Genomic DNA, 144,179 nt, shown 5'->3' on the forward strand with positions numbered 1-144,179 from the left:
TAATTTTCCCAAGTTGAGTCTGGTTTTTTGCCCATGACTGTAATTGGTGAGTGAGCCCTCCCTGTCCATACCTCGACCCACAAGCCTTTTGTTATATTTTCTCTCCCCTGTCCAGTTGAGAGGAGGAATGATAGAGCCGCTTTGGCAGGCACCTGGCGTCCAGCCAGGGTCAACCCACCACAGGCAGTTAAGACAAATAACACTGTGAACTGTCACATAACTGTAACAGCAAAACAACCACTCCTGTGCCCCCGCTTCTCATTTGAAGAATGAGTTCGAAGAAAAAAAAAAAAAGCAAAGAGCCATTTATTTGTGGCAGGATGGGCCATGTCACCCAGTGTGTCCAAGCTGTAGAGAGTACTGAACTGTTGAAGTCCCAGTGGCTTAGGCTCTAAGCCTGGTGGCTCAGCTTTTTCATTTGGGTGCTTTCAATCACAACCTTTGGATCACTGGTGCTGACAACATGTAAACTATCATCTTTGCAAAGATAAGTTCAAGCAGTATAGCTGAAGACTTTTCTACTGCTGTCACCATCCCTATAGCTGTGAATTTGACTTCTGAGTGGTTTGGAGTCTGGAATGGGTACATGTAACCTTGTAAAAACTGGGATTATTCATGACTGAGTGCTGGAAACTAAGCAAGATCTATTGAGCTAACAATAATAGGCTATTGTGGGGCCAGAAGAGCTGCCGTGTTGCCAGCAGAGCCTGGAGCTCCTCCTGTTCATGAAGTAGAGAAATGGTGGATTGGCGGTGCGTGGATGGGATATCCCGCTGCAGGAGCAGCATGGTGCTAGGAAAGCAGCCAGCCAACGCGTTCATTGTGCTGTGCTAAGATCACGCTTTGGGTGGGTTTGATAAAAGAGGTGAGTTGAAATGAAGGCAAGAAGGGGATGCGTGGTGCCCTGGTGGGGGAAGGAAAAGGATGAGGATGAATGTGTTAGGAAAAGGATGAGGATGAATGTGTTAGGAAAAGGGTAGAAAAGAGAGAATGTCTTAGGTACTCATTTACTTTGGGGTCTTTTTCAATGAAGTTTTGACCCCTAATCTCTCTCCCAGTGGGGCGTCTGCCTCTGCATGGGAACGCTACTTTTTCTGGTCTTTTCTCAGCCTTCGCTTGCCCTCTCCGTTTCCTTCTCTTCCTTCTTGTCTTCATGCATCTTCATGCATCTTCCTGATTGTATTTCTGAAATCGTGTTTCACTCTGACCTCTTCTTCCAGTTTCACCTACCAGAAGGACCAACAGAGAAGAAAGTAACCTTTGTTGCTCAAAGCTGTTGCTAGTTTTTCCAGGTAAGTCCCTGTTAAGGTTTAATTAGCAGAACCAGTGGATCAGGGAGATTGCGTCCTCCAGTTATTGTTTTAGTCTTCTGAAGAAGATATTTCTGAATTCTTTCCTCCTCCACTGGAAACCGACGTTTCCTTTGTTTGAACAATCAATTTGCATCTGGTATGTGATGGACTATTTTGGCTTGATGTGTTCAGCAGAGCTGGCTGAAGGCTTCTCAGCTATGCAGGCAAAGAAGCCAAAATTTGATACATTGCCCTATAAATAAGGGCATGGGCCAGGCATCTTCTGCAATTAGAAGGAAAAATATTGGGGGAGAGATTCTGGCTTAGTGTGCCTGCTATTGTGGGAGAGACATGCCTGTATGAAAGAAACAGAGACCTTCTCTTTTTCCACAGCAGGGTCTGCAGCTTCCAGACTGGCTTTCTAGAGCTCTGGCAAAGGAAATAGAGGTGCTGGTGCTCATGATCATTTTGCTATGTCTGATTGCCCGCTACTCTAGACAACTGCTTGCTTTGCTGGTAGCTGGAGTTGGTCCTGCTCTTCGTTGCCTCCATGTTTGTCGCCTACTGGTTCGGGATGGCCCAGAGATACAAATGCAAGAACACTGGTAAGCCCATAGGAGCCTCATATACCAGTAAAGTATTTGTAGCTTGAAAATGTCTGGGTACGAGTGGGTATAGAGGGAGTGCTTTTCCAGTTTAGTGAACCATTTGTAGTTTTAAGTGTCATATTATGCAAGAACCTGTCATCACGCCTTGTGTCATAGGCTCTCCAGCAATATTTTCCATGTGCAAGACTGATGCTCTCACACCCTCTTTCCGCCTTGTTTCACAGAAAACTGCATTAATTCTCCTTTGGCTTCTCAGGCTGTCAGCGCCCTGATGCTGGTTCAGCTCTTCATCCTTTCCATCCTAGGACAGAGAATAAACAATGTGCAGCCAAACTTCAGAGCAAAAGTTGAGTAACTCGCAGAAGAAGGTTTTCTGAAGAAGACCAATCTATTAATTGGTTGGTCTACCTGCTTGGTTTTAAAACTTCCTTTATAAAGAAATCTTAGGAAGGATGAGGGAGGGGGGAAAAAAAGGGGGAAGAAAAAGAAAGGGGAGCCATCGACCGTCCACTGATTCGTTTGTTTATTGTGATATGTGTTTTATTGGGACTTTCGAATGCGCGAAAAGGCGCGGCTAAATTCCAGCAGTTGCCGTGCAGGTGTTCCCTGGCCCACCGGCCTCCAAGCCTTCCCGCCTCGCCTTGGTGTCTCCCCGCGCTCCCGCGCCGCTGCCTGGCGGGAGCTGCGGCCGCCGCCGGGCCGGGAGCGGTGCCGCGGTTCCCGCGCGGTTCCCGGCGGAGCAGCGCCATCTGCCGAGCGCGGGAGGCGCAGCCCGTGGCCTGCCGCGCCGTGGCGGGATCTCCGGGCGGCTCTGGAAAAACGCTGCTGCTTGGAGGCTGATCAATACTCTTTGTTTGGTGTTTACTTGAGGTTTGGGATTCGAGCTCCTCTGGGGTAGTTCCCAGGACTAACAGCGTTTCTCAATTAAAAAGTTTGCGCCTGTTGCCGCGAGTGAAATCTGCTCTGAGGAGCCACCAGGCTGTTGGAAAATAATCACCTGCGCTGTTCTTTGTCTCTGGCTGACAAAGCAGCTTCATTTTAGTTGCCGTACAGAATTTTCTCTTTCCAATCAAAAATAGTCTGAAATTGAGTTTAGAAAATGGAGTCTTTCTGCTTGGTTAAAGGATTAACAAAACACTCAGCTTTGACTGGAGCAGTGAGAAAAATGCACTCGAGATCCAGTGTGGTGAGGGAAATAAACCAGTAACTTCTCCAGTAAGACAAGGCACTGGATGAGCTGAGAGGAGATACAAGAGGAGGCAACACTGAGCTCTCTAAAGCACATTTTCCGACTTTGTTCTTTACAATATAAGAGGGACAAGGGAGGGGAGGAGGCTGTATCTCCAGGGCCGTGCTCAATACGTCCTCAAGTCGCAAAAGCTGTAAATGCTTCTGCCATGCGTGGCCAGCAAAGCTGATTCTTTCTGCTGCAACTTCTTGTATATTTTCCTGTTTGTTGTGATGCTATTTTACTTCTGATGGAAGTATGGTTGTGTAGAACTTGATGTTTGCTTTGTAAACGAGTCGTTTGTCACAAGGCGGAGAGTCCCTGGAAACACCTCTGCATACACCATACTGGGTAGACGGGAGAACTATGTGATGAAGGCTAGAAGGCAGGGCTGGTTGATTGATTCCCTCTCTCTTTGCCCTCCCCTACGCACGAAGTCTCCCAGAGGTCTGGTTTGCTGCCCAGGGTGTTTGAAGGCCCACGAGAGGGTTTCCCCACCACCCCCAGTCACTCTGCTAACGCGAGGAGGAGGAAGAGGAAGACAGTTAATCTCTGTTTGTGCTTGTGCCCCGGAGTGAAGATAGCCCATGGTGCTCCGTGGACTATAGCAGCAGTGGGCAAGCGGGGCTGCTACCTTATTTAAGGCACAAATGATTTTTTACTGCTTCTCAGACTCTTTGTGTGGGCTCGGTAACACAAACCTACCACGGGAGAGAGCAGAAGTCCCCAGAGCACCTGCTCCTGCGGGATCATCCATCACCACCCATCCCTTGCGACCCCGTGGGATCCCTCTGCCAAAGCCACGAGGAGACTAAAACACAGTCCCTCAGCTGCTGCCAGAAACTCTTTTTTTTAAAAAAAAAAAAAAAAGAGCTGTCTCACACGTCCATGGAGGCAGAGTCGTCGGGTCATCTCCCGGGTCCCCTTTCTCTGCAGAGGGAGCGGCCGCCCGGCGGGGGGAGGCGGCAGCGGCCCCGCGCCGGGCTGGGGCGGGGCCGCTGTCCAGGGTGCTGAACCGCCGCCCCGGTCGGCCCGCTCCAGCCCCGGGAAGCGCCGCGGATTCCCCGTCCCCCGGCAGCACGGAAAGCGGGAATAGGTTTTGTGGCCCCCGCGGCACTGCACAGCTTTGCGAGGGACTCCCCGGGTGCGTGTCCCCGCACCGAGGGTAAAGGTGGCTCAGAGCTCAGAAAAAGTAATCCTCACTCCCACTACCCGCTTTAAAAACCATCCAACTAAACATTAAAAAGGAGGCAGGGTTTCTTTGGGGTTTTTTTGCCGCTCTTCCTACGGGCTGCTGCTGCTCAAACGCATCTGGGCAGAGGTCATTGAAATAGTGTTAGAACCACAGATGCATAGTGCAAGCAGAACACTGACGTGTTTCACAGAGGAGATGGTAGCTGGGGCTGAGCGTAAGAAGCACCTAGGCAAGTGAATGAGGGTTAAACTGGCATGATTAGGCTGACAAGAAATTAAACGGGAGACCATGGACTGCATACTGTCTCTCTTTATGACTTGCAAATTAGAATGGAAATTAAAAAGCTTGAACACAGAGATCCCCACGCCTCCCAGACACGGACAACTGAGCAAAAGATTGTCTGCAACTGTCTTTCATTAAGTGGTGTCAGATTTTCCTTCCCCTGACCTTCACCAGTTGTTTACAGGAGGGCTTTCGATCTCCCCTTGGAGAGCAGGGTCACGAAGAGGCAAAGGGATCAAGCCAGACCCGGCTTGGGATCAGCTCTGAGCTACCAAGCCCGGGCAGTGACAGGAGAGCCCTTGCATCAAGCTGTTTTACCCAGCCATCCCCTACAAGGCAGGTCACGACCTGTGGCTTGCTTAAGCCCCTGCTTTGCTCCAGACTTGTGAGATCCACTCTGTGGCCTGAACTGCCCGAAATGCAGGCGGGACACGGTCTTGTCATGGCAGGGAGCCTTGCTGCTGTGGTGGGAGCTGAAAAGGGGTCCTGCAAGCCAGGCTGGATCCCCGGGACCACAGGGGTGGCAAGGAAGCACCAGTGCAGCGTGCAGAGTGAAGAGCCCCAGTGTCGCAGGGATGAGGCACCCAAGCACCGAGGCTGCCCCAGGGCAGAATGGAGCCCGCCAGCCCGGCTTACTTCGGGGGCAGAGAGGAAATCTGCCTCGGGGAGGTGAATTTGGCCACTCTTCTCCCTGTGTCCTTCCGGGCCCTTCTGATGCAGACGCTTCCCACCCTCTTCCGCAACCGTGGAGCCACCGGGGAGCTGGTGACTTCCCTCCTGCAGCCCTTAGGCTGCGCCTGGAGACCGGGAGAGCGCCTGGGGCTTCTCTGGGCGCACCCCGGGATCCCAGGGGCGCTCCAGGCGGCCGGTCTGATCCTACAGCCTCACCGGGGCAGCCCCAGGCCTCCGGGGTGGCTGCATCCCCATCTGCGTGTGAACACGCGGGGTGGGGGGTTGCGGGGGGAGGCTGTGTTTGCTTTTCACGCCGGTTTCACCGATACGATCGTAATTTTCTCCACCGTCTGCAATGGGCTGAAGTTTCCCTTGATGGTCTCTACTGCCCGCCCCGCAAATCAATTAAACCCAGCGCCGGCAACAGGGCCTGATCAAAATAAAGGAGAGGCCACACAACAGACAAACAAACAAACAAACCAACGAACCAACCCCAAACAAACAGGCGCCCCCGCGGCTCCCAGACCTCCCCTCCCCGCGCCTCCCCCCGTCCCCCCCGCAGCCCGGGTGGGGGAGCGCCCGGGAACGCCCCGAAACCTGCAGCGCCCCGCGGGGAAACCAGCTCCCCTTTACCCCTCTCCAGGGAGCGGGTCCAGACCCCCCCGGAACCCCCCGGCTTCCCACCGCCGCTGCCCCGCGGGCTCCCCGGGCGGGGCGGGCCCGGGAGAAGCCGCCTCCCGGGGCGGCAGGAAGGGGGTGGGGGGGAGGTGTCTCCGCAGGGTCCTGCTGAGCGGCGCCCCCGGGGCTTTCCCGTGTCCCCACGGAGGTTTGGGCTGTGCTTGGGTTGCCCTCCGGGCCGGCTTTGAAACGGGACGTGCCCGCCTCCCCTGGCCGCGCTCCCAGCCCGCTCCGCCATCTCTCTCTTTAAAGAACCACTAATTGATCGTGTTTTCCTAATTATGTTTTATTTAGCTGTTCACGAGCTATTTGGTGTTCCAGCGCGTAGGGCTATCCCTGCTCTGCTTTCCTTTCTCTCCCTCCCCCTCTTCCCTCGCTTTGATGTCCTTTTGCATATTACACAAACAAGATCAAAAACTACTTTTACCACCTCCGCCCACCTCACGCAATATTTGTTACGGGAGAAAATGTGTTTCGGGTCGAAACGCTGCCTCGTTAGAGCGAGCTACTACCCAGCTGAAACCTGGGAGGGGGGACACGACACCGAGTACATGAACTTCCAAGTGAGCCCGATTACCGCGTTGTTTAAAGGTCCGATCGTGTCAGGTATAATACTGAAGAAAAATGTTATGTCGGACAAAATGCTTATATTTTCCGGTGCTATTAATGAGAAGCTTGCCCCGGGCTATTTCCCCATCTCAGAGGGCAGCAGATGCGGAAAGTCCTTGGGGAGTAGATCTTTGAAATTTCATCAGCATTCATGGGTGACCTAGCCTTTTCAAGCGCAATGATAGACATGATAAATCATCTTTACAACGAATTCTAATTATCCTTTATATGGCCGCGTCGCCTCTTGAAAAGCAGAAATCTAACACTTTTCCATATTGCTTCCAGATTTCAGTGAGGGTGTCAAAAGTCTTGTGCCGTCCTTCTTCCCTGCTGCAGACCACATTGCGTGACATCCGCCCTACACCCGTGAGTGTGCAGGAGTCAAACTACTCTATTAAGTTACATGCTCGCCTGTATTGAACTAAATTTAATTCCTTTCCTCTCTTACCCAATGAAATTATGTGGCGCGGTGTAAGATAGGATTAGAAGTATATCATTATAGCAATTAATACTATAATGCCTCCATGATTAGTGTGCTACATTGAATTTCATGGATTTTTGCTCACTGTTGCCTAGATTTCCCCGGGGTCCTCTAGCCCAAACCATTGTATTCTTAGTAAATTAAATGTGAAATCACAGCACTATACTTAATCCACTATCACCTGTATGGTGTATTAATAACGGGGTCCAGTGCAACCTGTACAGCATCACCTTGCAGCCTGGGATGCACACACTGGGAAGGCCTTTTCCCCAGTGGAGAAAGGTGCCTCCTGTGCCCCTGCTCTCCTGCCCGTCTTCCTCTCTGCTCGCAGAGCAGGCCCAGGGATTGGGACTGTGGGAGCCCAGCACCGCTCACCTCAACTCAGGGCACAGGGGGCATGGATTTAGGCTTTTGGCTCACAGAGGGAACGCCTCACTCCATGGTTACTTGTGGCAGGGAATGCATTGCAATGCAGTAACCCACCCCCTCCACCCTGCTTGGGGACTTGGATGAAATCCCCTGCCCCTTGCCGGCTCCCCACGCCCCGGGAGGTTCAAGCCTCCCCCACCTCCCCTCGGGGAGGGAGAGGGTCTTTAAAGAGAAGCCTGTTTGAAGTGGTCCTGATAGAAATGGGGTTATTTCAGAGGTACAGTAATGGCTGTCTGGTTATCTGCAGCCGGGGCTCTGTGGCAGGGAGATAAGATATTTATTAAGAGACCCGTTTTAGTGCTCGGGGATCGCTTTCAGAGGGACCAGGAAAAATGGACTTTATCTAGTCTATTATTACATACATTCACCCAGTTGATGTTTTACTTTAGTTTAGACACCATGAATAAAAGCTAATAACTTTCCCTTCAGCTCATTTATCGGCAAGACACCTGAGGGCAGTGGGGTGGGGAGATATTTGTTTTAATAGGGGTGACTGAAGAGAGACTTTTGAGGATTAAGGGTGAGGTTGGGGTTCCAGGGGGACCCTCAGTGCCTGACATTAAGGGCATATTTTAGACCCAGATCTTCCTAGGGTCCTTGCCAAGAGCTGGGGAAGAAGGGCAAACTGTGGTGGGGAAGGGAGACCTGGTGGGCTGGAGGTGGCCTGGGGACAGGGAAGAGCTGGGCTCTCCTTGGAGCCGGACCAATGCGATGTGATGCTTAAACTTGGATTGTGCTGGAAATGTGGAGGATGGGGACAGATGACTCAGGCCTTTTCCAAAGCCAGCTCTGGGCCTCCCTGGCCTGGCCATGTTTACCTCTGCCCTTGGATGTTTCCAAGCCTCTTTCCCCAATGCATGGGAAATGACATTTGGTGCTTTGGGTTCTGGTGATGGGCACTGTTCTACCTCATGCTGAGCATCTGGGCTGAGAGCCTATGTGAAACACTCTTTATCTGGACAGCTGATGTCCATACAATCATTTTGCTTGAATGGTTTTTCCTTCTGCCCTCCCCTTCACCCTCTTCCTCCTGCTTCCTTGGTAATGTGGCACCTTCCAAGCACGGTGATCTTCTGGGGCAGGGGAATGTCCCACCTGTGCAGGGGAGGATGGTGGAAGACTTTGCATGCAGAGTGGTGCACAGAGAGGCAGGAGGCTGGGATGGGGTTGGTGAGGGGTGAGAGCCTGCGCAAGGTGGCACAGGGCCTGGGTCCCTGCAGACTCCATTCCCAGGTGGGTTCAGGGACCAGCTGACATCTCTCTTCTGAGATGTCTACATCAGGAAAGGACACAATAAGGAGCCAAAAAAATCCTTGCCCCTTCGCTGTAGACATCTTACCTTTCCTCCTCTCCTCCATCCCATCAGTCCTCCTGTGCCTGCCTGTGACACCTGTATTCCACCTCCATCTTACAGAGCCACCCATTAACCCACCTCTCTTATCTAGTACACAGGCTCATCATTAGCTAGAAGCCGAGAACAGGTGACCTAGTAAATTCAGAGAGAGGAGAAGCTATGGTGTCCTTCTGTGGCCATAGAGACTTAAGACATCTTTCTCTCCTCTCCCTCTCCTCTCCCTCTCCTCTTCTTCCTTTTCCTTTCTTCCTTGCTTCCTCCCTCTCCCCTCCTTTCCCTTCCCTATCTCCATCCTTCCTTTCCTGCCTCCGTCCCTCCACCCCACCACCCCTCCCCGCTCCCCCGCAGCACCCACGGCCACGCAGCTCACCCCCGACGTGCCGGCCCCCGGCCGAGGCCCAGCTGCGGGGCAGGACCTCGGCCTTGCCAGGGCTCAGACGCGGGTGGGAATAGCGGGACCAGCCCCGGCTGCCCCCACCAGCAGCGCCCGGTGCCCGGCCGGCGCGGAGCCCGCGGCGGGGGTGGGCGCTGCCCCGGGGTGCCCGGATAAACAGATGATTCAACTCACTTTCACTGCAGGCATTGTGAAGCAGGATAATGCCTTTGTCAGGGGGTGAATTACTTGTTTCGCGGGAAAGTGCACGGGAAGGGATTAGCGCTCTGCCCAGAGCCCCCTCCTCCGCTTTGCCGGGGGAGATCCATCCCGCTCCCGCCCGCCCCGACGGGACCGGCCGCGCCCCGGGGGAGACCCCCGATGCAAGAGCTCTGTCCCGGCCCCAGGCTGGGACACGCATGGGGACACGCGTGCGTGGGGGCGGCAGCGCTGCGGCGAGGGGGGCTGCCGGAGAGGCAGCCTGCAGCGAGAGCTCCCCTCTCCCCGGGGCAGCCCGCAAGGACCTGTTTCTCGGTCCCCTCGATGAGGAGGAGCTCGCTCTCTCTTGGCGTCCTCATCCACTGCAAATAAAATCAAGCGGGGAGGGAAAAAAAAGGGGAAGATTTTCAGAGGAGTGAAAGGCCGGATCCCTTCCGGAAAGTGCTTCACTTCTCCCTCAGGCTTTCCTTTTTTTTTTTTTTTCTTTTTCTTTCTTTCTTTCCTCTTTTTTTCCTTCTTTCCTCTTTTTTTCTTTCTTTCCTCTTTTTTCTTTTTTCTTCCCTTTTTTTTTTTTTAACCTGTCTTTTTCCCCTCCTAAACTGACTTGACTGTCAGCTTTTCCCTCCTTGCGCTCACCCCGGAGGAGGAGGAGAAGGAGGAGGGAAAAAAAATCACCAGCCCAGCCACTAAACCCACCCAGCAGTGGATGGGGGGAGGCAGGAGGCTCGCAGTGCGGGCTCCTGGCCAGCGGGCGGTGGGAGCCCCCTCGCTCGGCGAGCTGATGGCCGGCGGCGGGGGAGCAGGGCGCTGCCGGCCCCGCGCACCCAGCGCAGCGGCGGCCCCGGCCGCGGTGCCGGCGGGGCGCTGAGCGGGGCCCGCACCCGCGCTCGCTCGTCAGACAAGGTGCGCTGGAGGGGGATAAAACGGGAGGGAGAGCGACGGAGAGAGGCAGAGAGAGGCAGGGAGGCTGGTGGGTCTGCCCGGCTGCTGGCTACCTCACCCCGGCAGCGCGCATCCTGGCAGATGAAGGAGTAACTCGCCCGCGTCTGGCTTTTTTTTTTTTTCCCCTTCTTTTTCAAGGGGTGGGAGGTGTTTGCTATTTTATCCTTCTTCTTTTTTTTTTTTTTTTTTTTTCTTTCCCTCCTGTCTCTGTGTGTGTATACAAATACATCGCCTCCGCTCAGGGAGCTGGATATTTCCAACCCCAAACTATGGCTTTTCAAAAATCGTCCGATGCTTCCAACGCCACGAGGAAAAACCCCAGCCTGCTGGAGATAGGAGCCTTGTGCTTGGACTCGGAGATCATCTTCGGCTTCACCAGCCACCTCCTGCGGAGGAAAACCAAGGTAACGGGACCTTGCCCTGGCACCGGGGGGCTGGGGGCGAGGGGAGGGTTTGGGGTGGGGGGGGCAACTACCTGCCTTGCCCCGGCCCGGCTCACGGCAAAGGGGTGCCAAACTTGGCGGTGCGAAGTTGGCGGCGGCCGTGCCGGGGCGGGTTTCAGCACCACGAACAGTCCTGGCGGCTCCGCGGAGCGGCGCGGAGCGGCGCGTAGAGGCGCGGAGGGACCGCGCTGCCCGGCCCGCTCCTGGGGCGCCCCCAGGGAGCCCTGTAAGCCCCCGGCTTCAAATGGGGAGTGAGGCCACCGCGTCTCGGTGTTGGCTTTTCGTTGTTTTTTTTTTTTTTTTTTCCACTTAATAAGAAAAGGAGGTGGTTCAGCCCAGCAGCGCGGCTCGGATCTCAGCCCCAGCGCCGGCCGGGATGCACACCCCTTTATCCCCCCCGCCCCGTCTAACCCGAGACTTAGAGCCGAGGGAGGGTTTTGCAGCCGTTATTCGGGCATACGAAATTTCGGAGCAAGTTCCCGGAGACCTGCAGAGTCCCCGAGCAAGCCAGAGAAAGGAGCCGGGGCGCACCGCCCGGGTGCATGTGTCTGCGCCAGCCCCGCATCCCCGCCCGCGCCCGAGACGGGCAGCTCCCGGGCCACAGCCCACGCTCCCCCCATCTCTTCACCTCCCCACCTAAACTTTTCTCGAGCTCCAGGCGACCGGTCCGGGCGGGCGGGGGCAGCGGCCGCGGTGCGGGAGCGTCTCAGGGCTGTGCCGGGGCGCACATGGCCCCAGCCCTCCCCCGGGACACGGACCCATTTCGGGGGGGGGGGGGGGGGGGGGGGGGGGGGGGGGGGGGGGGGGGGGGGGAGGGGGCGGGGGGGGTGGGGGAGGGCGCTTCAGACACGTGCTCGAGGGAGCCAGGAAAGTTTTAAGCGGCCGGGGAAGATGCCTTTTGGGGGACGAGGCGGGAGAAGTGTAGATTTTTTTCCCCATATGTATCTTTTTCCCCACTCTTTGTGCTCGGCGCTGCTCACATCGCCGCAGACCCCACCCACGGTTCAGTGCCACCAGCACCCACCCGCGCGGTGGCGGGGAAGGAGACACGGAACCGCGTTTGGCATAACCGGGGGAAGTCACCGCCGCCGCCTCCCGGCGCGGCCCCGCCGCTCCCCCGCGAGGTGCCGGCTCCGGCTCCGGCTCCGTCCCGGGCGGGACCGGCGGCTCCCGTGTGCGGCCTCGCCGCGGCGCCGGCAGGTGGCGCTCTGGTCATAGGGACGGCGGCGGCGGCCGGGCTGCGCCCCGCGGGGCCGCTCCGCACGGCCCGGGCACGGCCCGGCTCGGCCCCTGCCCACCGCTGCCCGCCCGCCCGGCCGCCGCGGGGACATCGGGACCGGGCAGCCGGCGGGGAGTAATGACAGACAGCGGAGCATGTTCCTCTCTCTGGGGAAAAAAAAAACTCTAAAGAGGAAAAGTGCTAAATATACGAGCCGGAGCGGCAGCCAAGTAGACAATTAGCTGCGAACGTTAATTTCTCCATCTGTCAGGTCAATTTTGGCATGTAGGAACATCCCATCGCGCCCGCCGAGCGACTGGGGAGCCGACCCCGGGGGAGGCTGTGCCCTGCGGCACCGCGCATCTGCCCGCGGAGGGAGGGAGCGATGGCCCCTCCACCCCTGCCGGGAGAGCACCAGCGGCGGGGTCGGGGGAGCGCGGAGCGGGCCCTTGCCAGTCCCCGACCCCCGTCTGCAGCTGGCCCGCACCCACAGCGCCCGCGGCAGGGGTCGAAGCCTGCGCGGCTTTCCTGCCCTGGCGCCCTGCAGTGGGACCTGCCCCCCCCTCCCCCCCCAGCCCTTTTTTCCTCACTCCCGAGGGACTTGGGTGTTTGAGCGTGAAGGAAGCAACCGCGGGACTCACATCGGTTTGGGACTACCCTGTAGGGTCACTATGAAAAGGCATCTCCCTCTGCCTCCCCCAAAACCTAAACCTAAACCCCATCCCGCCCAGGCCGAGGCTCCCCCGCCCCGCTTACCCCACCCCACCCGCTCCCGCCCAGCCCCTCCTCCCTTGCCCTCCGAGCACTTTTCCAGCTTTTTTTTTGCCGACGTGCTCCCGTGCTTCTGGTCCTTCCCTGTGCCGCCGTGGGGAGCTCACTCCGCCTCCCTCTCCCAGCCCAAACTTCAGTCCCGTCGCAACATGGGAGGCAACATCACCTAGCGCGGCAGCCCGAACGGCGGGGAACCGGCGAGATCACTCTTGGCACCCCCCGACCCCCGCCCCGCCATGGGCGCCGCGGGCCGGCCGCGCCGCCGGGCACCGCGCCGCCCGCACTAGCGGAGCGGGGTGCGGGGCAGGGGCGCATCCCCTGCTATCATGATCGCGGCCGCCGGCAGAAAGGGTCTGGGACCTGAGCCCTGGGCGCCGGGGGTAAGTTGTTGCCACACTCCTCCTCGCATTTGGGCTTCTTTTTTTTTTTTTTTTTTAAAAAAAAAACTTTGTTATTTTTTTTTCCCCTTTTGTTCCCCGCGAGGGGGGTGGGAGCCGCGTTGCCTCCGCGATCCGCGGCGCTGAGCTCTGCTCTCTCCGCAGGTGGCGGAGGGGAGCGCGGCGCGGGAGCTCTCCCCGCGGAAGAGGCCGCCGGCCGCCGCCGAGGAGGAGCGCTGCGCCAGCCGCCCGCCGCCCGAGGGAGCGGGGGCCGCCGCCGGCGCCGAGCCGCGGCCGCTGGAGCGGGCGGCGGCCGGCGGCTGGTGCCGGAGCTGCCAGGCCCAGCTGGCCGAGCTGAGGAGGCAGGCGGCGCGACTGGCCGCCGGCGGCTGCCCGCCCAACGCCCCGCCGGTAAGTGCGCGCACGCCGCCCGTACAGCGCCGAGCACCGCCGGGCGGGCGCGGGAGGCGGGTGGGGAGGGAAGTATGGGGGGTGCGGGGACCAGGGGAGCCTGCTCTCCAGCCCGGGCAGGGTCAGGTGTACGTCCCGGCGGATCTGGGAGGAGAGCGTGACGGCAAAGCTGGCGATTTCCAACCCAGGAGGGTTCTTCAGAAGTTCAAGGATTTGCCGTCCCGGGCTTTATCAAAAAGCGAAACTGTGCGGCTGGGCGCTCGCCCTCTGCTGCAGTCACCGGCTGCCAGAAACAGTTAAGAGAAGTAACAGCGAGTTTGGCAAGAGGAGCGGGAGAGAGAGGAGCGGCTGCGCGGGCGCCGTCCGGGACGCGCACTCGGTGCAGCCCAGAGCCGCAGCCCGGCTCCGAGAGCCCCGGTGCCAGACGAGCTCCCCGTCCCGCTCTGCAGCGGCTGCTCCCGCTGGCCTGTGGCTCCCCGCCCGGGTGACACCGTTGCGGGGATGCCGGCTCCGTGCTGCGGCTGGGCTTTGCAGCGCCTTCGCCCAGCCTCGCAGAAGCTGCCGGTGGCAGCGGTTCGGCTCCTCCCTCCGAGGAGACCATAAAACGCAGCTGAAAATCTCACACTTGTGTTTGTGGCGCTGGAGGAAAGTTTGAGCTGGATGGTTTTGCTGGGCTTTTGCTGTCTGGGAGCTTGAGCGTACCTTCCCAGGCTGGTGGGCTCTTTCCTGACCTTAGTGTCGCTTGGGCAAGCCGACGCTGTGTCATTTTCCTCCAGTTTGTGCTTCACGATGGCCCTTCGTATCTGGTAGTGAGTGGAGAAAGTGCATGAGCACGCCAGAGGTTTCCTTTAACGCACGTGCAGCTTTATTTGTGTGGATTGTAGTTGCCTGCACACGGTTTTTCTTTCCGTGTTTGTTTTCTGTATAGCAGAGGTCTTTATTATTCTTCTTGTCCCTTTAGTGAGGGCATGCGAAACAAAACTTTTAAAAGGTGATACAGGTGAAAAAATACAGTCTTTGCTAGACACCTGAAGAGAGCCTAAGGATTAGCTGACAGGGCAAAATGCAACAGAAGACCCTGAGATTCTGTTCCAGGGCACACAAAACGTGTGTTGGGTTTTTGATAACATTTGGAAGTAATGTATTGTTTTCTAAACAATGCTTATCTGGATGTTTGCAAGAATGGGGGGGAGGGTCTGAAGAGGAAGCCAAACCCTGCTGACCTTCATTTTTATTCAAAGAGTTCCTGCATGATCTACAGAATTCCCATTGAATCTAAATATAGTTTTGTTTGGAAGCACATTGTGGAGCACTGTCCGAATGCACAGCGAGGTTTGTATTTTCAGGCCGGATCCAAAGCCCTTTGAAATCAACAGGAGTCTCTTTATTAATAGACTGGCTAGGTTTGGAGCGAGCTCTTATTTCTGCGGTGTAAAAGGTCACGTATCGTATCTCGTTGAATCCGGGACTGCTGGCCCTTTTGTTTTCTGGATTGCTGCGAAAGGTGGAAAGAAGTTTAACTTCCCGTTGTGAAGCACATGCGATAGGCTGCTTTAGCGAGGAGCCCATAAACCCCTGTCCCTGTTGTTGGGGTGGGCCTCTGCCATAAAGAATAGTGTCCCATCTAGGAACAGATCTCTGTCATGGGAAAGAAAAGCCGCTGGTGTAGGAGAGTCAGGGGTCTTGGCCAGGTGTTCAGGTGAGGAGACCTGTGAGCAAAGGCCTGTTTGTGTGGTCTCGTTCCTGCAAGTCTCAGGGGACTTCCTTGATAAGCACTTGATGATGGGTAAATTAATCCCCCTTTTCTGCAGGGTTTGAAAGCATGCCTAGGAACGTAATAAAATAGTAGTCATTACAGCGTCAGAACCTTGACAGAGCTGATCGCAGAGTAACAGATACCTGGAGTTTACTTACTGAGTAGCATACAGTACAGTTACATGCTTAAAAATTTTAAAAACCACGTTTTGTTAACGCTTGCGAGCTGTCTAGCCTAATTGCAAGCTCCAAACACCCACTAATCCTGGTGTAACGAGCAGCTCTTCAGGAAGGAAGATGCAATAAACAGTCCTACTTACTGCCTTCTGCATGTGAAGTAGGTTAGCGGGAGATAACAGTCAGGGGTTCGGCTACTCAGCTGCTGCGAATTGGCCTTGCAGTGGGAATCTGATGCAATATGCTGGCAGGTCGAGCACTGTGTAATGTTTGTGCCAGAAAGGCAGCTTGCTTTTTTTTTTTTTTTCCCTTTCCTTTCTTGTTTAATTATATAACAAGACATCTGAAAAAGCAGCTTCTCTCCAGAAGAGTTTCATGCCCATACAGTAAAAGTCCAAAGAGTTTCTTGTAAGTTCTTCTAACGCACTGTCAAACTAAGCAACTGGATGAGCAAACACAGAAGGCTACTGCTCGGAGCATGCTGCTCTCAAAGGATTTACCTCCTTTGCCATAATAATTAAGGGATCTTTCAGCACGGATTCAGAAAGATTTCCACACCTGGTTAAAAACCCTTTGGAAAGGTGGGTGGGTGCCTCAGAGATGAAAGAAGGGCTAGTTTCCTGCTGTTGATATCTTCCCTGATGAAAGAGAGAAGGTGTATTCTCATGCGTGGGGCAGCTGACAAGGGATTGAACTCACATTAGAATAAAAAGCCAACATACTGTTTGCAGTCTGCAGGGATAACAAATCTAATTGCTTGCCAGGGCTATGATTCATACAGTTGATGTGCTGCTGTCCTTTCAATTAGACATATTTAAAATATATAAATAATTTTAAACTTTTGTGGCTCAGATGATGTGCATTGATTACAGAATACTGGGAGTTGTTTGTGTCTCTGTAAAGTCCTCCAAATCTCTGTGGACAGCTGATAAAAAGATACACCTCTCTGCTTATGTTAAAACTCTTTAACAGTTCTCCCGAGTACAAGATTTACTGCACCCTACGCTTCTTACTGCTGCTGCCTTTACAGTTTGCCACCACAGTGAGGCCTGTGTGTGAATCAAAATGTGATTTCCATCAAGCAAGGATGGAAACAAGCAAAGTTTAATCTGAAAGTATTCCAGATTAGCATTTTGGTTTTGCAGTATCAGTATCAGTTGCTGGGCCATGTGCTGAACTAGAGGAGAGTTGGGGGAAAAAAAAAAAAAAAAAGAGAAAAAGGTGCCTTGGTTTATCCCTAATTAAAAGTTTTGTATGTGCCTTGCAGGCCGTGTCCCTGGGGAGCTGGTAATGGGATACAGGATCTCCTACTGCCAGGGTTCTGGCTGGAGTCGAGAGCAGGTGGTTGTGCCTGGAAGTTGTTGCTGTTGGCAGCTGTGGGGCAATCCATGGGAAGTGGGTTGGTGGTCTCTGTCTCCCTCCCAGTTGGCAAACAGCCTTGTCACAAAACCACCACAACAATTACTGCTAATTGGCATCACTGTTGTCAGTTTCACAGGAGAGGCTGAGGAATGAATGGGGATGTAGATTAAATTAGTAATAATAATATTTAGCACCTAAAATCTTCACAGTGCTTCACAAATGCTAATTAATTAATTTGCGTGATGCCCCTGTTCGGTAAACCGAAAGGCGCTGTCATTTCTAAAGAGGTGTATGTCAGAGGGAGGCGTGTGGCTCCGAAAGGGAGGCGACAGGCAGGGACTGTCCGACACCAGGGATGTGCTCCTGCGGCTGCATTGCTGGGACTACGCTCTGCGCTCCCTCTGGCGCAGGCAATAGCCTTAAGGATATACAGCTACTGTAAAATGGTTTTAGCTAATCCCTTATGAGCGGGGGAAGAAGGCTCTCATGGTATAAGAATCGTGCACACTGATACAACTACATCCACAAAAGGGTTTTATACTGGTGTAAATATTTTGGTTGTAGGAAAGTAATAATCGTACCCAGTTATACTGGAATAAAATAATTTTTTTGTCAGTACTGAAAGGTCAAGACCAGAGGAAGTTCACTTTGGAAGTGATTAGCTTTGAGGAATCTCCTAGCCCAGGGATTCATACACCCCATTTTACCTGTCCCCATCCACCCTCACCCCTGATCTGCCCAATCTCAGCACAACATGAGCCGGCAATGTGCACTGGCAGCCCAGAAAGCCAACCGTATCCTGGGCTGCATCAAAAGAAGCGTGGCCAGCAGGTTGAGGGAGGTGATTCTGCCTCTCTACTCTGCTGTCGTGAGACCCCACCTGGAATACTGTGTTCAGCTCTGGAGTCCCCAGCACAAGAAGGACATGGAGCTGCTGGAGCAAGTCCAGAGGAGGGCCACAAAGGTGATCTGAGGGCTGGAACACCTCTGCTACGAAGACAGGCTGAGAGAGTTGGGGCTGTTCAGCCTGGAGAAGAGAAGGCTCTGGGGTGATCTTATAGCAGCTTTCCAGTACTTAAAGGGGGCCTACAGGAAAGCTGGAGAGGGACTTTTGACAAGGGCGTGTAGTGATAGGACAAGGGGCAATAGATTTAAACTGAAAGAGGGGAGATTTAAATTAGACCTAAGGAAGAAATTTTTCACTCTGAGGGTGGTGAGGCACTGGAACAGGTTGCCCAGAGAAGTTGTAGATGCCCTATCCCTGGAAGTGTTCAAGGCCAGGTTGGATGAGGCTTTGGGCAACCTGGTGTAGTGGAACTAGATGATCTTTGAGGTCCCTTCCAATCCTAACCATTCTATGATTCTATATATTGTGCCTACTGCAAGCGCAGGTGGGGGTCAGAGGCAGCATGAAGGGGGGCGGAAACACGCATATTGCACTGTAGGTTCAGTTCCGCCAAGTTCTTGCTGTCCTCATTTGTAAGAGCTGCTTTTCTTCCCTGCATGTTTATTTTTTTCTTCCCTGTTGCATTATCCGCACTGCGTGTTACGTGAGGCACACCACTGACTCGCTTCCCCGGAGCTTGACAGACAAAGGAGCAAGTGTGGGCTCTCTGTGACTGGTGGGGTGGATGGTGCTGCTTCTCTGATACCTAAAAAACCTATATTCCCTGTAGACCAGGTAAGCTGTGCTTAGGTACAACGAAGCACGCTGCCAGCCCTGGTCTGCAGAGAGTCTTGGTGACCAGGCCAGGTCATGCCTTTGGTTGCTAACGAACCATGAATCATTTGAGGGAGCTAAGCAAGTCCTAGCCTGCTGTGTCTTTGGCAAGGCTCTATGTTACACCAGTTAGAGTTGGAGGAAGCCCAGTTTCTCTGGAAAAAAGGGGAGGATAGCAGCGGCTTTAGGCACGCTGTTTGCACTGACGTGTCTCAGCTGCGTAGAGGCCACAGTGCTACGGGATTGAACTCCCACCACACCAGCTTCTGATCAAAGTGATGGTCTCTTGGTACACCTGTGTGTGCTGCTGATTGCATCACCTGCAGGGGAGATGAAAAAGTTTTGTGAAGGGCATGGTCTTTCCTGTGGGTTTCTCCTGTATGCTAAATAACCCCCACATGTTTCCATGAGCAGCAGAAATAAGGAAGGATGGTTTGGTAGGATAGATGCTTTGCTCAGCTCCTTTGCTCTCCTTGTCCCTCTGCGTTAATCCCAGCTGTTTCTTCCTTGTCCCTGATGACTTGATAAGAGGTAGAACCTTCTCTGTAGCTGCACACATACTTTTTGGTTGACAGTAAGCTAGTACTTGGACATCTGGCTTTTGCCAAACAATAACAGGTTGGTCCTGCCCAACTTCTCCCACGGCCAGTTTGTGGAAGTTGTAGGAACTTGCTTTGAGCTTTCTACCTCAATTTCATGTCATTTGACAGGTTCTAAAGCTCATTAGGAGAGCTAGCAGCAAGGAGGGTGGACAGAGGGGTGATGTAGCAGTCCTTATTGCTTTGGAAAATCAGGCCAAGGGGACAGGTGTAGCATTGAGGACTGTGGTCTTCATGTATGAGGGCCAGGGCTTTGTTATTCCCACCTTGGCTGCTCTGATGGCATGGTATCAGCAGAACTAGTAGCAAGGAGAGCTTGTGAGATCACTGGCTGCTGGTACCTGTCTCCTCACTGTTGTATGCACTGTTGAGTGCTTCAGGAGCCTGCACTGCACGTGAAGGAGCCTTGGAGTTGGCTCTGTTTCCCTAGGGTTTGCCTGCAGGCTCATGCTTCCCTGAAAGTGCAAGGGTTTGGAGCACGCGGGGACTTCGCTCAGTGTTTGAGGTGCACATGGAATAGGTCTGAGCTTTTAGAAGCAACCTCTGCCTATTTGTGGAGTTTTTCTTTCCATGCCCGTTGTTTTCTATTAACGTGTCAGCCCTTTCTACCGAGTGATGTGGTCACCTGGGATTGGTGATGGTTTAGAAACCCTGTGCTGTGTCTGGCTAACTTTGAGGTTCTCTGTTACTGAGAGGCTGATTTCTTTTCATGGGAGACCTTTCTGCAGCTGGGTTGACGTGGACAAGGGTAGTTGAGTGGGAGAACTGTCTTTTACAGATTCCTCTCTAGAGGAATCCAGTTTTCAGGGCTCTTTAGAAGCACTAAATGTGCCTTAAAATGTTTTATATTTAACATTTCAAAAATGTGTAAGTGGAAAAGTAATGTCGTAGTTAATAAATATGAAACTACGGGGCATTTTTTTGAGATGCACATTTAATATTTAATTTTGTGAGAGACTCTTGCAGAGACTTGGCTGTGGAGTGCTTCAGGCTATGAGCTCAGATGTGGATTTCAGGTACGTGTGCAGTCTAATAACGGGGTTAGTGACAACGCTGTGTCAAATGTGTTGACATGAGCAGATCCCTTGTTTCAGTCAGTGCAGTAGCCCCCGTGCTATATGGTAGGCTGTGAAAACTAATTGTAATGAGTTTGCTTTAGACATTTAGGATTTTCAAGCATGCCCTTTTAAAATACAGGTGAGTGGGATTATCTTGCAGTTCAGATGCCGGAGGCAAGAGACCTTCTCACTGGGGGATCTCAAGTGGGGGAGCGGAGATTGCGCAATTAGCTGAAGGTACTGTGGTCTCCCGGGTAGCTGAGAGTAATTAGTATTGTTCCGACTCTCTCTCTAGCTAATTCCTTCAGCACCCTGCCCTATTAGGGGAAGAGGGAGGAAACACATAAACCATTTCAAAATCCCAGGGGGTGGAAAAGAGCATCTGCTTCTAACATCTGAGGTTACTTTGAACCTGTTGAAATATGTAGTAGCTGCTTTATTGTTTCTGCCAAGAGTTTCCACCTACAGTGATCCCAACCTCTGACTTGTTAGCAGCGAGGTTGTAGGAGGCAGCAGTCATCCTCCTCTTCCCTGGCCCACAGCAGCTGATTGTGGCTGCTGCTCTGGACCTGACACCGCAGGGTGTTGGAGCAGGACTGCTGAAACCACCAGGAGGTTTTTCTTTCGCAGGACCAGGATCACCCACCATGTACACAGTTGCTGTGTGGGTCTGCTGCTGCTCGGGTACCCTGTCATGGCTGCACTCAGTGGGTCTGAATCCTTCTTCCCACAGTGAGGATGCTGATGCAGAGAAGGGCCAGTTAGTCCCTGGGTTTTCAGCTGGCTGACGAACATTTTGTTGTGAAAAGTGAGCGCAGATTTTTGCTTCACCCTGGCTGGAGGAGGATAATCTATCTGGAAATGCGTGCATGTTTTGTGGAAGATTTTTCCGTGATGATGCTGTTGTGTTTCTCAAAATTGGATTACCTTCAGGAACTAGATCTATTTGGATATTGCTGACACTGAGTATGGCAGGCAGCTGACCATTTGGGAGTATTGTATCCTCATTTTTGTTTATTTACTGGAAATCTATGGAATTTGATTTGTCTGGATTTGTCTCTGTGTCCTCCGACTTCAGACCTGCAGCACTGGAATAATTGTTTTGTATTTACATGTCCAGTATATCCCTAAGTGGAAGGCATCTTCGTGAAGGCGGGAGGCTTGTCTCTGTTACTGGCTGTGCTCGTGATCAGGAACAAGCTGATTTCTTTTACAAGTGTCTACTAATTTTGTATAATCCTTCAGATGAGTGGCTTATGGGGAAAACTTGGACCCTACTTTCAGACGTGCCTCCTGATGCCTTTGTTAACAGGAGGAATTGGGTCCCATTGCAGGGATGCAAGACATGAATTTAATTCCTAGATCTGTCACAGAATCTGCAAATTTGGGCAAGCTGCTTAATACTCACGTGCTTAATTTCTCCTTTGCCCAGCAGAGAGAAAATGCTTCATCTTTTGTCTATTTCCAGTAAAAACTTTTTTGTTTGTTTGTTTATTACAAGGACTCTCTTTTTCCTGTATGGAATTGAGCATCATCAACTGCTATTCTTAGTAGGACTGACCGCTCCTGTTATATGCAGAATAAGGAAGAATATATAACAACACAGGGACACAGAAAACAGTGGACTCTGTGACTTGCAACTGAACTTTCAGGTCGGGTGTTGGGAGGGGATTCTGTGGCTGGGGTCTCTGAACAGCAGAAATGGCGAACAAAGCCAGGGACTTCAGATAAACCGCGAAGATAGTAACAGGTAGTCATGAAAATCTGCCAGTTCACCAGGAGGGGAGTAGTGAGGCTGTGGAAGGGAACTGAAGGTGCTGCAGCATATGTCCAGGCCAAGTGGAGCTTGATTTAGCAGCAAGTATCAGATCAGCCGGAGGAGCGTGGACTGGAGCTGTGCCGATGCTATCTAAAAGGGTTTTATCTGCATACTGCACTGTGCCTCCCTCTGACGAAACCAGAAAGCTGCCTTGCGGGAATGTGGTGTGGTCTTGTAAATCGGGAGCTCTTCAGTGGCTTCAGTCCCTCATACTGCTGTTGAAGTTTATGCCAAAGTGTGTTACTTATTAGTCTTTCATTAAAATTGTTTTATTTTTTAAATGAAGAAAAGTAACATTTTGTAGAGAAGCCCAAGAACAAAGCTTCAAATGACTGTTCCAAGCAAGGGGGGTGGTGGGGATATGTCACTTTGCAGGAGTAATATATTCTTCTCCAGGGTAAGTTAAAGTGAATGTAATCTCTTGGTGTATAGTTCTTTGGACTGATGTCTTTGCTTTGAAGCTGCATGAGTTTTTAAGGTGTAGCTTGCAGATGTTCATTTTCATGTTGGAGAAAGAATGTTTAACTAATATAAGTGTATCCACCTATTTTAGGCAGCATAATGCTGCTGTTGCATGTTTGTTTTATCTCTAAGAGTCTGACGGTTCTATGTATCACCCTAACATACAGTGAATCAGCGAAATCTCAGCACTTGCCCACAAAAAAAGGCTTAGGTGTGCACAGTTACCCTTTTTTTCTGAGTCAAGCCTTAAAAATCAGTCTTTGATCAGCATTCCTGGAGTTTGACAGGCTGCTCTGAGTTTCGGCCGGGGCTGGGCCCGCATTACCGTACGTCAATACCTGTGCAGAATTGATTGGAACACCAGACGGCTGTGGGAAAATGATCAATTTTCATTTAGCTCTTAGCAAATCTTCCCCTAACATTGCTGAGGGATTTTACACTGCTCGGTGGATGGGATGGGAAGCCTTCTGTTCAAAACTGAAATGTGATAACTTCTGGCTAGGCTGGGCATTGACTGGCTTTCAGCGTTAACTGTGGAAGTGAAGCATTAATCCTAGTTCTCACAGCATTCAAAAGATTATGTTTAAATGTGTTTCCTGTTTTACCACAACACACAATTTGTTAGAGCATGGTTTGTGTCGCTGTTGATGTGTATATATTGATCAGTGCTGATTATACTGTAAATAGGCAGTGTTTGGCTTTGTGTTTTAAGTCATTTGGGAAGTTAGATGTACTCAGTTTGTATTGTACTCTTTTTTATTGCCCTGTGTTGTTCTCACTGCATTGTGTGCCGGGGCATGTATTTACTCCTTTTGGCATTGTTCTCCTGGACTTCAGAGTACAACGGTACAGCTTTGCCTGTAGCTTTATCAAGTACAGTTTTTTTTTAGGGTTGCATGCTGCTTTTGCGTCTTGCGTGGCTCCTGAGCAGTTCAGAGTGGTGGGTGTGCCCAGAGTACATCACATAGCCCTCTGCAGAGTGGTACTGCTGAATGTTTTGTAGGAGGTGAGCCTGCTGGGGTGGTTGAGGTCAATGGCACCATGGTGGATTGGTGGTACACATCTGATTGCTGTCCCAAAACACCGGGAGCTGTTGTTGTCCCTGGATTGTGACGTGTCTCCAGGGGCTCTCTGGGATGTGGCAGTTTCAACAGTTGTTGGAAATATCATGCAGGTGGCTTGTACGATCAAGAAATCTGGCCATCCTTGTTTCAATTGCTTTACTACTTTTGGGTCACCTGTAGAGGTTCTCCATACCGCTTAATGTGGAGTGGTGAAAGCATGCAGCTCCTTCCTTGGTAGCTGTTGAGTCCTCTTTGAGTGCCTCTGGACAAAACACGCCGCTGTTGCAACAGACCCTCTCTTTAACACCAAATTATCTATTGTGGAGTGTAAAACCAACTGCTTGTATCTGCTGCCCAACTGCAGCCAGGCTCTAGCGACCAATGGCACAGTTCCTCAGAGGCTTAAGAGGCCAAGAGCCAAACCTTAAAATGTGCTCTCTGCTTTGTCTGTGGAGTGCTTGGTAGATGTTGATGTGGAGGTGGCTCCAGAAGCCAAGACCACTGCCAGGCCTGGGTGACCAGTCACCAGCCCAGACTGGAAGCACCCCACACGGCCTGTTACATGCAAGTAAATGATTTTCATCTGCAATAAATAGTCAGCAAAAGTTGGACAGATCTGGCCTCTGTTCAGCAGGTGAAGCTTGACTAGTGATGCCAGAGCACCTGATATCCAGATGATCAAAGACAGAGTAGGGAGGTAGTTGAGTGAGCTAATCTCTGGCAGCTGAGGCAAGGAGGATTTCTCTTCCCAAGAAGCATAAAGAGCATGCCAGCCTCTGCCAGAGTTGGACTCTGTGTTGCATTGACAGAGCAGCAAGAGTTGTATTAAGAGTTTTGGCCCGAATTTAGTAAAAGTGATTGCTGAACATTAGGAAGAGGGAGGTTTGGCTGACTTGGGTATCATTTGAGAAACATCAGACATGTTGTCATAGCCCATCAGTTTTGTGTTGAGCATGCATACGTGTGTGTTTGTATAGAGATCTGGCTGCTCCACTGTGGAGAATAAAGTAACAAAGTACAAAGTTCTAGTAACAGAGAGGAAACAGAGTTGAATCTTTGAAAATGTCACGTAATCCCCAGGGGCGGCTCTACTGCTGGGTGCATTGTGAGGAAAAGAGGTGTTCCCTTACCACTGCCCGGCCCTGGGCCATCTGGTCGCAAAGAAACAGTCATTAGTGATGAGAAATTTGGTCTGCAAAATTTGGCCTTTGAAGGATGGAGGTGAGGCATAAATGTCTTTGCCACTGTTGTTTCTGGGCAATGCTAGTACTCCTTTTCTGGTAGGTGGGCAGAAGATGGAAGGATTGTTTTGTCCCAAATATCCTTTTTAGAAGAACTGCCTTTAATATGAACTACAGGTTCTGCAGAGCTTTTGTAAGCTATCCTGAAAACTATGCTGTGGGTGAAACACGGGCCAGGATTTAGCCTGTAACTATTTTGCCTGTAGCTTGTAATTAAATATATAGTTAAACCCAGAATCTCCATTTAAAATGTTCAGGTGTTGGTGTAGCTTGTGGAACTGTGAACACAGATGTGAGCTATTTTGCTGTCTTTCTCTGAAGATTTTGTTGCAAAGAAAGGCGAGTACATTTGACATTCCTCCAACAAGCTCTCACAAGGGTAATTTTGTGTGGATGATTGAGTGGCATGGAAGCGTTGTAAGATATTGTACTTTTGTGGGTTTTGTGACGAGGAGATATACTTGAAGTAATTTATAATATGCAGAGTCTCAGCAGTGTGCTGAGAGCACTTCTTTCAGCAATTAACTGTAAGAGTAAAGTAAAAAGCATTTATTATTGATATTCACATTCCACATATTAAGAAATATTTCTTCTGATATTGTTAATTTTTTATTTGTAGGCTCCAAAGGAGTGTAGAGTAAGACAAATGTGGTCGAGGAAGAAAAATATGAGTTAATGTATTAAGTTTACATATTTTTCATTTGATGGATTTATGGTTTTTAATTACACCTTCATGTCTTGCATTGGGATCCCTGAGGGCCCTTTCTGAATTTCATACTTATGCTCTTATAAGTATGAGATGCTTTAACCTGCCATCTTGTGCAGGCTTACTGCCGCTTGACTGACCTCTGGTGAAGCTACTTTTTATTCAAGTTTAAAATCTGAGACCTCCACAAAGAGCTAAATGATTAGAAAAATATTTGTGTGATCGAGTTTCTCGGCCTGCCATGTTGTACCTGTGAAATGTAGACCGTGAGTGGGTTTCCCTGGTATTTGCATGGAAGAGTGGACTTTGTGCTCAGCATTTGCCAGTTGAGGATGAGTAGCAACACCCTGACCCCAGCTTATGGCCTTACTGGCTCCCTGTGGGATGTTTGGCAGTGGAAAGTAGTTGTGTCTCTGGTCACAACTCTTTGGGGAGCCATGACTGGGTTTAGGGAAGAGTATTTTCAGCTATATTGTGTCCTGAATCTGGCTATACATCTCTCTACTTCTGTCTTCAGTTACATACGGCACTGGATTTTCATTTTATAACAGTTTGAGTTGTGGTCCTTTATTGACAGTGGAATTGAAAACCTGCGTTAACAGGTGGAAAATAACGCCTGTTGGCACTGCGTAGTTTCACTTGATTTACACTGGTGAAATGAAGAGAAAGCCAAACAGCAGAACTGGGTCAATGTCTGTATTCCAAATCTGTCTCTCTGTGTAGGTATCATTACCTCTGTCTGCTTTTTTTCTAGCACATCCTTTTCATTTTTCTGTTCAGTGGGAGCATAATTACCTCTGTGTGTGTGTGTGCAAATAGTGCCAGGATCTATTTAGTATAACTAAGACATAGCTTATCCAAGAGGCAAACAACTCAGGCTGATAATATTCAGACTTTCTGAAAGAAATTTGCCTTGGGACTGACACTGAGCGTGAATATTCAGCCACGACTTGAGCCCCTTTTCTCACATTTGTGCTGTGTATCCTTTTAGTATTCTGGTCATGGCCACTCCTAAGCACATGCAGCTCAAGAGCAAAATAGCTCTGATTTGTGCTGTAAGAATTTAGTTGGGTTTCAGCTTCTTATTGCCAAGTCTTGTGATGACACGGAAGATATGTTGTACACAGGGGTGGCTTTTCTGACCCACCCTGAGTTCTTCACCAAGCTTTTTATTGCTGTGGGAGGGCTTGACTCTTGTAGGACTGGGTGCAATGAAAAGTGTGGAGTAGATGTTAAAGAACTGCAATGCAGAATAAACACTTGACCCTGAGAAGTGAACACAAGCAAGAACACAAAGGTATTGTTCTCTGAGGTGTCACGTTGGAAGATCTCTACTTTTCTGTGTTTTCTTTTTGTAGTTTCCATTTTAATTCCTCTTACTAGTCCAGGTTAAATCTGATTTTTCTTTCTTCTTGCTGCTGGAGCAGCAGCCCTGTTTGCCAGTGTTGGAACGTAGTCCAGGACATCCCCTCCTTTCTAAAGGCTGTACTGCTGTCTTTGGAAGCAGTGAAAGGTCTGATACAGAAGGTCATCCTCACTAAGTGTAACGGTACAGAAGTGGTTCAGCTGCATCTAAAGGAGTGAGCTGAAAAATGTCTATGATTGTTCAGCAAGAAAAAATGTAGATCCACTGTGTGAAAAATCTGCTTCTTTCTGTACTTCAACAGGATTCCTTAAGTCTGTGCAAGAGCAAAGAGTTAAGGTAATCCTCATCTTACAGAGGAGTTAGTTAACCCAGGAGTCTTGTAGCTCAGCTGAGTACAATACCAGAGTGACAGCAGTGAGAGATTAGAATAAGCTTCGTTATCTTCAAAGACTGTTTACTTACTAAACAGTATCAGGAATCGCTGTGTTTGTAGGTAGAGGTAGGAAATGTCCTCAGGCAGGCAGGCAGGAGCTGATAGCATTAAACAGAGCAGTAGTGTTTCTCCTCAAGCATCCGTATGTTGCCTGTGCCCAGCCTGCTGGCTGTCTCTGCTTTGTGTACACCACCCATACGGAGGTCTTTAAGAGGTTGCCAAGGTAATTTTGGATGCTAAGCACTGAACCCAAACAGTATCCTTGTAGCTTTTGGGTTATTTCTTCCATGTCCTACCAACTTTGGCCCTTTATAGCTAATTACATGAACAGTCTGTAGCTCTGGCTTGTTTTTTCATTTTTTGCCTACAGTTTTTTTTTTTTTTCCAATTCCTGCTAATTTTCAGGGGAGATGTGCTTACAGGGTAGCTTTTGAAAGCATACCCTGAGTTAGCGTGTCTGTCTGTGGAATGGTGGGGAGGGAAGGGAGAAGGGAGCAAGGTGTGCTGTTTTTCAATGCTGGGCTATTGGCAGTGTGTCCTGTGGTGCAATGTCATGAGTACGGGGCACATGTCATTGTGCGGTGTTGGCTCTGCTGGGAAGCACGTTCTGTAAGGGAAATGAGCCCTTTTGATAAATGTCCCCATCTGACATCCAAGTGGGGTAACATCCTGAAGCATCAACTGCTACGAATCCTGGGGCAGAATTGCTTGTATTTTTCTTACATATACGTCTATATCCATCTTCTATACATCTATGAATTTTCTTTAAAATACTGTTTAGAAGTATTCTAAATTCTCAGAGTTGAGCAGTGTCACCTACCCTTGGATATTTCAGCTATTGCTTGTAATCACATGGAAGACAATATGTAGTTGGGTTGGGTTTTTGGAGAATTCTCATGTAGGACTTGGATCTTTTCTGCAGTTCCTTTTGATGGCAGTGAAGTTACTTCTGATCTCCAGTAAAAAGGACAATTTGATTTGCAGATTGCTGTGCAAAAGCTGCTATATACTTGATTTAGAGCCCACTGGCATACATGTCCCACATGTGAGTGTTTAGCGCTTCCATTTTTCTCATGAAAACATTCCTGTAAAAGTGGTCTTTAAAGCCAATTTGTGCCTCATCGGCATTTTTTTTTTTTTTTTAAGATAAAGCAAAGATGCAGTGTTCTAGGCAGATATATTTTTGTTCCCAGCTGTTTTGAGTGCTCATTTGATGTTAGGTCTTTGTTCAATCCAGTCCTATGTCATTAATGACTCTGGAGTAAGTAGGTACGCAGAGCTGGAGGAAATCCTGTTTTATACATTCCTATTCTAGGAGAGCCTCAGAAAGACTAACAATAATGCCTCTTGGTGAGGTAATGGGTAAACATTGTAACAAATAAAAACGTGCTTACTCCTTACTGAAGCAGAAAAATAGCTTATGAAGCATAACACTGTCTCTGATACGTGTAGATAATCTGACCTGCTTCAGTCTGTGGATTAAGGCATTAGCTAGGGCTGCCAAAACGGCTTCTTGTAAAGAACTTGTCCCTCTGGTTGCAAAGGAGTTGTCAGCAAATGCTAACCAGAACTAAAAAGAAGTGGGAGCCCAGTCATAACCCGGTGAAGTCACTTGAAAGGCTTGCCTTGACTTCAGTGGTCAGTGAATTCCCACCTGAGGTGGAAGGTTGTGTTGCGCAGCTCAGTGTTATCATGAGTCCGATGTGGGCGCTGGTCCCAGTCAAGGGGGTGGGTGATGCACAGCAAGGCTCTGGTGAAGCCTTACATTTGTACCTGTCCTCCTCACGATCCTTTCAAGATGCTGTGGGAAAGAGAAAATGGGATCATCCCCCAGCTTTTCCTTCCCTTTGCTGAATGAGTGAAGTTTAGTAGAAGAGAAGTATTTATTTTCAAGAAGAACCAGTGCTCTTGTAGGAGGTCAAATTTTTTCATCTTGAGGAAGTCAAGGCTGGATTTAAAGCTTTTGATCTTGGTCAGTAGATGGACAGCAGGTAGAAAAACAGGATTAAATTTTGATAGCAGTTTTGGGAAACTGTTGCCTTTTTTTTTTATTTTTTGAGAAGAAAATGTGAAATGGTGTGTGTTTGGTTTTTTTTTTTTCTTTTCCATCAGCCGGCTTCCATAGCAGCATGTGTAAGTACACTGAAGTATATCAACTCCAGCCTACTCGCACTGTCTGTGCGACGGGCTTCCCTAGGGATCTAGGGCAAGGTGGTTAGCATTACATTTTTAGATATACTTACCCCATTTAGCATATGTGTTTTGCTCAGCAGGCGATTGCAGACGTAGTGAGTTGCATGCATATATACCAGAAGCCTCCTGTTGGTGTTCCTTATATGTGCGCCGGTTTTTATGTGCATTAATCTGGTCCACATACTTCGACTATATTTCTAATCTCTCTCTACCTTCATGTTTTTGACTGCGAAACAGGAATGATCCTTTGAGTAAGTAGGCAGAGTCATACTTGTGACATAATTTAAGACCACTTAGAAGATATAAACTTATTTAAGTGCTTGCGATTTATCTTGTTTTGCTTTATTGGATTCCTGAAATGTCAGCCACTCTGAACAGTTCCTAGGATTTTCCTCTTTTATTTGGGAAGTGTCAGCTGACAAGAAGGCAGCTGGTGTGCCAAAAGCATTGCTTCTGTAAGAATTTGGTGTGTGATGTGTTTAGCTGGGGAGAAGGACCGGTGACAGCTGGCCTTTTTTTTTTGTGTGTGTGTGGTTTTTTTTTTTTCTTTTTTCCCTAAAAGTTGCTGTCTTGCCCTGTTGGTTTCATGGTGAAAGAACACTGCAGTGCATTTGGCTGTGCAATGCCTTTCAGGTAGCGAGAGATACCTGAGGAATGAGAGAGATGCCATGTGCATAATTGGCTGGCACTTGGTTGACCTAAGCTGAGGGGTCTATACATAATTCTGATTCCTGCCTGCCAAAAGAGCATCAGATGCAGACAGCTGCTGGGTGTGTGTGTGACCCCTTTTGGTACATGGGGCGTGCGTGAGCATGTGCCTTCCTACCTGTCTGATGGGTGCAGCTACCTCCAACGCTTTCTGCTCTCCGTTTGGCAAGGGCAGCCCCACCAGGAGACCGTGTCTTAGGTGGAGGGAGCTGTTGGACCCCTGATGGCAGGAGAGAGCTGGGCTGGCTGTGCTTGCCTTCTGTAGAGGAGCAGGTGATCTTGGCTCCTATATGCAAACAACGCTTCTTGGTGGAGTATTTGGGGTAAGAGAGTGAAGGGGTGAATATGCATTGGGCATCGCAAGCTTGTAAGTGCCTGGTGGAAAGTGCAAAGGGGAGATTGTTTGAAGCATCTTCTTCCTCCATACCCCAATAACTGTGTTATTTGCTTCAGGATGTACGAGGGAGGGAAACAATAAACTATCCATTTACAGCTGCTTTCCAGAAACACTTGAGATCAGAGTCTAATGAGTATGTATCACCTCTAGTGTATCTTGCTTGTTTCAGGTTATGTTGTGATGGCAGTCCTGATCATTATCTCATATTAATTTTCTAGAGCATGATGTATGTGGATACACCTACTGCGCTCAGAGATTTCACTGCAAGATTAGAGACATGTTTAGGAAATTAGTAATGAGAGAAAAACGCGTAATTAAAAATGATATCAGTTTGGAAGCTCATCCATCTTCAGCCAGCTTGCTGGAAGAGAAAGAAGTCTTACACAATGCTTAGCGGTGGGAAAACGCATTTGGCTTTCTACATTTTAAACAGGAAGGAACTATTTAAATGACAGACTTACAATAGTAATCAGGGCATTTACTTGAGAACGCTGGATCACACATTATAGCTGCATAATGTCGAGGTAACTCAGACTGTATAAAGTTAAGGCAGATCTCATTATATTTGTTTTCTTTTAACGATGCCTTCAGACAATTTATTTTTAATTATTTGGACCCTTTATAAAGTAATTGGGTCCTTGTACTGAAAATAGCATTCATATTTTGAGGAAGTCAGATTTACATTTGCTGAATATTGGCTGTAATGTTATGAGGTTACACACTTAACAATTTATTTGTTTCCTGAGATGTGTGATTTTATGTGAAATGTCTTAAATTCAGAGTCTGCAACAGAATTTTAGCTCTTCATCCCCAATTACCATTATAAAATTGCCATATGCCTAAAAATGTGCTGAGCACAACTGCAATTGTTCAGACTGTGAATTTCCTCTCATTTTATGGTGGGATCCTTAGTTCAGAATATAATTATTCTTTAGCAGTAGGAGAAACACCATTTGGTTGTATATGGTTCATTATAAAATGTGGTAACTCTTAAACATTTCAAACAGTACACATGCTTTATTTGAGTTTTTATGCCATTTTTCATGAACAGTTAACAGTACCTTGTTGTCATTTTTGTCACAGTGTCTCCATAAACTCAGTTATCTTTCTCTTTGGTCCAACTTACAAACAGACAGAAGACCTAAGCAGATGTCAGAGCAATAGCCAGGTGTACATTGTGGTACTTTGCAAAGTTTTAAGTGCTGCAGGGATGTTTCCTAGTTAATGGATCTGTTTATTAAGTGCTTCTATCTGTTGTGTCTTGTTCAGGAGCATACCTTACGTATGGTATTTTCAGACTGAGTCTGACTTTTTAATCTAGTGTCAACCTCAGAGTAATCTTGCAGAGGGATGTGCTTTTTCAGTTACGATGTCCATAGCGTAGTTAGCAAAACTGCTGAATTGCTTTTTGTGTAGGGTAATTTGTGATTTTTGGTTAAATCATTAAGTGCTTTAGAGTTGTGAGTTTGGCACAGGGGGCCTAGACCCAGCTAGGCCTATGGGTGTGACCAGCATCTTATAAGAAAGATGAAGGGAGACTTTTTAACAAGGCCTGAAGTGATAGGATAAGGGGTAATGGTTTTAAACTAGAAGAGGATATATTTAGATTGGATATAAGGAAGAAATTCTTTACAACGAGAACAGTGAGTTAATGAAACAGGTTGTCCAGAGAAGTTGTGGCCACCCCACCATTGGACTTGTTCAGGGCCAGGTTGGATGGAGCTTTGAGCAACCTGCTCTAGTGGAAGATGTCCCTGCCCATGGCAGGGGGGGTTGGAACTAGATGATCTTTAAAGGTCTCTTCCAGTGCAAACTATACTATGGTCTTTGGGTGGCTGCTGGTGCGGCTGTTGGATGTCCACTGGTTGAGAAATGATGGCTGTTGTTATCTGGGAGGAGTGACAACAGGTGAGGAGGATATGGCCAAAATGGCTCTCCAAAGATGAGAAATTCTTGATGATGCTTGGAATGGGGAGCTGTTAGGTTCGTGGCCAAGGGACCCCTCGTGTCTAGGAGCTGGAGGTCAGCAGCTGTAACGGAGAGTGTGGGCAACTCCCTGCCATTCGCTGTTATGCTTACCCATGGAGAACTGGCCTTTGTGGAGCAGTGTGAGGGGAAGCACCCTCTCTCGGCAGCCACTTTGTGGTCTGTGCTGTTGTGCGAGAATGGGGAGATGTGGATATGGTCCGAGGATGTCCTCAGTTGCCCCGTGCTTACTACCCACAAGCAACTGCACGGTGGGAAAAGAAGAATCTTGGTTCATGCCCTTGTGCAATACTGCAAATTTGTACCCAGGCTAGGCCATGGAGCCAGGACTGGGTCTTCTATAAGTGGTATTATGTATTGATGAAACAATGAGAGAGAAAATATTTTCCCAGGAATTAAATAATTGCTTCCTTGATGAAAGCACCCAACATCTGGCTCCTGTGTTTCATACGTTTTGTCATGTAGATGTAACTGTTTGCTTTGTTCCTGGCAGTAACGTTAACTTATTAATGTATGAAGCTGTTTCCAGGTCAGTGGAAAACTGCACATAAATCTTTATTACATGTACTTGATTGTCTTTAACTCTTTATAAGATATAATTAACGTCCAGTAATCATATTGCGGTGCTGTTTCTGTGATTACGCCGGTAGTTAGAGTGCAGTGCAATTCTGGTTTTATAGACTGGAGCTAATGTTAGCTTGATTAAAACAAAGGATAAACATCGGCCTGTGTTGTTGGCCTGTTAATTTTCTCACCTTTCTGCTGCCCAGTTTCATTGTCTCCTGCAGCTCTGAGATGTGTCCGCCTGCCACCGAGTGGCTTCTGATTAAAAAGCCGTGATTTTTAATACGTGGTGCTTCAGGTTGAAGCAGAGCCACTTTCAGTAATGGTTTCTGTGATGGGAGGGAAGAAGTGGATTGCGGCAGGATCTTCAAGGACAGTGACTTGGCGAAGCACTAGTGCCTAGAAATGTTTTGATCCTATTGTAATGAATAGCTGCGAGTTCCTGTTGTTGTTTCTGTTTTGATTGAGTGCCCAGCTGGTGTGTGGTGGAGATAGGATGTTGGGGCAGGGAAAGGAAGTAACTGTCAAAAGTGCATCTCCCTTAGGAAAGCAAGAATGTGGAGGCACGGTAGAATTGGGGTTTAAATAGCACTTATTTTTCCTTGGTTTTTATAGTGCACTGACCGTATGCGATTTTCCACATGCTGGGTAATGGAAAGTTGGCCCCAGAGGAAGTCACAAAGTAAGTCAAGTTTGGCATTATAAAATCAATCACTGTTGGGTCACTAATTGGTGTGGAAGATAGGAATTTCCTATACAGTATGATAAGTTCATGGTTTTCTGGCAGTGTGTGTGCAGTGAGCTGTTTACCCAACGATATTCTTTCCTGGTTCTGTTGTTAACTCAGGAAAAGCATCAGGTCGTTTATAGCTACACCCAAATCGCTGGTTTGTTTCTGAGTAGTAAGGGGAGGGCGGGGGAGAGTTTGATGTCATGTAGAATCTACATGTGTTCTATGAAGTTTGTTTTCATCTCTTTGTGGCATAATAGCAAAGCTTGGCAGGCACATGGGAATCGTGAAGATGGATTGCTCTTGGTGTTAAGCATCTCACATCTCCAAGTTTATATCAACACAAGCCTTCTTCCAGCAGCAGCATCTGGCTCATTGGCAAGATCTGCGGACAGTTGTTCTCATCGCTCTGGAGATGCCTCTGGCTGTCATGTGGCTGCTGCCTTGGCCGTGCTACTTTGTTATTCTAGCTGGTCCCATTTTCATTTATTTATTTTTTGGCGTACCTTCGGTTCTGATGAATTGCTCCTGAGATTGTGGTCTCGAATAAATCTTGCCTAACTTCCTCATGCAGGGGCTTCTGTGAGATGCTGATGTTAATTTATTCAGTGACTATTCACTGATTGGAGCTGGAGCAATAACATCCCAGTCTGTGCCTTCTGTGCAGGTTTTCCCTGTGAATCACAGTATCAGTGTTGTGAAGTAAAACACACATCTTTGAGCATATCCTGCATAATGAGTTTCTCTGAGACTAGAGCTGCAAGCATAAATCAAATATTACCAGTACACAGTCAGTGTCCAGGATGGTGCTGAGAATCCTGGAATCAGCCAGTTGGGCTTCTCATGTTGGCCGTTGAGAGTGGAGTTTTTGGCCCAGCTGATATAAACTGGTACAGAAGCAAAGAATAGTGTGTCTCAGCTCTGGATTTACATTATCTCATGTGCCATCCGTGTCTGATTGTGTGTTTTTTATTCACATGCCTTGGAATTTAAAAACATGATTCTTTCAGAAGTACTGTGGCCTTGGGAGACACGTGGGCTCAAATGAAAGTGAGGGTTTCTTAACATACTAAAGCATCTGTTTTCATTAAATAAGCCTATTGGGGTCACTACTTCTTCTGGTTGAAATTAGGAGAGCTGTGATGTGCAAGAGGCCGGACAAGATGGTTATCTTCACTGGCCTTTAACTCTAATGAGCTGTAGAACTGCTTCAGCACTGTCCACAATGGGAGCTGTTTGATGAGCTATCAGATTTTATAAGGAGGTTAGCAAGGCACGATGACACACAGTTTTCTGGGTTTAAATGTGTATTTACAGCTGTAATAATAATAAGGCAACTTGGGTGATGTATATTTTTGATTTACTGCAAATTTGACACATTATCTACTGCCACAAAAATTAATTTTAAAATGAAGGGGGAAATTTGCATACTAAGATGTAACTTAACTCATCAGCCAACAACTACAAACATGCATTTCATGGGAATTTTATGAAATTGAGAGGCAGGTTGGTGGAAGAGTTCATTGCTGATTTGAAGTTAGGAATAGGGATGCTTCAACTTAGAGGGGGAAATACCGACTTTGCATTCAATATGAATGTTGCCATGGATTTCTTCAGGGCCCAGGTCTCACTCTGGAGCTGTAATTTCTCTTCTTAAAAGAACCTTTTCCTCCTCTGTACTTGGCTTTTTCCAGCAGGTGATGAGGCAGGTTCTTTTCCAAGGTCTCAGAACACAAATTAAAATGAAAACATCCTTTTATGTAGTGCCTTCAATTGAATGGAAACATAAACATATCCTATGATGTTAGGCATTGTCTCCATTTGTGGAATTTCTATAGATGCAACGTCAGATACCGTAAATGTTCAAGAACCCTGTAAGCGTGACTGGTAGGACAAGCTAGAGCCTTTCATCTCTCAGTTGCTGGTTTTAATAGGATCTGGCATGAAAAGTTTTGAAAGTTGCTGCCAAGTGTTTGATTGCTTCTGTGTCTCAGGAGATCAAGCTTTTTTTTTTTTTTTTTTTTTGTGCGTGAGGAGCCTGAAAGAGTTTACAGAGGTATTTTTGCCAGCCATCCGTGGGCATATCTACATGTATGTGTGTTATAGGCAGATGGAAGCTCACTTTGCCCATGTGTTTAATATGTTTATATCCCATGTCGTAGCAGAGTTTATAAACCCTATTAAAATGGTTTTCAAGATGCTCTGAGCATGGGTGGAGTGGGTTTTTGTCTGCCTGTGGGCATAAGCCACATTGATTTATGTTTGTAGAAGAGAGACCTTGCGCAAAGAGAGTTGCTTCTCTTTGATTACACCAGCCCTTTGGAAGGGGAGAGGTTTCACAGGACCGCTTCAGGGCTTCTCACCATAAGGATTACAGCTGATTATTAATCACAGGACTAAGCCTCCCAGTACCTAAAGGGGGCCTACAGGAAAGCTGGAGAGGGACTTTTAACAAGGGTGTGCAGTGATAGGACAAGGGGCAATGGCTTTAATCTGAAAGAGGGCAGATTTAGATTAGATATAAGAAAGAAATTCTTCACTCAGAGGGTGGTGAGGCACTGGAACAGGTTGCCCAGAGAAGTTGTAGGTGCCCCATACCTGGAAGTGTTCAAAGCCAGGTTGGATGAGGCTTTTGGCAACCTGGTGTGGTAGAGGGTTTCCTTGCCCATGGCAGGGGGATTGGAACTAGATGATCTTTGAGATCCCTTCCAACCCTAACCATTCTATGATTCTATGACTGTTGTTGTCCCACTCACACAAGTGTGATTTGCTGGCAAAGGCAATTCTTACTTGTTATTTAGGTCATGTAGAAATGTACAGTGCCTTTTGGTGCCCAGTCAGGCATTTTAAAGGTTCAAGGCTGGATACACGCTTTATGGTTCACAATGCAGTATAGCCATTGAAAGGCTTGTTACAAGACTGTATGATCAAAGGATAGCAGCCAACTTGCAAGAAGTATTCTTATGGGAAGCCAAAGTAATCTCATGCAAAGCAATTGCTTGATCTGACATAGGACTATTAGAAATAAGTTGTTTTGTAGATACGAATGATCTAATACTGTTCAGGTAATGGCTTTTGAAGATCAACAGGATCAACAAGAACAGTGACAAGAGTATTTTACTACTACTACTAATAATCTTGTTCTTGTTTCTACGTCGTATCTTACTATGACACTGCTACTAGTTCATGGTCTATGATATTGTGGTGCTAGGTGCTGAACTTCTCATCTAAAGAAACAGTTGATATAGGAGAAATCTGTAAGTAATTTGTAGCCATAGAACACACTGAGCTATTTGAAGTTGTCAGGAGCTCTTGAAGTAACTAGTCTTTATTGTTCTTTGTTCAGTGTATATGTTTAGGGTTTTGATATCTCTGTCCATCTGTCATTTGTGTGGTATCTGGGGGAAACCATACCTTTTTTTTTTGTGATTACTTGTTAGTTCCGAAAACCTGATAGAAATGTCTCAGGGTCAGAGGAGCAATAGGTTTACTGAGAAAATTATTTTGAAGATGCTGTGAAATGTGTTGATGGCAGAGCCTCTAGAAACATCTGGACAGATAAGCCTGCAGATAGCTATGGATTCATCTTTCTCATACCATCCTGTTAGAAACATTTCTGGTGTACCATCAGCAACCCTGAGATGTCTTCCGTTTGTAATCTGGAATGGCTAGTTTGCATTCCTTCAGAGCTCCTTTTAGTGGGCTTTGCAATGAGGGTTTTTCAAACCTTTGCAAGGAGCTAATCTAGTTACTGTAATGCAGCTAGTACTTTCTGATGGTTTGTGTGGATTTTTTTTTTCCAATTCTCATTTTTGAGGTTTTAATCAATCTTTATTATTATGTTTATTTCCATTATGTTATGGACAGATAGAAGTGGTTGGATTTACACCATCTAATTTAGGCATCTCATTTGGATTCCTAAAATTATCCCCTGAACCTGTAGACAATGTAATATAACAATTCTGTCCTTTTTATCTTTAAGAGTAGATTGAAAGTGGAATATATATGTAGTATAGTTAATGATAGAGAATGTTTTGGGTGTCATGTTGATGGGCTGTGAGTATTTGGCAAAAGAAGAATTATTCAAGGTGATACAGAGGTCATAACTAGGACAAGAGACATGGAATTAATACAGGAATGAAAACTTGCTGTGAGCAAGGTAGGGTAAGTTACTGAACAAACATCTCATCTAAGGAGAATAGTATTTTGAAGTCTACATTCCTTGTCTGTCTGTGGTGCTTGAACCCAAGCAACTAGTTTGTCTACAGATGTGTTACTCATCTTTCCAAAACTAGGATCATAAGAGTGTAGGGCTGGAAAAGGATCTTCAGATTTTTAAAAAGCAGTCCAGCTTCCTCCACTGAAATGGGATCACCTATCTTTTGATCACTTCCCATGGATGTTTCTCACCTGCTCTTCAGAACCTGTCATGAAGGAATGAGATTTCTCAACATCATTCTGTAGCACTTGCCAGTATTCACTCACCTTTGACAGTTTTTCTTAAAGCATCTTTGCTGAAAAGTAGGATGATTTCTTATTTTGCTTTCCCAGGTGGATATGGAAAGTAATTGATCACCAGTCTCTTTGTAACTACTTTCTGTGTACTGGAGGATTCTGCTCAGTTTTCTCTCTTCTGAGCTAAATAAACCACACTCCTTTGAACTTCTCACAACATTCTTGTTTTCTAAACTGCTTTTTGTCCTATAGACACTCCTCAAATGATCTGTCTCCATCTGCTGTTTATATGGCTGAGATCATACTTCACCCTAATGAGATTGCATAGGAGGATCTTTTCATTCTTTGGGCAATGTCCTCCACCTGCAGATGTCCCTTAGGATCTACATATTTATCTTTTCTTTCTAATGCAAGATGGGGCCAGCAGAATGAGGTCAATTGCTTCTATGCACCAGCATCTTAGCTGAACCAAGGGACAACCATGGACCTTCCATCCATGTCCAGAGATACTGGAGGCGCCAGGACCTCACTTTCCAACAGGAAGCTCTCGGCAAATTTGTGAATTGACTTGCTGAAGTTCCTCTACTGAAGAGTGATATTAAAAAAAGCTGCTCAAGAATCCATTTTAAAGAGCTGCTGTGGGATGTACAGATTGGAGAGGGAGGTGGTGTCTCACACATGTGCCACCAAGTAAGCAAAGGAACTAGAGCAGACTCTTCAGGCAGCATGTAGCCTGCTTGTGGTGGAGGAGTTAGAAATATACTTCATCATTCCTTTTCTGTTCATCCTTGCTTAGAGGGTTTTTTTCTTCTTTTTTTCTTGATTAAGTCCAAGCAAGGAGAAAAAGGAAGAACTCTAACCTAATACAGTACTGCTTAAATTCAGATGGAAATCTAAGATTTTTCAGCCGATAAGTCAATTTTTGGTGAAGCACTTAAACTGAGACAGTGGCACTTTAATTAGGATGAAGAGTAAGTGTAATCCACTTTTGTTTCTGGAGACAGACTGCCTGGTATGCTCACTGTGTGCTATATGCAGCAATTTGTAACTTCCAAGAGGAGTGCACAATGGGCAGCCCTTCGGTTGTGAAAGCCAAATTGTTTCTATATGGTCCTCAAGTATTCATTTACCAAACAAATAATTGATAAAATGAGCAAGTGAGAGAGTAAGAGGGTGTGATCCAATGCCAAGCACCAGTTTTCATAGTTGATTTTAAATCTACATTATGCTAATGATGTTCATTTGGAAAATGTGTCCACTCCCTAACTTCTGCTGCTGAGCATTCTTTTAATTGGATTCAGATGGTTGGATGGAAACAGTTGTAGGGTTTGTATACAGATGTCCTGAGTGCTCCAAACGCTTTTTTTTTCCTATCCAGTTTTTCCAAGCCAAAGTTGTTTTCACTGCGGCTGGTGTCCAGGCGTTCTTGAGCTCCCTCATTAAAGGTCTGTCTGATACAAATGGGCATGGTTCTGCTGGGACAAACGTGGCTATGATCACTTAAACACGCTGAAGATCTCATCTGGGGCATTACTCCTCTCCTAGTCCACTGGGCTGTCTGGGCTGGGTTGCTGGTCTCTGGCCAGAGTTCATCAGTGAAGGACTCCATCTCACAAGGCTTATCGTTGCAGTTTGTCATTCTGAATACATGGGCTGTTGCCTAAATAACTGTAATAGTGGAAACATCCTTTTGTTTCCAGTAGAATGATGTTAAGAGTTGATGTTTCTGAGGCATTTTGACAAGGCAGCATGTTTTCCGTGTAGTGGGTGCTGATCTGATTTTCACCCCCATGCTGAAATTCAGAGCTGTGGTATTATCCAGGCAGCCTGACTGAACTCAAACTGTATGTGGAGTAGGTATCATTCAGCGTGATGGAGGTATCAGAGAACATCAGTTTCTGGAGTAGTTATTCTAACACTTTTCATAAGCACTCAGCTTGCTTTTGAGAGGAAAGAGAGGTGGTGACTTTTTATGCAGTCTGAGCAGAGTTTCTGTAATCTGAGTTACCACGCTGATGATAACGCTAACCAAAATTTACTCTCCAGTTTTCAAGGAAGAAATAATTAAGGATGGAAAGCTATTTATCTTTTAAATAAAATTGTCTAATTTTGATCAAAAGCTTTTGTGTGAGTTTCTGAAAGGCAACTTCTTCTAAGTGACTCTTTCTGAAAGTAACAGTCAAACAAAGGCTTTTCAGACACCAAAGTATTGTGTGGTGATGGGTATGCAGTTGTTTCGCCAAACACTTGCTGCTGTTCAAAATGATACTTTGATAAAGGCTTAAAAAAAAAAAAAGAGAGAGAAGGAAAAAAGACACAATGGGTGTTGGAAGACTGTATTTTCATATGAGCAAAATGAGTACTGAATTTGCATTGTGAAGTTACAGTAAGCCACAGACCCAAGAGGGAAAATTAAAGGATTACTTAAAACCAACAATAAACATGCAAATTAAAAGTCATCATTTTTAAATGAAGTCATGCACTATTAAAAATAAGCACAAAATTACATACTAGTTTGGCTGTGTAGTTTATAGAATACACCAAATGTTAAAATTGAATGAAATTAAGAAAAACATTTTCCAAAGGCAAGTAAAATATCTGTTTAATTAGGTCGTAAAGAAAGGAGATTAAAAGTAATATTTTGTGATACAGTAATTACTGTTTTTCAGAAGTAGTCAGGTTCCTGTGTGTTGATCTAAATTTAACTGTGATAGCAGATCTCTTTGGGGTCTTTTGTTTTGTTTGTGTCTCTAATTATTTTAAATCACAACCACTACCTTTACTTTGTTTTCTTTGCACTAAACACACTGCATGGCTGTTTGCTCCGGTACTCTGCCAGCTCACGAACGCGGGTCTGGGAGATCAGCTCATACCCTCTGGTTCTGCGAGGTTAAAAGCCAAATCATTGCAGGGGACTATACAGCAAGATAACAGGAAAGGGAGGCTGAAGCCACTGGGAGGTGGGTTGAGGTGCTGATGGGAGTCTGAGATGTAAATAAACCAGATTGCTCTCATTTCCTCTTTCCACTGTATTATGCATTCCAATAGCACTATTCATCTTTATGACAGACACCTATTGCTTTAACTTTACTGCGGGCCACTGAAGTACATTAAAGTGGGCAGGAAATGGAAATAAATAGAGTTCAGCGGAGGCTACAGAATAACTAAACACGTCACAGTAATTTTTAGTGTGGGGTCATGTGTTTTTTAGCAGATTTATTGTATTGCTTGACTTTTGTTAGAAAGATGGGTGCTGTTTAAAAGAGATGCAATATGCTTACAAAATGAGTAAGAAAATGTGCTCAGATTTTTTTTTTTTTCAGACCGTTCGGGATGCCAAAGATGAAAAGAAATTCAGTTGAGTCTCAGCTGTGTAGAGTCAGTGGGATATGCCTGCATGCAGTACATGAGGTTGTGGTTAGAAACAATACTGGGATTGGAGATTGGAAGAAATCCTACTAGCGGACAGTGTGGGAGGAGGACCACAGTCCATTGGCTTAAATTAATCTTCCATCTAAAGGTAGTGAGACATTCAGGGAGAGAGGCCGGCCTTAAAAAGCCAGCAATCTGCTGGCTTTAAATGCATGTGCATTTTGCTCTCTTTGGAAATGGGGATTGCTCTCCTGGTTATTCAGAGAGCTCTTTTCAAGGACAGCAAAGTTACACTGCAAGTTCCAGATACCTTTAACTCTCAGGAGAAGGGACTTCTGGTGAATTCTGTTTTTGTAAAAGCTTTGTGTGTTTGTTTTTTCTTGATTGTTTATGTTCTGATAAGATTAGGTCAGTAAATGAATGAATTCACAACATGAGTTACTTGAAGACTTACAGCTCATATTTTCATTCCCTTGAGATAGTCAGCTACTTGGAAACTTTCTTTAAAAAAAAAATAAAAATTAACCGTTACTACTGTTTTTTTCCTTGATTACATTGAGCAGTCTCTATACTATATTGCTGAGTATAGTGTTCTCTTTTGCTTCTCTTTTTCTGACAATGATTGCTATATAGTTGAAAGCAAGCGTCAGCCTTCAAAGTATTTGTCAATATAGACGATATTAGTGGATATTTCACAATGTCATGTAAGATAAAAACTAATTTGTAAGCAGCGCGGCAGAAATCTGGAAAGACAATTAAGACAAAAAATCATTAACATCGATTCTTTTGCGCTGGGAAAGTACATTTCTTTCTCCCAAAGCATCCTTCAAAAATGTTGTTTACCCAGGTCTGTGTTTAAGTATATATTTCAGTGTGACATTCAGTGATTCTTCTTCTTTCTTTTTAATTATCTTTATACCAAGAATTTAATTTAATTCAGAATACTGCTCCAGATACACTTGCGTTGCAGAAACTAGCACCAGGCAGAACTGCAGGTAATTACTGAGAACGGTTGTTGGCAATTTGACTTTTCATCATTTGTTCGTCATCGTTTGTTCGCACTCTGTGGATAGTTCCTCGCTGAAAGGATTAGGTTACAGATGGGTGGGTATTACTTCAGGGACTTCTTAAGTGAGAATCCAGATGCTTTTCTGCGTCCTCTCCTCTTGCTTAGTTTGGGAGTTACAAGTCAGTAGCTGCAGGTAAGATTCAAAGCTTGTATCTTTTGTTTCTCTTTTGCAATGGAAAAGCTCTCTATTACTCCTGGTTAACTAAACAGATCTTCTAACTGCAAACTTTAAATGCTTGGGAAATTACAGGTTGAGCTAAAATTTCAAAAGAATGTAACTTTTTAAGTGCAATATCGCTGACAGACTGCTTCAGGTTTTCAACGGAGTTCAGCTCCAGCGAGGTCATTTGGTGTTGCATGCTTTTGAAAACTTGGCTATGATTTTGGTGCCTAAGCCATAGAGGGGCTTTTCAGAGCTGTTGGCCTTTGGCCGCATTCCAGTTGCTTTGAATATGTCTGTAGCTTCAAGGGCAACAGTCTGAGGCCGTAGTATTTCACAGTTGTTAGATGTGGGTTTTGTTTATGTGCCCCGCATGCAGCACATCGGTGTTACCCGCGTAGCTGAAACCCTGCTTGGTCCTTGCTGGATTTCTCGGGGAGGCAACGCAGCACTGGAGGGTTGCATCAGAGAGGGGAGCGTGAATGAAAATCATAGAGACATAGAAAGGACTCTTTCTTTCTTTCTGTTATGTGTTGCTGGATGTGTTTTCAAATCCAAGCTCGTTTTCCCTACTCCTGGTTTCAGAGATAAAGCCTGAAGGCAAACTGCAGGCTAAATGCAGCTGGTGTTGAACTAAACGGGTGTTTTACTGTGTGTTCTAGTGGGAGTGCAATCTTGGTTTTCCAAGTTTACCATCCTGCCTGGGTGAGCTTGGAAGGGCTTGCAGACCACATCCATGTGCTCTTCCTCGTGTGGGCAATTTGCATGTGTGCGTTTAATCTCCCCACAGCAGTTTGCAAGCCTGCTTCTGTCTGAGAACTACTTGCTGAAAAACAGTGCTAAATTCAGGTGTTTCAGAAAATTCTTCCTTGTATAAGTATATGTAATTATCTTGTGCCTTGACCTCACTGGGGGCTGCTGCGCTCCCAGTGGAGTTGTCCCTAGTAAAACCATTTATTTTACCCTTCTAACAGTCTGTGATGTTTGGATATCTAAAATGTACATGCAAAAGTTAACAAGCTGAGATTGAAATTAGGCTCTTAGTTTCTGTAGCAGGAGGGGAAGCTGTGAATGTTACAGCATCACAGTGTTTCACTTATCCTGCTTGTTCAGAAGGTAAGAACAGCATTTGGAAAGTAGGTGTGACAAAGCGCAGTTTATTTATGCTGTGCAGGAATAAAGCAGTCATCCTCTTTGTAGCACAGCAGACTAAATTGATTTTGGAGCGCTTACTTGAATAGAGGCTTGCATGTTTTATGCTTAATTTTTGTGCCAATCCCCCCAGCACTCACACGCCCTCTTTGTCTTGCTCGCCTCTGCCTGTGGAGCCGTATCAAGGGTGGCTTTAACTGCTTCCCCTGCTCCCACGTGTGCGGCTAGCACATTTGGTCACTCAGGTTTTACTTCTTCCCTCTGTAAAACATGAGAGTGTAACTTCCACCCCAGCCTCGTTAGGGTGCGAGCTGCCGAAGCGGGGGCTCCCCGGGACCAGGCAATGTCACCGGGTAGTAAAACCTCTTTAATGGGGCTGGCTTAACTTTTAAGTTGTGGTTAATGTTTTTAACAGTACCTTGCGTTTCCTCTGCCCTTCACACCCAACCATTAGCCAGGTGTTTTTGTCGCACAGAGTGGAAAAATAAAAGTAATCTAACCGTGCAGCTGGGCCCTGGGTGAGGTGCTGGAGGAGCGTGGCCACGGGTGCAAACTGGGGATCACAGCGGCTGGATGAGTGGGTTAAAAGGCTCTTTGTAAATGCCTGGCAAAATACAGGCACTGGAAATGAGATGGCTTTTTTTTTTTTAACTATAAATAAATTAGAAGGTTTAAATTTGGCATACTGTGTGCTTATCTGGTTTGCTCTGTGTAATTTTCTAAATAAATCAAAATTTTTTTGTTGTTGTTCCCCCCTTTAATATGGCATCCACTTGATTTCCTTGGCACTGCAAGACGGGCCTGACTCTGATGTGCCTTACGCTGTAAACTGTGTTTATGGAGCTAGAATTGGGGTCATTAATTTTCTTTACATCAAAAGAAGTAGTTTCTTTTAAATGAGAAGCCTGTTTCACCTAGTAATTCGCTTTAATTGCTTGTTTGAAACTTTTGACATTTGATAGCAATTTTAAACATTGCCAGATGAGGCTCACGCAGTCGGGACCCGCAGGTGCTTCCTTGTGTGCCCAACTTGGATCAAAGGAGCGAGCCCAGGGATGTGCCTGGCCGCAGATGGGGCACCCAGCGCTGGAAGGTCCTGTTTTCTGGGGCTGTTTGAATAGATGCTGTGTGTCAGCCTCGGCAAGAATTTGCTTAGAGGGCTCTCCCTTGGAAAAGTTTCGGTGGAGTGCGGTGCTGTTTGTTTTTCTTGGGAGATAGACTGCGTGGCCTTTGTTTTGCCAGAGGCTTGGTAGTGCTTGCAGCACTAGGTCTTTGTATGTTTTGAGTCTAACCAAGAACACTTTCTGCTGAAGGGCTGCTGGGTAGAAAAAAGTTTCTAAAATATTAATTACTTTTTTTGCCAGGCTAATATCTGTTAATTTAGTATTATGGTCTTCTGGGAGGTTTGGAGGCAAAGAATTCTCTTGCTCAGGAGAGTAAGCAATGGTGCAACTTCAAAGGCATTTTTACCAGGATCTAAACCTCAAAAAAGAGAAAAGAGACAAAAATGAAACTGTTTCACTTGGTTTTGTAAACTGGCTCAGTAGTGTGAATGCAATTAATTGTTCAGTCAGCAGCAGATGTATCTTTCCTTAGCCTGAGAAGTACCTTTATTTTTTATTTTTTTTTAAGCCAGTAAATAAACAATAACTGAGATTATTGCGGGGGAAGAAAAACAACTTTTGTTAGTGGCGTTTGGCTGTGGAATGATGTGATGGTAGATATACTCACAATGGTTTCTATCAACACCGTACTGTCTTGTGAGATAGATTAAAAACTATCACAGGAGTAGTCCAGCAGCTGAAAATGAGATAAATTCCATGCTGCTGCAGCAGAAGTTAAGCAGTGTTTTAGGACTTTATGAATTCAGAGCAAAGGGAAATAGCGGAGTTGAAAGAGAATAATGAGAAAAGCCAAAGTACCAGTGCCAAGACTTCTTAAAAGAGTTTTATTGATGTGTGTTGTAATTAAAACCAGAATTAGTTAGTTTTCTAATAGGACGTTCATTTCCTAGAGAGCAATTGCAGCTTGGCATAAAGTAATACATTTTAAAAAATGAGTACTGATCTGGGGATACCCCCAGCATATGTTGGATGGCTGACTTACTAGCTTTGTGTGCCCTCATTATTAACAAGCAAATTAAATATTTTCACTTAAAATAATTACACAAATAAACCTTTGGCTGCGCTGTGATTTCATTAAAACCTTAATTGTTTAGAGAGCTCAATGAGAGTGTGTGAAGTTGGGTCAGTTGTACTGCACGGCATTAGTCTTGATAGCAGATTTACAACAGGGCTGGATTTAATCTCTTGTCTAATCTTTACAGTAGCAGGTTTGGGATGGGAAGGCGTTTGTGTGTTTCAGGAGATAGGTAACTCTATCTCTGAACTGGAAACAGACCTGGGTTTTAAAATGTCTGGGCAGCCTTAAAATGAACTAGCAAGGGGGAGGGGAGTAAAAATTGCTCTGTGGAGGCAAAATAGGTGTTGCTTTCAAATCAGCTTCTTAGTGTGCACATTGTCACACCTTCACACATGGCTGTAGGCTCAAATCTATTTCTCATCAAAGCATCTGTAGCGTAAGGGAATATTGCAACCATCTGGGTTGCAAAGATCAGAAATAACGTTCCTTGCTAGCAGAGGAGCCAGCTGTGGGCAGCTCCATGGAAACTGTTTTTTATGCCACTTGATTAATCATTTCTGAGGATGAGGACAACAGAACGTTTACCACGTCACACACTATTTTTTTTTAAATACTTTTAAGTCTGATTTTCCTGGATTTAAGGTGATGGTACGCCTTTGAAACATGTTATGATATTTGTAGGTTCAGCATTTCAACTAACATTGTTCCTGAGCATGGGAAACACAGGCACATTAGATGTCTCCAAAGGAGAGTTAATTAGAAGAATGAGTAGTTATCAAGTACACCACAGCTCCACTGTTTAATTTTGATGATAATTTTCATGCTGGGCTTAATACAAATGAATTCACTTATGGTTTATTAATCCGCTGTGACTTGTGAGTCTTTTAGAGTGTGTGGGAGGGAAAAAAGGCTTGAGAGTTACCAGAATAAAGTACTTCCATGGGTGAAGAGCAAATCACAGAGAACTTTTGCCTTCTTCTTTCTTGTTATCTTTCTGCATTGTTTTAACTCTGTATGGTTTTTCTGCCTTGTCTAGGACCCACGACTATCAGCTTTAATTTTTGACAAGCTTCAAGTGCCTGACTATTTACAGAAAAACAGGAATGAAGGAGAGAGCAGATGCGAAACTTGTGCCACTCACTTGAATCAGCTGAAGCAGGAAGCCATCCAGATGATGCACACCCTCAGTCAAACCAGCTACCCAGAAATGCCCGACCTTCCGCCCGGTGCTGGGGCAGTGACCAGCGTGGTACCCAGAATGGTCACGGTCTCTTCCCAGAGAGACTTGCCACTCATTGCTGGGCAGGTGGGCAGGCAGCCTGGAAAGTCACCGAATCTCTTCTCTGGGGCAGAGAGGAAGAAGGGACTTGGATGGTCTCAAGGCTCGGGCAGTTTTCCCAACTCCAGCGTTCAAGTCACGGTGGCCCCCAGTGGTCTCAGCGGCGCTCTGAGCTCCGTCACCATCCAAGCTCAGCAGTACCTTGAGGGCATGTGGAGTATCTCCAGGGTGAACAGCTTCCTGCCTCAAGCTTGTCTAGTAAGTAGAGATAGTTCAGATGCTTGAGTTTTGTTTATGTGTGTGTGGATATACAGAGAGATAAAGATAAAATTTGAGATGTACACATATTTATCTTAGAGGGGATCAGCTAATGGTATTCTAAACCATTTTCAAGGGCTGAAGAGCTGAAAAAGGAGCTTTGAACCATGTTCTGTCAGATGTCACAGGGAATTCGCTTTCTTATCTCAGATGGTGAGATCCTTTCCTCAGATGTTTTTGCACCTATTTTAGCTTTGTGTATGCAGGTTATTTGGCTGTCACATACCTGGTGACCCCTGTAGAAAAACAGAAAAGGCCAAGTTTGTCACGTAGGAAACTCTGGGCCCTTCATGGGATTGTGTCAAAGCTGAACTTGACGCCCAAGTCTAGTGCTGAACTTCTGAGGCTGCGTTCAGTTCAGCAGATGCTGTTGATAGACTACGATGGAGAGCATTAATCTTCAGATTAGATGTGCTGCAAACCAGTTTGCTGTGAAGGAGGGCGTTCAGAAGGGTGCTTCATAGCCACATGCCTGTAAATGTCATTGCACTTGGATGTTAAGCATTAATGTTGATTTCCTCTGTTCTGTGTGTATTTTAAGAACTCTTGTGGGAAAGGAAAAAGTTTTATAGCGGTGCATGTTACCTTTAAAAGCAAGTTCATTACAGATTTGTAACTATGGAACCATGCTAAGAAGGAGGATATAGTGACTGGTTTTGACTAAGATTTATTCCTAAACTGTTTTCCCATGGTAGTGAACGGGGGAGCGTGAGTAGTGATGAAATGTGTACGACTAGAAGTCATGGTTTTCACTTAAAGACGTTGTAGAAGATCTTGCAAGACCAGGTATGTTAGTGCTAGACAGCTTTAAATTTAACATCATGCACTATGTGCTGTTGGATATAAACACCACCTAATATTTCTTGTTAGCTTCAGCTGGTTGAGCTCCAAGATCATCAGAGATAAATATTTAAGAGTGCTGCTGTGTAACATTACTTTTACAGGGTGGCTGTGGCATTTCCTTCCAGAAAAGGCTTGGAGACGTGATTCCTCCCTCCCATACTTCTCTCTCTTGTGGAAATTTGTGAATGGACACACATCCCACCTCTGAGGGGTCCCTATTTAAATCCAGTGAGTCTTCACTGATGTCATATTGCTCTCTGATCATTTTACATTGAGAAATGGGGAAAAAATGGCCCATTCAGCTCTTAATAGTTTATGAGGAGCTGCTGCTATGAGTGCTTTTCTCTAAAATGCTGTTGCATGCATTAGGGATCAGTTTGACCAGTGTAGGGCATATGATGTTACCTTTTAATTACCTTTTAAATCCTGTGTGTATCACAGAAAGGTAGGAAAAAATGATAAAGCTACCGGGTTAAGAAGCCTGCACTCTCTGGAAGCAGAAGTGTTTCCATTTCTCTGCTCATTCCTTGCCTGCCCTTATTCTTGTCTTAAATAATTCACTAACAGCCAGCTCCAGATTTCTTCCTGCTTAGCCATGCTGACTGATAGATGTGGTTTTCCCTAACCACTGCGTTATTCTAAGATAAAACTGAGTTGCCTCATTTAACCCCTGTGAAGGAAAATTGTGTATAATGCAACAGAGCTTAAGTGTGATCTAGAAATGTGCAAAGAAACTCAGTAGCCTGGAAAACAGTGACCTTTAATGAAAGGACAAACACTGTTAGACTGTGACTGTCGGAGGCTGCTTGGATGTGATCCAGTCATCTGCAAGGACAGTTCAGATTTAGAAGCAGTTTTTGAAGAGAAGCTAGGCTTCAGTTGTTTTCTTTCTCTCTCTCTCTTCTAAAATTGATTTTATTTTTATTTATTTAAGCCCAAATGACTCTGTTGTGCATCTCTGCCCGGATTGTCCTTTCTATGTCTGTCTGAATTCTCCTGCCACCTTTTGTATTATTAAGAGCCTTGTGTCTAATGAAGCAATTTGGGTGGGTGAGGCAGAAAGTGCTTCCCCTATACTTTTCCCTAGAGGAATCACAGGTGTCGGGGAAATAGGATTGGAAGGATTTCAGGAACTGGCTAGTCTAGCTGTTGCCTAGACCAGCATCCGCTGCAGAACATTCTTGTCTAATGCTCGTCTCACCTCCTCTTACAATTTTACAAAGACTGGGATTCCCTGACTTCTGTTGATTGCCAAGTCTGAATTTCCTTTCCCATTAGAAAAGTTTTATTTATTTATTTATTGACTTTGGCTATTCTTTCCTAAGTTGGAGACAGGGTTTAGGTTTAAGATTAACCCAGGAGAGAGATGTGGATATACGTACTTTTTGGAGATGTCTGTCGTTAGTAACCTTTCTTGTCCTTCTTGTGGGGCGAAGCTGATCTGGCTTTGAATTCTGGAGCAAGAAGAATTTCAGCAGAAAGGACATGTTGATTTTATTATTTATTACATTATGTGACTACATCTTGGAGCCTTCAGCCCCCAATTAGGCAAGGTACTGCACAAATTCAGAAAAAAAAGACACCCTCTCCTGGGAGTTTATATTCTCAGTTGTGATGTGAGTTCTTTGGACCACTCTGTAAATACCTGTGTTTCACTCAGAATCTGTAATTTTGCCTGGTTTTCTTACCAAAGGGTTCTTATTGAAACAAGTGCTGAACTCCCTAGTAGGAAACTGTTATCCAAGTGCCTCACTTCTCAAGTGATTTAACTCAGTGCTGAGTTAAATCAGTGCTTACACGAAGTAAACGTGATTAATTTTCTAGAGACAGGAAGATGGACAGAGATGAAGCCTGGAGTTTGTCTCAACTATTTTTAGCTGCCAAAAAGACAGGTGTTTATTCTAAGTTAATTACCGACACTCCCTTTGTAGTGTGGGAGCGCAGCAGCTACCTCCAAGAGGTGCTTTGCCCTTCTTATTTGGATGTATGTCTTGGCTTGCCTTGTCTGCTGAAGGTGCCTTCGCTGTCTGCTGGTGCCAGCAGAGCCCGGGTGGGTGACATGGATGGAGCAAACCCTCGCTTGGGTGGCCAAGGCGGGGTGCTGTGTGCCCAGCGCCTTGCAGCAGTGAAAATACACTCCAGCATATGGCTGCCAAACCTCGGGACACCTCACACCTACAGAGATTTCTCCAGGATCCATGTTTTTTATTTATGGCTAGCTTTAATAGTGACAGTAGTGGAATTGTCTGTGGAGAGGGGGGAAAAAATTGTGACTTGATTTCTGGTCTTCTCATCTCCCTCCCCAAACTTGCATGTGTTACCTTGTAATGTCACTTTTGGCTGCGAAAACACTTGTGGGCTGAATGTTGGGGGTCAGAAGTGCAGGACATCATACATTTTTAATATATGTTTGGAGTTCAAGTGTGAAAATCCATTATATAGATTATAAATTTTTTGAACAGGAATGTGTCTTTGAAGCATAGTGTGGGTGCTGCTCAAACTGAAGTAATAACTGTGGGCTTCGGGAGCTGTGAAGAGGAACAGTAATTAAGGATCCAGAAGGTTCAGGAAGGGGAAGACTGGGATTGCAACCAGGGTGCAAAAGGTGAAGATGTAATCAGCTGCTTTACCCAAGTGGCCTGTTGTGAAAAATTATGAAAAATAATCACCAGTAGCAGTGATAGGTAGTCTGACCAGACAGCTAGTGCTGTGGAGGGGAGGGAGCTGGTATAACTCTGGGTGAGACAGCTGATTTGTAGTGGACAACTGACAACTTTAATTAATAAATAGCTTTATATTGATGTTTTTAATTCTAGACCTGACAAATGACTATAAGGTTACTACTCAAATGAAGAAACATGTTAGCAGTGCTCAGCATTGCCACTCAGTTTATATCAGAAGCAGAGGAGCAAGGGGAGTTTAGGCTCCCCTAGATGTGTTGGAATCTGATGGAGAGGTAGAAAACTAAAACCACTGAAAATACCTTGTACCAGCCATTAGAAATATCTGTGTGTATTGTGGAGAAAGAAGGTCTTACTGTGTGCTTTCAGTTGGCTGTGTTATTAGTATGCAGTGTTACGTATTGCATAAAAGTGGTGAAGTAGCCATGCCATGTGCTATAAAGACATCACAGTGAAATAGAGCCTGTTTTGCAGATTGCTTTTTCTTTCATCTTATGCAAAATGAAATCCTTGTCAAACTATATTTTTAATTCGAATATATAGCAAAATATTGTGGCTCCTTGAATCTTTACTGGTTTCTAAGTTGTTTTAAAAATGTTTTAAAAAATGCACCATTAGGAAATTGGAAGAGTTTGAGCACTGGAAAATTAAAAGTGACTTAAGTAAAACTTTTAAAGCATGTGGATATAAAATTGTAAATTTATCAATAGACCAATGTAGGTCCCTGAGAGTATTCACAAATTTAAAGTTAGGTATAAGTTTATGGCCTGATTCAGAGAGGGAGGGTTCACCCATAGCATGTGTAAATGGGTGCATATACTTTAAAGTTGGAGGAGTTATATTATTTTTTTTATGTGAAAAATCTCTGAAAGTTATTATAGTCACAATTCAAGCTTTCCTGTAGTTCTTAAGAATAAGTCTCCTGCTTACCCTAATGTAAACCAGATGGATTCATCTGAGGGTAGTTCAGCCTCTGTTGACTTTCCTTAAATCCTCTTTGTTTGTTTATAGTAAGAATGACGTACATTTTACTTAGAAGATGCAATAAAACGCTGACTGTGGAAAGCAGGAGGAGGACAAGATTCTTTCCAACATTTACTTTTTTACTTTGATAAATGTCATACCAAATAGATTTTTAAATTAATTTTTAAAACCCTTCTTGATAGCTTTCTCAGTGACCTTTTATTAATACAATGCGTGAAATATACTTTGTAATGAAACAATTAAAGTACAGTGCTTTGACCATAAATCTTGTCTGTGAGACATCTGGATGACTTTGAGCTTTGGGACATTTCTCAGACTTTACATATAACATCTTGACTCCGCAGAAGTCGATGGCAAACCCCAGACAGGTGGTGGGGCCGGGGTTGCATAGAGGCTTTAGTCGTGTTGGTGCAACTGCTTTTGTAGAGGAAGTACATAAAGGAAAGGAGGTGGCAAATAAATACATAAATCTTCAAAGCTAGTGTTGGTCACTCTCTCTGACGAGTCCGAACAGCAGAAGGAAACCTGTTGATCCAAGTTGCTAAATGCTTTTCTCATACTAACCTAATTTATAACCCTCATGGAAAAGACTTTTCCGGAGACTGCTGCATCTCAGCTGTGCCGTGTTGCCTTGCATCGCCCTTAGCTGCCCTAGCAAATGCAGAGGGAGGGGTGTGATGCAGGAGGACGACGCTGCTGCGGACACCTTGCGTTCAGGGTCGATGAGACTCTGCTCCAGCAGCCGGGTAGCAGACGAGCTCAAGAAAGTGTGGGTTGGAAATTCAGCCTTAAACACACAGATAAAAATGTAGCCCCCTGTTTTGTGTACTTGCCAAGGATTTAATGCTTTTTTTTCTAGATTGCCCCCAGTGTTGGATGCTGAAGGTGAAAATGAGGTTACTTTTTAAAGTACACCCAGGTACCAGAGCGACTTAGGAAAAAAACGCTAAGAGTTGGCAGAAAGGGTATGGGCTGCATGATGGAAATGAGCATTTTCTTAGGTGAGAGTGTGCATTGCATATCTTTATATTGTGTATTTGACACTTCTGCCGTACTATTGGTTTTACAGTGTGGGACAGGGTAACTGTTCTCAGGGCCCAGACCGTCTTGTGGCTCAAATTACCACCTGAAGACAGTTCTTTTGATCCGTCACCCCTCTAGGCTAAGCAGTTGTTATTACAGCTCTCACAAGGAAACAGGTCCGTACTCGCCTTTGTTGGCAACTGAAGTCAACAAGCAATAATAAAGAATGTTGGCCCAGACTTCTCCTGTACTCATTGGGGTAGTTTTAGAACAAGTAGACTTTAAGAGATTATGTGCAAATCATAATCCACAAGATTTACCTTTGGCCCGCAGGTCATTCTCTCATCCAGCAAGTGTATCATAAGCTACACCAAGAAAAAATTTCCTTTTTTTTACCCAAAATATTTAAATTTTCTACTCTTGCCTTTGAACTAGTTTCTTTGGGATTGCCTTTTCTCTTCACTCAATTCACTTTCAGCTTCTTTTACTTCCTGCTGGTCCGTTTATACTGTGCATGTGCCCCACTATGAATTTACCAGTGAATTCATTGTTAATCGATGCATCCCACGCCACCCCAACATGAGAATTCGCCTTACAAGAGAGGCTCATACTTCTTGGCTGGAACTCAGAAATGTCATCCAACGTTTGAGAAAGACTCTATATAGCTGATGTAGAAGTGCTCTTATGAGGCTGCCGTTGCTCTGCACTGGCTATGTTGGTTGTTAAGGGTGGACTGCAGCTGAATAATGCCCTCTGGTTTCAGAGGTTAATGCAGCAGAGAAACCAGATGAATTCAGGCTGAGCTCAGACCTTAGTTGTGTGCCGGCTGGTCGACAGAAAGTCTTTTGCAGTGGTCTCTGTATACCACATGGAAGAAACTGATTTGCACGGCTGGATGCAAGTGTGGATTGTCCAGTCGTCCTGCCTGTGTAAAATAGGATTGAACATTATACATTTTTTGGAAACTGTTTTCAATTTAATGTTTGCTCTATAGACTCTGTACTGGAATGATGGCATGCTGAGGTCGTGGGACTCCAGGTCGTCAAGCTGTGCACAGCGTGAGCATTGCTGAAAGCATCTCCTGTTGTTTTGTGGCATGAGCAGCTGAGCATGTGGCAAATGTTGATGCTCTTTGTTACTTGCAACTAGAATCACTGAAATGCCCTGGGTGGTAGCTTCTGAAAGGAGATTTAAAAAGCATCAATAGAAACTGTATCTACTTTTCTGTTTCAGCACTTGGGAGAGAATTTATGATGTATAGATAGAGTTCATAGATGTTTCAAGCATTTCATATGTGTGTGTTTAATGGAATGGATTGCCACTTTACTGAACATAGCATCAAATCAGCTCTGTTAATTGAAGAAGATTTTTCACATTATTGCTAATGATGTGACACAGTTTTGTTAGAGATGGTGCATAAAATAGTGCTACTTGAAATGACATTAATGTATGCATTTAAATTCCTTTTTTTCCCATTTACGTGCATTATTGATTTTATTTCATTGTTGAGGAGATAATGGATTTACAATTAGAATACAGTCACCGTAATCAATGATGAAATTATTAGACTTATAAATAGAACTTTAAAACTACGATGAGGTAATTTCCCAGTGTAATGAAGGATCAATAATTAGAGGTTTGCTTTGAATCGGAAAGTAGTACTTGTAAGATTCAAGCATGAAACACTTCTAGGCAAATGAGTCCGTATAAATTATTATACAAACTGATGTTGTGGTTAGGCATTTTTCAGAGTTGACCTATTGTCATTATTACTTTTGTTTGATGCCCAAGTGCTTATGAATTAATTCCTCTGGATTTGCATAGCTGCCACTATCTCAAAACTGGATGAGTTTGTCCTTTTCTGGTACCTTTAGACGAAGGAAGCATTTGAAAGGTTCCATAGGCAGGAGTCCGCTGTTGTGTTTTTGGTGGTGTTAGACAAAGAGAATGGATGTACCATGCAGAACCTCCCCCTTCTGCTTCTTAAAAGTCACAGTGCTGAAGCTGTACAAGGCGGTTGGCTGCTGTAGGAGGGCAGATGACAGTGGAAGGATGAAGAAAGGGAGAGCAGTGTCTAAGTTTAGTCTGTGTCCGAGGCTAAACAATAGGCAGCTGTTCTATTACCCAGTGACCCCTCCCCACTCGAGGAGGGGAATCAGGAAAAGGAAGGAAGACCCATGGGTTGAGATAAGACCCATTTAATAACTGAAATAAACCGAAAAATAATAATGACAACAATAATAATATATACAGACAAGTGATGTATGGTGCAGTTGCTCATCAGCCCTTGATCGATGTCCATCGCATTCCCGGCTAGCGATTCTGGAGCAGGAAGGTCGCAAAATCGCAAGAGAAGAGAGTAGGCGTTGGGAGCAGAGTGATGGACAAGACCCTGCAGGGACAGGGATCATTGAGAAAAAAGAGACTGTCCCTAACAAACTTTACAATTTATAGTGAACATGACATTACATGGTACGGAATACCTATTTGCCAATTAAGTGTCAGTTGCCCTGGCCATGTTCCCCTCCAGGTTCTTGAACATCTGCATTATTAGCAAAAACAGGTTGAAAAGTGCTAGATCACTAGGCATACCTGCATACCACGACTGGCTACAAATGAAAACAAGTGTCTTATCAACTTTGTTCTCACCGAATCGGGTGCAGCAGTCTCCTTAAAAATGCATCTTATTTTAGAAATTTAGATTTTCTGAACAGAAAATCGGTTCTATGATTCTACCCAAGCAAAACCAGGACAAGTGGCCCTTGTTATGTTCCCTGCTTGGGAAGGGTCTGGGTTTAGTTGATTCATGCAGAGTAGCTGTATGGACATCCCCTTCAGTCTTACCAACCTCTCCTGATGACTCCGAAGTACACATGGAGGCCGATGGGAATAGCGCAACCCCCTGTTGCTAGTTAAGCTACGAAAGACTCGAGTGAAAGATTGTGTGGGAATGTTAAGAGCGTAAGAAGGGAATGTTAAGAACATAAGAAGTATCCTACTGGATTTGAGCTGCAGCCCATCTAGCCCAAGGCTGTCTCAGCAGCACAGCTGGAAATGGTGTTTAGGGAGAGCCGTGGAGCCTGGCTGCTTTCTGCAGTCTGCTCATACTGCCCATCATGCACAGGTGGGGAAGTCTCAGGGACACAGCCCTGTCTGTTCCCTTTAGTGTCTGTTAATGGACCTGCTGTCCAGGAATTTTTCTAATCCCTCTCTGACCCTACTGACGCTCTGCTTCCACAGCCTCTTGTGTCAGCAGGTTCCACGAGTTCACTATCCCAGTGCAAAGTAGTACTCACTTTCAGCTTAGCCACCACCTCCATGACTTTGTAAACCTCAGTCAGATCCCCCTCAGCCTTCCCCTCTGCAAACCAGAGTCCCATACTCTTTCATCTCTCCATCTAAAGCAGCTGCTTTGTCCTCTTGCCCATTTACTTGCTTGGCTGTCACTTCCCTTACTCCACTACCACCGTCTTGAGATGCAGGATTAGGACTGCAGCTGGTACTCAGTATGTGGACACTCTCCTTCTTGTTCTCAGTGCCCTGCCTTGTGATGTCAAAAATTTGGTGCGATGTTTTGCTTTTTTTTTTTTTAATGGTCTGCTGCTATATCTTGAGGTGATTATTTCATAGGAACTGTCAACCAACTTTAGGTCTTTTGAGTTGTAACTGCCAGTTTTGAGTTGACCATTGTTTAGATTATTTTTACCTAAATACATCTCTGTCAAATCTCACCTGACACTTCTTTGCGCACTTACATTTGGGAAGTTATTCTGGAGTTCCTCATCACTGACATGACATTTGGACGCGTGAAAGAACTTTGAGACATCTGCAGACTTGGAGATATCTCTCCAGTCATGGTGAGTCAGGACTGTCTGTGCATCTGGGTTATGTGGTTTCCAAGTGGGATGTAAACAGCAGGTCAGCAGGGAACAGCCACAAAGAGAAAAGAGCAGCATCTGCACAACTCTGTCCTTGTTTAGAAGCTCCGTGTCCTTCAACAATGGTCACATAGTCAGAGATGTGCCTGTGTTTGTGAACTTAATGTGGCTTCATGAGCTTGCCTGTAATTGAACCTTGTTCTCTCGATTCGGGTGTACTAAAGACCCAGTTTTCTCTTCATATAATGAGGGCTTGTACCTCTTCAAGCAAGATGCTAGTCAATGGGTGCCTTGCATGTGGTAGCTCTCAGGCAAATTAGTCTCAAGGGATGTTCTTCTTAAAGTAGTTACATGTAATACATAAGCAGTGCAAGCATGATTGAAATAGAAATTAGGTATGACAGTCTCCGTCCACCTTTGCCTTTATTTGCTGACATTTTATGTCAATCATTATAACAACATAATGATTATAATAAAATGGTAAGACCTGTAATTCTCGGGAACATGATTATTCCATTTTGGTGAATAGAGAGTAATCAAGGCACAGTGAGGTTTTGGTTGAGTTGCCTAAAGTCATTGAGAAATTTTCTTGTGGAGTCAGGAAGGCAACACAAGTTCTCCTGATTCGAAGCTCTGTACGTGTCCTGTGTTTCGCTGCTGTTAGAGACACATCTGGCCTGTGAAAGTCAGTCCTAATGGAAAAGCATTTGTCTTATAGGAAACCCAATCCTAAACTGACAGAAATTTGCATTATTATGGGCTTGTTAATGAATTCCTTTGCTTGCTCATATCAGCCTCTGACAAAAAGCAGGGATTCAAATGTGTATTTGTCCACTTGAATAAACAATTCATTTCTAATTTTGACCACAATGGTAAGTTAAAACACCCTGAGCAGTACACAGCTATATTTTTTTTTTTGGTTTTGGAGACTATAACTGTTGTAATACGTGTCAGCAGGGAGGGCTCTGGGCAACACTTTCTGATGTTTGCCTGGAGGCATTAGAAGAAACAATTCCCCTAGTCTGACTGTTTTAAACCCACTGCATGTGAAAAGTCCCAATTTGAGAGTGTTTATGTGCAGCAGGACCTATGTCCTTCTTCATAGCCCTTTTTCATGTCCTCCTGACTTTCCAAGTCATGGGTTTACATGTGCAGATAGGAGGGTGAAGTTTGTGTGACTGGTGGTCAGATACCTGTGAAGATGGAGGAAAAAAAAAAAACAGCATTGAAAGTAATTGGTCCATTGCTGCCTGGGGGCATCTTTGTGCTACCAGAGCCCTGGCTGCAGAGACCTTCCAGCCTGGGAACATGGGCAGGCTGAAAGAAGGAATAGGTGTTCTATAGATGAAAGAGGTCTGCCCAGGACCTGCCCAAAACCTTAATGAATTTCTCAGGCACCAAGGAGCATGGTTTAGGAGAGATCTTGTTGCCAAGGTGAGATCAGGAGCCCCTGGTCACAGGGGAACAAGCTGCCTCTTGTTCATCCTTGTTCTACCAAGGGCACTGGCTCTGAATGCAGCACGTGCCTTGCAGTTGAAGGGTGAGGTCCTTTCTGTGTGTGAAGCACAGACTGCTAATGATTTTTAGTGGTGAAGATCCAAACCTTTAACCTGTCTTGGTAATAAAGATATTAGTTCAAAAAGCAAGGGCCCTGAGGTTGTCTTTGAATCTCTTCTATTACTTTCCAGTCTGTGACTGCAGACAAGCCTTCCTATTTCTATTTAATTCTACTTCTCCTTCTGCCTCATCTTCAAAGATCTATGATAAGCCAGGCATTAGCAGCTCTTGTAGCTGAAGACCAATTTTGGGGGAAGGTATGTTACGCTTTGCATGTGATTCACACTGAACACGAGATGCGTGTAAAAGTCTGAAACTGCAGGTTTAGGTGTTCTCGTTACCACATTGCAGCTGCAGGTTATAAAATGACTACTGTAGTGTGTTGTAGTTATAAAATGCCCGAGTTATTTTATAATGAGCCCGGGCAGAAACATCGTCAAAAGTCAGTAAAAAGTTTATCCAGAACATGTTTCACTTCAGCCTGGCGTATGCTGCACAGTTAACTTTACATAATGCTCAGCAGTCTGAGGAGGAGGCACTTCACATAGAAGACGTATGCAGGACTTATAAACCTTGCCTTCCCATAAGCGTGGATAATATGAGCATTATCCAGATAGAGATTTACGTCACATTTATTCCAGTTAGTGGTAGTAGGTCGTAAGAGACTTAGCATGAATCATTTAGTGGGAAAATTACTGTTTTATCATATACAAACAGTAGATTGAATATATTGCAAAATCATTAGATCAAGCATTTTTTTACAGTTTAATTGGCTGCGATGTTCCAGTCTGAAAGGGCCATATAGAAAGTTAAAGCAAATACTCAGAATTCTGTATGCCTGCCTGCTAGTCAGAAGGGGGTAAAGACAACTTAAAAATAAAATAAAATTAAAATAAAATTTTTAAAAAGCCCCAGTACAGACTCAGGCTTCAACTTGCTAGAGCTTCGCCTGCAATTCACTGTTGAAGCCCTGCTGAATGGTTTTATTATGGGACCAATTTTTTGAAATAAAATAAATTGTACTGAGTTCTGACTCTGATTATACAGATGTGTATCAGTCATTGATGCTTTTGTAATTTTCTTCATTCCCTCTTCTGTGAATCTGTTCTTGATACTTTATTTAGAGATCGTATCTGATTACTTTCTGTTGCTGCTTTATCCAGCCTTCTGTTTTTTTCTTACCATCACAGTGCAATCCTGGGATAGATCTATTTTTGTCTAGATTTTTATATTCCCATGTTTTTTCGTGCCTGTCACTAGGCACATATTTTGCATGAGTTACAGAGACAAAGTGGCAGCACCTAGCTTGGCTTTTTTGGATCCCTGGACAAAGGTCAATGTCCAGAGAATGGAAATATTCAGGAAACTGGAAACATTATGGCTTAGTTTTTGGCTTTGCACTTCAAACTTGTAAAGAGCTTCTTAGGGTTGTAACTGTCCTTTAGATGGTAATGGTCTGACAGTGTAGTGTGTACCTGGAAATTTAATCCATGGCCAACTTCTCTGCAGTGTAATTTTTGAGTAGTCTGACTTGTTTAAACCTGGGCAGATGTTTCCTGCCATCTGGTCACAGCAGGGAACCTGTATGCTGGGAATCGAGACCGGGCAGGGGATGCCCCTGCTCTGCCCAGCACACCTCCATGGCCCGAGTGTGTCGGGTTGTCTCCGTCTCTTCCTGCCCTCCCCCCCAGCCTTTGGCTGTCGGAACTGGGAACAGCTCATGTTGTCACTGGTTGTCGTGGCCCTGTCAACCTCAGCTGCTCTTACTGGTACCAGTTTTCATGTGGCTCTGGAGTGAGTAGGGGTTCTATAGAGCAGTTTGGGAAATCCTTCCTTTCAGGATTAGCCGGTTTCCAGAAGGTTAATGGCTTTTGTCCAGCAAAACTGTTCTTAAAAAATAAAAACTAGTAATCTCTGGATGCAGAGGCGTGTGACACTAAATATTCAGTGTGATCAGTAACACTTCACAGTGACAAGGTTGTGATTTCTGCGTTTGATCATGAGTGATTTAGGAAAATTCAGTAAATGGTGAAGCACAGTTCCCTCCCAGCTGGCGACTGGCATCTTCTCCCTGTGCAGACTTGCACGTTTAAAAAAGTCATGCAAAGTTGCTCCCATTCCTTTAGAGAATTACCTTTTCCACACACAATCCCCAGAAGAGCATGGATTGAGATGAGGGAGACACATGAAGTAATTCCTGGATTTAGTTTAAAAACAAAGCCCCCTTATCTTATTCGTACCCCTTCAGCAGCTGTAAGCAACGTAAACTGAAACTGCGGTGTGACAAACTACAGTGCCTGGGAGGGTCCCATTACTTGTCTTTAGTTTTGCTGCCTCGGGGCAAATGACTTGGACCTGACAAATGTCCTTCTACCTGAGCCCTCATCATCTGAGAGATGTAGTTGTCTCCAGGAGATCTGAACATGGTAGTGCTGGAAAATGCTGTCACTTTGGATGGTGCAAATAGTCCTTCAAAGGAATCCTAAACTTGGAAGGACTTGTTTTGTGCTTTTTGAGCTTCTCACCATGCAGCAAAACTGATGTTACCTCTATGTTTAAGAATATTGATTGAGTAATTGAAGACTTAATGAACAAAATACGTGTTGTCTTCTGCACTAGTCTTCTGATGATTTTATCTTGCAAGTCTTACTTCACTTTTTCCCCCTTTACAAGAATCAATGCTTTCTCCTTGGCTTTCCCTCATCCTCCTTTCACGCACACACAGAACAGAATAAAACTTCTAAATTTACCCTGAAATACAGTGTGTGTTTTTTCAAAAGTGTCTAATGTGGGAATGGCAATTTACAGACATCCAACTTAAGATATGTTAGTTTGGAAAGTATATTAACCATCTGGTATCTGAAATATCAGGGTTGATTTGGATATTTCAAGTTAGATGCCTGAAATGTCTACAATCACTGGTCTCTTAGAAGTACAGGCTTCTAAGATCTCATAAAAATACAAAAGTGGTGAAAAAAGGAATGTATGTTATGCACTGCTCATATTTTTGTTAAGTGTGAATAGCTTTTACAGGAATTGATCTGTTAACAGATTCCAGTCAGTTCTTACAAATCTGTTACACTTTCCTGTAAAATTCACTGAAGTTTCATGCTAACTCTATAGATTTCATATTTAGCTTTAGATTATGCCATCATTTAGATTATGTGTTAGTTAAAGGACAATTAGTTAGAAACATGTTGGTGCTTCTGTCTTCTTTTTTCAATATTTTGCTTAAACATGTAATTTTCTTGATTCAAAGTCCTATTGTCTAATATAGCCCCTTTTGATAGTGAATGGGAAAATATGTCTTGGGAAATCATCTTGACCCTGTAATTTTTTGTCTGAGACAACAGCGCATGTGACAGAGAGTTACGGTTGTCTTGCTGGCAGAATATATGGGAGTATTCCCATACTAATGTGTCGTGATTTTAGGCTGATCCAGCAACTAAAACTCACACAGTCTCTCCTTCTCCAGTAAAGTGGAGAGGAGAAAAATATAATAAAGGGACTGAGAGATGAGACAAGAACAGAGGGAGCACCCACCAACCATGGTCCTGGGCAAAACAGACTTGGCTTTCTTAAAAGCAAAACAATTTATTGATGGTTACTTAAAAGGACAAAGGGAAACAAAACCGGTTACGTGAGAGGATAAAAAGAAACAAAGCCAGATCTTAAAAACTGACACCTTCCTCCACCCCCCCCCACCCCCCCCCCCCCCGCCCCAGCAGCACAGGGGGCAGGGACTGGGGGAGTGCAGGTCAGTTCATTCCGTGCTGTTACTGCTGCTTCTCTCTTAAAGGAGGAGGAGTCCTTACACCCTTTTCCCCTGCTCCAGTGGATCCCCTACCCATGAGGAAAAATCCACAAACTTCTCCAATGTGAGTCCAGCCCACAGGATGCAATCATTCCCCATCAGATTGCCCCAGTGTGGGCTTTACCACAGTCTCGGATACTTAGGGAGTTGTAGCCACTCGCTCCAGCGTGGGTCGTCACGCAGACTCCAGATGCCTCTCTGCCTTGTCGTGTGTCCCAACACGACCATCCTCAGGCTCAGGCATCTTCTCTCCATGGGCTGCGAGTGGGTCTCTGCTCCACCGAGGCCGTCCTGGTTGCAGGGGGGCCGCCTGCTATCTCACCACCAGCCGCAGGGGAAACTCGGCTCCGGCACACCTCCTCCCGTTCCATCCTCACTGACCTGGTGTCGATGCAGCTGTTTCTCTCAGATCTCAGTCCTCTCCAGGTGAACTCAGCCCAGTGGGCACCCCGGGAGTGGGGTGCCCCTGAGTTCCCCAGCCGGCTCCGCCGCCGCCATTCTCCGTGGGCGGCGCCGGCCCGATGCAGGCAGCTGCCTGGCCGGGAGCCAGGGAGCGGGGGCAGTGCCCTCCTCCCTTCTCTGCTCTGCTCCTGGGCAAAGCACCTTTTCCGGTTCCTTTGTCCTGACTTAAATAGGGCAATTCGCAGAGGCGCTGATTGGCTCAAGCCTGAGAGGGATGGCAGTCTGATCTGGTGGCCAGAACCAGGTCTGACCTGGTTCCAAAACCAGGGAGGTCACAGGGAGCAAAGCCCCTCTCCTGCCCAGAACCCTCACCCCCTCCACATCAAACCATGACATAATGTTAGCCTGCCAGTGGCTGCTGGAAGGGTTTCCTTCTCTTGCTGGCCACCATGCCACCGGCCGCTGTGCATGGCAGCCCCTTGGCATGCCAATTCGTGAGCCCTACATACTGGCTCCAGACTTTCTACTGTAGATTTCTTAGAATGTAAATTGCTAAGTCCATAGTAAGCTCTGCCTATTATTAGCACTTTGCATTGGTTCATGTAACTCAGAAGTTCAGATGTCACGTTTGGATCTTTCCCAGTCTGCGTTGTTTCCTCCTTGCCATATACTTCCTATGGCTGGTGTAGGTCAAGACCACACATTTGTCGCTTCAATTTGTTGATGCTCAAGTACCTGCTCATACTGCTGGAATACCATTTTTTATGCCAGTCTTGACCTCTAGCAGTGCTTGGTCACTGCCTTTTTGCCTGCATCTCTAAGTTTCCTGAGACTTCTGTGTTACAAAGTGAAGAGTTTTGCAGAGGGTTATTCCAAAATTCCAGTTAGGCTTCTAGCGTGAGTAGTTTCACTAGAATTAAGTTAATTTGTGTGAATATTCTTCTACGCCTCAGCCTCATATCTCTTAGGTGAGCTCTCTAAAAGTATTTTTTTGTGTAGCAGTCTATGGTAAAGCATTAGTTAGCCACTCCATAATACTGATAAGAGTATTAACCTTTAAAGAGCAGACCTTCAAAAGAGCTGGGTGCGCTTTCTTCTCGTTGACTTTGGGAACTGGGAATCAGCATTCAATCTATGGGAATGACTCCAGATGAAACTCCAGACGGCCTTTCATGTACCAGTTGAGCACTGCTTGGTTGGCAGTGTTTTCTTCTACTTGATACCTAGTAACGGGGCTGCCTCAGTTCTCATGAGAAAAACTCTGTTTGGGTTGTCAGTGTATGAGAAAATTGAGGGTGTGTATGTAACTGGGAAGGCCCTATTACTGTGTCTGCATATCTGAAGTTGTAGAACGTGATCTATGGCAGCACAAAATTTAAAATTTGGTGGCATCCCAGGAAGTACTTAATTGCGTTTGTGCTTCATTACAAGACTGTCTCCTTTTCTGGAATTTATTTTAGCTAATTAGTTGGAAATGTCAAAGTAGTATTTCAGGTGACAGAAACATCATATATTATCATACATGAAGCAATTAACTCTTTTGACAAATATTTATTGTGGTGTCGTCTCTGATTAAATCTTCAGTACTCCTAGACATAGAGCAGGTTCTTCCTCAAAGGAGGCCTTCCCAGCACTGTCAATGAGCATTTGACTGATGGGACTTAATGGAACTTGATACTGAAAGAGTTGGTGACCTAAGCATGAAAATATCAACGTGACACAATTTCACAATACAGACATCTGATATTTTGGCAAAATCGCCAAACAATAGTTCCGCCCCCCCCTCCCCCCCCCAAACTCTGTCGCAGATGCATTATGCTGGAGAAGATGCATCTCCGACTCCGATCACTCCTGTTCTTCCACAGGAACTGTTTCCAGGAGACAAAAATGCTGTGTACTTGTGCTGCTAAGATAAATAATGCTGAAAAGCAGGGCTGTATATATGTTTTAAAAAATCAATCTTTTTTTATTTAGTTCTTGGGGTTATTCATGTGGAAACACGTTACAAATGTGACTGTTTGGTTAGTTCCTCTTAAACAGATAGGTCTAGCAGATGATGTGCCACTGAGAAATAATTCTTGACAGTTATAACTGAACCAGATAAACAGTTCTGCCAGCTCCCGAATAACACTGTAAAACAAAAGGGTTGTGCTTATCGTTTTCCATTTCTTCATGCCTGTCAAACTATTTAACTGTGCATTACCCATCACAAAGGGTCTCTGTGTTATTCTGCTCGTCTGCTACGGTCATGGTTTTTACCTTCTCTGTTGCAGGACGTACTGCGGTACTCTTGTCCAGCTGTGTCACCCCTCAGCCACTGCTGTCTTCACTTTTGCCCTTGTAAAGTCCCTCTTTGGAAAAACCACGTGATATTTCTCCTTGTCATGGCCGTTCAGCTAGTGTACTAACCTGTACATATGGTTTTTGTTTGTTTGTGTTTTTTTCCAGGCAGAAACAGCACCAGAAAGTGGCCGGGATGGTCCCAATGTTCAGATCAGCTCAGGGCAGAACAACTCTGACCCCACGGGAGCAGGTGGCTCGTCAGCCTCCCAGAGCCTGGTTGCTCCAGCTGGGGTCTCGGCAGGTACCTCAGCTGCAGCTTCATTCTTCATAAGGTAGTTTTTCACCTTTCTGGTTTCTGTAACTGCTCTTGGGTCTTCCAACGTTTGTGAAATGCTGTTCAGTCTCCTTGCCATGGGTAGAAGGTAGTGTGAGGTGCTGGTTGCTGAGAGGTGGAGTTGGTCACCTGGTCATTACTGTGGCTTCCCACTGCCACTGGGGAGCAGAGATGTGATGGTGATGGTCCATTTCTTTCTCTGGAGACCTGAGCAGGAACCTCTATTGACTAAAACACAAGACCAAGTGTTGGTCTTTGTCTAGTCCTTAATGGACGTTTCTGCCTGTAGCAACTCTGTTATTCTGTAGGTTTTCTTGGAGCAGAAACTGAATTAGAAGATTTTTCACTCAGATCTAAATAAAATAAAGTTAGACTTTTATTCAGTGGCATGGCCTATATGTGCTAATAAGTTTTCCCATAGTTGGTAACAACAGTTAAAGACATCCTTTTTTTAGCTGTAGCCTAGAACAATCTTTTTTTTCTATTCTTGGGTCTTATAATGAAAATCATATGTTAGTTTTGTTTGTGAAATGTTTGTTGTAATTAGCAATGTTGATTAAATGCAATACGCTGTCAAGCAGATGGTATTTAAAACAACAAAATTCAGGGCTTTGTACTTGCATTCCAAACTCCTTTTTAAATTCGTAACTGAATATATTTTGAGACAATATTGAAAAATGCATGTCTGTGAATGGCATTAAAGTCAAATTTATGCACTGAGTGAGGATTTTTCTTATCATGTAATCATGATGGTAATTGTGTTGTTTCCTTTTGCTTGATCTTTAAAATGTTTTGCGTTAACAAGTGACGTTCACTATAAGTTACAATCTGACCTCAGAAGGAGCTCAGTTTCCCATGTCTTGTTTTCAGAGGAACATAGTACAATGAATCTTAAGCATTACATGCCTACGTATCACAGTCTGTCTGGTTGCAAGGGGTTGGGAAATGACTGCCCCGAGAGTGGTGTGTGTAAGTGTTTTGTCTCTGCGCCAAGTGCTGCAGGTTTAAAGTCAACACCGAGAAATAATTGCTTACAGAGGATGATTTGTTTCACTTTAAGACAGATGTCTGACATCAGTGAGAGTGGAGAGGAAAGGGAAGGGGAAAACCTCAGACATATCTTTGTTTAATTACCTAAATAAGGACGGATGAATCGTCTCCAAAGTATCTAGACTGGACAGCAGCACTGCTTTCATTACTGTATTTCATATTGTGGATATGAACAGTGTGGTTTAGCTTAATCTACTTTGGATTTATTTCAGTGTAAATATGTATGTCATAAGCAAGTGTAAAGACAGTAACTTTCACTGGGGAATACAGAAAATAAAATCATAGAATCATAGAATGGTTAGGGTTGGAAGGGACCTCAAAGATCATCTAGTTCCAACCCTCCTGCCATCGTCAGGGACACCCTCCACTACACCAGGTTGCCCAAAGCCTCATCCAACCTGGCCTTGAACGCTTCCAGGGATGGGGTATCCACAGCTTCTCTAGGCAACCTGTTCCAGTGCCTCACCACCCTCAGGGTGAAGAATTTCTTCCTTATATCTAATCGAAATCTGCCCTCTTTCAGTTTAAAGCCATTGCCCCTTGTCCTATCACTACATGCCCTTGGTAAAAAGTCCCTCTCCAGTTTTCCTGTAGGCCCCCTTTAAGTGCTAGAAGGCTGCAATAAGATCACCCCGGAGCCTTCTCTTCTCCAGGCTGAACAGCCCCAACTCTCTCAGCCTGTCTTCATAGCAGAGGTGCTCCAGCCCTCGGATCATCTTCATGGCCCTCCTCTGGACCTGCTCCAGCAGCTCCATGTCCTTCTTGTGTTGGGGACTCCAGAGCTGAACACAGTATTTCAGGTGGGGTCTCATGAGAGCAGAGAGGCAGAATCACCTCTCTCAACCTGCTGGCCACACGTCTTTTGATGCAGCCCAGGATACGGTTGGTTTTTTGGGCTGCCAGCGCACATTGCCGGCTCATGTTGAGCTTCTCCTCCACCAGCACTCCCAAGTCCTTTTCCTCAGGGCTGCTCTCAATCCATTCTCTGCCCAGCCTATACTTGTGCTTGGGATTGCCCCGACCCACGTGCAGGACCTTGCACTTGGCCTTGTTGAACTTCATGAGATTCTCACAGGCCCACCTCTCCAGCCTGTCCAGGTCCCTCTGGATGGCATCCCTTCCCTCCAGCATGTCCACACCACACAATTTGGTGTCATCTGCAAACTTGCTGAGGGTGCACTCGATCCCACTGTTCATGTCTCCAACAAAGATGTTAAATAGCACTGGCCCCAGTACTGATCCCTGAGGAACACCACTCGTCACTGGCCTCCACTTGGACATTGAACCGTTGACTACAACTCATTGAGTGCGACCATCCATCCAATTCCTTATCCACTGAGTGGTCCATCCATCAAAACCATGTCTTTCCAGTTTAGAGACAAGGATGTCTTGTGGGACAGTATCAAATGCTTTGGATAAGTCCAGGTAGATGATGTCATGTGCTCTTCTCCTATCCATCAATGCTGTAACCTCATCATAGAAGGCCACCAAATTAGTCAGGCAGGATTTGCCCTTAGTGAAGCCATGTTGGCTGTCACCAGTCACCTCCTTATTTTCCATGTGCCTTAGCATAGTCGCCAGGGGATCTGCTCCATGGTCTTACCAGGCACAGAGGCGAGACTGACTGGCCTGTAGTTCCCTGGGTCTTCTTTTTTCCCTTTTTAAAAATAGAGGCTATGTTTCCCCTTTTCCAGTCATTGGGAACTTTACCAGATTGCCACGACTTCTGAAATATGATGGATAGTGGCTTAGCAACTTCATCTGCCAGTTCCCTCAGGACCCGCGGATGCACCTCATCAGGTCCCATGGACTTGTCCACCTTCAGGTTCTTTAGATGGTCTCGAACCTCATCTTCTCCTGCAGTGGGCAGTTCTTCATTCTCCCAGTCCCTGCCTTTGCATTTTGTGACCCACTTTGGAATTGAGAGACAGAAATCAGTGCCTAATAATCTGAAATAAGATCCAAAATATTTTCTCCCAGTGATGCTTCTGTCACTGGTCAGCAAAACTCAGTTCTGGTTTTATTGTAAAGTGGCAGATCCTTACTAATGATTGTCATTGGCTTGATTCAAAGATTCTTGAAGTCAACAGAAAGACTGCAAATGACATCATTGTACGTTGGATCAGGCCCTAATTGCTTCTCATGAATCTGTCTTTGCCCTCAGTGAATCAGAGTTTTATAGCTTTAGCAGCTATGTGCTAGCTAAAACATTTAAAAATCCATTAGTACATTGCTTATTCCCTATGCATGTTTCCTCTCTTCAAAATTGATTCCCTTCAATTTTTTTAACCAAAGAACAGGATGGGTTGAAATTTTTTTGCACAAAGCACTTCTGTTTTTTTTTTTTTGTGGTGATTGTTGAAGAGAGACTTCAGTGAGAAATAAATTTTTTCCTTTGATAGTTATCAATTATCTGAATTAATTTTGTAGCATTTTCATGATCTTTCATCACATTGCCAATTAATGTATTTTCAGCATTCCTTTCTCAGTATTCCAGAGCCCATCTAATAATCTCGGGTTCCCTAAAAGCAAGAATTCAAGAAACAAATTCAGTTATGACTGTGGTTAAAAACACACAAATTGAAATGCAGAAAATCCCATAGAGGCTGGGGGAGAGGGATCCATTATTGATCCCTGGCATTCGTAAATATGTTAAGCAGGTCCTCAGGTGGGTACTGTTGCATAGTCTTGGCCAGGCTGCTCCACTACCATCGGCATTAACCTCAGAAGAGACTTCCTCTCCTGCTGCTACTTTTTCTGACTCCTCCTGCCATGGGGACCTTATAGATCAAAGTTTCCATGCTGAGGCTTCCTCCTGCCCTTGAGCCATGCAGTCCTCAGTGGGAGGGGAAAGAAAGAGGAGGAAATCTTCAAGGATGAGTGAGAGACAGATGTTGGCAGAAACTAAGGTGGAAGCAGCTTATCCAGGGACCACAAGTATTGGGATATCAACAGTTTTGGCTGGTTTTGTTCAGTACTGAAGGGATATCAGGCTTCCTCCCTCCAGCCTTTTCGGTCCCATCTCCTCTTTCCCTTTGCACCATCCAGCCTCAAGCACATTAAGGATAAGGTTGTCCCTGCCTTGAATCCTTTGCAGTAGCATCTTCTCTGTCCTTTGCCTCTCTGTTCAGCTGATGCTCTCTCAGCAAGCACCCGGGGATGAAAGAGGAGTCATGGCACTAGCATTATGCTGTAGTCTCTATTAATTGTGTTTTCTGATTCTTTCCTTACCACGTTTCTCTCCTCGGTCACTTAAATTGTGAACTTCATAGCAGGGCCAGTGTGTTACTTGTGTTACGCAGAGCCTGGCACATTCTGTTGCTTGTTCTCTACTGGAATAAATGCAATTAATATATTGATAAACACACACACACTTTTTTTTTCTCCCCCCGAACCATTGCCCTCTCTTTGACCAAATCTACTGAGCACCTCCATCTTTTTACAAGAGCCCTTTTGTGAAAGGGGCTGTGATTGGGACTTCAGCTGTGGAAAAGGGCTGTTTTGTCATAGAAATAGAGTATCTAGGCAAAAATATGCAGGTATGTTAACATTCAGTGTATTGGGGTGTAGGGTTAATTACTTTGGAAGACAAAGCCTTCATAGGGTGCTTGCGGAAACTGCACCTGTGATTTCTTTAGCAGCAACACCACTAGATATAGATTTTTTTCACATGAATTAAAGGATTCCAGTCTTGTTCTTCATGAAACAGCACTAACTGCGTTTGTACAGGTCCTAGCACAATTAGCTTTTGGGCTGTGACATGCTTTCCTGGCAGCAAATAAATGTCTTTTTCACATTAAAACTAGAGTCTCTATTTGGTGAAATAACACCCTTTGACTCTTGCTTGTGGGCTGCCTTATGCCTGGGAAGGGAGGAGGTCTGTGCAGGTTTTGTTGGTTGGTTTTTTAATCGGGTTTGTGCCTTGGTGAGAGTCATAGCTCTGTGTTTGTAAGGTCACAAACTCAAAAGACCGTACAGAGAGTTCGTGTTCTCACCTGGAAAATAATAACTAAGAGCTGCAGCAAAACGTTTACCTGGTGATAAGAGGTACCCATGGTTAAAATGAGTATCTTTAAGACAGTCTTTGCAGTGAATGCGTTGATTTTGTTAAGCATATGTGCTGCCCAAACCTACATATTCATCCAAAGCTCTTTCTCATTTGAATGTCATATTTAGTTTCTTCAAGCATAATTATGTTCTGCTTTAAAAAAAAAAAAAAGTGTTTTATTCATTACCTAGAAATGCAGTGTCTACCATGGAAGTGCTAAGTATTCAAAATCAAAGCCAAATATTAGAGCCAGCAGACAGACGCCTATTAAGAAATTAAATCAGTTTTAAGCTATTTTCCTCACTCTGATCTGTCATAGAAGGAGGACAGCTTTGATTAACATCTGACTGTGTCACACAAGCAAATTGCCAGACGTTACTCAATGATCATGTTACTGAAGGACCAGAGGATTTAGCAGAAAATGATGCAACTTCTCCGTAGGTCACTGACAGAGTAAGAAAGACAGAGCAAAAAGCCCAGCTCGTGGGCATGGATGGCTGTGAAGAGGCTCTCAGTTTACCCTTAACAATGAAGGAGGAGACGTTTAATCTGGCGTTCTTCAGATTTAAGAAGAATGCAGCTGGGTTTTGTCCCTTGGTGCGGCATGAACCGTGCCTTGCTTAGTGCTCCACACTTTTTACCTGTTTCCAGGTGTTTGGATTTTTTTTTGTATAAGAAACCTGAACAAACTTTATATTACTAAGTGAAAATACGTGAGATAGTTTAGGACCCTTCTGTGGGCTATGCTTTCAACTAAGTAAATATTGGCATATTGTGGTATAAAGCTGTAATAAGCTGTTGGCTTTTTTGTCTCCTGAACACCTGGGGAAGAGAGGAAATGGTGTTTCCAAGAACAGGCAGGAGAAGGGCAGCGAGGAGGAGGAGAATGGGCGCACGCTTGGGAAGAGGTTAATGGACTGTCTGCCAAAAGTGAAAATATCATTGCCTTGGGAGGAGAATCAAGGTCCCCTGAGAAATCGAAGCTATCACCATTAACGTGCCGTTTCCGCCTTGGTGGCTGGTGACAGTGGTGGCAGCACTGCCTGTGCTGCTGGGTGGGGTACGGTGTTTTGGGGAGAGCATGGGTGTCTGGCCTTGGTGCACAAGGGTGAGCTGGAAGGAGGGTTTAGAGCAGTGACAGAGCAGCTAGGAGGAATCAAAGCTGTTCAGAAGAAATTATGCATAAAACCAAGCAACCCTGAGCAACGTTGAGCAGGAGGCAAACTATATTAAGTCCCCCCTTCTTAAATTTTAATCTTGTTTGATGTTGGGTTATTTTCATGTGTTTTCAAACTGGTTTGATCACAGGGTGGCACTTGCTGCTGTGCGACTGCTGCCGCTGTATAGTTGCAGCTCCTTTCCCTTGCATCTGCCCGCTTTCATTTGATGAATTAGTCTTCCAAACACAGCACTCACTAGTTTTCAGGTTTCTAAATTATTTGCAGTGTTGCTGGGCTTTGCTAGGTTAAAACCACTTAAGTTAATAAATCTGGAGAATCACAGTGGTGAATCACACCCATTATCTTTCCACTCTCGTCCTATTCCTGCGTGTTTGGGAAAGCTGTGTCAATTTAGGCATGATATAAAACATTACATGTGATACGCTTTTTAGAAGCAGTTTTTCTTGACAAGATATAACATACGATCTCTGAGTAATGCAATTGAACATCTTAAGAGTTAAAATAAGCATAGTTGTCTTTTTCTAGATTCAGGATATTCCGTCATATTTTAATGCCTGTGAGTTGTGGATTAAAGAATCTAATTATTCACTAATGAGCAGTAATGGTACATATAAACTAAGGGTCACTATCCTATTACAGGCACCTGATGGTTCACTGATAAGCATTTGGTCATTAGATTGACCATAAAATATAGTCAATAATTGAGGTTACTCATAGAGCAGACACCTTATCAGCTTTAGGCATGGTGGGACAGCTTGTCAGTACTCTGTGTACTGATTGTGCTGTGACTGAGCATATGATTAGGGTATTGAAGCAGTCTGTATCTAATGAAACTGCAGGAAAGGCATAGCAATATTAGCACAACCACTAAATGACTAATGTGTTTTTGTTCCAAGCCTCAGACACTTCAATTAGTTCCAATAAACTCTGATCTAGTGTAGCGGTAGGCAGAGAATTCAGATATTTTGTGTACAAGCTTTCATTACACCAGTCAAAATTTGTAACGTTTTGGGGACAGATGAAATCTGTGTGGCTTTGAATGAAAAAATGATGGAAATAATAAAGGCTGTCATTACCATTTTTACTTCATTTTTGTCAGTTTTATTTCTGCATTCTTAAGATTTAGAATACTTTCTAAGACAATGCCTAGTGCCTGATTTAAAAGATGGAGCTGACAGCAGCAATTAGGTGTCTACATATTCTGCTTTAAGATCTATTCATGCGGTTTGTGTAGGCTTGTGCATATAGATCTGAACTTACAATGTGTTCCTTAGCATTTTGTATCATATGGTACATGAGTCAAATAGTCTAGTTCTTGAAGGCTTTTGTGGAGATATTGATTTTACTATTCTTCAAACTGTTGCTGAGAAAATAACCTCAGAACCTATTCTTTTATGATTTTTTTTTTTCTATGAGGGTGCTTTAACTTTCATAAATTATTTAATATGGTGAAGGATGCAAAATGCCTTTTGTCTTTCTGAATTGCTGTTCAGGCTTCTGTGATGCGACCTTGGAAAGTAACCATAGAAACACGTTAAAAGCATCAACCGAAAATCAGTAGTTCAGTTTGACAGTGATGCAAATTCTGTGAAAGAAGATTATGATGTATTAGGAACACTTGAGGCATATATTACTGCTAACCTGTTAAACCTGATTATTCCATGACTATCAGTACTTTCAGAATTTAATGCAGAGGAAAAAAGCACAAAAAAAATTGAAACTTAACTTTTTTTTTTTTAAGTTGCCATGTTTAAGATGTTTCTAGCTAAATCACTTCAGCCTGTCATTCTCTGTCCTGTTAAAAGCAAGAATTATGTTTCTGCTAAGCTCATAATGTAGTTCACCAGTTCTCTGTGTTTAATAGCTGTAAACTTTTGCCCTGTACCCTGCTGGGATGCACTGGTATCCTGGCTTTGTGCGGAGCTGGCACAATTTAAATCTCTTTGACAGATAAAGTAGATAACTGGGTTATGAGTAAGTAGTAGTTCACCAAAAGGTGAAGAAAATGTGTGACTCATTGGATCTTGAGTTAGACTTTTTTGTGCTGACCTGTGGTAGTTCAGCTAGTCTGTGAGGTCGAAACAGGAGTGCTCGCTATCGTTATGGGAAATGGTGGTAAATTCTTAGTGAATGACAGGTCAAGGGAAGAAGCAGAGTCAGTTATTAAAGCTTCCTCATTAAGCACAACCCACGCCCAAGAAATCCTATGTGGAGGTAATGTGGGAAAATTAAATTTGAATTATTTATCTAGGAAAGCAGGGTACCAGCTCTTCCCGATTAAGACCACCTTGCCAGCAGGTACACCCAAAACCCCATTCATGGTATGTCCCTACTTGACAGTGTTGTAGCAGTGTCACAGGAGCTGCGGGGCTCTGCAGGGACATGATGGCTCACTGGCATTAACACAGCTCAACAGCTGCTCTGTGCATCAACCGTTCTTTGCTAAATGCCCAGCAATGCTCTGCTTTCTCTTGCTGCCATTTGATCACTGTTGCAAGCCAGTCAGGAAGGGTGGCTGAGCAATCTGCAGCTGGGAGGAGAGCTACAGATGTGCGGATGAAGTGGAGCATCCAGCTCTTTCAGAGAGAGCCAGGTATATAATTAGCCTTTTCCCCTTAATGAATCCTTCTCCTGAACCTAGTGGGCTGGAGCAGCCTGGTCCCTACAGAGTGTCCTCCCCACCGTGTGATGCTGGAGAGGGAGATGCCTTTCTGGCCCCCTTTTCCTCTCTGCGTGTAGCCAGAGAGAGCAAGAAAGCCGTCAAGCAGATGTGCAAATGGAGACGGGGTGGGTGCCACCAAAGAACTTGCCTTGTCTTGCCGGTGCCACACTGTGGCTTCTGGAATGTTGTTGCCAGCTGTCCCTGGAGAATAAACATAATCCGCATGTCACACGGCACTATGTGGGGACAGGAGATTGGGCAGGGTGTGCAGCGTTGTGCAGTATCTTCTATCATCTTAGGGCAGCTTAAGCTTTTGTGGTTGCTGTGGCAGCATAATACTGCCTATAATTAAGGACCGACAAAACAGTGTATGCTTTAGGTATATCCCATTTCGTGTTAGCCTGTAAGGAGGATAAATTAGAAGATAAGCCTGAGTTTAGTAGACTTTATTCTTGGAAACAGAAATGACTCTCAGGACAGCATGTTTAAGAGCAGAACATCATTACTGGCATCATTGCTAACACTGCATCATACATCTACACAGTGCTTTATCAGCGTATGGTGAGCCAGGCTCCCTGCTATGAAGAACTCGTCCGTGATGACTATGAGACTGATGGGGCAAACAGAGATGAGACACAGAGCTGTAGTTCCACAGAGGGAGGAGGTAAATAAATCAGAGTAGCTGAGAGGAGAGGTAAGATAGAGTTTTGGACATCAGCACTGCTGAGTTAGAACACTGCTGAAAGCAAGAAAAATGTCCCGAAGGCCAATAGATGTGTGATCAGGATATGGCTATTTAATTAGAGCGGGGAGGCACTGAATAATCAGCCAAGGTGGAGAGCTCGTGGTGAGGATTTGAGAGCCTCAAAGGGAAATTGATTGAGAAAGAGAGGGTGATGGTGACTAGATGAAGCAGCATTGGGCATCTAGGAGTCACTCCCTTGGAAGACGAAGCTCCCTGTATAGAAGGTTAGGGATCATGATATTTCAGTATATATTTGATACACCGTTTTTTGGTATACATGGTATTCATTTATGCAGAATGAAGAAAGGAGAGAGGCCTGGTGCCAACCAGGTTGGCAGGAAATAGGAAAAGGAGAAGACAGTGAAAGAGGGGGAAAAATGAATCTGGTGATGTAGGGACCTCATGGTAGAGGTTGGGATTTTGGAGAGGATGTTCTAGATCTTTACTCCAGATTCACAGCAAAAGCAGGATTGAGACACAACAAAACACTTGCAGAGTTTCCTGCTGACCAGATGCTTTAAAGATCTTTTTCATGTGAGGCCACCCCTGGGAAAGGTTGATTTTTCTTTTTTTCTTTTTTTTTTTTTTTTTTTGTCAGCCATGAGTGCCTTGATGGATGATAATACAGGAGGTCCTGAAGCACCAGAGGCAGCCCCCCCCTCCCCCCCCAGGAGACATGGCAACTTTTTGAGCTGCTCTAGGTGGTTCAGAGCAGACTGCTGTTGCAGCGGTTGGGTCTTGGTTTAGCGCTATATTCTGAGATGTTCGTGATGCCCAGGAGGAGGAGCAAAGCAGGATAATTTAAACAGATGTGCTCACAGATATGTCAGAGGGGAGAATTTGTGCCTTCAGAGCTACCCAAGTTTGAATTTATTTGTGGGGGTAAATGATGGTCAGTGGAAGGGATTTTAAAATAGGGAAAAGTCTGAAGTATTTATGGATAATGTTGACTGGAGTTGTGCAGATATTTCTTCTCACTTTGTCCTCTCTCTGATCTTCTGCTTTCCTGAACTTAGAATTTTCTCCCTTAGTTTAAGGATTTTTCATGTGATCCTTTCTATATTTTCTTGTTCATCCATAGCTGAACGCACCTGATTATTCTGTTTTCCTCAATACATGGAATCTCACTGTTGTCTAGCTACCAGAGTCTCTTTTTCTCTTTGGCATCTTCCGTTCTTTCTGCCCTTCCTAGCTTGTCAAGAGGAGCACTCTCCTGCCTCCCTCCCCACCCTAGCCTTCCCAGTCTGTCTGCTTTTTTGGTTCCTGGACTCCTGAACTCCAGTGCTTGCTCCGACCCCGTTATTTGAGGCTTCTCAGCTCGGTAGCAGTGGCAGCTGCGCTGGTGGTTTTGCTTAAGTGGGAATGGAGCATTCCATAGGTAAATTTATAACGGTGACTTTGCTGTGGGGATGTAATTTGACAGTTTGCACCTGTTTTGCAACTTTATTAGTGACTTTCAGACTCTTCCAATTATGTATTTAACTATTTTAATACTTCATTAAGACAGTCAGACTTAGCAGGCAAAATAGTAAAATCAGACTGGTAGTTAATTGAATATTTAGCTCTCGTGGCTGACTTGTAGTCACTCTAATGCTCAGTTTACTGTGTGCAGGATGTGGTTTGCAGGGCAGATGGACTTTCAAGTTACACTGTCTCTATTCTGAGCTAGACTATTTTGCTTGCTTGTGCTCGTGGCAAAATAAGACATCCATGTTATCATTTATAACAAAAATGAAATGTCAAGCCAAAATAATGCACCAGCACTATAGCTGCAGTGCTTGATCAACTACAAGATTCTTCTGAAGGTACTTTTAAATCCTCTGTGAAAGAGCAGTGAATTTTGGCTTTCTAAAACTTCCCTTATCCTTCCTGCTGGAGGATAGAGGATATTTCTTTTGGCAGGACATTCCAAAGAGCTGAGCCAGTACCTCACTCAGGATCAGTTAATGTTGCTTTGCTGGTCATCACAGAGTGACGCTCTTGGGGTTGCTTTCTGCTTTGTTGGGCTTTTCATGTCCTCAGTGATGGAGCTCACTGACTAAGAAGTACTGCCCTGTGAAGTTTTTACTGGGAGGAAATGACTCAGTGGAAGTTAATCAGCATAAAATGAATCTAATCTGAACATTATTAGTAAAGCTAGTTGAAGTCCAGGGCAAGCTTCAGAATATTCTTTGATACTGTGTCTTGAGCAGGTCTTCAGGAGTTGCATATTTCTGCTGAAATTTGAAGTTACCACCTTTGGGTCAGAAATAGTCGAATCTCTCTGTCTGCAGTGATGGGAGGACATGCATCTCACGTTTTCCTGCTAAGTGCTATTATAATGGTGCTGCAATTTCAGCCTACTACACCTCTGAGAAGTATCATTTCAGAACTGATGTCAGTTAAATAAATCACAGGAACGCTGGGCTTTAAGAAGCCCATGTGTCCCCCCTCTGTTTCAAAATACTCATTGTGTGGGCATATGACTTCTGTACTTGGGCAATTTCCACTGCATCATTTAATGCTGTCAGTGACCATTTAACTTGGTAACAGTAGGAATAAGTAAATACCCCCCTGAGAAGTTATTTGCTTGGCAATATAGATGTCAAGCCTTTGACTGAGCATCTGAAATAAAACCCAGTGGAAGCGGGAATAGATCCTCTGTGGATTTTCTAGATGTGCACGAAAACATGGAACTGAGGGAGCTGGAGGTGATGAGAAAGGTATGTCTGTGGGGATGGTGTGTTGGGGCAAAGGAAGGCAACCTGAAAACGTAACCCACCCCAGAGCTTTAATGGTAAACGAGGCTTTACAGTCACAGATGCTAACTTGTATTCAGACTGGTATATGTGATCAGGAATGTGAAAATACTAAATTTCTCACTCGTTCAGTCCCTCTCTTTCCTGTCTGATATTCGCCTGAACCCTAGTGCTTTAGATGAACCCCTTGCTGGCCATGTCCTGCATTTTCTGTCTCACGCTTTCCACTTGCAAATGTGCCTGTTTTTTGCCTGGAGCAGCCTGAATGAGCTTTTGGTATTCATACCAGATTGTTTTTGATGAATAGCATGGAGTGCAACATCCTTTGTAATAAAAATAATTTATGGCCTGGTAAGTCATTTTGATACTGGCTTCTTTCTGTATACCTGATTTCAGGGCAAAAATTTAAGCGATCTATTTAAGTAATTACTTGAATAATGAAGGGTTAGTTAGCACCATTGTTTCTGTTTCATTACTTAGTAGTTTTAAAAATGTTTTTTACTATTTTTTCTTGATAGAATACAAATTAGACTAGAATTTTATTTTCCTCAACCTGACTGTTTCATGAGTCTATGTCTCACTGGCAATAAGTCCAACTTTTTTGCCTAAGGAGTGTGCTCAGATTGATGTGGTTCTGCCTGCTTTATCTCAGTTAGTTCATGAAACAGAGCGAGAAAATACTGCTGGCATTCAGGTAGCTGTATTTTCAATATGTAGCTATCTATGCAGTGTGCAGCCTGGGAACTGACATATTTCTGCATTAGGTGTTGACAGCCTTGCTTACATAAAGATTAACCTACACAGGTTTTCAGCAGTTTGTCATATGGTACAGTTGTAAACAGCAAGTATGAAAGTACAGCAATACGTTCATCTGCTCTTGCTTTGTTTAACATCATTAGTGAACAGAGCTGGAAGTGGTATGTGGCAAGCTGCGGTGTCTAGCTGTTATTCTGATGTGTATATATATAAAAAATTCAGTTGCTGAACCCTGATCCTGGCTGCTGAAGCAATGTTCTTTGGCCAGAAAAGTGTCTTGAATCTGCAAGCTGAGGAGAATACGGAGCTGATGTCACTTAGGACAATTTTGTAGCAGCAACCTCAGAAACTGCTGGTTTGGGAGAGCGAAAAGAATGGTTGGAGTGTAACAATTGGTGCTCGTGAAGATCTGCTCTTTGATGTTTCTTAAACCTGGGGAAAAATTACAGAGAAGAGCTGTGAAAATTCCTTCTTGGGTTCCCGCATGCAAATAGCTTGAATGCTTGAAAATGGGCTTTTTTTTGGTTGCTTCTGTTTCGATAATAGTGTATAGCTGAGAGGAGGGATCAGCTCTTGGGTCTATACAGCATGAGGAAGCTCTTCTGACATCAGGGGTAGTCTACAGGTTTTGCTTAACTTGTCGAATTCCAGAGGTCTATTTGAGTTTATCCCAAATGACTTTGCCTGGTCTTTTGTGTGGTGCATGAATTCGGATGAGTCTCAGCTACTGCTCACCGATGCATTAAGGCTGAATTCTTTACTTTATGAAGATCTGAATAGAGTAGAGAGAAAAACAAGGATGGTCAGAAATCAAGGAAGCATGACCTGTGAGGAAAGGTTGGAAGGATCAGGACTTTTTCATTTGTGAAAAAGAAGACTGAGGTGTGGTAGTGGTCTTCATACAGGTAGCAGCTGCTGCAGCAGAAGGAAGGTCGGTCCTCTGCATGTCTGCTAGGGTGGTGAGGGTAAACAAGGAACATAAGTCTGCCTTGCTGGAATTTATGAGCAACATGAGGTGTGAATTTTCTAACAGTAAGAACAGTTGAAAACTGGAATTGGTTGCCTTGGGAGGCTGTGGACTTGCTTTCATTGGAGGTTTCTAAGAACAAATTGGACAAATATATATTGGAAATGGATTAGATAAAGTCATCCTACCATGGAGCACTGGGAAAATGTAGATAACCTCTTAAAATCCCTTCTGGACTCGTCTTCTCTAATCAACTGTGAGCAGGTGATGTTCCTAATGTGTCAACATAGCTGATTTTTATTTCTGCCTTGCTGATTTTAATAAGAGATAGTAAGAGAAAATTAAGAGGTCACTCAAAGTAAGAGGCTGAAATTCAAGCCTGAATTGCAAGATTATGTGATGTGCAAGAGGCAAGGCATGAACGTAATCTCATATTGGAGATACTTTCTCTCATAATGCTGGCTTGGTAATATCCCCACAATATTAAATGTAGTTTGACATTTTGGAATGTTTCAGAATAATGGTTTTCTACTGAAACTTTATTACCATCACCCATTATAAAAATGCCATTGTTTGAGGCTGTGCATTGTGATCCAGATGAACTAATTATTTATTGAGGAAGTTGAACCACTGAAATAAGGAACATTAATTGTTTGTTCTTCCTGGCAGTGCTTCTCGACAGCTTTGCTGGGACAGCTAAGCAAACAAAGGTTTGGTGCTGTACTTGTGTAATGGTACTAATGTGAGAAAAGCCATTGTATTCTCCTGAAGCTATATATGCATCAAAGGAACCTAGTAAGCTGGTTCTAGGGGGAAGAACAAACTATAGCCTCAAAATTTAAAGTATACTTTGTGAATGACTCCTTGGTCAAAATGTACTGTAGGAATACAGATGATGCAAGTCCTTTCCAAACCTTCATGACAGATTTAGACATTCCCAGTTTTCTGTTTAAAAATTGCTCTTGCTAAGCCAGATTTTATTTTCCGAATTGAATGCCGTTAATGAAAATGGATACCTTGTTTATTTTTAAGTTTGCTCGGGGTTTTGGATAGCAACTGCACTGTTTCATTGTGCTACCTTTCTAATTTTAGAACCACAAATCAAACTAATAGGAATAATAAAAGTAATAATGCCAACCAAGTTTATTCTGTGAGTTGCGGAAGGCTTGGGACGGAGTGCTGGAGGGTGTGTTGTAGGACATCCGTCCATTTGCTGTCTGTATTGACAAGTAATTAAGGAAACAATAACTGGAACTGCAGATACAATGACAGACTGTGACTTTCCCACTGCCTCCTTTGGAGCTGGTTTGCAGTGGGAAATGCTTGGGATATTGGTTATGTGGTGGAGGTCTGATGCCTTGTTGGGCTGGGAACTGGGAAAGTTTGGAGAAGCAGACTGATTCACAGCAGAAGCCTGCATCCAGAATTTTGCAAGCTTTGCAGAGAATTCAAAATCAGGATAAAAATTGCTCCTGTGGTGGCTGTAAAGGTCAAACCAAAACTCTTGAGTAAGTGTACTCTTCAGTAAACACCAAATTTCAGGATATTTAAGGCTTGGACTGTTCAATTCTTTGGCCTTGACTTTCTCGGTGAAGCCCTTAAGCATTCTCACAGTATGGATAATGTCAGTGATCTCTGAAAGATAAGACTGGCTAATAACACTAAAACTGTTAATATGTAATGAGTCACACTGAAATGAATGTGCAGAAGTTTTCTTTTGTTATTTTTGTCAGTGGAGCCTAATAATAGGAAGCAGGACTCCCAGTTCTATTTCTGACTTGTGGTGGTTTGCCTGTAAACCCAGTGTCGATTAAATCTTCTGTATCTCTCTCTCTTTCTCAGTTGACCCGTTTCTCTTGTGTGTCCCAGAGTATATTTCACATCACTCTTTCTTCTGAAGCTTAATAAATGCCACAAAATGTTAAGCAAAATACTTATGAAAGTTTCAAATCTAGTTTTCTTTTTTCATGGAGAAATTATGCCCAGAAGGAACACTGTACTTTAGGGATTTAAATTGTGCCGTTTACTTTCACAGCTATAACGTGCAGAGCGTGTGCAGTGAGTGTAAGCTAGAAGCAGCTTGCAGTACATCAGAATATCTGAAATGTCATGTTAACCACACAGGCAGAATTTAAAATAAAAAATCGTATGGTTCTTTTAACGGGTAGGCTTTGTACCTACTGTTGCTGCACAGTCTTATTCCCTAGGTGCTGAGTATTATGTCATTGATCTGACCATGCTTTTCCTCACAGGTCTCATCCATGCATGGCAGAAAACCTAGTAATCTGTAAATTGTGTGGGGGAAAGAGCAGGTTAGAGACTGTCCCTTGTCATTTGATATTTGAGTGCCCCTGTATGTGCCATATATTAGTTTTATTTTCTACCGTGACACCTAGCTATGAGAAAAGAACTCTCCAGAGCATCTTAAAAGACATCTTCTATTAAAGATGGAAAGAGTTAAGCAGAACGCAGACAGTAGATCTCACAGCCAGAGGTAAAAATAATACACGTGGGTGTCTCTCATGCTTTAATTGGAAGAGAAGCATAAGAATGTGGAGCTTAGTTTCCCTTGCAAGACTTTTTTGTAGAAGAGTGCTTGGTGGAGGCTGAGTGAGAAAAGCAAAGGTAGGTGGAAAGCATACATCTGTGTCAAAGCTGTGACAAAATGCTTGGAAAATACACACTAAAACAAATGACTGTAACGCTTAAGTTTTGCATAGTATACCCTACAGGTCGTAATTTTCCCTATGAGGAAACAGAAGTTGATATTGGATAAGGTCAAACAGCCTACTGTGGTGCTGAAGATGGATGGGAGGGCCTCGTGTGCAAGATTAAATTTGAGAAAAAGAAGGAAATCAGGAAAGGGGTATGGCACCTAATTAGGCTCCTACAGAAAGAGATCTGATATGAGCCCGACTTCTCTCTTTCTGGCGCTAGGTGAAAAGGGCCCAGTTTACAAGAGCTTAGCCTTCCCTGTCTTCATGGGACAAAGTCCCTCTGAAAAAAGGAATTCTGGTGAAAAAAAAGAACTGGAAACTTAGGTGTAAAATCAGTGATGGGTTGTTGGATACGGACTGCAGAAAATCCAGCACTCTGGAGTGTCTCAGAAGTGGGGCCCTGTAAATATATACTCTCATGAATTTTACTGAAGTAAGGAGTTTTGTAAAGTTGGATTTCGTTTAATTTAGTTGAGCCCATGTGCAAACCAGTTGGCCTATATTTTGGCTTAATGAATACTTGTCTGGGATGCCACTAAATGTATTGCTGGTGCTGCAAGAAGTGCATTGATAAGTCCTTATGTGGTGTTCTTTGCCTGGACCAGTCCAGGAGCCCAAGCAAAGCATATGAAGGCTGCTGCCCAGCTGTAGTAGGGGTCTAGTACTTTGTAGTAGTTAAAGAGCTGACTGTACGTTTTGTAGGAGCTGAGGATGACGATGACTTAAATTCATATTCAGAGTCTACAATTTGATAGTGATGTTTTATCTTGCCTAAATTGCCCTATTCTTTCCTTCAGATCCTTAACTTTAGCCTTTTAGGGAAAAAAACCCACATCTACAAAACTCAACAAGCTCAACAAGCTGTTTAATACTGCTGGTACAAGGTGTCTGTTATGTTCTAACTCCAGAAACAACCTTATTTTAATGTTGGGCAAAATAATTCTTGCATTCGAACGCAAAGAGGTTATAATTAAACTTTGCACGCTGCTACCTGAGAAGAGATGCTTTTTAAATGTGAACCACATACATCATTATTAGTGCAGTTGGCCTGTTGCCCATCAAAGCACTGATTATTTTCTACAGCAGCTACTCCAGTTCCTCTGCTTTTTCAGTTTCCTGTTATCTCCCATGGACATCAGCAGTCCCTTTGCCAAATTTCTTAGTAAAATCGTGGCACTCCAGACTCATAGGAAGAGGATCTATCAGCACTATGGCAGTTAATTGCTTTAGCTAGCATATGGCACTGTCCTTTGAACAGTGGAGATGCAGAAAGTGTGTGAATACTGTTGGAAGTAAATCACTTTGAAAGTTATTCTGTCTCGGTGGGGAAGTTAAGACAACTAGTAATGGATTTGATGTCTTCGGTCTGCTTTTTGAAATGGTCCAAAAACTGCATTACTGAGATATTTTGAGAGATGCTATACTTTAAAAAGGCTGACTTTCCTGTTTATTTGCTTATATATTTTGCTTAGCATGGCCTTTTTGGGTGCATTTACTCATTGAGTTGTTAGCACTTAGTTAGGTGCTCGAATACACAATTCCTGAGTAAATTTTGTCCTTTGTATCTCATTGTCTTTCACATATGTTTCCCAGAGGAGCTCCTTCAGACAGATCTATTGAAGGAATAATTATTTCATCAGGATTTAATGTATATCTTGATTGCACTTTAAAGACATTCTCTTGAGGAGTTTTATCATTTCAACAAGGGATCATACCATGTAAACAAGGAAATAAACTTTAGCTTTCATATTAATCAACAAGGTGATTAAATAATAACTACAATTGTTAATTGGTGCTTGGAGATAGAGGGTAATGACTGTCTTGAGTTCGACAATGAGAATACCAACAGGTAGAGACTCTTTTCTGCACAATAAAGCTGCATATAATTTAGGAGGCGTTATGCTTTAAATGTGCAGCTGCAACCATAGTGAAGTTGTGCAACTGTTTGCCTGGTGTCCTATTTCAGGCATATGTTTTCATACTGAATGAGGTATTAGCAAGGGAATTTGAGATTCAGGCAGTTAAATCAGTTCTCATTGACACCAAAACCCTGAGGTTCTGTATAAACCCATGGTTAGAGTGTTTTCCTTCTCTGTGGGACGCAGTTCCTGCTGGTTTCAGGATGTAGCAGGAGTTAAATGCTGCTTCTTTCCTCAGAGGCAAAAGTCCAACTTCTCCCTCACAAGACGATGACTTCTGGCTCTCTGAGTTTGGAACTAGCGCCTCATTTTTTCCATCACCGGAGTCTTTGTCTTGTTCTAAATACTGCAGTGTTCGTAGAGGGAGAAGGAAGCACACAGGGCATCTGCATCTCTAGAAGCTGATAAAGTGAAAAGGTCCAGTAGTTTAACACACAAGTTTGGGAATATAAAGCATAGGACTGGGAATTTTGGAGACCCGTATTGAAAGTTCTGTCCCTCATACTGACTACTTGTCTGATCTTGACTCAAGTGAGTAATTTTGCTGCTCAGACACCACCAGTCCTTTTTATTGTAACTCATTTGAAGCAAATAGTGCTGCTAGAAGAAACCGTGCAGCCCTCCTGCTCTCAGTGTTCATTTTTGCCTCTAATCTACCATAAATACAAGCAAAAGAAGAGTTTCCTTCTCTGGTCAGCTTACGAAGCTGATTCAGCCTGAGGCTGCTTGAGGACTAGATTCGTGGCCAGGTTAGAAGTCTAGATTTACTCTGAATTAGATATGACAGCAAAGCACTGCCTTAGTTTCTCCATATGTCTGTTGCTTATAATGCTTAAAGATGCTAGGGCCAGTTTGATCTCACTGAAAAGTCCTTGGAGATCTCGGGCTGAAAGGCATGATGAAAATAAAAAGTAGCCATTGCATAAAGAGACTTTTTGTGATCGCATGTTTGCAAACTAATTTGTCCAAAATGTCTTTGTGTTGCAAGCATGGACCAGAGCAGTGCTTTGTCCCCAGAAGACCTGTTGGCATCGGAAGCATGGGCTCAGGTTGCCCACAGATGCTGGCAGTGTAACACTTCGCATTTTTGCTGGCTTAACAGTCATTCAAAGTAATGTTAAAAGATAGCATGTTGGATGCTTTTAGAGTATGTGTCTGAGGGTGGGCTATCTACTGACAGTCTCGGGGGCAGATCACACATGTCTTATTCAGGTGGCAAAGCTCTCCTTGGCTTTGACAGAGCTGGGATTTCACCCTCATTGCTACCCCCAGTTGCCCAGCGTGTGCTCACTAACACATGTATTTGTTCTACTTAACTCTGCAGGGTGATTTTTCCCATGTGGGTTTTGATGCAGAGCTGAGTTTCTGGTTTTGTTTCTTGCTATACTGTTCGGTGTTGCTGATGGGGAATAGCAGAAAAACTGATTATGTTCCTATTCTTACTCACAAGGAAGAATGTTACAATTTTAATTGTATGTTTTAATTTTTCCTTCTTCATCTTTTATGTTTTGAAATTCTGCATTTCAAAAGCAAGATCATTATCATTCAGAACATTAAAGCATGTCTTTTTAATAGCTTTCCCTTTTAATGTGAAAGAATGGAATTGAGGAGGAAAAACCAATCTGTCTTGAAGGAAATTCTCTGTTATCTAAGGATTTTCAGCGCAGCCAAGAAGAGAGGATCTTGAGCTCAGCTGACTTGGAGTGTTATTCTCTGCCTTGAGTAACTTGTAGAGTACAAAGAATTACTTTCATAATGTTATCACCAGAAAAGTCCATCTGGTCTTGCCAGTGACAAGGGGATTATTTCAGTTTTTTATTACGTCAGTGGGATTTTACCATTTTAGGATTCAGCTGCCAAGCTGTTGGGGGAAAGAGGGGAAAATTACATTGTAATTGAAACTCTGTTGGGAGAGAAATTAACAGAATATTTTGCCAGTAATTTTTCTACCCATATTTCCTTCTATTAGTCTCCTGATGGTTTATCCGTACGAATTTAAATTAGAACGCTGACTTGATTTGTTAAGCAGGCAGTGATGGCAATGAGCATCTGTTTGTCTGGTCCAGAGTCCCATTAACACCTAGTAACATTGTCCTTTCTTGCTATTACTTTTATACAGAGCAGCACAGAAGCTTAACCTGTCTTCGAAGAGAAAGAAATACCATCCGCCCCTGCCACACACACACGACTTCTCTATTTATGCTACTAACTTTAGTGGCATCCTGCAGCTCTGCCCTCCCCCAGCACCACCATGCCTTCTGAGAGCTGTGTCCAAAATCAAGGACAACCCTGGCATTGGAAAGGTAACTTCGGATTTCGATTTTTTAAAATAGTTTTCTAGATGAAATTTAACAGGGCTGGAAGCTTTCAGCCTAGAACAGAGTTGGATAGGCTCAAGGAAAGGGTCTTGGGATAGACAGAGAGCCACAACTGTTTGAATGTGCCTGAGAGCTGTTATCACCTGTTGACTTTGGAAAAGAGTTGGCAGCTCAGAGCACATTCAGTACTAGAGTGTTGGCTTTCTTGAAGCCAGTAAACATCACTGACAACAACGTCGGCAAAGGGTGTTTTGTTTTTCCCTCTATTAAAGCAAGAGAGAAATTTTCCTTTGGCATCGTTGGTTCAAAACCAATGCACGTAAAGGCTTCAGCTTTGGCAGAAGTAGTCTCTGCATTGCCAGCAAGGCTCAGCCACTGGTGCTGGTGCTGTCTGTCTGCTTGAGGTTAAGGAGATGTGTCGAGGAGGCTTCATTTCCCACTGCTTCATATGTCATTGTAAATCAGGAGTATGGAAATGAAGTAGCAGGAGAGAAATAAATGTGTCTCTAACTTAGGAAATACAGCACCTTTCAGATTGTAAAAGTTGCACTAATTTTATTTAAAATTAATTGCAATACAAGCCAGTTATTTAGAGCTTTATTCTTATGTATGCATAATATATGTAACAAAATATTCTTATTTATGTCTGACTTTAATCACTCACAGCAGAGTCTGAATACTTATTTACATAGGTTATAAGAGATCAGCATTTGAAGATAGAATCGAAGTCTGTAATGTGCACAGGAGAGCTAAAATACGCACCTTGATTAACCCTCCAAATCAGCATTAACGTAAAGAGATTGTCAGCCTAAATACCTGTAGCTGGCACCGTTGCTCAGAGAGAATACTCTGTGTTTCTTAAGTCAGTGAGTTTGTGCTAAATGGAAAACAAAGGAGTAATTTGGGCTATTTTAAGCAGGTGGAATCTCAGAGATGAAAAAGTGGTTTCTTCTGTTTTTCCTGTGTGTTAGGAAAGAGGATATCGTATTAAATGGTGGAATACAGGAAACTTGGCACAGTAATTTAGAGATTCCCAGGTGGAGGGGGCTTTGCTAAGGAACACCCTTTTTACGTGTGTGTTTTAGCAGAGCTCGTTTGTTGTGCCTGCGTCTTTTCCGTGAGGCTTAGCATTTGGCCGTGACACCAGAAATAACAGGGAGTGTGACAGTTCTGAGGCTCTTTGCCTTAGGAAGACCTTTAAAGCATGCTTCCATCTCCTTGTGCCTGCAGCTTAATAAAACTGTCTTTGCACCTCACTTCACTTGTGTGCCTGCAGCTATGTGTAGCCAAGAGACCTCAACGTTTTTGCTATGCTTTGAGAGTGGCTGGTGGAGCTTACCAGCATGACTTGTGCCTCGTAGAAAGCTCTGGTTTATCTGGTGTCTTCAAACAGATCAACAAAGTCTAATAAAGATCAAGTGCATGATCCCAGATGGCAGGAGATTATATGCCTTGGGTCATGGGGTCTACCTGCTTTCATTAGTGAGCACAGTAGAGGGCTTTCAAGGAGAAGAGCTCTACCAGAATGCCAAGGAGCATGGCAGGACCTTGAGCACCTATGCTGCTCAGTTGTGTGAGCTTCTCCTCCAACATGGTACATATATGTATCCCATGCTGGCGATGTGGGTGGTATTTCTCTCCTGCCTGGCACACTACACCAAGAATTTCTAGACTTTATGGGTCAACAAGCTGCTGTTGACCCTCGAAGGTCTGTTGTTTAGCTCTCAGCTGAAAACATTATTGAAGATACTGTTTGTTTGGACCCAGGGTTCCAACTGTGTCCTTCTCACCACGGACTTTTTGACTACGGTTTAGAAGAACCCTGTGCTGTGCTGGAGAGGATAAGAGCTCACTGCTAATTGAATCAGCCCTTTAGTTCTTAAGATCTAGACCATCCAAATGGTGATGGGCTTGTGCTAGTTACTAGTTTTAATGCTTCTCAAAAAATAAAGTAACTAGGAATCTTCTCTAAACCACAGTGTAAAATATGCAAAACCTATTAAATGCGTATCTTAACCCATTCCTCTTTTGCAACTTTAAATTACAGTGTTTGCCCGTTAAAAAAAAAAACAAACCCTCCAGCTTTCCAACATATAGCTTTTGGTAAAATTTATCAGTCAGCACAAATTAAATCTCATGTGTCCTAATTCTTAGAACTTGTGGTCAAAAGAAAAGTTTCGGTCCTATATAGGTGTTGTTTTAGTACTAAACATTGATAGTTTCAACTTCTCTAAGCAATGCCAAGAAGCTTTTGGTAGCATTTAGCACTGTGCAGTAACATTCTCCATTATAGTTTCCTCTTCACCAGCTTCTGCTGATGAGGATTTAGTCAGCTTGTAACTCATTATGAGGATGATGGGAATAATTACCTTTCTTTCTCACTGCTTTAAGTATCATAGCAATTGAGGGAAGAATTACAAAACACTGGCAGATGTGCTGTGGTCCTCTGTTAGCTTCAGTCCCTCTTCTAACAGCTTTTTACTTTACACTCCTCCTGGTTATCTTTTTCCATGGCTTTTTCTTGCAGCCTGTCCACTAATAAGTACAAGATAATGTATAGGGGACAGAATCAGCAATATATTCTGGAGTCACTTTTCCTCCCACAGCACCTGTGTCTCTGGCTGGTGCTCTCCTTGGTTGGTGTGATCTTTCCCGGGTCAGCGGTGTCCCTCGCCCTGTTATTACTGTGTGGTTACAGTGGGTTAAGCAGCAGATGGAACAGCCTTTTCCTTCCTCACCTCCTGGCTTGCTGCTGTTTTCTCTTTCATAGTTAGTTATGATGTGGAGGGCTGGTTCCTTGCTGATTTCTGCTGTCCAGGTAAGAACTTAGCAGTGCTAATGGGCTGCCTAATTCACACCTAACTTCACTTTACCAAGCTGAGAATGGCCCATTGAGGACCAGTCCTTATTCTCCTCAATCGGGTGATTTCTCTGAGCACAGATAGCTTGTTAAGTTCTAATTCCCTTCTTGTCAAATGGTTTCTTTCAGAGCAGGACAAGATTCCATAGAGAAATGTGCCTTTTCTCACTGTGAAGGGGCTGAAAATGTAAAATTTAAGGCGAAGTGTGTAAGTTCTGTGAGAATGAAAAATAGAGTAACAAACTGGAAACCCATGAGGCGTCCAAGATACTCTAATGGGAGCGATGTGGCTCCCTCTATGAAAAGCTGAAGTGGTGACTGATATGTTAACTGTGTGGAAATACTGTTTATATTAGGAGGGAACTAGTGAGTAAGGCCTGAATCCTACAATGACTAGTTATTATCTGTAATGACACACTCTAGGTAGTCCCATTTCTTTTGTAAATCCACTGAAAGCTTAAAGCAAGGTACGTGTTGAAACATTTACAATGACCAATATGATTGGCTTTCTATATTTCCCCTGCTACGGTAATTCTTAACATTTTTTCTCCCCACTGATGCTCAAAGTTTTCTTGTAGCTGGTATTCAAAACATTCTAAGAGACACAGGGACAAAATGTGGAAACTGTGGTGTAACTTTGGGGCCAAAAGGGAAAAAAAAGAACTCCAGAGGGAATCATAGGAGTATAATGTTGTAAGGCTGGCTTTCAGATCAGGCAACCAGGCAAAGTGGTTGAAACAATAATAAAGACAGAAATTAGCAGGCAGAGATTAATGTGAGATAGTAGAGGTTGATGGTTGGAGCTTTTACAGGTGAAACGCATATGTTAGTGTACTGTGAAAGAGTCCGAGAGCATTTGATAAGGGTTGGTCTGATTAATAGAGTACATTTGGATTTTGAAAAAGCTATTGACAACTGCCCTGACCTTGGTTTCTTAAAAAAACCCTAAGCTGTCATGTATTCTCCAGTGGTTTAGTAACTGGTAGGAAGCAAAAAGGCAGATTTCATGCTGGAGCAGAGTTAGCAGTGGTGTCATATCCGTGCTGTTCAGTGTCTTCCTCGATGGTTCAGATGAGGTGGTGAAGCTGCGTGTTCAGAGTAGCTAACGCTAAAACCGACTGTGAAGACTTGCAGAAAGATCTCATGACACTGAAGGTACTGAGTGGATAGAAAGGCAGATAAACTTTAGCACTGATTAACACAAGGTGATTAACACAAGGTGATGTACATAAGAAAAGGAGCTCTAACTATGTGTGCACAAATGATAAGCTGTAAGGAAATCAGGCATGACCGTAACCTATTTTACCAGCCATCATGGAAGCTGCAGCATTAGGTTTGTTATCATGAGTCTGAGCTTCTAAAGAAAGGCTTTATTGACTGTTCAGGAGGCAAGAAAATCAAGCATCTTTAGTTTTAGAGGGTCTCTAACAGTATGTCATATAAATACTTGTTCCTTTTCAGGCTCATAGTGCTTAAGTAACAGTCACTCACTGATGTTTTTTTCTTTACTAGCCTTCTTCCTTGAGGTAATATCTCTAAAGAAGTTTAAAAAAGGATGGTAACAACTGAAGAAATGTAAAGATTTCCCCTTCTCCCCATGTATATATCTATATGTTGTCTTCTCAGAGGGGAGCTATTGCTGTGGCTGAGAGAGGGAAGAGCTGGACCTCAAGACTCCATCATGCAGAAGCAGCAGCTGTGTGTGTTTTGCTGCTGGTACATAATTGGTCCCCCATAAACCTAAACCTTTGGAAAAAAGATGTCACCAAACAGATTAACATCCATACCAGGAATTTTAACTTCCTTATTTGATGTTCACTTTCAAAGCTGCCCTGCCACAACTATTGGCTTTTCCTGCCAAAGAAACTCCCTTTGGCCAAAAGCACTGATTCAGTGCGGAGCTTCCCCGTGCATTAAGTCCTTTTCATTGGTTTTAAAGTTAAACACATTAGTAAGAATTATTGTGAATTGGGGTAAGGACAGTTGAATCTAAGGAACTCATTGAATTGAGCATAGGCAGCATCAGGACTATTCTGTGTGTTTCTGTGGTGAACTAGAATTGGAATTAGTCAGTCTGACTGACAGGTCCTGTCACTGGTTGTGGGACCTTGTCTTGAACTTGTGAGCTCAATGGACATTTGGGGAAGGGAAGAGGCTTGAATTCTTGCTTTTTGTAAGCTGTATGACTATAGCAAAGGCACTAACTGTGCATTGTCAGAACTGTTGGAGGAGGCAGGAATGTGAAAAGATCGTGATGACTGGTTCTTGCACTTGAACTCAGTTATTGATTATTTGAGCCCAAGATCTAAATTTGTTCTTAGTCTCACATCATCTTCTCCATGCATGTCATACAGTTCTGCTGTGGTGAAATTGCTATATGGCTTTTTATGGTTGAACACTTTTGTTGCTAGAGACTTACTGCAGCAGAGACCCTATACGTATATTTTGCTGTTTCTATTTATAATTTCTCATTGTTTCTAGTACTGTCTTGGAAGGTGGGAAATAAATGTCTTATTAATTTATTTTACATTTCACAAATACCAGTTATTCCCTTATAATAGTTTTAGCAGGAAATTATAGTTTGTGAACTTGTCCTGTGATACAAATCTTTACTTAAGCCTTTTGCTTAATTTTTGTTGCTAAGAGTGCAAAATATTATACACTCTTAGGTGCTTGCAGGATTTGTCCATGTTCAGGAATACTAAGCAGAGAAAAGTGTTAAAAAAAAAAAAAAATTTAGAACTGTAGGTCTGTCTGGAACTGTTTTTTCCTCTAATCAACAATAGTCAGACTCTTACACGCAAAGGAAAATCCCACTACCAATGCAAACTGGATACTGAAAGGAATTTTGCTCACTACTGATAAATGTTATGTAGCAAATTTCATACCTGTCTCTTGAACGTGCCAAAAACATCAGAGTCCAAATCATTTAGCTGAATCCTACTTAAAAGGCAATGATCCAGTACAGTATGATTCTTGTAACTGAATCATTTTTGTGGTCTCTCTGGGTGTTATTAAATTTAATGTCAGAATAGTAGGAAAGACGTCTGAAAGCCATTTAATATTGTCACTGGAAAGAAGTTAGATTATGCTCAATTTCTGACATTAATGTGCTACTTAAGATAATTTATCATATTGTGGTATTAAAAAAGACATCCTTTTTACAGTGGCTGCTGCATAGCATTCTAATTTGCTGTTTTTCTTTATCATGGTAGGAAGCCTTTTTCATGCAAAATGTTTTTTCTGGGGTGCTATTCAGCTCATTCTTTATAATACTGCATCACTTACAACAGCAACTTTAAGTGCTTGTCTCTTCCAAGGATCCTGTCAATTTTTTATGCTAGAATGACAGAATCCTCCTATGTGAGACAATTGAAGTAGAGCATTTAAAGAGAACCTGAATTGTCAGACATGTTCCTTGGACAGGTATATACATTCTGGTCTCCATTTATGTGTTTTAGACGTCCACTTTCATTTATGCTTTACTAAGCCATAGCTAAGGTGCTGCTAGTATGATTTACTGATCGTGCAGGGTTTTCTTAAGTGTGCTGTATGTCCCATTCTTACGATGGTTTGATGACGGATAACAAATAGGTACTTAATTTTGTCATCTTTATTGCTGCTTGTTTCCTAATGACTGGAGTGTTATTTCTGTTATAAATCATGTATCATCCTAAGTACTCTTCTATCCGTGTATGTAGTCTCGTATCATCCAAGGTACATGCACCCCTACTGAAATGCCTTGAACTGCTTAAACAAAAATGTGGAAAAATTAGATAAAAATACACAATTTCTTCCACTTTGTTTTCACTTATAGTTTTCTTCATGTCTCCTGGGAGCAGAGTCAATTCTTCTTTAATAGAGTACAATACAGAAGTGATTCCAACCCCTATCCCACCCCCTTAGGTTCTCCCAGGGGAGCTAGATGGTCTATGCTAGATGACAATTTTGCATATAAATTTGCCATCCAATGGTAGTGGCAGTATATGAAAGCCTTGTAAGAACTACCCACAGTAAACCAATTTAGCAAGGGTTATATATCTGTCAGTTACAATTAAATCCATGAAAAATATTGGCTCTGAACTAGAACTTTTGTAATTTGGTTTACACTGTAGTTGAAAAATAAGTGATTTCATTGGAAAGTGGTCTTTATTCAATGAATGTGAATTCTTTGTGATTTCTTGCTGAGAAATCTTAATTCAGAATGGTGGATGTCTGAACATGGTTATTTAATTAACCTGCTATTAATACACCATTTTGTGAACATTGGACAAAATTAACTTCCTGGCTGCACGATGCCTGTCAAGGATGTGTGTTTCTAGGGAATATTTAGTGTCCATTCAAATTCGATATAATGACATTTATTGCTAAAGACAAAATTGCTTATCCATTTAGGGATTATGATACTGCTGTAATGCAGAATATGACCAGCAGTTTTAGAATGGATTCCAGTATAGTGCCAGCACTTTCCCAAAATACAGACAGATAAAGTCAGAATTTATTTTAGTAAAAAAGGCTTGAGCACATGTATTTTAAAAATTTTACATGCTTTTTAATTCATTCCTCCTATTTTTCCTTCTCGTTCTGTCTCATTTGAAACTCAATGGCTATATAAGCATTAAATGCTAACAAAGCATCACTGTAAACATATGAACACTGCACATCCATTGATTTCAAAGGAGGTACCATGTGTTACAGTTATGCCCGTGCTAACATACTTGGTGGGTCAGGGTCGTAATTTCCTCGACATTCAAAATGCCGTGGAGTCTAGTCATTACCTAGCGAATTAGTGGAATCTTCTCTGTCTACGTGTCTGCCTCAAATTAAACTGTGTGAGGTATTTAGCACCCTTCACTCTACTGAAAGATGAATGACCAGTATTTTTTTGTATTTGTTGTCTAAAACATGTGGTAGAGGTCCATGATATTCTTAGGAACAGAATTCAAATCATCTGGTTCTTTAAGTGTGAGACGGTCCTTCCCCTTTCCCTTGTCTTAGAGCTGATAGCCCTTTCATCTGTTTTGATTACGGAGTAATAATCAATGTGAACCTGACTGTATCATTCTCCTGGCTGTTTCTGTCTAAAATTGTGTAGGATTGTGTCATTCTCTCTGTTATCACTGGCTCTTTTCTCTACAAATTCAACCTTGGACGTGATTTCTTCTGGGACAGTGCATGCCTCACTGGTCTTGAAGGAGTTCCGTGTTCATTGATGTGCGGCTTTGCCATAGCTCCATTCAATTCAGCATATCCAAAATATATGGGCTGTATTAGACAAAACTGCTAGCTTGTCTCTGGCCATCAGTCTCACATTCATGTCAGAGAGTTGCTTTGAAATCTGAGTTTCACGGCGTTTTGGTCTGTCTCTTACTTTTTCCAAACCTGTTTACTGACATGGACATATGCTTGATGTTTTGCACTGTCTTGACCAGTTCTGCCCATTATTTTGGTTACTGTGACTCCCCAGTCCTATTCTTCTCAACTCCAACTGGTTCAGTATGCGAGGGTAAGTCTGGAAATCACGGTTTGCACAAAGGTGGCAGGTGGGGACAGCACTTTTGGAGGAGGTCGTGGCATGGGAACAGTGACTGCTACATGGTGATGGGGTCGAACATCTCTCCTTGTGACCTTTGCGTGTGAAATGGGGTAAATGGTAGCCATGGAGGAAGAGGGTTGTAAGAGGAGGAAGGGCTGGTACCAGCCAGGATGTACATCCCTCAGTTTCTGAGATATTTCAGTGTTTAGGTCAGGATTGTTAAATACACATCTAGATTTGACTTTCATGAGGATCAAAGATGTCAAGGTCTAGAGTTTTGGCTCAGGGCTCTAACAAATTACTGGTATTTGAGTGTACTATATGGATCTCTAGTTCTCTAGAGGTCTCATCAGATGTTTCTAAAATTGTATGGGATTTAGCCCCAGAGTCTTCCACATAGCCATTGTTCTTCACACAGGGGACTTTTTTTCCCCTTCTCTCTTTTTTTTTTTTTGTCAGAAATCTGCCCTTTACCAGTTTATCTCCCTTAAAATTCTTTATGCATGCATAAAACTGTGGTATGATTTTTGGTTTTATGCTTCAGCATCCATCCACTGGGTTTGCCCTTACATAGCTGGAGCAAATCAATCCTAGCTTGCAGATGTTTGCTTTTGTAGCCTGCCTTTTCCCTGACTTCCACTGTAAGCTGACAGGCAGATGAACTTAAAAAAAAAATTAAAAATTCCTTGATTGCTATGAATCTCTCTCCCAGCCTTGCCAGTGAAGGTTAAAATTACACCCATTGTTGTGCTGGGTGGGTGGACCTCTGACCTTATGCCACCCATTTCTAGAGCTTTTCCAAATTCTGTGCTCATTTATTGATTTTTTAAATTCTTTCTCTTTTAATGGCATATTCAGGATATATTTGCATCTTCTTTTCCCAGACGCTTTTGATTTTAATAGGGTTTCCTTCAGCAATTCTGCTGACCTCCTGGTTCCTGCAGAAACATGAATTTGGAAAGTTCAACAGCGAAGTGTTAACCCCCAGTGTACAAAACCCACCTGATTAAAGTCATTTAATTAATGAGATACTTCAGTGGTTTGCATGGTTTAGGCTGTCTTCAGGCACTGAGAAAAGTATTAATAATGTGCAAGTATTGTGCTGTTTGTGTTTCTTTTATGTTTGTTTGTAGAAATTGAACTCAAATACAAATCTATCCTCTTTTTCTATCAACATCCTCATTAAAACAGAGCCTCTATCCCATATTCAGTGTCTTTATGTCTATGTACAAATCCTCGTATCCTTGATAATGATAAACTTCCACTTGTAGTTCTTTTTCCTACTCTGTATCTTCCTATGACATTGAAGGAGAAATACACAAAAGAGGAAAAAAAAAAAGAGTTACTAAAAATTCCCAGTTCTAGCAGGAAGAGTCACCCCCATCACAGGATGGATGTGCTATCTTAGCTCTCCTTAAGGAGTCTAAAAGCAGTCAGGGCAGAGATGCCTTGAGTCTGAGATGACTTTTCTGGAATTGCTATATTTGTATTGTCTTTCCTTTTTTGTGTTCTTTCTCTCTTTTCCTCTCCCTCCCAACCCACCTTGTTGCCATTCCTTTTCACTCTCTTTTTTTGTTTCCCCAGACCTGTTCTTATTCTTTCAGACCTGTCTTATTCTTCCATTTCTTTATTCATTCTCCTCTAAATTCCTTATCTTGTGTTTCTTTGCTTTGTACAAGTGTTACCCGTAGCTGGTACTGCTGCAGTTGGAACTGACCACCAGAAAGCTGGTCGTATTGTTGAATAACCGCCCACAGAGGGTGTGATCCTGAGTGGGCCTGAAATTAATGTTATTGTACTTAATTCTAGTCATTCATTTTCATAAGCAAATAAAAGAATTAGAGTGTCGTGCAGGTATTGCTGCTATACTCCTAAGTTACGGCCCAAAGTTACTTTAAAATTTGCAGGTTCCCATGGTTTCTTGAATCCTCCCCTCACTGCATGCTCTTGTATCTGGATGATTTCCTGCACTGCACGTTGCTATCTCTATAGGTGAGCATGCCTTTTGTATGAGAACCAGATAAAGAGACCCAGGAGAAGATGCAGTTAAGTTGATCCTTAAGGCAGGCACCCTGCCGGCCCTATAGTACGCTGCTTTTCCTGCAGTACTCATCCCAGAGGCCTACTGAGATGAACTTCAGATCTGAGAATATAAACCTGTCACTTAAGATTGGTCCTGAAACACAGGAGGGCAAGAAGTGTAAGAAGAATAGATAGTACAGCACCAAACCTTTCTGTCGCATGCTCAGAAGCGCGTGCACGCACGCAGGATCTGCCTGCGCTGAGTTTCTGCTGTTGCGAAGGGACGTGTTCGAGTAACCTTTGTGCTTGTTACTACTTTCATGAGCATTTCCGCTTCATTTCCGAGTGGAGTCAGAGTCCCGCTTAGCGTCATGAATGTGACAGGTTATAACCCTGCAATTTCTGGCAGGCATCACTTATAGATGATTTAGTGGGCAGAGAAACTAGATTTGAAATCAGTGTTTTTCTATTCTGCAAAGCAGCTTTTATACACGAAACACTAAAAGAGGAACTCCCTCAAGCTGCTTTTCTCTTCTCTTCCCTCTCCCCTTTGTCTTTAAAGCTCACTTCCACTATAAAAATGAAGATGACCCTCGAGACCTGTTAAGTTTGGGATCTGATCCATTATGCGAAGCTATTTTAGTGTCTCTCTGCTTCAGAGAAGGGGTCTCAAAAAGCTGATTTGACACACAAGGTTTTTCCAGGGGTGAAGCCATCTTTGTGTTAGGGTGAGCAACGCTGTGATGGAGGTAACTTGCTGCTTAGGTCAGGAGCAAACCAATTTTCCTCTTATCCAAGCTCTGGCTGCTATAATCTAATAATGGGTGGAAGAGAGAACAGAAAGGACTGTTTAGAGAAGTGCTTTGAAAACAGCATATATTTTAAAATTCGTTTTAATCAAGTGACCCTGAAGTGGGCATTTGTACTTACATATATATTTAGTTGTGTTGTTTGTGGGTTTTTTTCCTGAGGGAGGTTATTTTTCCGAGCACCTTGGTAGCATGTCAAGGTTGAGCTAGCAGGCTAATACACAAAGCTGGCTTCATGGAGCTTTTATGGGGAAACAGCCTTGAGTGTGTCACCTCTGATGCACTTTGCTTTTGAGGCAGCTGTTTCATTTATTCTACGGTTCGCTTTTTTTCTGGGACTGTATTTTCATATTCATATTACTATAAAAGGGGAAAGAAAAGAAAGTGTTGAAATCAGGGGACTGCTTCAGTCAATAGGTGGAAGAATTTGCTGCAACCTTTGGTGGAGCCTCCTGCAGTGTTACTGAAGGGGTCGGTTGTTTCTTAACCTCTTTGTTGGAAAAAATGTTGTGGAGAAGCTTTTATAGCCGCTTTCTGGAAAATATTTTCTGTGAGGATGCTTGAGTAACTGTGCAGGTATGCCTGTGTGCAGCTTAGCCCTCTTAGAAAGGAGGAGCTGGAAAAATGAAACAGTTAAGGACCTAAATGAAATCTTCAAATTACCCTCCCCAGCTGATGAAGGCAGGGGACACTTCAGCATGGTCCTTACTGCTGCAGATCATCCTGGCTTGGGCACTATATTTGACTGCATGCACTGGGTGCAGGTGTGGATGCCGTCAGCTTGTCATCTTGTCTGGTATGTAGGGCAGTCCTAGAGGGTGGCTCAGCCTGCCCTGGTCTCTGCTTGTTGCCTGCATTTCCCATGTTGTGTTTTTTTGCTGGAGTAGTTTTTCAGCTTTGCTTCTTCCTTTGCTATTAGTTCTCTGGATACAGGAGTGACGAGGACGTGCTGACTGCAAAGTGCGTTTATTTTGTAAAGACACAAACAATGCGTCAGTGTAATAAGTACACACCATTTTAATTAAATAATGTTCTCAGAACATAGTAAATCGGAGTCAAATTGTTCTGGCATATTTAAGGTTAAATTTAGCAACAAGAAGTTACTGAAAGGAGAATCCTTCTTTACCAGCCATGCACGCTTTCCAAACTGGCTTCTCCATGCAACATTCAGCTCAAGGCTAGAGGTGGACCTGACTCATTAGCGAGCAAAGGGGGGCCTACAAGAAAGCTGGAGAGGGACTTGTTACCAAGAGAATGTAGTGATAGGACAAGGGGTAATGGATTTAAACTGAAAGAGAGGAGATTTCAATTTGATATAAGGAAGAGGGTGATGAGGCACTGGAACAGGTTGCCCAGAGAAGTTGTGGATGCCTCATCCCTGGAAGTGTTCAAGGCCAGGTTGGATGAGGCTTTGAGCAACCTGGTGTAGTGGAAGGTGTCCCTGCCTGTGGCAGAGGGATGGGAATTAGATGATCTTTGAGGTCCCTTCCAACCCAAACCATTCTACAAGTCTATGACTGTGTGCTCTGTGTTTGGAGGGTTCATCTGGTAGATTTGCAGCAGAGGGGTTGCTATCTGTCACTCCCCTTCCAAATCAGGTGTAAGTGCTGTAAGAGTAGTGGGTGTTCTGTGAGTCAGTAGTTGCATCGCACAAGACAAAACTCCTGATGGGTGCTCTGGAGAGCACTGGTGTAAATTGTTCCAGCTCTGCTGACTGCAGTGCATTACAGCCATGGAGGGTCTTCACCCGGTGAAACTAGATGGTTAACACTGGTGCTGTGAAAGTTGTCTGGTAGTTGGATAAGGAGATAACACTGTTGTTCAGCTTGTTATTGAAAGATTTTTGTATTGACCATGGAAAGTCACGCTGCCTGAGCATTGCTTTTCTCTCAAGTTTGATCTGCTGGGCAGAGTGGAATTGAAGATTGGCAAAGTGATTCACTGTGCCCATAACAGTCATCTACTTCAGTGCGAGGTGTATAAAATGCGCTGGTTGTGACCTGGGAGCATTTCATAAGGATAAATGGTCGTAACTGGGTGTGAGGCAGTATTTCACAGTTTTTCAAAGTAAGAACCTGATTTCCAGGAAGCTTAAAAGAAGCAGGTGTGCAGCCTTTGCTGAACTTTAGTGAGACCCAGTCAATTGGCTCCTTTAAACTGCTTTGGAAATCACAGCCAACATGTCTGAGCTCTCTGAAAATGCTGTCTTAAAATGCCATGTGTAGGAAATTGGCATTTGCAATGCTGCAATAGAAATGTACTTTGTGAGCGATTTCTTTTCAAGCTTTTTGACCTTTTAATGCTTTTTTTTCTTCCCTTCTTTGAGACTTCCATTAAATCTGCAACTAACCGTCGAAGAGCCTAGCAATGACAGCATAGAGGTATCTCCTTGAGAAGGCTGTAAGAGAAGCACCTTTTTATTAAAAGAATGTGAACCAGGAATGGAAAGTTTCTAGATTTATTTCAGTTCAAATGCACTGGCTGTTTGAGCCTTGATTGTTCAGACTGATTTTTGGAGTGGATTGGTTTGTGCTTTCGGTCGCATTGAGTACTTGAAAGGTAGGAGATGAGAGTTTCCTTTTCCTTAGGTGTGGTATTACACCTACAGTGGATTATACCTGCAGATCAGACATTTATAAATTGAAATGATAAAACTGGAACAGAGTCAACTGAAGGGACAAAGTACACCTTTAAAAGCTAGTTCACTGAAGACCCCAGGGTGGAAACCAGCCTGGAAAATCTGGCTCTGGTTTTGTCCCACGGTTGTTCTGACACACCTAAATATTACAAATGAACGTGTCATGGGAGGGGGAGTGGGTTTGGAAGGAATGCTTTGCATGCATTTATCTGTAGCTGGAAACTAAATTTGTCACTTTCTTCTGAATTCTTGCAGGTGAAAGTGATGGTAAGGATTTGTCCCTCTCAAGGAGCACATGAAACGTCCGAATCCATGTCCTTCCTAAAGGTAGACCCGCGAAAAAAGCAAATCACATTTTATGATCCAGCAGCAAGTGGACCTTCCAATGCAGGTCACAGGAGAGGCGTTGTCGCTGTCCCAAAGATGTTTGCCTTTGATGCGGTTTTTCCCCAGGATGCTTCGCAGGTACTGGAGTCACTCACATAAACCTCCTGAGACTTCTTATGGCTTTTGCATTTGATTGCCTTAAGTGTTCTTCCTGTTTCTGGGGAATTTTATTTGAATGAGTTGCCTTAATGCCTGGAAAAATGTGATAATTAATAGACAAGTGGGTAAATTCTTACATTTTCAGTTTAGTCGAGATGTAAAATTAAGGAGTAATAGCTGGGGAGATGGGTTTGCCGACTAAATTATCTTCGTGCCTTTTCTCTTCTTAGAGAGAGACACACAGCCAATTCAAAATTCGCTTTTCCATCCAGTTAGGTTTTAACCCATTTGATGTCACTGAAATAAAGTCCTTCCCCACTGCTTTCAATGGGAAATAAACATGTGCTTAACGTTAAACTAAATGCTGTTGTTAGGAGAAGAGATACAGCTAACCCCATGGGGTTGCTATACTGAAACAATTAGGGAGCTTTTATATTTTCTTTGCCTTTTCCAGTTTGTTTACACTATGCTTTTGACTGGTTATTTTATCTTCATGGTGGTGCTGATGGTGCATGCCTTTCTCTTGCCCTGCAAAAGAGTGTATTTGTACAGTAGTAGCCCCAGACCTGAAATCTGATACACAAATAGGACAGCTGGTATTTGAGAGGATTGTGGGCTGCAGTATATTTGGTGAGAATGGATGCCTGAAATTTTCTTCTGGGAAATATATCAGGTTCAGAAAAAAAATCCTAGGGCAACTTTAAAAAGAGGAAGAAAATTAAGCAGAGTATGAAGAGCTTCTTCAAGTTTGAACTGCCTGAAAAAACTTTGATGAAAGAAAAGTAAACCACAAAACATCCAAGGTGAAAATGGTATATTAACGTTGAGAAAACATGACAAGATCTAGTTCAGAATCCCACTCTCATATCTTCTAGGATTTTGTTTAATTTTTTTTTGGATCCCAAACTAGACATATGAAAGTACGTATTAGGTCTAAGTTCTAGCCAAGCACTGAAGTTGGAGAATAACCTCCCACACAGATCAGCGCCCAAAGCAAGGGAAGCCGCGCCAGGAGGCTGGTTTTAAGATTCTGCATCAGCTCAAATGGCGTCTTTGTGCAGAAACATGCAACAGTGATCTCAACGTTAGTCCTGAACTGGAACTTGGTTTTTCTTACTCGTATTGCCAGCCTTGCTGCAAGGTGGCCAGTCACAGCCTGCTTCTCTGCTGGTTTTGGCACCAACGCTTCAGGCTGTTGACCCCTGGTTTGGGCTAGGCTCTCTCAGATCCTCGTGGTGGGCGTGTTGGGTGGCCTGTTTGTGGTGTTTCTGGGTGACGTTGGCCAGCGCAGCCACTTCTGTGCAGGCGTCGTTGCTCGAGGCAAGCTTGCTGCCATGCACCTGCAAAGGGAGCCTTATCATTTCACTGTAGTTAACATGTTTGCACCAACCCTCTCTCCTGCCCCCAGTTGCTGTACTTAACAGATCATCTTATTATATATTTGAAACCTTCACTGATGTGGATAAACTGGTTTTAGTACACTCAACTATTTTAGCAAGTTCTCTTTATTGATGATGATGTTTCCCCGGGAAGAGGAAAATGTGATACTATGAAATCTTATTCAGGGATCTTAATGCATTTTCACCAGTATAAATGTTGTTTTAATTCCTGTGAGCACTCTTGAGTAGCTTAATTTCAGTGGGGTTGCTACTATTGCTGAATAGCCTTGGCTAAGCTATTATACCAGCAGGAAGCCTGGTTGGATAGCATTCAGTCTGCTACATTAGTCATAGAATCAATATTCCAAGAGAATTGGTGTAATAGAATTGAGAACTATTTTAGGCTGTAGTAGCATATTTTATTATTTTTTAAGATAGCACAGTTACTAAAATAATAGGACCGATGCCATAAAATTGGGGAGAATATTGCACCTCAAAAATATTGAGTCATTTGTTTCTTTATGGAAGAATAGTAAAAAACATAGTACTATAAGCTCTTTTACTTATTTGTCTCCAATCTTTCTTTCAGGCTGAGGTATGCTCTGGAACAGTAGCAGAAGTAATCCAGTCTGTTGTGAATGGTGCAGATGGTTGCATATTTTGCTTTGGTCATGTCAAGCTTGGTGAGCTCCCAAATTCGTTACAGTTAATTACTATGTCAGTCTGGTAATTACATGCTGTCAGCTCCTGGAACAATAAACCTGGAGTATATGAATAGATTAGAATTTCTTTTTAATTAGCTTTGCAAACTTATCATAGTTTATTTCTACACTGGGATTGTAAGTTTTAATTTGAAAAGGTAAAACGTAACATCAGGTTAGCTTAATCAAGAGCAAGTTTATATAGGTGCATTGTGATGAAAATCAAAAGCTCAGGGATGTTTTTAACGTTAATTTGCTGTGAGTCTGAGTTACAGAAATTGCAAAACTAATTGAATAAATAGTAATGGATTAATAATTAAATACTTGGCATTTTTGCATCTCTTCTGTTTTCTGTGCAGCATATGACATTGCATGTAATGTGCAGTGGTGATACAAAGAGATGCTGTCTTGTACACGAAAATTGACCTAAGTTCATGTTTGTCTTTTCATTCTAGGGAAATCTTTTACCATGATTGGGAAAGATAACTCCACGCAAAGCCTTGGTATCATCCCCTGTGCAATTTCTTGGCTCTTCAAATTAATCAATGAACGTAAAGAAAAAACTGGGACTCGTTTCTCTATTAGAGTGTCTGCTGTAGAGATCAGTGGCAAAGATGAAAACCTTAAGGATTTGTTAGCTGAAGTAGCCACTGGCAGCCTTCAGGATGGCCAGTCTCCTGGGGTTTATCTGAGAGAAGATCCAATATGTGGAACTCAGGTATAATGGATATCACAACATAGATTTATCTGAGCCTGACTTTCTTCTGCTTTTTATTTCCTTTTATCTGACAACAATTATGACAACTTTTAAGACAGTAAAAAAAAATTTATTGCTTTTAATTTATAAGCCCTTCTCCTGTGGTGTACATATTTGTTTCTTTTAGTGCCCTAGAGATTTAGCCAGTTCAGCAAAAAATATTAAAAAAAAATGCCCCTGTGCTAATTAGTCATTTTCTTGTTTATATTCAAGCTTCAAAACCAAAGTGAGCTAAGGGCCCCGTCAGCAGAGAAAGCTGCCTTTTTCCTTGATGCTGCAATTGCTGCCAGAAGTACCAGCAAACCTGAATGCGAGGAAGAAGATAGGAGGAATTCACATATGCTCTTTACTCTTCACATATACCAGTATCGCATGGAGAAGAGTGGCAAAGGAGGAAGTATGAGTCTTCTTACAATATTGTTTATTTTTAAATCACGTGGTTTTGGGTTAGTTTAAACAATAATTTGCAATAAACTTAAAAAGAAAAAATGAAGTGAACCCTCAAGCCAGTCAAGTCACCTTTAATTTTGGTAGCAGTGGCTAATATCTGGTTTCCGTACTATTAATATTTAATTCGGGCATTATCCCATGCTGTATTCATTATTTTCCTCATTTGAATACATTTTGAATACCAAGTTTGGCTCAAGTCCATGCAAGAACGTGATGTACAACTGTTTTTCCCCTTTTTGTTTTAGTGTCTGGAGGACGCAGCCGTTTGCATCTCATTGATCTAGGAAGCTGTGAAAAAGTGCTAAGCAAGAGCCGAGATGGGGGAGGCTCTCTCTGTCTGTCTCTCTCTGCCCTGGGCAATGTAATTTTGGCCTTAATTAACGGTGCTAAGCATGTGCCATATAAGTAAGTGAATTATTATCTGTGTTATCTGAAATTTGTGACTGGTCTTAACTTAGCAATGAATTGCATCGACAATTTACTCTTTACCTAAGACGAAGTTAAAGGAAGTTCTGTCAGAGAGAGGTCTGTCGTCTTTTAACGTTACTTCTGTATTACAGATACACATATATCTATTCATCTGCCTGTCTATATGTGTATGTACATACACACAACTTTTACAATGTCATATAGTAACATGAGATTCTTAATTACATGGCCAAAAATTATGTGAATATTGATATATACTTAAGTTGGGTGAAATGCTGGGGAGGGTTTGATTGTTGAAAAAAGCAGGGGAAAACGGCCAAAATGTTTTCTTTCCTCCTATCTCCTCTCTTATTTCCTGGGTTTGGAATTTAGACCGATCTCAGCCAGCTGGACATTAGTGAACAATTTCATCAAAATTTCATAGGATTTTCTCTCCTTTTTTTCAAATTTAAAAATTGTATTGAAATTTCAGAAAATACTAGAGAGTTTATCAAGTGTGGTCATCAGAGGTTGTTATTTCTGTATGCCTTTTTGAATGACACATCTTTTCAATTAAAAAAAAGACCACCACCATGTTGCGCGTTTGTTTAGCAGGAGCAAACATTTAAGTGTGTTCCTTTGTGGAGTGTACTTGACAATAATATTATGTCAAACACACCTGTGGGGAGCCCAGACTAAAGACAACAGCCACATTGTAAACACCTTTACCAGAACTTGGCCTTCAGTCCTTAAATTTAATTGCTGCTTGTCTTCATGCGTCGTAACTTTGTGCCGTTGTTATCAATCATGTCATTTCACGTATTTATCTAGTGCTGCATCTCAAACAGGTGTTCTTTCTTTCTGCATTAGGCAGAAAGGTAATTTCCTCAGGCTAGTTGCTAGGTTTGTGGATGGAGTAGAGGATGGATGGGTTAGAACAGGGAAGGGCAGATTCTCAACTTTGTCACCTACCATGGTTTAGTAAGCAGACATCACGGTAGTTCCCACATGTTGGGCCAGCTCAGGAGGGTGATAGGAGACAGCCTCCAGGGAGCCCTGGGGAGAGATGTCTTGGAGACCAGTGGAGAGCAAAATGTCACCTGTCTTGTCAGCTTTGCTGTCCATGGCAGAGGACTCGTGTCACCAGGAAAGCCTTCAGAGAGAAATTCTGCTTCCCATTTGCTATGTCAGAGCAGAGCACAGCAGGCAGAGTGGAAACTAGATTAGTTGGAGTGGCATTGATAATGTGTATCTGGTATCTAACATTGTTATATTTATTTAGAGATTTCTTACCATTTCTGTTGACTTATTTTTTTCTTATTATCAAAATTGTTTGCACAGAGCTTAGCTATCCAGGTACTGAGTCTGCTCAGCCATGAATACAGTACTCATGAGGTTTTTAGGTAATATGAGCTAAACGTGGATAACTAAACTAGTTATCAATCGATTGTTTTACAATTGTCTGAGTAACAAGTAACATGACTTATCATACTGCAAATACCCAGGCAGATAAATAATTAAAATATTGGTATCTTTGTGTGTGTACATGTAGACACATTTTAAGTGCAGTCAAGTAATAGGAGTATATTTCTTACCTACATGTACTGTACATGCATATATCCTATGAGAGTGAAAGCACAGCTTGTGGTGTAAAAATCTGCAAAAAGAAGATTGTGATTTCTTTAAGCCATCCTAGTGTTTTCATTTGTGACGCAGGGACAACAAGTTGACAATGTTGTTGAGGGAATCACTTGGGAACATCAACTGCAGAACTACTATGATTGCGCATATTTCTGACTCCCCAGCCAATTATGCAGAAACTCTCACCACCATTCAGCTTGCATCACGAATCCACCGAATGAGGAAGAAGAAATCCAAGGTTGGTTCACAAACAAGCAGAAATTAATTCACTTGAAAATGAGTTTTCCTAACCTCTCGGTGGGGGAACATGGGATTTCTCGGCAGTAAGAAGTAATACAAAATGCATAAAAGCTCAGGAGAGGAACTGACAAATGACTTGGCACTGAGCCATCATCCCACCCCCAATCCTTAATCCTGAAATTCCCTTCTTTTTGTTCCAAACACGTATTCTTTCTTTGCTTATATGTGGAACTATCTCAAAAGCTCCTGTTTGTATTAATTAAAAACCCATAAGGAAGGAACAGAAAACTGTTGAAGAGAACGACAATGCATAATATTTAATGGAAATTGTCTGAAAATGTGTGATTGTCATATTACTCCTAATACAGTAAAATCCATGTAGCACGACCTTGTTATTTGAATTTACACAGAGTATATAGCAAACCTAACCGTTTAGTAAATTCTCTGTACATACATATATACTTCTATATCCATTAATATTAATAACTTTTCCCTTACTGACGATTTGCAGTATGCATCCAGCTCATCTGGAGGAGAGAGTTCATGTGAAGAAGGACATGTCCGAAGACCGCCCCATTTGCGACCATTCCACCCACGAACTGTTGCCCTTGACCCTGACCTTCCTGTCCTGAGCATATCTAGTGATCCCGATTATTCCTCCAGCAGTGAACAGTCTTGTGATACCGTCATCTACGTTGGTCCCAATGGTGCCGCTTTGTCTGACCGGGAATTGACAGATAATGAAGGTCCTCCAGAGTTTGTTCCTATAATCCCATCCTTAAACAAGAAGAGAAGTAAAGACAATTCTGCTATTGGTAGGAGTTCTGACAAGGACCATTTTAAATGCAACACTTTTGCTGAACTGCAAGAAAGGTTAGAGTGCATTGACGGAAGTGAGGAACCCATCAAATTTGCTTGTGGAGAAATCTCTGTTGTGTCCAATTGTAGTCCAGTCCCTGGAGGTACAGAAAATGCACAGTCTAGGCTGATAAAGGAAAAAATATCTTCTCCTTCTGGAGGATTTAAGAAACCAGTTCCACAAGAAACTGCATCTCCCAAAAAAGGACATAACCTTCCTTTCCAGGCTGTTGCACCAAGGTGTGGCAATGGCAATTGTAATGAAAAGAGCACATCTCACTTGAAAACAGAGCTGTCCAAGCCACAGAGCAGAGCCGACAACAAAATGATAGACTCAGTACTGGAGGGAGAGAGAGAGACAATCACCGATTCCCTACAGTCCTCAAGGTGTAGCCCTACAAGGCATCTGGAGCAGAATAAGGCCACAGCTGAATGTGTCATTAAGGAAAGGTCCTTGTACGTGAAGAGGTCCTTGCCAAGCCCAGCACCTCCACCTCCACAGCAGAAAGAGCATGTACTGAGCTCCAAAGCTGAGAATTTGGAGCTGGACGATAGCAATGGAGTTAGGACTCCTCCTGTGGGAATGAGCAAGCAGATGGGAAACAAACCTGATCAAAACGCTGTAGGAAGCACGTTCCTGGTTGGTAGCAATGCCCAGAGTCAGTCAGGCGCGATAGAGGTACACAGCTTCAGGTCAGCGTTCAGAGGGAAGTGTTTTGATCGGGATATACTAACCACCACGGTAACTTTGCAGCAGCCTGTTGAACTGAATGGAGAGGATGAGCTTGTTTTCACTGTGGTAGAAGAACTATCGATTAGCGGGATTATGGATAATGGAAGACCTTCCAGTATCATTAGCTTTAACAGTGACTGCTCCCTTCAGGCCCTTGCATCAGGGTCAAGGCCGGTCAGTATTATCAGCAGCATAAATGATGAGTTTGATGCTTATACCTCACAGGAGGCTTCCACCGGTGTAAATATTGATATTGTTGTGCCCTTTGCTAAGGATCCCTTTACGAGTAGCAGACGTTCCTCCATCAGTTCGTGGCTCAGTGAAGTCAGCATCTGTACAATCGAAAGTGATGGAGCCCAGTCTAGTGACAGTTTTGTCGCACAGTCATCTTACAGCTGTAATAAGTCCGAGGAACCCTTCAACTTGGATTCGTCCCATTTATCTGTCCCCCTAAAAAGCGCTCTGAACGACAGTGGGTTTTGCTTCTCTGAACTGGAGAGTGAGAGCATGAGTTCTAGCAAGCTGTCCTCAGGCATCAGCAAAAGCCCTCAAACCTCTGAAACTACCAAAGCCTCTCAGATAAAAAGTGCTTTTTGTGTCACTGATCAGCCTGTAAAAATAAAATTTAGTAATTCTCGCGATACGCCTGTGATAGAAACAATACATTCTAGTCTTCCTAGGAAAACAAAAACTACCTCATCTCCAATCCACAATAATACTGTCCTCAGCTATAAAGAGCTGCAGAATCCACATGGTATATTTGAAGATCCCTGGCTGTTGCGCACCGATTACCAGTTGGAAGCAAAGCCTGCAGACTCACTGCTGTCTCCAAAATCTCACACATTTGGTACTGAGAAGCAGCCAGGAAAAGCTGCCCAGTATTTTGACGCAGCGTCCAGGCCAACGAAGTCACAGACTATGCTTGCCTGTTCGCAGAGGGTTGTGGATGGCTGCGAAATGGCCTGCAAATCCTCCAGCGGAGCTGCAAAGAAGTCAGAAGTTGCGATGAAGATGCCACAGCTGAAGAGAGGAGCCACCACGCTGGGAGTGATGCCAGTGTCACACGCTAACAGTACTTTGTCGGAGGCTGTGACTCGAGGGAATTCCGATGCTCCGTTGGCCACTGGCAGCTTGAAGTCATCACTGGGGAAGAAGAGCACACCACAGAAGTCGACCATGTTGCCCAGGCCAGGTGGGCCAACACCTCCAACACCTCCTGTACGCAAGTCGAGCCTGGAGCAGAAACCTGTTGGTCTGGGTAATGGTGGGGGAAAAGCCTCCGGCCTGGAGTTTGCCAGAGCTGCCACACCAAAGGCTGAAGACGAAGCAGATTTGCGGTTCAAAGCTGGATCGTACTTCAGTGAAAGTGCCAGCAGTAAAATGAATCTGAAGGGTGACCACTCTTTGCCCAAGATGACATCCAGCTTAAAGGCGAAGGCATCGAAGAGCGAAGCTGTGCACCGTTACGGGAGCCACATGTCCCTGGAGAGGTGTGATAGCCTGACGTCGGTCGGATCCAAAGCGAGCATGACGAGGGAGAACGGGAGCGCCAGCAACAGCCGGGCAGGGCGCTCTGTCCCCAGGCTGGGGGTCCCCCCTATCGCCTCGGGGGTGGGTTTGCCACCACCCTTCACCGCCTCAGCGCCCGCTAAAAACAGCCAGGCAAAACCCACGGCTAACCCCAAGATGCAAGTGAATGGGAATAAAAACCGGGGCCTCTCCGCCAGTGGGTCGAAGTCCCTCAGTTCCTCTGTGAAGTCCCTGGCGCAGCCCGCAGGAAAGTGCTCTGGCATGGCTCCTGGCGGGAAGACGGCCCCCCGCTCCACGCAGCCTGTCAGCAGCAAACCCGGCCGCGGGACCATCATGGGGACAAAGCAGGCCATGAGGGCGGCCAACAGCCGTGTGAACGAGCTGGTGTCGGGCAGCTCCGCCAAGGCGGGCCACTTCCGAGGCTCCACCGACTCCGACAGCGGCAACGACAGCGGCATCAACCTCAGCGACGAGAAGTCGCAGACCCCAGTGCTGCCGTCTCCATACAGCAAGATCACGGCGCCCCGGCGGCCGCAGCGGTACAGCAGTGGGCACGGCAGCGACAACAGCAGCGTGCTCAGCGGGGAGCTGCCGCCGGCCATGGGGAGGACGGCTCTGTTTTACCACAGCGGGGGCAGCAGCGGCTACGAGAGCATGATTCGGGACAGCGAGGCCACCGGCAGTGCCTCCTCGGCGCACGACTCCATGAGCGAAAGCGGGATGTCGTCGCCGGGCCGGATGAGGAGCCTCAAGTCACCCAAGAAACGATCGACAGGTAAGAAGCGAAGGGGGGAAGGTGGCCAGGTGTCCACGGGCACTCCACTGCCTCCCTGAAGACTGGGGGGTTTTCATGGCATCTCCGACAGAGAGGGAGAGGAGGTTTTGGGGGGACTCAAAGCAGGGAGGTGGACCGTCTGCATGTGCTTGCGTGTGCACACGCATGGCTGTGACAGCAGCTACTTGTCATTTATTTCACTTCAAAGCTGCAGGTGTGACGCAGGTGCTGCGGCGGAGAGGGCAGGAGAGGCGCCCCAGGGCCCCGGCAGCCACCCTGTGAGGGAGGAGGCAGCACATGGCCGCCGGCGGGCGGGAGAGACGTTCCTCCCTCCCTCAGCAGGGTCGGCAGCAAGCGCAGCACCGCGGCGGCCCAAAACAGGGGGGTGTTACGGGTGGGTTGGGAAGAGTGAGGGTATGGGTGGGTGCTGGTGAGTTTTTTTGAGGATCGAGCGAATGTCAGGGAAGATCGGTGAGAGGAAGAGCTCTGCTGCCAGGCGTCCGTGAGGGAATTTCAGTGAGATGGGCTGGGACTGCAGTTTGGAAACAAGGGAGTAGGCCTGGAGGGGAGAAGAGCGTTTGTGAATTAATGAGGATTGCTGAATGTGCACTAGGTTACCCAAAGGTAAGGCTTAGAGGCAGAACAGTAGGGCGCGTACATAAGATGCAGCGACTCTTAAGTTAATGTTGCCAGCTAATTGCAAAATTATTGTATTGCACTGTAATAGCGTTTTTATAAACAAATTTTAGATTGTACATGTGGATACTATAAGCAACAGGAAACCTACTGGGGAGTTGGTCAGAAGAGGTGGCTCTGGCTGACGTACTGTGCCAAGGCAGACATGTCCCACCACGCCGTGCCAAGGTGGGCGTAGGAGAGCCAGGTCCTCTCTCCTGCTCTCTGGTGCCTTTCCTTATTGCTTTCTCAGGTGGTGCTCATATAAGTGCCGCTAGTTGTAGCTAGCTTCAAAATGAGGCTTGTACGATATGCTGTTACCGTATTCATTTTTACTGATCTAGGTTGAAGTCTCGTTGTATTGTAAGGAATCGATGGCAATCAGGGCCATGTAGCTAATGACCAGCAGCCTCATTCAGCAACCTAAGCATACTGACTGTTGGAAATATAGTAGGAACTAGTATCAGCAATGCGCTGAATCTGAGCTTTTGGTTGGAAAGTGGTAATTATTGCAATCCCTATAGACACCCATGATGCTCGATTCTGGCAGTAAAACCAAATGAGTTAAACTGACGTAGATCTCATGGTGCTTTCTGGTCAAAGCAACTGAGTTGCTTCAGCAGGTGATAAATCATTTTGGAAACTTAGTGCAACATTTGCTGCAGTTCTCTTTCCATAGCATACCAACCTCTTAAACCTTTCCTACAAATCAATATTAACAGCTGTATAAGTTGCACACATATTGAGAAGGCATTACCTGCTGATGGATTTGTATTTGGTTTTGCCCCAGGAAATGCTTATAAAGTCTTTAAAAATGACGAACTATTTCTTTTTCCGATTGAAATTGCTCTATATCAGTAAATTATGTATTACTTTTTCGAAGTGCTGTAGACTTTGAGACAGTAATGTGTTTTATACATGACATGAGGTTTCCTAGGAAGTTCATGAAATATTTCTTACAAGAAATGTTTGGTGCAGACCCATTATTGGCCTATAATATATTGTAACCTTTGCAAAGCGTTAGAGATTCCTGGAGTATCTTTCTTTGCTCTGAACTGTGTTGGAGTCATGCAATCTCTGGATTTAAGGACAGATCCTACTCCCATATATGTCACTAGAAACCTTATCCCCTTATCCTTTAACTTCATCCTTGAAGAAATTACATAGACCCTGGATGGTACAGTGGAAGAATGTGAAGTTTGTCTGCTTAGCGTATGTGTTTGCATCTGTTTGCTGTCCTCTTCAGAGGGATCCTGCTCTCAGAAAAGTGATTACTGGATCAGAGTTACAGTGGGTGATTTCAGCAGGCAGGACTGTAGTGGTGATTCAGGCTGAATGAACTGGGATTGTGAGAATGATGAACTGGTGTTGTAGAAGTCTTCTTCTGTAGAAGAAGACGAATCAAGTCTTCTCCTTTTCAAAACATTCCCATTGTGATTGTTCTTGTTACTTAGAAATCAGCAAGGTTGCAATTAAGAATTAGGGATGTTTTTCTTAAGAATATTTAAAGCAGGTAGCTCTTCAGGTATCTATGGAGGTGTGTTGCTCTTGGGGGTACCTGCTGGTATTTTACCTCCGTTTCATGTTGAAGTTTGTGACAGGGTTTATCTGACAGCCTTAACTTGCACCTAACTCTCCTGTAGAGGTCTCAGCCCAGATGTTATTTTGGCAGCACTGTCCTCTGAGCAGCACTGTCTCATCTGTTTGATGTGCTCCCTTCGTAAGAAGACCAGAAGATGTAAGACTCCTTACCTCTGATTTGGTTTTCAATAAGAGGAGGAAATTAGACAGTAAATTTATTGTCACTAGTCACCCGAAAGCTGCTAAAACTTTGTTCTACCATGTGACATTTCAGTTGGTTTCTGGTGGCCTTCAGCCCTCCTATTTACCTACACATTGGGCTGCAGCCTTGTTAACATTGCCTGACCAGCTCTATGCATGTATTCATCCTTGACGCATGTACTGAAAAGGCCGGCCTTTTAGGGCATGAAGAGAGACTTATAATTGCAAAAAAGTGCTAGATGCCAGAGTGCCAACTCTTGTACATGAAAGTACCAGCATTTTTGAAGGACGTAAGTTAGTCTCTGTTTCATGAAACTTGAGCCCTAGCAGATGCATCAGGGTGGTAGTACGCTGCTTGTTCGTAAATCTGGGAGCCTTCCTGTCAAATTCGTGAGGTTTGTCATGCTCTGAGCTTCTAATTGCTGGTGCAAATGGGTGGTGATAGGCCTCGACATCAGAGGTGGTTCAAGTTGCAGCTTGGTTGATTGCTGCCTTCAGAATGCCTCCTAATCCCACAAAGTCATTGGAGACTGCTGGTATTTATCACCTTAAAGCATTAGTAGTAGTTCTGGAGGGAACTGTTTGCTCTTTGCAAAGAGCTAATACAGTGAGACGGATCTTAGATAGCCTTGCTTGGCTTTAAATGGAGGAGCAGGAGATTTCCAGACTGCCATTATCAGTAGTGGTTTGAAGTTACTGACTATCTCATTACCATTGCAAGGTAACAAATACTATTGCAGTGCACCACAGAGAAATTAATCCAGGCAAAATATTTCTGCGAGGACAGAATACGGAACTGATTCTCAGACATCTGCTTTGGGAGAGGAACTGCTGTGTTACTCCCATCCGTGAACCAAGTGGAACATAGTTTGTTAAGGAGGTAGCTCAATTAGGAGCCTGAGGGTGTTGTACTTTTAAAGGAAAAGATCAAGAAAAGCATTTCTTCCTAAGTATCCTGAGAACCTAGGTCTGTCTTTAATTCATTCACTGCAGTACTTTTTGTGGTCTGATACTCTCAGAGTCTGAGGAACATTTGTCTTTTGTACTTTAGGTCTCCAGCGTCGTAGACTGATTCCTGCTCCATTGCCAGATGCTGCCTCCCTAGGAAGAAAACCCAGTGTCACTGGCCAATGGGTTGATCTGCCACCTTTGCCAGGCACTTTAAAAGAGCCATTTGAAATTAAAGTTTATGAGATAGATGATGTGGAACGATTACAGCGACACAGACAAGAGGAAACTGAGGTCAGCACATATTTTACAACAACTGTAGACAACTTAAATTGCAGTATACAGGCAGAATCCTTGCTTGAATGCTGGAATGGTGTTCAGGAAATTGATTGCAATTAAAGCACTATAATTATTAATTTTACAATTCATATGTTGGGGTACCCTTAACACAGAAAATGAAAATGATTACTGTCTAAAATTAATTGTGTCTAACATGACTGATGTTGTAAATGGAAGTTACCAATGAATACATTATGAGAAGACTTTATAATCTTAGCCTGGCTGATGAAACCTTACAGCCTCCCTCAACTACAGGGTCATTAACTCTTTATGTAAATGACAGGATTCTATTAAATCAGGGATGCACTGAGTTTAATTTACTTGTAATTGGAAAACACTTCAGCTAATTCTAGCTTGGAGACCAGAATTCTATATTCTTCTGATGCCTTTTTCCCATTTCTTTCATAATAGCCTTTCCAGGATGTTGAGAAGGTAGGAATGCTTTTAAGAAAATAAAGAATTCATATGTTTTAGGGTTAAATATAACTCTCACACTGTTATTAGGCTGTGTTTATCATTTGCACTGCCGGAAAAAATATTCCTCTACAAACAGTAGTAATTTCAGAATGTACAAGAGCGGTTTGCTCATGCAGAGAGGTGTAACAAGTGCTCGAGTGATGTAGCATGCCGTTCCTCTGGATCAGAATCCATTAATGTAAACTTCAAATAAAATAAACAAAACAAAACAAAACCACCAACCCCACAACCAAATAAAACAACCCACCTGCTAACTTTTACAAGTAATGACCTGGGAGCAATTTGTGTCAAACTGTTGGAGGTCAGCTTGTAACAGGCAAATTCATGAAATGGTTGCTCTGTGTCTTAAAAGGGTCTGATGTATTTCCATACCAAGCTGAAGATACTAGAAAGGCGCCAGCAGCGAATCAGAGAAGTAAAGGCAAAGCATGAATTTTTGAAGGAAGAGTTGGAAGAGACAAAGTGCAGGTTGATGATGGATCCAAATAAGTGGAAAGAAGATTGTAAGTACTTTGCAAAAACCGCAGTATAATTAGCATGTTACAAATTTTCAGCACGTGAGCAGTCCCACTGAAAAAGTTAAGCACTTGCTAAGATATGTTGCTGAACCGAGCCTTAAAATACTCTGTGACTCTGTTCATATTTCTGTGATAATGGGATTTGCTCAGTGCTGAGCAATACTGGAAATGAGGAAAAAACCTCCTTCAAACCAACCAGAAGAGAACGTCAAAACAATGCAGAGAGTCACCGTGATGCTTGTTAATATTAAATATTTATATAACCTTTTATTATCATTCTTCCCAAAGAAGAAAAAAAATGTTTCCGTGTTATAGCTGGGAAACTGAGGCATGAGATTTTTTCACAGAGTGAGTGCTGTGCTTAACTGGAGCCTCAAGGTAGAGTTTTGCTTTTGCTGAACAAAGTGAAAAAAATTTCTTAGGTCAAGAGAAATAAAATTGTACACTACGTTATTGGCTTCCTTGTGATAGAATAATGCTTTGCTATGAGGTGTTTCTTTTACTCACTGATTTCTCTTTTTGTCTGACAGTTGAAGTGGATCCTGATCTCGATAAGGAGTCACAGGAGTACCTGGAGGCACTGGAACAAGTGACAGAGGAACTGGAGCAGTGTGTTAATCTGTGCAAATCACATATCATGATAGTGACGTGTTTTGATATTGGAATAACAGACGCACAAGATGGAGTAAGGGAAGTGGAGGTCTGAAGAGAGGTTTTTCAAGGGACTGAAGGAAGTGAAGCTGGATCGTCCGACATGAAGAAGTAAAGAGACTGAGTAGCTGGGAAGTGAAGGAGGAAAGGTGAAGACTAAAAAGCAGCGATGAATGTTGCAAGAGAAAGAAACAGCTGAGGGATGGGAATGTTCATAAATCATTTGGTGCCTCAACGTGACCCGAACTGTACAAAGACAAAAAAGTAGGATCAAGGATTGCTTCTACCAGAGGGAAGCGAAGAAATTTAGTACAAACCAAGATGTTAATTAACAAACAAACATACAACGGAAGTGCCTTTAAAGTTGATTTGATTTTCATTTTTGTATTTGGTGCTAGAATTAAAGCCAGCAAACCTAAGCAGACCACAAAATGTATTCCTACGAAATATTTTATACTGTATAGTGTATTTATGACTGTATGTAAAAAACAAACAACATTGTAGCAAAAGCAATAAGTAAATTATGTTTTCATACCTGAACTTGCCTTCTTGTTTCATGGAAAAGCTGTTTTATGTAGCAGAATTAAAATTGTATTATAATTGTTTTCTTGGTTAGGGTTCAAGATATTTTTATGAACATTTATCTATTGAAAAGGTGTATTATGGCATTTTGAGATGATTGTTTTATCTTCAGGTTTTGTATTATTACTTTTTCAGATCAAAAAAAATGTTTGTTTTCCATTTTATATAGACATATATAGATATATATTAACTGCTTACCTACTTCCTTGGTTACTAACCTCACTTATCACAGACCTGGTCTTTTTGGAGTCATAAACTTAACGTGAGGAAGTCTACAAAGGGCACTGTGGTTTGTTTTGGTTTTCTTTTTTCCTCTTTTTACTGCAGGAATTGAGAATTATGTTTATTACCAAAACCATAAAACAAACAAAAAAAAAAAGGAACAAAAAGTTTTTGTAAATGTTAAGTTAGGTCCATATTTTTATATAGTTTTGACTATAAATATAGCATTTGCATTCTGAACTTTTAAGACAAATAGTATATCTTTTTACAGTTTTTCTAAGGAAGGCAAACCCTCAGGATCAAGTTTATACATGCTGCATGAGATTTGTGCTTTTTTGAAGGAGGCCACTTAAGTGTGGAAACTATTGATAAACTGTTGCCAAACAAATACTTTTGAAAAGGTTTAATAGTGTATGTAATACCACATTTCATAATGAATCATATTTTCTAATCATCTTCCTTTTTATGGTTTTTTCAAATCCTTTGTACAAATATGTATTATAACAGCTTGCTTCAGTTTTTATCTGTGAATAAAAGATACATCTATTGTTACGATTGCTTCTTGCTATGTGCGTGATTTTAATGTTCAGAAGAGAGAGGATGGCCTGTGGTACGCTGTGTTAAATTCCATGTTATATTGTCTCCTTGCCCAAGAGAGATAACTGGGAACAGAGTTTTGGCATTAGTCATCATAAACCAATCGGGAAAGAGAGGCAAAACACCAAAGGGTGAAATAAATAGCAACGATAATACTTTATATTCTCTTAGCACTTTGCAGTTGACAGAACAAAGACCTGCGGCTCACGCGCTTGTTTTCCCTGATGAGACAAAGCAATTAAAAATGGGTCTAGAAACACAAGAAATCTTTAGGAACTGGAATCAAGCACTGGGCCCCGTAGGTCCATCATAGCAAATGACTGCATTTATTTCTCTCTGACACTGCTGTGTTTGCTCCCTGGTTCGACAGTAGCTGTGCCTGGTCCTTGTCTCTCACTGGTGCTGGCCGGAGTGACTGCAGGCAGATTTGACAAAAAGCTGGTGCTTCTAATGACAAGCATTTTCCAGCTGTTTGGCCAAACGGCCTGTAATGTGTGAAATTTTCACCTCCCTCTTTATCTCTCCTTGTGTAGCCCTAACGGCATGGCATCCAAGCACCAAGTTCTCTCACTCTCACAAGAGGCCTGTGGGGCCTTTCCTCTTTCCTCTTCCTCCTGCAGCTGGAGAAGTGGGAGAGCCAGTGCAAGAGTTTGATGCTTAAATATCTTTGCGACTTAGCGTAGGTTACAAAGGACGCCCTGCTCTTATCTACCTCTCTGTGACTTGTCCCTGGAAAAGGGTGCACCCTGTTTGCTTACCAACATGCGGCACTGCGTTGGACTGTATGCAGGGGAACGTGGCATCTGGAATTTCTTGAGGATCCCCTTGAATTTCTTGAGGATCAAGGATATCTTTGAATACCAGATATATTTATTAAGTTGTAAATTCCTGCTATATTTACTTTCTGCATGTGTGCAGAAAGTTACAGTTCTTCCAAAGATGGAATCAAAACCATGGAGTGATTCAGTACATTTTGGTTTTTTTTCTGAGCAAGGATCAGATAAATAAATACAAACAAAATAATAAAAGGCAGCAGCATGCTGGGAGACAAGTATTTCTTAGCAAACGGGAAAAACTCCAAACAAGAGGCCTGAAGGAGAATATACCCACGGGGAGCTCTGCACTGGGGTGTTAGGTTTTGTGCTGATGCCATTACACTGTCCTCTGGAGATACGCAACTTAATGCTGCTGCTGCAAGGTGGGTGGACCTGTGGCAGCCTCTGAGCCCTGGGCACAGCAGGGCTGGGCTTACAGTCTTTTCAAGGTTCCCTGTAACCCTCTTTTGAACGGAGACCAGAGTCTTTTGTTCTTTTATTTGCCAGCTGCTTCATCCTCTTCTCAGAGGTCTTCATTCTTTCTCCCCTACCCTGGCAATATTATAATCCTCTGAAATAAAAATCAAGCCACTGATCATCCACTCCCAATTTTATAAAAGTGACAATTTGTTCAAATATTCTGCTATATAGTGTTGGCTGATTGCTCTTGCATCCTTTGCTCCTTTCTCCTTGATTTCTAACTATGGCTGTGTTTGCCACAAAGTACCGAAAGAGACATTTCAGGCCTGCTTAGTTCCTTGTCAACACGGCAATAGCATGCACGTGAAATGCATTTAGCCTCTGGCTTGGTGGCACAAAACAAGCCCGAGATGCTAAATAAGGTGAGGCACTGACGGATGAAATAGCAGACTTTTACCTATGCAAATTCTGTTCTTTATTAGTAGTTGTGGATAGTAAACTATCTTTCATATTTCAAGACCTCGGATCCTGTAATATTCATTTTTTTGGTTACTTTCACAGTTCCGTCCAGTTAAAATTTATACAAATATATGCTTAGTTTATGATTCAAGCCTATTTTGCAAGAAGCTTAATTATATAAGGTTACAAATGATAATTGCAAAATGAAGCTGAATGCTTTATTTCATTAATTGTCTATTGAGATTTAATGATTTAGGAGAGCTATTAAATTGCACACTTGAGTAAGTGATCTTGTTGGGCTTGTAATGGTATTAAATAAAACCTTAGAAACCCACTGGTGTTGGAGAACTGCATGAGTTACTTTTGACAGGTCTAATTCACATCAGAATTCTTTCTCCCTTGGTTGCAGATCTTCCCATGAAATCCCTCACCTCCTCCTTGCTGGGGCAACCCTTTCTAGGTCCCTTGATGGCCCAGTCTACCAAGCAACTCACATCCCACTTATTTCCCAATAACAGGAAAAAATGTATTAGCAGATGTTGGTTTTTTAAACCAATGCAATGGTGACTCTAAATAAAGTCTAAAGATTGAAGTTCAGGGGTTGGGACATAAATTCCCTTTTCCTCAAACCCCACCTGTCACCAGGTTTCACTACCCAGGATGCCAGCATTGAGCTTGCCTATGTGTGCGGGGCAGGGATAGGAGAGGTTCCCACCACCTCAATCACAAGATCAGGCATCCTTCAGGAAAAGATGAAGTATGGACTGGACCAGAAATCAAGTGAGAAAGCAGGCCTTTTATCTGGTGACCAGGGACTCAGGAAAGCGAGGAGAACCTTCCATTCTGGACATGTCCTCCAAGCTTACTTTTTCCCATCCAACAGTCATGTTCTCGTATATAAAACTACTCCTGGGAGGTAGGATTTCAACTTGTCAGAATTTGCGAGTTGGATGGATGAGTTGGAGGAGTCAGTAGCCACTCCTGTAAGCCATGCTGTTGATAACCATGTACTAAGTAGTGTACATCTATGGGGACATTGCTACATTGCTAAAAGTGTTTGCAGATGCAATTATAACAGACATAGATTCCCTATAGAGAAATCAGATGGTATGTAGGCAAAAACTCATTTAATGTATGTGTATAACCTTTTCCTTACAGTGCTTCTGTTCTAACCAGTTCCAGCTAAGGCATTTCTAGGACACTCTAACTGCGGTGTTGAAAGTACTAAATGAGAATGCAATAGAAATAAGAGATTATTTGTTCTTTTCTCAGCATGCAGAAAGTGTTTCATTTATTTCTATTTCAAGGTTTGTGTGTATTCTGTTTCTAGTTATAAACCCACGTTTTCCAGTCACTTGCATTTTATTTTTAAAGTTATGTGTGCAACATAACTCCACAGGCAGCTGTTCTATATTGTGGCTGTAGGCAGTGTTTAAGGCAAAAATGTTAGCTATAAGATGACCTCTATATCAGATGTCCAAGCTGACAGAAGTGGACACAAGTAAAAAAATGGTACCGTATTTGGGCCCCAATTCACTAGAGCACTTAGCACTTAGGCACCTGTTTAAGCAAGCAAGTAAATCTGGTTTGTATCCAGCAAAACACTCAAGTTTTGGCTTATATCCCATTGACACAAATTTTTTTTTGCTCCAGGGCTTCAGACGGTGTAAATTGCTTTAGCAGTGGTGCAGTGGAGCTCTGCTGACTTTTACCAGATGAAAATCTGGCTGAAAATATTTTACTTATCATTGGTATTTGGGAGAAAGGAAAGAACAGTTCTGTTGATGTGCAAGAGTATCACGAGCGCAAATTAGAAAGCAGAAACCGCCTCCCAGGCTGCTCCTGTATGTAGCATCTCAGGGCTTCATGCAGAATTTGATTTGCAAAAGAGATGTTTGTGCAATACACAGAATAAGACATAACTCTTGACAGTGTAGATGTTCAGAGAGATTTACTATCAGGCCTGCAGGGGAACTGCCTGACCATGGGGTGTGTTTAGCACGACGGTAACCTTACACCAGCTTACGTAGGAGCCCATTGCTTCACTCATTGTTTCCCTTCCCAACATTCCCCACAAGCTGGGGTGGGGAGCAAGAGCACAGGGGTAAAAGGACAGGAATCTTTCAGAGCAACTCACAGAGGGACTCTGGGTGACACGCGCTTCCTTGGTGGCCTGGTACCTTTTTTGTATGTCTTTTGCTGCTGGTTGTTGCATTCAGCTTCAGACAGGTAATTCCTGGGCATATTCCTGCGGCTCCCAGATGAGAGGGAAGGGCAGCTGTCTCTTCACTACATCTCACTGGGGGATGGACAGTAAAGAGACGCTCATACAGCAAATAAAAGTAACATTTCTGCCTTCTATCCATTGCATCAACACTTACTCAGTATCATAGTTTACTTGCTGTACTTTAAATAAGAACGTTCTATAGAGATTAGGACTGACTTTACTCACATCTTGATGGTAAGGAGGTCTCTCTGAGATAGCTTTTGTTTGATTGATTTGTCTTTCAAGCGGACAGCCTAGGCCCTGGTGTAAGCCAGTACAGCTTCATCCTGCTACAGTTTTGCTTCATTTATTTCTTTAGTGCAAACATTTCCGTGGGAGCTACCTATCGGGTCTGGCAAAGGCAGGCAGCAGTGCACGCCTGGTCTCCCAACGATGGCTGAAAGAGCTTGTCCTGACTTTTGAAATACTTTTTTGGAGCTTTGCTGTTGACTTCAGTAGGAGAAGAACCAGGTCATTCGTTGTTATCTGGCCAGAAGAAGCAAAGCCTTTGGTCACAAAGCAGTGAAAAAGCAAGACTGTGCCTTGTTATCTGGCTCTCCTACCCAAGGTCAGCAGATTGCCTTAGATTCTGCCATTCAGGGTGTCAGGGACCTAATCAGGGCTGCGGAGCTCTTGACACAGCTCACGTGACTGTACTTAAAGCATATTTTAATTGATCTGACCTTGGATGGGAAATACCTTTGGAGCCCTAATGTGCTGCTCTGGGAGGCAGGCGCAGTGCTCCAGGGCACAGGCAGTAGAGAAATACACAGACCTTTTAGAGTGTGGCCTTTGACTGGAAAAACTGACTTTTAAATATTGGCTCATCAAGACCTTTCCCTTCCTCTGTAACAATGACACTCCATTTGTCAGTACCTGGCACAGATACACTTAACAAATGCTGCTTGTTTTGAAGGGTGCCACTCATTTTGTTGTACATTACCATTTAAATGAGTTACATTTGTACCTAAAGGCTTCAGTCTCATGGGGCTAAGTGCTGTACAAACACAATTTTTTAGCCTAAATAGGCAGGGTATGAGGGGGAAGGACGAAGTGGACGACTGCGTTTCCCTCCAAATTGAACATGTAACAGTTCTTAAAAGTACGTTGCTCACAACGTCCTTTGCTGAGTACGGAGTAAAACCTTCAGCCGCGGCAGCTGCAACACACCACAGACAGGCTCCAATGGGATGCCATTTTCAAACTGCTCAGTTTTCAAGTGAAGACATGTTATTTACTCGCATGACAGGGAATGAGGGAAAGCAAAGCCTTCCCTTCAGCTTTTGGGAAGAGAAACAGAAGGAGGAAAATGTAATAACGTACACAAATACACCCACAACAGAACAAAATGCCAGCACACGGACTGTGCACTTCTTTGCAAAAGCTCTGCATTCTGGACAGGAACAAAGGGATGGAGAAGACTGAGGGCAGCCATGTGCTGCTCCCCCCTGTTTATATCCTTGGTCACGTTTCTGCTCAGTCTCCCTCCAACCAAATCATTTTCTTCTTTTCCCAGTTCTTAGTGTTCTGTGGGGCATCATCTATTCTTCTTGCTCTTGCATCTTCGGATGCCTCCGTCGGTCTCTGATTTGCTCTTTGATACTGAAAGCATCTCCACCTTTTATTCCAGCCATTCTTTATTAATATTCCAGTTGTAAATGCCATTTGCCATTAGGCGTTGTGCAATGGGAGCTGGACCCTGTCAGGAGGGGATACCACATGAGAAGAGTCAGAAAAGGAAAGCTGCCTGCTAGAAAAACTGGGAATGGAGTTCACATCTAGGACTCAAACAGTCAGTTGTGTTGGGGCCAGTGAGGTTATGTTTAGAACTGGACCAGCAGTACCGGTATGCACAGTAGAGACATTTTTAGTCATCTTCATATATACCAAGTCAGAATTTCTTCTGCCTGAAGTTCACTGAGCTATGTCTGTATTTGAAATGCATTTGAGAACTGCTCTGTTTTGTGTCATACTTTCATTACACTGTTGGGTATAGACATTAAGCCATGATAATTACTAAATTCAAGTTCAAAAGATAGAACTTCACACTTTTAGGATTTTTGAGGCAACTGCTGAAATAATGCATATGCACCACATATCCTTGCTTAAAAGTGCTCCAGCAAGACTGCTACCATTTGCATGGGATTGTTCTCTAAAATATCCAGTAAGCTGCTGAGGGAAGTGTTGAATGTGAAAACCTGTTATTTTTCTTGGTTTACATGTTCAGAGCTTATTATGTTGCCTTATTAATCTACTGTTTGGAAAAAACAAAATGCAGTGGATCAGCAAACTAAGGTCTGGTATAGTCTTGAGGTGACCTGGAACTCTCTTCAAAGGTCCTGTGACTGGAAAAATTCCCTTCTCCAGTCTGGATATTGAAGTTAGTTGATGGTTGTCCTTGACAGACAGTCGATCCAACACAAACCAAGCTCTGAAACAGCATTGAAGCATTAAACTTCAATGACATATCTCATTTACTTTTTCTTTGAAATCAGAAACTAGGAAAGCTATTCTGATTAACTCTATCAAGACAGACTTTCAGATGTACTGACAACAGATCGTCTGGTTTGCCATAGGAACTAAAGATCCCTTTTCAAGTGTATAAATTCTAAATGCAGGATTGAAAGCTTCACAACATTTACAGCTCCGTGGCGGCCATGGTATGGATGTGATATTTGAGTCATTGATGTTATAAGATCTGTTAATACAATAGATAGGCCTGTATATGTTCGGAATGTGACCAGGAATTTCAGCTCTGTATGCACCAGGCATGCAGCTGTGCAGTCCTTCCCCTCCAAGGCCTTTCTTCATAAGCAGTGTTAATAATCAGGCTGGAAACAAGCACAGCAGTCTGACAGCACCATATGCAACCTAACTGGGAACCTTTGGAAACGCTAGTGCCCTGCCTTCCCTTCTCTGGCAAAAGCCTCTCTCTCTGCCCCTTGCATATACGCAGCTAGTTAATAATTTTCCAGCTGATGGTAACTGAGAAGATGTAGGGCTGCCCCTGGCACTCTAGGACCCAAGCAAGTTGTTGCACGCATTTGAAGTGGCTTCCAGTGTGTTGCTATTTACACAGAGCTCCCGATACTTTGCAAAGGGTGATTTAACTGTAATATCCCACAGCAACAAACTGCACAGGCAATGGTTCTGCTATTTGTATATAAGTTTAAAATGTGGCAATACTTCAACGAAGCCACGCTGGCTTTGTGTTTACAAACGTGTTGCATCAGCCTTGCCTTTGTTGTGCTATCATCTTATCAGAGTGAATGACTGATGTGTTTTGCCAGCCTGCAGCGTGTTGGCACATACTCTTCTTAGGGACCTGTGGCTGCTTTTTGTTTCTGGAGTGCACGCGTGTAGGCTGGGGAGAGGGTCTGTGCGTGACTGAGCAACTCCACTGCTTGACAGAAGTATCTGTGGCAATCAGACTGTACTTCGAGTTCTCCTGCTAGTTCCCAGCCTTTGGAAAGTACCAGGTCTGGTTGTAGCAGTGTCACAGATGTCAGTGCCAGTGTGGCAGGGCACTCTGGGCCACCTGGAACCTGTCCAGTTTTTGTCCTTATTGCACTGCAGTTGCTGTTTCTTGTACCTTAACTTTTAAACCACTTAACATCGAGAGGGGAGTTTCGTTAGCATTTACATGCATCAGATTACGATCACTCTCATTGCCCAGAGGGATGTGAGCTCGATGAAAAAATAGATTTCACTGTGCATTTGGAACAAGCAGTGAAAAGGCTTGTTTTTTTTTTTTTTTTTCGGTTCTTCTGCACGCAGAGAGGGGAGCGGTGACCATGTGGAAGGACTCAGCTTTGTACTGTAGCCGGCTTAAGTGACAACTTGACAGCCCTGGCAGTGTGCTGGTGACTCACCACACCCAGCAATCCAACAAGAGCTGGAGATTCGCTCTGTATAAAGACAAATTACTCTTTTTATTTGCTTTATGTTGGTTTTTGCCTTTTCTAAGATGGGTGATGAACTAAGGATGCTGGTAAGATGTTTCATACCTTAGCAAACAGTTGTTTTTTTTTTCCCCATTTTGTCCAAACTTGAACTTGTCCAGAGGGCTTTGAATAGAAGCAGTTTGCTTTTTATATTGGGTGTTTCAGACATGTTCTGACTGCATCATAAAAAGACAATAGGGAAAAGTACAGAACAGCTATAACAGAAGAGAACTTGCGGCTGTTAGTAACTATCTCTGCATTTATTGTTCTGCCTTACACCAATACCATTCCCCACTCTGCACCAGTAACAGAATATATTAATACAGGAGAGGTTTGCCCCACGGTTCGCACTTCAGGTTGTGCCTGGTATCAGCAGGGGAAGCAGCGAAGCATGATTTCTTATGGAGTTATGAACACATCCCCTCCATCCCCTCCCACAAAAATCAAGCGCCTGACACATTCCCAGCGACAACCCCAGCAGACAAAAGGCAGCAAGTGCTGCAGCTAGTGCAGAGCAATTCACATGCTGGCTGCTTGGCCAATTGCTGCCACCCGGACTGCGCGATGCCTGACTTACATCTGCCCTGCACTTGGTGGAGGAGTTAATTTCCTCCTCTATCTCGCTGCCAGTGTTCATGAAACCCCGCGGGAATGTAATTATCACTGAGATTTCTGCCCTTGGTCAGATTCGTTTGATGTTGGCCAACCCTTCTCACAGTTACTGAGGCTAAGGGAGAGAGTGGTGAGATGTACGGTGCTATTGAATAAGAACGGCTCAGCAGTTTAAGGCGTTCCTACATGCAGTATGAATCTAAATAATTTGCTTTCAAAGCTGAGCATGGTATTAAAACAGAAAAATCCACAATGAAGCTACACACTCCTAAGTGATTCAGTGACTAGTCCTAAACCTGAGGTCATCTCCGGTAATAAGATACATCTGAAATAGGGTTTTGTGTCTCTCAGTAAATAATGCCTTTCTCTGCTTCCAGAAATGAATTGTAAGTAGTTGAGAAGGGAGGATATCAGTACGACCAGTCAATCTGTGTTCAGTGGGGTTAGAAAAGCTGAAAATAACTCTGTCCTGGAATTTGCTTATGAGGATTTCTTACAGTTCCAGGTTCCAGTTACAGATTACATCAGCGCAGCTTTACCTGAAAGTACACTCAGGTAAATTTAGCTTGTTTGAACTTACATCAGTATTGATGAAAAGAGGATTTGGTCCTTAGGCCTCTGTTCAGGAAAGCGCCTGTGTTTAGAAAGGATGCTTACAGACTGGCTTAACTCACTGCCATGCTTCAGAAAGCACTTTTCTAATTTACAGACTTCATGTGCTTTATTGAATGGTAGCGAATTAACTGGAGGTGAAAACAATTCTAGCACATTTCCTCAGCTGCTGGCAATACATGTAACTCCATTGTCTTTAATAACGAGTGCTAATTTTACACCTGTTAAGGACTTGATAAAGAGCAGTGTTGGCAGTACTGTGCCTTCTGGGGTAGATAATGAGCCATTTTGTGTCTCTCTGAGTCCTGGCTTTCTCACTTGCTTGTGCTGGCTGGAGCGTTGTGAGGGTGAGATGCGGATTTCATTTGCTGCTGAGTATCCTATATTATTATTCTGCCTCTCCCATGCTGCTAGTAGCCATATGGGTGACTCTTTTGGGAATATGCAAGCCCTGTATTTTGACTTGCGCCCCTGTGTAAATGGATTGAATGGCTTTCTTGGCTGGTGTGATCACTCCTAATAGGAGCAGAACACTTGAAAATAGTCTTGGCTTGCACATACCTTTGTCTCTAGAAGTGAGAGCAGTCATGTCTCAGCTTTGGAGGAGTTCTAGTGAGAATTTTTTGAAGTCACTAATTGTACAGGCCATCTGCTGTGGGGAGGAGGGCTGAAAAATGGTAGGTATTGTCTTAAGTGTGTGTAATCCAATTTTTTTTGTGAATGCAGCCTTTAATCACCAGTTTTGCAAAGTGAGGCATCTGTTTCTGGATTTAAGTAGCTGAGACTAATCAGACTAATTTGAGTCTTTCTGCAATAGGCCTAATTGATCAACCTAATATCTTTGCAAAAAACAAAATTTGTTTATTTATGTTACCCATTACAGTGAGGAAGATTATGAGTCTTTTAATCACTTTGCATGGTAATCTTGCAAGTTGATGTAGAAATTTGTTTACAAAATACACCTGTTCTCATTTGTTACTACTTCAAAGCCTCCACTGTGCTTAAAGGGAGAAGAAAGTGCTGATGTGTGTGATTCCTACCACAGTTCTCTTATTCTCATAGTAGTGCAAAAAGTTATGTTAGTTTGAAATACAACTTAGCCTGAAGTGGGTGTGAATTCTTCCAATGTAAATTGTCAGTCTGAACTGAAGCATTTAGTCTGAGAAGTGGCTTTCAATTAAGATTTTTCTCATGTTTGTATGGTATGACAAAATACTTTTGTTTTCAGAGCTGAGCACCCTGCTGTGAAGAGAAATCATTAGTATATGTATTTAGGTGCACTGTGCCTAGCACTCTGTATTTTGCAAACACTGAAGTAAACTATTATTAGAAGAGTGCGATTCGAAGGTAAGCTGAGGAAGAGCAAAGGCACACAAGTCAGTGAGGCTAGTAGGTAGTAAGCTTGGCTCCTTGTTCCTCACTCTGGCTGTTGGAAAATGCACTACATCCCAGAGCTACCAGTCCAATGTTGCCTGGGCATGCCCACACATCTTAAATCAAACAGCACAAATGCTATTTACAGGACAAAAATGTGCTTCTGAGAAAAGGGTACTCATCTTGTCACTGTAAAACTAGCAAATCTGAATTCTGCTAAACTTGCCTCGGGTAGGAATTCACTGATATTTTTACAATTGGATATTGTCACATTCCTGGGGAAAGCTGATGTGGACTAAATGATTCATTTTATTATATGCAGAGACACACAGGCAGAAAAACTGTGGTAGCAACAAAATTGCATTGCTTTGCTTTGTGAACTTGCTAAAATAAGGTGCTTTATTTGCTGGTGTTGAAAGCTAGAACAAGTCTTCCTTACTGCTTCAGATAAACCCTGATGTTTCACACAGGCCTCAACACTGGGCAGATTATTAACCCTTGAGTGAAGTTACCCTGTGTGAATGGTTTAATGCACCAACAGCAAAACCCTCTGCATTTCTATTTAGCAAGTACCTATGGGGCCAGACCTTTTTCTTAAAAGGTAGAGGGAATAGCCCTCTTTCTACTGCTCTTGTGACAATAACATAAGAAGAGAGGAAACTATAGTATTGAACATAGTAATGAAATAGTGCCTGTTGTTTTGTAAGGCTATAGTGGAAAATAGCTAAGGGAAATGGCAAGAGTAAGGCAGTGAGTTAATTTAAAAAATCTGGGATTACACAAAGTCAAAAACACATGGCAACTTTCAACTCACTTTATTTCACTTAGTTAATGTTTTGCAGAGTGTTTGCATATGTAGTACTGATCAGTACTAAGATCTAGTCCACCTAAGCCTTTTACCAGCTAAATAAACCAACATCCTCCAAATAACACTTAAGCATAGATAGTCACCTTGACTTAATTTGTCATGAACATTTGTTACAAATGTTCTCATCCTTTCCCCTCCTATCTTTTACAAAGACAGCATCATAAGGTTTATAGGATGTATTTGGATGCTTCTGAAGTCCCAGAAGACATTGTAGCTTAAATAATTTTACCAAATGATGTTACTTGAACACTCCCTTTATACTTGTTCTTTTCACGTAAACAGGATAGCACCTTGCTATGACTGCAGTGATGGAATGAAATATCTTGGTACTTCAGATGTCACCACAGCCCAAGATAAATTTCATCACTTAGAAACATTAAATACTGGAACAGTCTTGGATGTAGCCATGGTGCTTGCATGTGGTTTTCTGTTGTATTGATGGTGGTGTTGGAAATCTATTGTAGTGTAATACTGGGAGGAATTGTTTCTATCAAGTGTCTGATCTATAAGCAAGTAGTGATCCAGTTCTGTTTAATATCTTTAACAATGATCTGAATGAGGGAATCAAGTGCAGCCTCAGTAAGTTGGCAGACAACACTGAGTTGGGCAGGAGTGTCGATCTACTTGAGGGTAGGAAGGCTCTACAGGGGGATCTGGACAGGCTGGATTGATGGGCTGAGGCCAATTGCATGAAGTTCAACAAGACGAAGTGCTGAATCCCGCACTTGGATCACAACAACCCCATGCAATGCTACAGGCTTGGGAAGAGTGGCTGGAGAGCTATTTGGTAGAAAAGAACTTGGAGGTGTTGGTTGACAGCCATCTGAATGTGAGCCAGCAATGTGGCCAAGAAGGCCAATAGCATCCTGGCTTGTGTGGGTCAGGGGTAGTGTGGCCAGCAGGACTAGGAAAGTGATTGTCCCCTGTATTTGGCACTGGTCAGGCCACACCTTGAATACTGTGTTCAGTTTTAGGCCCCTCACTAGAAGACAGACATTGAAGTGCTGGAACACAGCTGAAGAAGGGCCATGAAGTTGGTGAAGGGTCTAGAGCACAAGTCTTATGAGGAGAAGCTGAGGGAACTGGGGTTGTTTAGCCTGGAGAAAAGGAGGCTGAGGGGAGACCTTATTGCTCTCTGCAGCTACCTGAAAGGAGGCTGTAGCGAGGTGCATGTCAATCTCTTTTCCCAGGTAACAAGTGATAGGATAAGAGTAAATGACCTCAAGTTGTGCCAGGGGAGGTTTAGATTGGATATTAGGAAAAATTTCTTTACAGACAGGGCTGTCAAGCATTGGAACAGGCTGCCCAGAGAAGTGGTTGAGTCACCATCCCTGAAGATATTTAAAAGATGTGTAGACGTGGTGCTTACAGACATGGTTTAGTGGTGGGCTTGGCAATGTTAGGTTAACGATTGGACTCGATCTTAAAGATCTCTTCCAACCTAAATGGTTCTATGATCTAGTGATCCTTATTAAATGACATGTCTGTAATGTTCTGTTATTGGAGCTGAAATACTAGAAGGCTGCTTGATCACTGGGCAGTTTTTTGTGAAATTAAGCAGGGAGCTCCTCATGAGCTGAGGGACTTTCCTGAAAAACACAGGGCTTGGGCAACTGGTTAGTTGTTGTATTTCTTTTGCATATGTAGTGGCAGGAAGCTAAGGGATCTGTTGTGAAGATGGAGGAAACAGAAGAAGCATTTGAGGAGATAAAGTGAGAAAGGCAGACGTTTTGTAGCCAAGTAATTGCCTGATGCTGTTTGTTCCTTTGGTGCTTTGGTGGCAGCATTTGGTATGTGTCTTCTGTAACCAGGCAGCACTGTATCAGAGATGTTCCTGACATGTAGTGGGTTTGTACTGATAGCAACTAATGGGAGAACTATGTCTCGTTATTTGGTTGCAGTCTCTACCATGATTTATTTTTACTGGAGTGTGGATATGAACAGGACTTTTAAATATGTGGGAAGGCCTTTTCCACCCTCAAACAAGCTGATACTACCATCCTTCCTGCAGAGAAGGCGAGATCATTGTATTCTCATCAGTCTGCAAGAGCACAAGTAAGAAACTTTTTTCACTCTGAATGAATTATGATGTGTGTTTTGAAAGTCAGCTCTAACTAAATTTGCTGTTTCCTAGCTATCTTCTGGTGTGCAGCCGCTTGCTGAAAAGTAACAGCTTTTGTGACACAGGAATTATGAGCCTGTCTAGGAAGAGCATGTAATATAGTCCTCATCCTACTCTAATACTTGTTTAATAATCTCTCAAGGCCCAGTTGTGATCTCTGACCCAAAGCTGCCGAGATTGGAATAATGTTTGTGAGTAGAAGCAACTTTATATTTAAAATTCTTGTCCTGCTGGGATTTTTGCAGTCTCCCTTTAAGTGACTTAAGGTTGTCATGTGTGTTTAGAAGAGGTGAGCTTAAATTTAAAATAAAAGGAAGCTTTTATTTTGGTAAAAAATGAAGCCTTTGGTAAAAAAACTATACTTGTGTCCTAGTTTTAGCTGGGACAGAGGTTTTTTTTTTTTAACAGCTAGAAAAGCTCCATGTTTTGGTTTTACTCAGAGGCTCACTCTGAGAAGAACGCTGATAACAAGCTGCCAAGGACTTTTCAGTGTGCCGGAGTGCAGAAGCACGGCGGGATAAGGGGGGAGCACAGATGGGACAAGGGGGACACGATTCCCCTTGTGATTTGTGGTGGAACTTAAGACTGAGGGCCAAACTGGCCAATTAGTATTCCATATCGTGCAGCGTCATGCCCAGTATAAAAGTGAGGGTCAGCCGGGAAGAAGGGCTTTTGCGCTTTGGCTTTTGCGCTTTGGCTTTTGCGCTTTGGCTTTTGCGCTTTGGCTTTTGCCTCTTTTGTGCTTGCTGTGTTTTTCGCTCTATTGCTTTCCTTTTTTTGTTTTTTTTTTCTTTCTCTCTCTCTCTCCCAGTACTCCCACTCTCGGAGTACTCTCTCCCTCTCTGCCCCTCTCTATTTCGGGGCCTCGCGTTCGTCCGGGATTGCAGTTTCGGGACGAGACGGGCTTCGCATACGAGGGGGTGGTGAGCACCTACATTGTATTAAATCATCTGTATTAAATCACTCTTATCTCAACCCACAGGTTTCACGTTTATCCTTTAATTCTCTCCCTCATTCCTGGGGGTGGGGGAGGGGGAGTGACCGGCTGTGTGTGGGGGGGGCAGTTCAACCTAACCCACGACAACTTGCTTGTTGATTCAGCCTTGTTCATCTACAAACACCTGAAGTGATGTAACAACTTATATGGTAAGGATATTGTTTACTCTGTATCCTGTATTATGGAGGGATGTGATTGACTTAAGGGTCTTTTTCTCTCCTGGCTCCCCACTCCACTTCTACCTGAGTCAGGCATAACAGATCTGAAAGTGGCATTTCACACTCTGCTCTACTAAATTCCTTTTTGAGGAAGCTGTAATCTGGGTATTGCTTCATAAGTCTAGCACTGTCTGTAAGAGCAAAGGTTCATGGGGTTTTTCTTGCATATACATTTGCTCATAGGTAATAAATTTAAATCCTGGCATTTAGTTAGGGTATTGCAAAACCTGCATACCTGCATGGTTGTTTACAACATGCTGCGTTATGCATGCACTTTTCCCTACATCTCACTATTTCCCTTGCTGGTTAAAGCTGTCCTCTGCACTACAAGTCTATGAAGGTTACAGTAGTGCATGTGTACTTAAAACCGTGATTGCTTCTTTTGCTTTCTATCCAGGTTAATCCATTTCAGCTGAATTTGTTAGCCAGGCATTTGGGATCCTTTCCATATACAGCCTCAGTAGATTCTGCAAATGTCTTTTTGTAGGGATGCTGACAGGTAACTATCTGATTATGGGCAAAATGTCCTTAAGACTGTTTTAAGCACTGCTTATGTTGGCATAGTTTTGGTGCTGAAAAGCTTTGAGAGCAGTTAGACCCACTGAGGAAGAATTGGGATCTGGGGACACCCAATTATGTCTCCTTCTTTGAACACAGACACTTCTTCAGATTTCTCTTTATGGAAGAAATGTAGATTCTTAGACTGTATCCTTGGTGGAGGAAAAGCAGCATGGCTTTACTGAAGTCAGACTGACACTGCCTCTACAGGATCTGTCTTTAAGCTTTAAGTCTTTTTCATCACTGTGCAGAGCAAAACAGATGTGCTTTCCTCTAAAGGACGTTGTGTTCTCTGTGGAGCTTCACTGATGAGCAAAGACAAATCTTTCCATTTAAATAACTATAATTTATATTGATGATAATACGCTGAATTCTATAACCACTTCCATCTCTCAGAAGGATCTTAATACATCCTTGAGTTTTGGGACACGGTTTCATCTGGATGTTGTAGATGGATGTAGATGTCATGGGTTCTTTAATTTTCACTCCTTAGATTCATTCTCTGCTTTCTGATTAATTTCTCTATGGGGTGTCTGCCTTTTACATCATGGCAAATGGAGTGCCGGGAGGAGGGAGAGGTAATGTTTTATTAGCAGCCTCTGTTTAATGTATCTGTGCTAGTCCTGTGAACTAAATATGCTATCAAATGCAATTCCCCTGAGATGAACAGACTTACTGATACTTGGAGAGTTGTAGAAGAACATGTACAGGCTGCAGAGGAAAGCTTGAAAAGCTAAATCTTTTCTGTACCTTTTTTTCTAAGCCTGACCCAGGGGTCTTTTCTGTTAATCTTAAATTTTGCCTTCTGTAGAGAAGGAAAGATATTTCCATATATAGTAAGTATTTGACAGCTGATTGAATGAAAAGGCTGTAGCTAATGTGTGCTATGACTTGTGCTGCAGTGGCCCTGGAAATATATCAAAGAAAGGCTGAAATCAACACGGTATATTAGGAGCCCGTATGCATGAGGTGTGTTCTCTTATTAAGCAAGTTTTTGAATAAGTCTGAAGCACAAAACTGAAGTTTTCCAGTCAAAGCCAACATCACTCCATTATGTCTCTGCTTTTGCATCTTTAACTTCCTAAGATTGAGATCCATATTGCTGCTTCTGTAAATTGCAGGTCACTGTTTCCCCCGAGTTAGTGTGAGATGTGGTGGCAGCACTAGTGCTGAAGCACACAGAACTGGATGCTTATCCTATGGCTTCTGTCCTCTTCACTGGAGAGGTCATTTGAGTCCCATGAGCATTTACAAGTTTTTTCCCTGAAGTCCTCTGCTTTATTACTTGTGTGTTCAGATGCCTCAGCTGCTGTATAGGGTAGTCTATATGGCGCCAATGGGCATGGGCAGTAAGTTGTGATGTGAAGTTACAGTGCGCTGTCATGAACTCGCCCACATTCTTGCGGCTCCAGGACTGCCTGAACGAGAAGTCATTGTATACTTTAAAATGAAAGGTGGGATTAGCTGCCTTGTGTAAGATGTATCTGCACTGGGGGTGGTGTGTAACCTCCTTGGATTAACCTGTGCCTTAGCTCCTACTAAGACTAAGCAGTTGGCAATTCAGAGAGGAATTATTTTTCCCTTCTTTCGTAAGGAAAACAACATAACTGCACAAGCAGTACTTGCTTGTGCTGTGTGTGGCTGGGTTACTTTGACACTTTCTGTTCTTATACAAGGAGTCTCGGATCTTGCTCCTGTATAGTTAGTTTGACCCACTTGTGCTAGGGATGAACCAGGAGATATGTGGAAGCATGCCAGCCACAAAAGAAAAGGTGTATAGGAAAGAAGTGACTTCAGGTCTCCCAGTGTGGTGCTTATCTAGTAAGCAGCCTTCCTTTTCATTACTATAAAGAGCACTTTGAATCTGCCACAGACTATTTAAGGGACCTGAGGGCAAGACACTTAACTTTTCAATATGTTTACTTCTGCAATGTGTGGTACAGTAAATACATTGAACTAGAATATTATGAAGCTTATGGTAATTAGTAAGCCTCCTTGAGAAACCTGGATGCAATATACTATAGAATGATATAACAATAGTATTTTTACTGGTCAAAAGTGGTTACTTTTAGAGGAGTCTAATTGTACATGAAAATTTTGTAGTCAGTACCATCAGAGTTCATTGCCCGGAGACCTTGCTGCTTCATAAACCATTTGAATGCTAAATTGACAAATCAAATATATATTAAGCAGATGTATAGTCAAGGAGTTAGCATATCCTTAGTCATATGAAAACAAGTGCTTTTAAAAGAAAGGTGGTGTTCTAAAAAGAACTAGGAATCTTTTCAATATCTCTTTTCTAGTTACAAGAAAGAGTAAAGATACAACTGCAACTTCCAACTGAAGTTTTGAAATTTAAGTTCTGCACATGATATTGGACGTGAACCAGTGATCTCTCCATGCATGCCTACTTGTCATGTCAAATGCTCCACTAAAAAAAACCCCACCCTGCTCCACGCATTAATTTCTTTAGCACCATGGCTTCTGTTGATCTGTGCTTTCCCTGAACCAGCTGCTCTGATGGTGTTGTGGCCTGCAGAGAAGCATATCACCAACTGGTACAGTTTTATTACAAAAAGGCCTGATTCTTGAATGCCACTTTGCTGGGGGTGTTCCAGGCACTCTTCAGAAGAAATACTGCCATGCAGAGCTAGAGGCATCTGTGGTCACTGACACTTTCACTAGCTTTTTGCCATGTATCAGTTTTTCATCCTTGGAATTCTTGTCTACACTCAGAGTCTCAGGCCTTTAAAGCAAAAACCTGGGAAAAACTCAGGAAGAGCTGTTGTTGCTTCTCACACATTGAGATTTCTTAGTGGATACTAATGCTTCTTAGCCCCTTGCATATTCATCCAAGTCTTCACAGAACCCATTTCTAATTTATTGTTGATGTTCCTCCTGGAAAAAGGCAGTGGGATCTTCTGTCCTCTTGATGCTTGACTTCTAGTACCTTTAGAGCCGGGTTTAAGCAATGAATAGAAGTTCTCTGATAGTCAAACTGCTGTGCTGTTGTCTTGGAGGTGGAATTAACTTATCCTCTCAAATGCCTTTGCCTGTGACAACACCTGTGCAGGAAATACACGTTCCTGTAATGATCTGGTTGCTGTGGTTAAGGCACAGCTACTCCTGCAGCACACTTAGGAGTGATATAGAGGTGGTATCTCTACCCACCTCTGAATCACAGTCCAAGGTACCGGATTCTGTTTACAAGTGCCATGGATTAGAACAATCTTTAGCACAAGTTTGGAGAGAAGTCTGGAGTCATGATTTTAACTGTGTGCTTTCCAATATCACCTTCTGACACCCTGACCACAGAATGCTTGTTCCATGTGGGAATGTCCACTCAGTTTGGGGGAATTTAACCCTCAGTTCTTCTGCATCCATCCTTGAAGACACAAGCTAGTGGACTACTTTTTCCCTGGTGCAATAGTGTAAGGGACATAAGTCACCAGGTTTCAGCAGTGGGGGCTTGCAGTGGTGACCTATTTGAGTGGGCCGTGAGCTGCTCCGTGCTGGTTGCCACTTCTGCTGGCCAGCTCTGAGGCAGCTGGAAACAGCAGTGGCAGCCTATCATGGGCCACAGCCTCAGCTGGTTAGGGTGCTTGGTATTGCTGCTCAAATGGATCTAAACAAGAAATATTTCTTGGTGTACTGGGTTTATGTGAAAGGTTCTGGTAGTGGGAGAGGGGATTCACCCCCTGGAACTTCCTGGGCTCCAAAACCCGTCAGAACGGTCTCTGGCCAGATGGGACCCCCATCCCCTCAGGCTGGGCCTGAGCCATCAGCACCTCTGCGAATGCCCCATTTAAGTCAGGGACAAAGGAGATGGAACTTGCTTTGGCCCTGCAGGGGGGAGCAGGGGCTGCTGCCTCCCCACCCCACGGCGGTTCTGCCTGGGCCGGTGCCACCAGCTGGAGATGGCCGTGGCGGCACTGCTTGGAGGGCTTGGGAGCACCCCGCTCCAGGGGTGCTGCTGGATCGACTTTGTCCAGAGAGGGCTGAGATCTGAGAGAAACAGCCACACGGACACTGGTCAGTGCGGATGGAGTGGGAGGAGGTGCCGGAGTGGGGATCACCCTCAGCCTGCAGTGAGGGGCAGTGGCACCTCTGCAATGGTGACAGACTCGTGGGGCACAGACCCACTGCAGCCTGGGGAGAGGCCCACAGTGGAGCGGAGATGCTGAGCCTGAGGGAGGGTGTAGAGAATGGGACACGTGACAAAGTAGAGATGCATCTGAAGTCTGTGGAGAACCCCATGCCGGAGCGGGTGGCAGCTCCCTCAGAAGCCGTGACTCTGTGGTAACAGCCTGCACCAGAGCAATCTGATGGGTCAGGATTGCATCCTGCAGGAAGGAGTCACGTTGGAGAAGGCTGTGGAGTGTCCTGTGAGGAGGTGATCCACTGGAGCTGGGGAAAAGCATGTCAGGAGTCCTCCTTTAAGGAAAGGAACAGCAGAAACAACGTCTGAGGAACTGACCTGCAGCCCCCCATTCCCTATCCTCCTGTGCTGCTGGGGAGGAGGCAGAGCCAGGAAGAAAGGAAAGGCGGGAGAGGGGAGATGTTGTTTTCAAGATCTGGCTTTGTTTCTTGTCATCCTCTCAAGTAACTGTTAATGAATTGAATTGATTTGTCCCCAAGTTGACTCTGTTTTGCCTGGGACCATGGTCAGTGGGTGATCCCCCTCTATTGTTGTCTCACCCTCAGTCCTTCTGTTCCATTTTTCTCCTCTGCACCTCCCTGACGGGAGCAGTGAGCAGCTGAGTGGTGGCTGAGCTGCTGATGGGGCTGAATGATGACACTTAGTGGAGAAACTGCTTGTGCCACAGACCTCCTGTGCTGCCCATCACTTCACTGGGGTAACTTTGAGTGTAACTCACTGAAAATAAGGCAAGTTGAGACTGGAGAATGGACACAATAAATGTTTTAAGTAAAAAAAAAAACAACCACCCAAAAACTAAACAACAACCAAATAAAAAACTCTTATGACACAAAAAACCCCACCGCAGTCCAAATCTACCACATCATATTTGTGTATCTCTGTCCTTTTCCTCAATGTCCAAATTAGTGATCAGAAATGTGTTTTATTTAGTAACAAATGAAGTAAAATTCCCTGATTTGAGTATTTTTCTGATGAGAGGCAGAAAGGTTAAAGCTGGTAAACTTATTTTAAAAGCATGCTCCCAGATCACAAGCCTCTGAAAATGAGTGTTGGGTGCTTAGAGGAGCTTTATGAGCATGCTTTTGTTAAATAGCTGCTCTGATCTTGCTTATTCAGTCTTCAAATTAATGTGTAAAAGATGCCCATAAGCAACCAGCAGCTGAATTGACTGTGATTAGATGGATTATTACTATTACTCAGCCCAACAAGTTGCTATATGTTTTATGTACTCAAGCAAATTTTGCTGTGCAGGCAAGTGCAATGATATGCACGGGAGCTAACATAAAATCCCTCAAAATATCCCAGGATTAGACAAACAGACTTATGGAGTTGAAATAGAAGTGAATTGCCTGTGTTTCTAAATTAGAGGCTTTCTGGTATTTACATATACAAATAGCTTCTATCTCAAAATTCTGTGTTTCAAAGAAGCATTGACTCAGTTGCTCCTTTTCTCCCTGTGCTAGGAAATAGGAGCTGATTTATCAGAGCATCAAACTGATTAAGAAGAGATTGTCTGCTGTAGGGGCACACTTAAAGAGGTCTGAGGGATTCCTCTGGGTTGCTGTGTTCGCTTGAATTCATTTCGCACAGTAAAAATCCACTCTCTTGGCTTTGAAATTCTTTAACTCTTTCTCTAGGGGTAAAATAACTAGGAAGTTTTTAAAGTTTTGGAGCCATGCAAACTGCAGAAGGTTGTAAGGATCCCTGGTGATAAAGTAACCCTGGAGAGTCTGCATCATATGATGAAGAAAAGGCTCTGCAATGTGGACCATGAGCCAGGTCCTGTAACCCAGCACTCTCCTGCCTGTGGTTGACTGGTCTGGGCTCTGAGCCCATGTTTCCTTACGGAGGATTGAGTGCTGTTGCTGATGGACTGGGCAGAAACATGCTTGGCCCTGCCTTTAACAGTTACTCAAAGGGTGGCAGTTGCGTGCACGTGGCAAGCCTCTCTTCTGTACTTTCTGGAGAGCTCTGGAGCTTGAGACAAGGTAGCAGCTGAACGCTTTAAGAACAGCAGGTAAACATGGCTTTGAAAAAGGGTTTAGACCTGTGGATTTGTCAGCTGAGATGCAGCAGTTGTATGTTCACCCAGAGAATCAAAAAAGTAAGACCAAGAATATACTGGGAATGAAAGAGGAACTAGGAGGCCCTGTGGTCCTCTCTGCTTCCTCAGAGCCCCTGAGGACTTCATGTTCCTTTCCTTTCCAGACCTTGGCTTAGGATGAAAGCTCTAGATCTTATTCTGCTCTACAGAATGTGTTTTAATATCTGACTGAATTTTTTAGATAACAATTTATCGTTCATTGTCTAGGAGGAAACAGATAATTGATGCCCTTATTGCAAGACTGGAAATGGCCATTAAGGCAAATCCGTGTTTCATCATTTCCAGGTGTTCTGCGGGGAAACTCTATATGGCAGGAAGTTCAAGCCGTGAGTCAAATAGTTACGACACAAACAGTATTATTTCAATCTAGGGACCTTCTTCTGGAATAAACTATAAAAATACAGGAGAATACTTTATTTCCTCTTTAAACTGTTGTTCAGGAAAACACCTAATCATTTTAAGGCTCACTGACTGCAATGTGACTTACACATATGTTTAAGTGCTTTATTGACTAGAGGTATATTCCCAGTGAGAGGCAAGCACTCATTGACTATGTGCTTTGCTCCGTGGGTCTCCTGTCTGGTCCAGATTTGTGTTTGCTACTACAGTATAGTTAGTTTTCGCATTTTTTGATCGATGGTGTGCTGGAGCCTGGTGTACTACTGCTCCGACTGCTGGGTTTGGACGGAGAAGGAAACTAATGTAACCAAAGCAGCAGCACTTTCCTTAATCTCCATAGGTCTGGGACAATGTGTTTGCTGATGGCAATTCCTTGGATAGGTGATAGGTGGGGATCAAAATTATGTGAAAGCATGATAGCAATACAGTGAAATGCTGTGGTATTTTTTTGTACAACAATGTATCGAAGGTCGATCACACTGTTATTAAAGTAACATCTGCTGCATGGGCAGGGGAGGGCACCAGTGTAATGGTGACATTGTCCTCTAGCAGAGATTCCTGAATAACAACTTATAGAGGAAATAAAGCATTCTCCTGTATTTTTATAGTCCTGTAAATCCTCTCCAGAGTTGTTTTCGTGTCATGCTGTGCTTGGGAAGCCCCTTGTAGCTGAGGCCTCTCTGGGCTATTGTGAGCAGCCTCAACTAAGAGTTTATAATCAAAATAGAGCAGGCAGAGAAACAGTAGGAGACAAAGACATGTGGAATGACATAGCAAGGGTGACAGGTCATTTCTACCTCCTCCTCCAACCATGGGCTCAGGCCTCTCTGCACACACTTGTGTGCCTTCTGCACAAGTTCTTTCCTGTGTATTTCAACTGCACGCTCAACTGCATGCTGCATAAATGTGAAACCAAAGTCTAGGCAAAAGCTTCAGACTTCTTGGCCCTAAAGAGATTGTGGCATGTTGAAAGTGGGACTTTGTTACTTGAGTTTTTGTCCTATAACCACCCTAGTGTGGTTGGCCACATTGATAAAGATACCGAACTGAAACAAAGACAAATGGCACTTACGCAGCCTGAAGAATATCCACTCAGTGGGTAAAACCTAGCTAAGTGGGTCTAATGTCTAAGTTAATCTTCAATCATCTTTTTAAAGCTAGCAGATCAATGCATTTTAATCATATTGCATGCTATCGGTCGAAGGTAAAAACAAACTTGCTTTTTAAAAGATTAATTTACTTCATTTGCAAAAAACATACACTTAATGTACAGGAATTTTGATTTTTCTGAGAGCTCTTTGAATGTTCATTGAAGTAAGATTTCCATTTATATTATATTAGAGTTGACAGAGGGGGGAAAAATGAATAGACATCTGCTGATCAGTTTATTTGTCATAATGACAACAAATTGCAATTTCCCTAATCTGAAGGACATAGAGCACTAACTTTGCAGGGAGCCAGTTACTTGCTGTCCAGGGAGTCTGCTTTCGTCTTGCAGAAGATAACTGTTTGTGGAAGACCTGGATTGTGAAATGCTGCTGCTAAACTCACCATGACTCTGTTCTGCCTGAAGTCAAAAGTAGCCCTTGGTAGGCACTGCAATGTACAAGGCTTATGAAAACAGGTATCAATTAATATGGTCAGATGCATAAGGCTCTGCACCCATGTTCCAAGCCTGATCCTATTTAAAAGTCATGCGGTTGTTAGTGAACCTAATCCAATAAACCCTGCTGAGAAGTAGTGTGCTGCATGCTTAAGGGGTATGGTAATGTGGATGTGGAGCTTCAGGAGATGTGGGCAAGCTCCAAGAGCCTCAGTTTCTGGGTCTAAGATGAGAAAAATTGTAGGTTACTTCCTTCTTCCACAGCAACTTGTCTAATGCTACAGAAAGTGTGTACTATAAAGTAGAAGCTGTGCCTGTTGTGCCAGGTGATGTCTGAGAAGTGTGAGAGTGGGCTCTTGCGAATCCTCTTTTATTCGAAGAGCAATGTGAGGTGAAGGTTGCTTTTCCCTCAACCTAGTGGCTTGTAGCATGTTAGTAGCAAAACTATGAATGTTTTTGATTCGCAATTAAGGTTGTGACATGGATTGGAGAAGAAAGTTGATCTGAACAGACATGTCTCAGTGACAGATCCTGTATACAATTAATCTCTGCGAAAACACAAAATAAAACTTGTGTTCTCTTAACTATCTCTTAACCTCATGGTAGAACGGCTCATGTACTTAAAAATTCGTCTGTATGAAGGTGCTAGTTAGGGAGATGAAAATACATGCATTGAAAGTAATGCTTACTGATGTCTAACTCAGTTAATGAAGCTGGTGTTGAAAGATTTCAGTGTCACTGTTAGGCAAACAAAAAGTGTCAGCTTTAAGATGCTTGTGGGCTGTGTTAGGCTGGCCAGCATACTGATGCAAGGAAAATTTCCAATCTGAAAGCACTGGTGTGAGGAGGGAGGGGGGGAAATAAAATTTTCCTTTCCAACATGTTGGTAGAGGGAATAATTTTCCATGCCAGCATCCTGGAGCAACGAATTTTTTCTATCTGTGTTAACTCTTGCAAAAACTATTTCAGCATGTAAAATGTGCGTGCTGAACAGTGGCAGTCATGACCTTTTTTATTGCTGCTGCTGCTGTTCTCCTCAGGCAGAATCAAGTGCAGGAGTTGGCAGGGTATTCTCAGATGAATCAATCCATGAGCTGTGGCTTAGATCCTAAAAAGCAGCTGTAAAAGTACATCTATATGGAACCAGTGCTCATGAGATCCGTGTTGGTCCAGGGTTGACTTCCAAGCTTCACACAGGCTTAAGCAGATGGAAGGGAGCGGGAGCCTAGGAGCCCACAGAGCTTGGAGAGGGGAGGACTGTGGCAGCTGGGAGGGAGGTAAGATGAGACGACTCTCTCCATAAAGTTTTGGATACAGAAGTTATAAGCTGCTGTTGAATTGTATGTCGTGTACTTGCTGCTTTTGAATCTTTCTGCTGTGAGTGTAAATCAGCAATCCTAGTTTTCTTTCAGTTTAGCACAATGATGACAGTGATTGTCCCAACAAATAAATGCTTAGGCGATGAATGCTGAGGAGTGAAAAAGAAACCCTTTACAAGCAAAGTAGTGTCCTGTATTTTCTCCTGCTGCTCTGGCAGAAAGCAAGTCTGTGGAGCAGGGACAGTAACTCACGTCATAGCGGGTAGCTTAGTGCATCAAGCCTGTGTGAGTTTAGCAGTGCCAGCTGGACTGGGTCTGCTGTGAGACTGTGGATGAGACTCATCTTTTGACACAAGCGGGGAAAATAACTGTCAAATTGGAGCAGAAATATGAAAGCTCGTTTCTGTGTTGAAAGCTTTTGGAGAACTGCAGCTTTGTAACATGCCTCCTTCCCTGTTTTCCCCAGTTTTTGGGTTGTGGTGATGTTTCCTGAGCGGGAATCTGTAGTGAGGAAGCAAGGAAACACACTTCTCACTATGAGCACGCAGGTGCTCACAGGCAATTGTCAAGGAAAATGTGTAGTTAAGTGGAAAGCTGCGGGCTTGGGGGAATATTTGTACAAGCTATGGCTTTTGAGTATTGAGCATCAAAGAAAGCGTTGATTTCGTGGAAGGATATGGGACTTATTGGAGACCTTGTTAAAAAGATGGTAGCCTATTTTCATATGTGACTTCTCCATGTTGACATAGAGATTGCACGAACTGATCAACAATATGACACGACCTTAAAATCACAGAGCACTTACATGCGTATGTGGATTTTCAGATGTTTACTTCCTTTTGAGGTAGCTTCTCAGATTCTTCAGCTCCTCTAGAAAAAAATTTTCCTCGTTCATGATAAACATCAGCTGTTTACATTTGGAATGGCGTAGATGAGTATTTGAAAATTCATGTAGGTTGTCCTCTCAAACATGCCAGGGTTTGTTCAGCCTCTCAGCATCACTATTTTTATATATACCCTCTACTTTAAGCACTACATGAGGCGAGAAATGAGCTTTGTGTCAGTTCATACAGGAACAAAACTGGCCAGGACATCCTGAACTAAAATAATGTGACGCACCATAGCTTCGTGCTTTGGCCTGTCTGGACTGGAGTGCTTTCCATTCTTTCTCTTTTGATACCTAATTTTAAGACTTCTCTCATGGCTGCTCTTATGTAACATGAATGCAGCCGTTCTCCTGATTCCTGTCAACTCCCCAGGGTTTCTCTCTCCCTTTCCTGTATTTTAGGAAGAAGCTGATGAAGAAACTATCATAGGAAAGAGATTCTCTGATAAGTATTTCTTTACAGTGAAGATAAATCAGATTGTTTCCAAATTGCTCTGAATTTTAGAGCTAATTCTTTTAAAGAACCTCAAATGCTTGGCTTTTCTTTCTTCCCCTCAGTGAATGAACCAATACTAGATTCATATGCAAGTCTAAGTTTGCCTGTAGCTCTTGATTTGAGCCTCTCAGCTGATGCCTGTTGCTGATATCCTGTTTTTCTATAGTCTACAACCTACAGATGCTCATGTATCTGTATTTCAAAATGAAGCTTATGGGTAAGGACGTAGACAAGGATGCAGTAAACCTTTCCATAGAGGAACAGACCAGCAATTGCTGTCTGAGAAGTGACCCATGTGGATGATATGTGTAGACATGAATTCAAATTTCTGCATGCAATTTTGGCTCTTACAAATACTCTGTGTACCTGTGCTCAGTGATTATTTTTTTAAGGTTTATTTTGGCCTTGTTTTATCAACACTGTTTAGAATAAGGTGGTAGGTGAAGTTTTAGAGGTCTTCGTATTGTAGCTCCAAGAGATTTCATTTCCACACCAGTTAAGATCTGATAATATCTTTAGCTAGTAAAACGGAATGTCGTAAGAAGAGGAGTGCATCAGTTTAAT

At 43.7% G+C, this 144,179-nt stretch overlaps 1 protein-coding gene across 2 annotated transcripts; it reads left to right on the forward strand.

The window, feature by feature from the left end:
- The first annotated feature begins 6,506 nt into the window (after window positions 1–6,506).
- On the forward strand, window positions 6,507–116,038 carry KIF26A (kinesin family member 26A). 2 transcript variants are annotated; one of them, XM_086613379.1, is made up of 18 exons: window positions 6,507–6,518; window positions 7,283–7,381; window positions 10,599–10,766; window positions 13,338–13,583; window positions 47,310–47,810; window positions 65,501–65,667; window positions 86,572–86,755; window positions 100,891–101,100; window positions 103,090–103,183; window positions 103,657–103,919; window positions 104,172–104,355; window positions 104,654–104,813; window positions 106,533–106,695; window positions 107,209–110,593; window positions 114,102–114,292; window positions 114,749–114,769; window positions 115,167–115,317; window positions 115,863–116,038. In XM_086613379.1, exons 1-18 carry the CDS (start codon window positions 6,507–6,509, stop codon window positions 116,036–116,038), a joined length of 6,375 nt encoding a protein of 2,124 aa, XP_086469505.1. The 2 variants fall into 2 exon arrangements, with proteins under 2 accessions (XP_086469505.1, XP_086469506.1); XM_086613380.1 differs by lacking the exons at window positions 6,507–6,518; window positions 7,283–7,381; window positions 10,599–10,766; window positions 114,749–114,769 and adding an exon at window positions 13,122–13,175.
- The last annotated feature ends 28,141 nt before the right edge of the window (window positions 116,039–144,179 follow it).

Source organism: Tauraco erythrolophus, chromosome 6, assembly GCF_009769465.1.
Source record: "Tauraco erythrolophus isolate bTauEry1 chromosome 6, bTauEry1.pri, whole genome shotgun sequence".
Lineage (NCBI taxonomy): Eukaryota > Metazoa > Chordata > Aves > Musophagiformes > Musophagidae > Tauraco > Tauraco erythrolophus.

Coding starts and splice junctions, on each gene's coding strand:
- KIF26A (XM_086613379.1), top strand. Junction 13,584..47,309: donor GCCCGCCCAACGCCCCGCCG/GTAAGTGCGCGC, acceptor TGCCTTGTCTAG/GACCCACGACTATCAGCTTT. Junction 103,920..104,171: donor ATCCAATATGTGGAACTCAG/GTATAATGGATA, acceptor TTTATATTCAAG/CTTCAAAACCAAAGTGAGCT.